Genomic DNA, 141,355 nt, shown 5'->3' on the forward strand with positions numbered 1-141,355 from the left:
ATTTAAATAGTGAGTCCTGGCAATGAATCCCCACAGCCTCTCTGCCTGCTGTGTCCATAGGAACACAGATGCTCTGACTGTCACCAGGTGGATGCTCCTCTACAGACACTGCTTTGGGGCTTTTTTATGTTTGATGTGGCGAGGAAACCCTGGACCGTCTGCAAAAAATTTTTAAGGAGCTCATGGAAATAAAGCAGAAACGTAAGCTTTTACAGTTACTGCCACTGTGTTTATATTCATAATAAAGTGGCCTGGCCCTTCACTGAAAGATAATCTAGGGAATAGCTCATTTCAGACTAATAAAACTCAGCTGTCTTGTTTGGCTCAAATCTGAGTTGATGGTCAAAATGTCCCTGACTCTAAGAAGACTATCAGTTTCCTTATTTCCACATACACCAAATGATCTCCTGTACCAAAGTCTGATGCGACTTACTGCATTTTCCAGGAACTGATTTACAGCAAATCCAACGTGAGTAACCTGGCCTCCAGAGTCAAAAGAGCAAAAGTGAATTGGAATGAGTGTGAGATATGGTTCTTACTGTTCTCAAATAAGTGTACACACCCATATTCAATCCCCCAAGGTTTACAACTCTCACAGAGAAATAAAAGCCCCAGAGATAAGGGTGGGGCAGGCATTGGTCCTGTGAGGGTGATGTTCGTCTCTCTATCATAACTGTCTGGGAGTGCTGGGATCCAGCATCTTTCCCATTCCCTGCACTTATGTCCCTCTTGCTCTGTTTGCATAGAGCTAACAGTAGGTAGTAGCTTGATGTGCAGTACTGTGAAGAGAAAGGTGGTTACTGAGCCATAAAGCAAACCTCCCCACCCCACAGTGAAGAACCGGGCTCAGAGAACGAGACGTGGTTGGCAGCAGCTGCTATTTGCATGCACAAAGATCCCCGGGCCCCTCCTGGTAGTTCCTGTCTGCCAATCACCAGCATATGTATCAGGTCTGAGTCAGACTGGGTGCAGGGCTTCCGAACTGGTGGGCAAACACAACGGAAACACACCAGCCTGTGTAGGATTTCTTTCATTTTTGTGTACTTGGGTACTCTTGTTGATAACCAAAAAAAGCACAGGTAGTTATGACCAAAAGAAAAGTAGGGAGTGTCCTGGTATCAGTATGTCAAAAAGGAGTCTTAAAAAAAATGAAGATAGCCAAAAGCTGGTATAAATAGTTTTAATTAAAATCTTCAAATACAAAACCCACAAGCATTGGAATAAACAAAATTTTTAGAAAAGTTCTAAAAAGAAGCTACCAGACAAATAATAACTTTGATGTTTTAGTTGTAACTTATATTTTAATAACAATAATAAGATATTATTAACTTTATACTGACTGTACGTAAGACTTTCCACTCCGTCTTACACTCTCTTTACTTCTTTTATGGAACTTGGACAACATAAACAAACTCAGCCTTCCTCATTTCTGATCTGTGTTATCCCCTGATACATAACCCTTCACAGAATGCATCTGTGGATGCACACACTCCTTTGACACACTGAACTCAAGTATAACCTTTTTAGTGTGCAGGTTGTCATCACAGCTACAAAAGTACATCAGTTTCAAAAGTACTCTCATTAAAAAAAGGTGCCCTGCCCTACATTAAGTCCCATGTAGCTGGTAGCATCTTTTTAAACCTTAAAAAGGGAAGTACAGTCATGTGGAGTTGTTCTTCCCTGCTGTGCTCAAAACATCATACGGCATTGACAGTTGTGTGGGTTACCTTCAAGAAAAGTAGATGCAAATAAATATGTGCAGGTGGCCACAGCTACTGTCTGAGGCCTTTTGTTGCTCTGGGGACCAGCAGCCTGTGTGCCACAGGGAGCTATTGCTGGCACAGCCAACTGCAAAAATGGTGAAGGCAGAGCTGGGGAGAAAAGCCACCACCAACATAGATTTCTGTCCAAAATCGCTGTTCTCCCAGTAGGAAGGATGTGAGCCTGGCTGGGCAGTTCTGTCCCCAGGATGCTCTAAGGCCACTGATATCCCTCTGGTGGTTGTGGGGTGAGTGGTTTGCTCAGCCTCTTTCCTATGCCGTTTCCGCGAGGTTAGGGAGTGTAAAGCAGAGAGAGTTTCACCCGTGCATAGGTTCAGGGAAGTCCTTTCCAGCTGAGCTGCCTGCAGGGCGGTGCAGGTTAAGGAGTCACAAACTCTCACAGTGCAGCCCCCTGAGCACAGAGGGTTATTGCCAGGGCGCTGGCAGGCTCCTCTCCTTTCCTTGCAGGGAGGAAGTGTGTGATGGCAGAGGCAGACCACCCTAAAGGAACAGCCTGCATTTCCCGCGCCAACAACTCGCCTTTGGAAAGCACATGGCCACAGCTCCATCTTGTGACTGAACTCTCCTGGCTTGAGAAAAATGTGTGGCGCCACCCCAAATCTGATAGAGGATCTGGTTTCTCTGCGTGGCCTTTCCCCGTGCAAACACCCTGACCGTGGTTTGCTTTGCATGTCCACGCTTTCCACCCCAAGATACCCTCAGCAACCATAACCCCCTCTCAGGCTTCCCCACATGGTGCAAAGTCACAGCTGTGCAGCTCAAATGAAAACCCTGCTCATCCTTTCTAAAGGCAAGCTTTTGAAGAAACTGCTTTAGGAGCTGTGCTTGCAGAAATGAGAGGGAGATGGGAGGTTGCAGTGCCTGGGCTGCCAGAGCCCCAAGCAGTGTGAGAAGCTGATGTGGCTCTGTGCATGGTGTGGAGGAGGATTCCATGCTCAAACACAGTGATAGGCTGGATCAAGAGCAAAACCAGTCCCTGCCTGGTCTTGTTCTACCTGGATAATTCTCCTGGGATCTTTCATGTACCAATTACCCAGTGGGATCTTATGTCTTCCCCAGCTCTCAGTTCATACTAGTGCTACAACATTTGCATCCCTTACCAGAATTAAATCCCGTGGTAGAAATGTGAATTTCTAGGATTAGAATTCCCTACTAGCTAAGTGCTTTTCATTTATCCTGAGTGTGTGTATTGACCACTTAAATGCAAGCAATAGCTTTGGCATTTTTGATAACATAAAAGCCATAGGAGAAGGCTGGAAGGCCGAGCAGGGTGCCGGGACCAAGGGGCTTTTCCATAAGCTCTGGCAGTGTTTCGTCATCCAGCATCCGTAGCACATGGCCGTTCAGCTCAATAGACCTGGAGAAGGGACAGAGAGACTGTTTGGGCAGCTGTGCTCTGTTTACCACTGAGTACAAACTGCTCTGGGCCTGAGTGTAAACAGTAACTCAGCCCAAAGCCAAACTAAACTTCCCTTGAGTGTGTGTGTACACACACACACACAGACATCTGTAGCACTCCCTCTGCAAGGACTCCTTCAGAGTGGTAGCACTAGCACATCAAAAAGTACATTTCTTTCTCTTCCAGTGAGGTCAACAGCTAAAAAAAGGCTTTGAAAAGTACAAATTTTAATTGTTTTTTTCTCCTAAAAATATGCATATTATTCTATGCCCACAGAGCAGATCCATTCCCTGTGGATGTATTAACAATGACAACAAAAACACCCCATCAACATACAAAGCCTAAACACGTTGCTGTAAATCAGGAGCCAGCACTTGGGAAAGCAATATACCTGTGCTTGTGCAAAAAAAAATAAAGGACTTTAGCTGCTGGTCCAGACTGCTGATGCCTGCTAGGAGATACTTCCAAATTAACATCAGGTGAATGTCCTTATAACTTAGCAAGCTTTCAGTAGCCTGAGTTTAGGAGACCTGATTTAACAGAAGTCAGATCTTACTGAAAAAAACCCATATGACTGAATGGTAACCTCTTCTTTCCCCTGGCACATTGAATAAGGTGAGGTTTTAAAGACCTTCTAAGCCTACTCACAGTCTTTTCCACAGGGGCCGGAGGAATTGTAACTTACCTGGAAAGAATGTTCTCTTTGCCATGAGGCAATAAGAGGTACTGATCCACGTGCTTGCTCGATAGGTAATTCGGTAGCTCCAAATGTTGGGTAACATTATAGAGGTTTAAGGCAAACAGCGTCACATCCCCTTCTCTGTACTTTGGGCTGCAGGGCAAGAGAAGGTGATGGTGGGGATGAGGAGACAAAGAGGTTTCACAGAAAAAATGTGCGAACCTGCACTGTCCCAAATGACATTTGTTGGCCCGGGGTTGGCTGTGGGCTCAGTTTTTGGGATATTTTGTCCTTTCTGGAGGCTTACTTGAGGCTGTTTGTGCAGTGGAGGTAGACACGGAGCTTCCTCTTGTCAGCGCCTGCCAGGCCAACCTGCAGCACCTTGGTACCCACCAGCTTCTTGTAGAGCAGAGAGAGCCAGTAGTCCTGGGAGGCACAAAAAAATATGGAAACGTTTATGTACATGCCAGGTGCTCCACACAGCAGAGCTGTGAATCTAACCTTCATTTAGAAGCTCGTTTCAAGAGGTTTTCCCCTATAGCTTTTTGCTTTACCAAGCTTTTCACCCTATCTATTTAGATTCACACAAACACCATAGCTACAAGGGAAGCCCTGCCTGTGAGCAGCTAAGGTACCTTAGAGTCATTTCTCCCCTCATTTGCAACTCTCAGAGCTCTGTCAGGGAGAGATTGTTTGCATTTTGGAAACACCCTTCTGCAGGGTACAGAGAACCTGAGGGCTGAATGCAGGGGTGTGAACTGCCCTTCCTGCAGGAAAGCTTGCGCCTAAGGCACAGGTGCAACACCAGAAAGAAACTCCTAAACTCTAACGCCTTTCATTAACATTTTACTTTTGAACAGGTCTCAGGATTGATTTCTGAACCCGAGTGAGTCACCAGTGCATCCTCTGACACCCCAGGATGATGCCTCAGAGCAGGATGATGCCCAGCGCAGACTCATTTTTTCGAGGTCTTTCCAGGCTTTCAGGGAGCTTCTCCCAGCTCATCTGTTTGTCTTTGAGGTTTTTCTAGGAGGAAAACCTTTGTGTTTCTCTTCTGACTCACCACAAGCCTGGGAAAGTACTTTTCCTATCAGCCTTCATGCTCAATCCCTCTGCAAGAAGGTGCAGCCTTCTGATGCTGCTGTGCTTCCTAATTTCTGTGCTAACTACAGCTGATGGACTTGGGTTTGAATTTCCCTGCCTCTGAAGCGTTATTGGCTTGATTAACATCTGTACTGCCTGTAGGTGAGGAACAAGGCACATAGTTTCAGTCCAACTTAAATCTATTTTAAATGAGGGAATAAAAAGCCCAAAGCAATGAGCCTGATGATGCAGCCCCTGGCATAGGAACCAGCTGAGCAAGCAGGACAGGAAATCCCCATATGCTGGGTTTTCTTTCAGGCTGGATCTAAGACAACCCACGAAAATCACAATTTGGAAGCAGAAAAATGAGAGGGAAGCTAAAAAGAAAGATGCTGTCCTCTCACCCCAAGCTAAGTGCTAGTAGTACAAAGAAATGTGCTATATGTGCAAGAACAATGTATAGTTCCTATAATAAAGTTTTATCACAGCAAACTGTTATTTCCTAATGAATCAAACTATACTGAATATACATTTCAATTTAATTATCCTTCAGACACCACTGTAGGATGAATATGCTCATGACCTATAATGCTTGAGTCTTGACTTCATGTTGGCCAGGTTTTCGTGTGGAATATGATTTATTTTAATACCTCTTTTCAATTCTGTTTATAAACTCAGCTGAGGAGTAGCCAAACCAAAACAGGCCATCCAGAAAAGCCTTGTGAGCTCCAGGAGCACCTGCGTACAAACCAGAGCATTGTGTCCCACGGATCAGTCTCTGCCGTGCTGAAGACTGGCTGCACCCCTGCAGTTGCACTAAATATCTTGTGTGCATACATATATATGTAATAACACATTAACCCCTCGTGGAACATGAGATAACTTTAGGTATAAGGATACCTGTGACCATCCAAGCAAAAAAAGGTGTTAAAATAGCTGACTTGTCCCTCCACACCCAGCATTGCCTGTGCAGAGGTGCATCCAGGGGGTGTCATTTACATACCGGCAAAGGCTCAAAGTTGGCATCCACCAGGTGATAGGTCCCTGCCCCAAAGAAAACCTGTCTCATCACCACATCAATCCCCTGCCTGGCTGAAAGCCCGAGTTTGTCCAACCACCTGCCAAAAAATGAGGCAAATATCACACAGATGAAATTGCTGACCTCAACTGTACCCTCTTGCCCCTCTCCAACCAGCTCGGGAAGCATGAAAGCAAAAATTAGTGCATGATGCTACTTCCTTAAAATCACACAAATAATTTCAATTCAGATCTTGCATTGATTACATGAAAAAGTAATTTCAGACCACCTCTTGAAGTCCAAGTTGGTGGGAACAGTTGCTCTGTTCCCCTGTTTGCAGGTGGTGGAAACCAGGAGCGGCAGCAGATTCTCCTGAACTGGCCAAGGGTCTGAAGGCTGAGAGAAATCATCACACCAACAACAAGGTCACCTGTCATTACCAGACTTTGACTTGCTGGTCCACCAGGCCCTTCTAAAAAGGTCATCATGTCTTACAGGAGGGAAAAAAACTGCCCACACTCCCCAGAAAGCCTGAGGAAGCCACATTCCTCCTGTGGGGCAGCCCTCTTCAGCTGGCAAAATATGTAATTTCCCCACACCTGGGACATGGTACTCACATAAAGCCAGCAACATAAGTGTTAGACAGTCTGGGAGCTCCTCCTCCATAGGCAGAGCTTGTCTCTCCCAGCCAGACCTTCTTGTCTGGAACAGTCCCACCAACAATCTGGCCAGTGTGGCATTAGGGAAGAAGAGAAAGAGACAACAGTTAAGTTTTTTGGCTACTGAAATAAACAACATTTTGTGCTTTAGCCAAAGGCTCATTTAGGATGTATGCATTTAAGGGATAACACCCTGAGATGGGATGTCACAGAAATTTGGATCTAAAGGACTAGAAGTAGATTTACATCTTCCCCCCCAAAAAGAACTTGCTACCCATGTAAAACATCACTAAATCCAGGTCCCATAATTCTTCTTGTGCTGAGTAGTGCTATATTCTAAGTTATACTGTTCTCAGGATCTCAAAATACAAAAAACAATGCAGCCGGGAAAATGGGATAACCATAACTTACACCCCTGAGTAATTACTACATCAATAAATGAGAATGCTGTAAGTGTGTAATGCATGGCATCACGCACTTTTGCTGCATAGCAAACTGATGGAGATCATTTATTGTTAGTATTGCTAATCTTATGGGGTTTTTTTTAAATTTACAGCGTCAGCAGAACACAAGCTTTGAGCATCCCTATTTATTGCTAGTAAGAAATGGTGCTTTATTCTGGATTCTCTGCTAACCCCCTGGAAACTGAACTTAGGAATGATTGAACAGGACAAGGCACCTCCAGGACTTCATATATGGCTGCGGCAAAGGAATCCAGCACTTCAGGGCTCAAGAAATCCCCCCTTGTTGCACTCCGTCCATTCACATAGTAACTGAAAATAGGGGAAAAAACATAGCCAAAATTAGGGAAAAATACCACCAGTGGTACAAAACACCACTGAAAGTATTCAGTTGATTGGTACATTTATCCACAGCACGGTTTTCTGTCCAGTGCTTTTTAGTTTTTGTTTTCCAGATGTGTAGGTCTGTCACTTGTATTTAAGGGACTATCAGATATAATTACCTCCATAGAGGCAGGATATCACAGAAATTTCCACCAGTAGAAGTATTAGGTTTGTTTGCATCTACTCGTTTAGAATAAGGAAAACATCACCAAGAGCCAGCTTCTGTATCTCTTCTCTTGTTGAGGAGTCTGACACTCCTATGTGATTACTTGCTTTACTGTATCAAGTTATATATTAAAAATATAATATCCCAGAATCTGTCCCTCTGCTGGAATATTTTGGCCACTTGGAGGGCGCGAGAATGTGGGCATCCTTGTGGCATGAAGGTTGCCCTCCACCATGAGCAGAAGAGCTTTTAAGTCTGGTTTGTCCACATAAATTGGGATCCCTGTGGTTTTTGCATTTCATCCTATCACTCAGTCCTACCAGAAGTAGCTGAAGCCTTCCAGCCACAAGAGGAAGCTAAAACCTGATAATCCTAAATTAGTAAAGAACAGGCCAGGAAGGGGAAAGGACATATTTCATGCCTTTCTAGTAGCTCAAAATACAGAGATAATTCATGTATGTATGCATATATATAAAAAATAAGTATGTGCCTCTTTTCCCACTGTTACCTCACTGATGCATGTAAATGTCCTGCTTTTGACATGCCTTCACATGGAAAAGACGTTCAAACATGTGGAGTTCATGGCCCTGGGGTCAACTTACTCCACTGCCCTCGTGAGCACTTTAAACCTACAAATCAAGAGCAAAGGGCCACGTGCCAGGGCTGCTTGCGCTGCATGTGGGATCTGAGGGTGAGTTACCCACACAGAGACTAAAATGACTCAGAGAACGAACTCAAGGGAGCAGGAGGAGCTGCTGGCACTTTTCCATGGACAAGGGTCAGCCAGACCTGCAGGGCTTTTCCTTTATATCAAGTAGATATAAATAGAGCAAGCAAAATGATCCTCTTGCATATAATGCATTTTCTGCTGCTGTGCTTATGTGACAACCCCCCACCACAGCTTTTGGGTCTCTGCACCAAGTAGACCCTTTGGAGACTTCAGCATTTCTGTAATGTGCTCCCTCAATTCATCTCTTATTCTGAACAGAGAAATTTGTGGAGAGGCCCCCAAGGAACTGTCGAAAGGCACATTTCACCCCTCTTTTCTGTTGAGATTGACAGTTCTGTTCAAATTGACATTTTGTAAAGAAAACGAGGCAGTAATCAGAGTGATAGTGGTATCCAAACGGTACTTACTGGTGCCATGTGACTGAGTCGATGACCTTCCCTCCCGATTTCAGGAAGCTGCAACCAGAGGGCATGGCAGAGAGCAGACGGTTAGCAGTACTAGTGATGGGTCATGGCCCTCCCACCAGTGCAACGCCAATCGCAGCCCCCCCTCCCCCCCAGCTGGCAGTACTGATGGTGAGTGCTTGGGGACCAGGCTTGCCATGGCTTTTATGCAGGCTTTGGGCAGCCGGGCTGCCTCCGCAGGTTGCTGGGAAGATGAACTGATGTTTATATAACACATGGGTGTTTCTCAGGCTAAAAGCCCTTGTTGGCACAACCCTAGAGCCAGTGCTCAGTGGGAAAACGTGTGGACCACTGGTGTACTGCCAGCAGCTGAGTTTCACCTGGCTGAGTATTCAAGCCTTGAACTCATGCATGCAGGTAAGATTTTAGTTGTCCTCAGTCAAGGGAAAAAAAATTGTTCAACCCCTACCTTGAAGCCTCTTCATGCCTCCTGCATCTAGGGGCAGACAAGCCACAATTCTCCACACCTGCCCCACCCCAGGGAGTGCTGCTGGCACCTCACACCCCTACCTTCTCAGCAGTCTCTGAGTGTGCTTTCGGGGCTGCCCAACATCGGGACCATAGAGCTTGGCATGCTGGTAGAGGGCATAGTTATTCAGGAGCTGGCGTAAGTGAATAAAATCTTGCCCCAGCTGGAAGCCATCGATGTGGATGCCAGATTTCTTCCTGAAGCTGTTGGGCTCTGGGGAAGACACGTGCACATCAACATTCCACTCTATTTCTGGGGCACAGAATAGGGCAGTTACATCCAAATGGGAAGCACCAGTCCCCTAAGGCTTCACCTGATCTGGCCTGATGTGGGTGAGATATTGGAAGGTGAGCATGAAACCAAAAGCCCAGGGGATACAGCATGCTGCTGTCCAGCACTCTGTCGCAGCCAGTCCCCATAGGTGACATTCTGCACCTTGTGGGACATCGTTCACCTCCTCTCAAAGCCCTAGTAGGATCAGCAAAATCATCTCAATTTGCTCATTCATTGTGTCTTCTTGTGAAATCCCTTGTTGCAAATTAAGACCTTAATGTCTCTTAATAAAACATCACCTTGCCTTTATGTGCCATCATCCAAAACATCCAAAGTTACCAGACCATACCCTGTGGTGGTACTTTTCCAGGTGGCGGCTGGCCTGGCCAACAAGCACTTACCATTCCCAAGCTCCCAGGAGATGTTGTACCTCTGGGAAGCACAGTAGTCCAACAATTCCTGGGCATTCGAGCTGTCCCACTGCAAGCCACCTTTCCGCAGCAAGGCGTTGAGTCCAAAGATCAGGTGAAACCCTGAGCAGTTTGCAAAGCTGTAGAGAATATCCAGTGTATTTCCTGCACAGAGGAGAAAGGAGGGCTATTTATCTCAAGGTTAGAGTGTGCTAGTTGAGCTCTGGCCAAGCAACAATCTTTACTGCCTGTATTTATTTAGCCTGATGCTACAGATGTGCCAAACTCTCCCAACCAGACAGAAGAAGTCAGGCCCCACTACACAACATTTAACAAGTTTTGAGAACCTCCCAACTCCTGCAGCTGAATACTATTAAACGTGAGGTGGCAAACAGTGGGAAAAGAGTTCTCTGAATATTTTTCTAAGTGGGTGAAATGTTTCTTTTTCAGTGATTTCAGCTCCTAACAGCCTATGACCCTTTTACCATGGGGCAGAGAATTGCATCCCCCTGTTTAAGTCTTACTTGTAATGGTGGTGTTTTTGTGCTTTTTCCGGTTCTGTTCGGCAAGAATCAGCTTCTCCTGGCTAGGCCATTGGGCCAGCAGCAGCTTCTCAACAGCAGCAAATGCAGGTTTCGAGCCACAAGCCTCTGTAGGGCAGAAGGGTGATAGGAATTAACTCCTCACCTCCACAGCCAGCGAACCCTTGTTTCAGTGAGCTGACAAAGCATAGACTGCCATGCCTGAGGGGCAGATAAGCCAACCTGGCATGCAGTGGTGTGGCTGGGATCACAACCCACCTTGCTGTGGGCAGGAACAGGGCAATGCTTCCTGCACTGCCCATCTCGTGCAGGGGAAAGTGCTGACTTCCCCACATGGCTCACTGGCAGGAGTCATAAGACACATTTCCTTCAAATTTCATGTTTTTTCTTGGCATGCAAACCAGGAACAAGCCATAACCAGAGAGGAAGGCAAAAGCCATAGTCACAGGAAGTGGCCACTTAGCAAAGTGCTATGAGGGGAAAAGTACCACTTGACTTCAAAACTGAGCATCACGGGGTTGCACAGTAGTGTAGGATTGCACTGTTGTGCTATGTGCCACAGGAACAGACAGGACTTTTTCATCTGAAACACCTCTTGAAGAATTTATGCACTTTTGCTAAGTTCAAAAAGAAAATACCGAGCTCAAGCAGTTGGCAGGGGTCTAGCAGGTTTGCCCTGTCAAAGTGGCAAGAGGGCAAAGCTGCACCCCCAGCCCAGCTCTCTGGCTTTGGCAGAGAGATTGAACACTGTTCTCCTCAGATTATTTCTTCTGTGTGTTACTTAATTTTCATAATGAAGCTGCAACTTCTGAGCTGACTTTGACTGCCTCCCAGGCAGTGGGGGAGCTCCCAAGACTGTTGCAGGAAGCAGAAGACAGCAAACGGAGAGTCTCAGCAGATGCCAGGGAGGATGCAAGTTTCCCCACATCCTTTCTCACTTTCCCATGGCTGGCACAGCTCTTCCCGCAAACCATGCTGAAAGCCCACAGATCTCCTCTCCATGGATGTCAGCAATACTGACCCTGTGGAGGGCCCCCAATGCTGCTGCTGTGCTCTTGCATCATCCTCAGCCTGTATCAAAGACCCTCCAAAACCCAGGATGGTTTCAAGTCTAACACATTGATGCCCACTTTACCTTGCTGTGCCTGAAGTTCCCAGAGGATTTTTTCTTCTGAAGTTGAATCCTTGTTGGGATCAAAGATAAGAAAATCTGTCTCAGTGCCACCAAACCTCAGGAAACCTGGGGACAGGGCCATTGCCAGGGCACGCAGTTTGGAGTTGCTGAGGAAGGAATGCAGAGAAACAGAAAACCACTATATTTATGTAGACTGTGTTGAGGGTAAACATGGCAAGCACTTTGAGGACCATGCTGCAGCAGGTGACCTGGGGCTACCCAGTAGCCTCAGGGCATTCCTGACACCATGCTGGGATCTGCATCCCAGCCCTCTGTCCTGTACAGTCTGATGTACAAGACGGACACTGATGGCCAAGTGAGCCAGGAGAGCGTCTATGAGGCAACAAGGGGAGGACATGCCTGAGGGAACATGGTCACAGGCAGGGAGTCAAATCTTGGGGCAAAGTAAGGCAAAACTTCAAAACAGGCTTGTTTTTTTGGTCCTAAACACCCTCCTCCCCCAGATGTTTTGGCTTTGTTTGTGCAACACCAACATAAATGTCCTGTGAGAAGGTGGACACAAAACTGACTTTACATCATCAGCCCCAACTTCCATCGACAACAGCCAAAGCAATTGCCTTTGTACCCAAGGGAGATTAGGACTCCCTGCTGGGACAAGTGTTAGCTTTATCAAAGCAGGTGTACAAAAGAACATAACTGTGATGTGCTCACACCCCGTGCAGGATGTGCAGTACCGACACCCAGCCCTCTCTGAGGGACACTGCGAGGCGTCAGAGGGCACCAGGCACATTAGGCACTATCTGCTCCTGGTGACAAACAGCAGATTAGAGGCCACCAAATACTTCCTGCTCCTTGTGGTGGCAGGGCTGGCCCCAGACTGAACCGCAAGGTGTATGGTTGGGGCTGGATGCTGGGGACTTGAGCACTTTCCAGTAAAGCTGGTGACACCTTTCTCACCACTTCAGTGAGGAGGAAAACTTGCAAGTGGTGGGAAGAAGGAAATCAGGACTGGAGGATCCACATATTTTTTGAATACCTTCACAGATGGTGATCCCACCATCTGCTTCCCTGGGCAGCCTGTTCCAGTGCATGACTACCCTCTCAGTGAAGAAATTTTTCTTAATATCCAATCTAAACTCTCCCTGGTGCAACTTGAGGCCGTTTCCTCTCCTCCAGTCACTTGTTACCTGGAAGAGACCGACCCACATCTCACTACAACCTTCTTTCCGGTAGTTCGGGAAGCGATAAGGGCACCCTGAAGCCTCTATTTCTCGAGGCCGAACAACCGCAATTCTCTCAGTTTCCTTCTCTTTTTTTGTCCTGCTAGCAAAGCAGCTCCTCTCCCAGGCTTATCCCCGAGCTGACCCTTGCCTGCATTCACCCAGCCCAGCCACCCCTTCCCCGAGCACAAAGGAGCCGGCGAGGCTCGCACCTGCGGAAGGTACCGCCTTCTGCCCTGGGAGGATGGAATTCGTGAACCGCGAAGCAGAGGGGATCCAGCAGCCTCTTCCCGACCCCAGTTCCAGGGGTGGGGGACTCCCCGTTCCCCCCAGCTCGCTCCGCAGCGCGTTTGCCGGGATGGCCCACCCTCCCAAGACCTTTTTCCTTTGCCCAAAGGGGCGAGAGGCGGCTCACCTGAGCAAGGCGACATAGCGCGGGTCCCGGGCGAGGCTGGCATCCAGCGTGAGGGAGAGGAAAGCCGGGCTCACCTCCCCTCGGGGGCTGCCCTGGAGCCCCAGCCGCAGCACCGGCCGCCCGCTGCCCCTCGGCCAGCGCCGGCAGCAGCAGCAGGAGCGGCAGCAGCATCCTCCGCTCCGGCCCCCCGCGCCCGCCGCCGCCGGCACCACCCCCGCGGAGGGCGGGCCCGGGGCTGCAGCGCTCCGCTCCCCGCCGGGAAGAACCGCGCTGGCGTGAGCAGGACCTTCCTCACCCTCTGGAAGGGCTCCAACAGCATCTTCGAGCCTCAAATCAGCACCAAGACGCCCGAAACCCGGGGTTACCCAAACGCCTCAACCATTGCAAAATAAACCTGTGTTTCCAGCTGATTCCTTTCCTGCTCGCACCTTTGCACCCTTGCAGCCGCCTCCTCCAGCATCCCGGCCTGCCCGAGCGGCCGTGGGCGTTTCCGTGTACAACCAGCGGGCTGGAAAATGGCTACAGGCTGAACGCTGCCGCTCCAGGGCTGAGATGTCAGCCCGGCACCCCAGCTGCCGCCTCCACTGCGGGAACCCGAGTCCCAGCAGCACACAGCCGTGTCAGGCTGAAACCTGCCTCTCCCTGCTACACTGTTGGAACAAGTGTACGTCCTAATTACAGAGGCAGGAAGCTTGGAATTACTGTTACAAAAAGATTCAGGTCGGCTCTGGGCCTGCGCCCCAGGTGCTCCTCGAAGAGTCCAGTCTGTACCGAAACTCCTCCTTTGGCGACAGCTGGCCTTGCCCGGGAGGCCTGTCGGGAAGGAGCCAGCTGCAGCCACGGAGTAGGTATGGCTTAGTATCATAGAATGGCTTGTGTTATTCCAAACCCCACACCATGGGCAGGGATGCCTCCCACTAGACCAGGTTGCTCAAAGCCCCATCCAGCCTGGCCTTGAACACTTCCAGGAATGAGATGTCCACAGCTTCTCTGGGCAACCTGTGCTGATGCCTCACCACCCACACAGTAAATGGTTTCTTCCTGACATCAAGTCTAAACTAACCCTCCTTCAGCTTTAGGCTGCTCCCCTCTTGTCCTATCACTCCGTGCCCTTGCAAAAAGTCTCTCTACAGCTCTCTTGTTGTCCCTTCAGCTACTGGAAGGTGCTCTAAGGTCACCCTGGAGCATTCTCCTGTCCAGACTGAACAACCCCAGCTCTCTCAGCCTCTCCTCAAAGGAGAGTTGCTCCAGCCCTCTGATCACCTTTGTGACCTCCTAACAGGTCCACATCCTTCTTATTTTGAGGGACCCACAGCTGGATGCAGTACCACAGATGGAGTCTGGAGTAGAGGGAGACAATCACCTCCCTCGACCTACTGCCCACTCTCCCTTTGATGCAGCCCAGATTACAGTTTGCTTTCTGGACTGCAAGAATGTTTCTAAGTTTCTATGCACACTGCTGAAACATTTGCAGAGTTTTTAATCAATTCCACTTAGCACCGCCGTTGCATTTTCCACCTGCACCAGTTCATCCTGAAGTGTCCATGTTTTGTGTGAAGTTTGTTCTGAAAACAGCTGTCTGCTGGAACAGCCCGCGAATCTGTTACTTTATTTGGGTGCAGCACTTCCCACACGCACCGAAGTTTGGGCATTAATCAGCGTGGCTCAAGTGCTCGCCTGCCTGGCCCTTCCGGTTCCTGCTTGCTCTACATTTTTGTACTATTAAGTAACTCTCCACCAGAACTAGAAGAACTCGACCAAATTAATTCTGTTGCTGATAAACACATCCATGGCCCTGCCAAAAAGGAAGCATCAGTGACACTTCTGACTGTCCCAGTATCTTAGTCAGGGTAGTGCTTCCCATTTTGGGGGTGCAGCACCGATTATGTGCCTATGCCCCAGGAAGGGCTGGGGTGACTATCTGCCAGAGGAGTAACTCATCTATCAGCAGATGACTGGAGTACCAAACAAACTACCCAGCCCCATGGGTGAACTAAGGATATAAGAATGTAGTTCAGTGTGTGAGAAATCATTGCTGCAAACCTAGCTAAGGTTGTTACTACAGGTACAGGAAAGGTCAGGAGCAGTCAGGCAAGATGCAGCCGGTGCACAATTTTTTCTGTTGGAATTACCCTACTTCTGCCTTGATTTCTTCCATGTTCTTCTTTGAGAAGAGGCACTTTGAGGCACTTGCCACTGTGGTGTATTTCTCACAGCAAAGGCACAAGGTGTATTTCAAATGGTCAAGGCTATGGTCTGGATTCAGTTGCTGTGTACAGATGTGTGTATGTAAATTCTAGCACGTGTTGTGTTTTTAGCAGCCTGCAAAACCTTCTATCAGGAAAACAATGCCCTCCAGCATTAGCTTAAGAGCTTGAAGTACTAAATGAGAAGCGGCAGCTTTTGCCTGGGCATTTTCCACATGGTTTTATACACATTTTAAAATACTGCAGAGTAGGGGAGATCAGTACAGATGTATTTGGACTCATGGAAATTAGTCCAGAATTTGAGTGGTGCCCTATGAGCTCCAAGGGGAGCACTTAAGAAGTAGGACTAGGCTTAAGCCCACTTGAGTGTTACTTGAAATCAGCTCTAAACAAGCATCCCATCCCACTTCCTCACTCCACAGAAAGCCTACACCCTGCCTTGTGACATTCAAATTCTTTGGTCTTGCAGCTCCTATCAGGCAGTCCTGCTTCTCCCGTGACAGATGCCATTAGACACCCTGTGATGACTAGGTTTTTATAACTAGAAAGAACTAAAAATAAAACCTTCCAGGAATTTCAACTGTCTGACAGCAGCAGCGCCATGCTATTGCTAACAGGGGCACCACTGCTGTTCCTGGGCAAGCATCAAGAACTGATACATTTATATCTATATGTATGTCAGTGCTTTACCTTGTGCATACTAAGGGAATTCAGAAGGAAGGAGCTGCCTGTACAAAAGGCAAACAATTCTTGTGGCAGAGCAGTGTTTGGGCAGGTGAACAGAGCTGACCTGTGTCAGAGTACTGCTCTGTTTCTATGTAAGAAGCCTCAGGAAGAGGAAACTAAGGCTAAGCTGATGCCAAGAAAGCATGGAAACTGTAAAAACAGAAATGCCTGTCAAAGTGGTTTTGTAAGGTATCCTTCCTCCCTGCTGCAAGCCTGCAGCCAGACCTTGTCCTGACACAGCACACAGCTCTCAGCACTTCCAGCTGGTTTTATTTCTGAAGCCAGCTGGTTATGGGAGTCTGAGATGGCACACACTGTTTGTTCAGAGATGGAAATGACACCTTGGGTCTAGATTTTAGCAGTTCTCTTTGAAATGCACATAGAGATTAAATGAAGCTTTAAAAGGAAGGACAAAGTGAGAGCTAGGCAGGACTAACTCAAATGGAAACAGCTTTCCAGAACACAGGAACACAATAGGTCTCATTCACACAATGAAAATTATCAGCTAAATGATACCCTAAGCCTGACTCTCTTACCAGTCCTTCCAGGGAGACAGTTTTGTACAGGGGTTCTTGTTATGTACAGGGGTTCTTGAGAGAACAGAATTATGGCTCAGGGGAAGGAAGGGAATCACACAAACACAAGAACTGGTCTCTGTGGGCAAGTTGGAAAGTGGAGTGAATGGAAATAAAAACTGAGAAATATGCTCTGAGGTTTTAGGTCAGAACATCTCTCTGCACCTGAACAGACTTGCACACACAATAGCTCTGATCCAATTTACTGTGGGTTGTGAAGACATGGCAGGAACATCCATGTTTTTATGACCTACTTTATCTTTGAAGCATCTACCATTATTTTACATAGAAATAAGATAAATTCATCAATGTTGCTTCTTTCCCTTTAACACAGGCCTTAGGACACAAACATCCGTTTGAAGCAAGAGAGAAATACTTGCTTTTCCAAAACATCTTGAACCCATCCTTAGCATAAGCTTTCCCATAGCACATCCCCCCATAATAGACATTTACCAAACTAATGCATACCCATTCCAACACCTTGCATGTTATATATATATATATAAATATATATATATATATATATATTTTATGACCCCAGTTCTGTACTTGATACTGAAGTACCTCAGCATCATCTGGCAGCACAAAAATACCATGACCAGCATCTGTTGTATTCCTTTGTATTCGTTTTTTCCTCCTCTCCCATCTCCACCCAGGGGAAAAGCCCAGGTAAGAAAGCTTTATGTGAAAAGCATTTAATCACACATTACTAAATACTGCAGAAAGAAAAAAGCAATATGAAATACATGTACTGCCTTGCCTGAAAAGCTTGATTTAAGGAAAATAAGACAAGCTACATATAGCAAAGTTTCAGTGCAAATTAGTGCAGCTTCATTTCACTGCTGATGCTCTCAAAGGTCACAGAGAAAGCCTTGGGGGAGTTGTACTCATCCATCTGGCAGAGCACAGCCTGTGTAAACAGAACAGCAGAAACAAGAAATGCCAACCTCTTTTTCTTTCCAGACCAGCTTTATGCAGATTTGAAACCACTCTCTTGTTTCAAACCAGCTTTTCCTGCCATTTTCACAGAAGCTCTGGCATTTGTAGGCAATGCTTGACTTTATTCCTAAATGTGTATCTCATCAAAACCTGATCTTGCAGCAGTGCTGGGTGTTACAATCACGTACAATGTGAGGGTACATTTAGCACCTGGCAGGAATTGTATTTTCCTGTTGTTCCCCTCTGCTATATAAATATATAAAAATGTACACTTTAGTTAGCATGCAAGTACAAGTATCATGCAAAGAATTGCAACAGAGGTTACAGGCTCATCAACTATTCTGTAATAAATGTAGCAATTAACGGATTATTTCCACAACATCTGTTATTGCAATAACACAGTACTTAGAGTGAATAATTTTATAGTAACTCCCTGGGGTTCCTTTCCCCCCCCAAATCCACACAAAACTCTATCAAACTTTGGAAAAGCACCACTAAGCACAAATAAACCTTTAGGGCAACTGGGTTTTCTTGTGTGGATACTACCTCACCTTCTTAGATATGTATGCACAGCTATGCTGGAATAAGCATTGTCTGCCTTTTGAATGTAACACAAATAAACCAGTAGAGAATTTAATATTATCTATTCGTTTTTCAAAAATATACCTTAATTAAAAGGGCAAGGCATTAAGAGACAGACTTGCATAGCCTCAAGTCATGGCAAGTATTGCTTCTGCCCTTGAGGGCCAACTATTGTTAGAGCCAACGTAACATTTTTTCATGTTTCCAAATCCCATTGTGCCTTACGCACTTAAATATCAGTAACGGGATTCTCCTGTGGGCACTCAGGGTACCAGTGGAAATGAAACATGCTGCCTCTGGGAAGTGCTGGGTTTAAATTCTTGACCTGGTTGAATACATAATGCAGTCAAATATTGCATTTATCCAAACTGTGTAAGCCACTATGAAGTATCACAAGTATGGGTTTAGAGGCATGTTTCTGCTAAATAAAGGCTTATAACGAATTTATTCAATTGCTACCTATGATTTATCTAATGCCACAACAAAATAAGCAGTAGAATACTCGCATTTTCATCAGTTTTTCACCATAACCCCTTTCTGTCAACCATTCAACATCTAACACCCCCACTGGATTTGAAAACGTTCCTGTTTATTTCTAGAACCCCAACATAATCAACCTGAGTAACAAGCCCCCGGTTTAACTAAGGTTTATCTTACTTTTCCTTTACTGAGAAGAGACACCCAATTTTACACAGATGTGCCATGTGTAGATGTGCCAGTACACTGGCTACCATAATTCAGAACTAATTTCACACCCTCATGAGACCCCACCTGGAATACTGCATCCAGCTCTAGGGTTCTCAGCACAAGAAAGCCATGGATCCTGTTGGACCAGATTCAGAGGTCATGGAGATGCTCAGAGGGCTGGAGCACCACTCCTATGAACACAGGCTGAGAGAACTGGGGTTGTTCTTCATGGAGAAGGCTCCAGCGCTTATAAAAAATGAGGGAGACAGACTTTTTAGAGGAGCAGATAGTGATAGGACAAGAGGGAAATGGATTTAAACTAAAAGAGATTTAGATTGGATATTAGGAAGAAATTCTTTACTGTTAGGGTGATGAAGCACTGGCAGAGGTTACCCAAGGAAGCTGTGGATGCCCCATCCCTGGTGTTCAAGGCCAGGCTGGGTGGGGCTCTAAAAAACCCAGGCCAGTGAAAGATGTCCCTGCCTATGGCAGGGGGATTGGAACTAGGTGATCTTTAAGGTTTCTTCCAACCCAAACCAGCCTATGGATCTGTAATTTAATGCACCAGGCTGCCCCAGCTTTCAAGTCTGTCTTAATGTGCAGGCCATTGTCAAGTACTACACACCAGCTTTGAAGTTTACTGAATCTCAACTGAGGAAGGTTCAGGCATCCTCAAAACTACTTTCATGAAGCTTAACCTTTTGCTGGAGAAAATCTGGTTCAGATACCTTTAAAAATCCTAACTAGTGCAACCGACACATGCCCATGGGGTCTCAGAACTTGACAGGGCTTCTCAAAGGTCAGTTCTTTAAGACTTCATCTTTATTTAGTCTTCACATTTAAGCAAGAAATTAAAAAACCTTAAAAAAAAGTAAACTTTCTGTTTGGAAGACTGCTTCAGAAGCATCTTGAAAGAATTATCTCAGGGAATTGCCAGAGGCTGGGTACAAATTTGATATTTGCATTTTTAAAAAAGGCTTAAACTAGGCATCACCTATGACCTCTTGCACAACTCTGGGACAACTTCTTTGTTATGAATTGCAGCTCTATTTCTCTCCTTCCATTAGCTACACTTAGAGTACAGAGAATCCTGCAAGCAGGAACTTTGGAGTAGCTCACTCAAGTGCAAGTGTACTAAAGGGAATATCCAAAGATATTATATAAGTGAGCTGTGAACATAAGCTCCCAGCAGAAGTACACACCAGGCAGTCAGTCCAACCCCCAAAGCACTCCTAGGGCTATGTCTAAAACCAGGAATGAATTATGATTCTGTCCTATTGCTCAAGAAGTTCATAATCCAAACCTTCAAATGAAGTCCACTTTCCAGGAAACATTCTGAACTCAGAACTCACTCAAAATTGTGGTATACAAAAGGCATTAAATATTTATTAAATTACAGCATCTTTAAACAGGAGAGGTAAAAAACTTTAAAATATCCAGATTTTGGATTCATGATTTCTCTTCATGAGAGTCAGTGGGTCCCTGGGATATCTGTTGGCACCTTTAAGAGTTCTTCGACTTCTTCCTGTAAAGCCTCAGCTTTTTCACTCAGCAGCATCTACAATAAGAAAAAACAAAGAAACAAAAATTAGAAAACAAATACAAGCAGTAGCTATAACTCTTAGACAGATTAAAACACCAGTGTTTCTTTCCAAACTTGCACCTGGGTCTGTAAAAGACTTCTGCTGCTGCTCCCAGGACTGCAGCAGCTTTGCCTCAAAGGACTAACATTTGCACCAACATTTTTTTTCTGATTAGAGTACACCCATATAAAAAGCAGTCACGCAAAAATTCATACAGCACACAGTTGGTTTTCTGGATTCTGCCATCACACAATATGCCAAATTTACAGAACATAAACAGTTTTGTCTGTAACTATTAAGGAACATTATTAACCTTAGATATTTATTTTCCACGTTGGAGTAAACATTTTTAAAGTTGTGCCTGCTGAGTTGCCAACTTCTTCCTTTATTTGAAATTTCTTACTACAGCATTTTACACCAGACATACAGGACTCCTGATATCAGCAGTTGTTTAATCCACTGCCCTGACAGTTTGTTGCTGGCAGTTGGAGAAGAACAGGACCCCATGCAAGCACTCTTCTAACTTCCCAGTTAGAGAAAACTCCATGAATTTAATATCTGACCATGAGAGTAGGCTAGATTGCTAGATTTGGCATTGGTGTAGATAAGGAATCTGCATATATCACTTTCTTTTGGCTCCCACAGCAGCAAAATAAAAAAGCAGCAAGAAGCCTACAGCAATATTATCTGAATGTGACCTTTTAAGTGCATAACCCCCAAAGTTAGCATGTTTACTTTGTGAGAATGTACAAACCAAAACTTTCTAATTGACTGCCTTATTTTTACACCAACCACGCATCCTTTTATCCTGGACATTCCCTTACTTCACCAAGAGCTTGCTCTTTTAGTAGAATCAAATGTGCAAATGTGAAGCCAATGCCATTGCAACAGCAGATAATGAACGGAGATAGAGAATACCATCACTTGATAAAGTACTTCCTGCATGTTTTTGTTTAGACAAAACTCAGTGTTTGTTACAGAACCGGCATATTCAAAATGGAAAAGAAAGGAAAGAATAACAGGGCATGACAAAGCAACCTAAATAGGTGAGGTTAACTGTGCACCTTGCTGGTTTCCATTTCTACAATCCTAGAAGTCCTGTTCTTGTGTCACAACTACCACTAGAACTTCTGTAAGATAAGTCCTGAGATATTGGCAGAACTGAGCATTTCCAGCACAGAGACCACTGTACTCATTCAATTCCCACATTTCATCAGACAAGCTGTCAAGCATTTTTGCCCTTTGCTGCCCCTCTGAAAAGCAGCACCACTTGGCACTATCCTGTATACAACAGATTGTTCTTAGTACAGATCAGTATTTGGATCACAAACATACTCTAGTGCCTTCACCAGTAAACCAAATCCTTCCCTTGTAATGTCATTCAGACATCCACTTTTGACATACTGGGAGTTCTGAAGCAGGTTTTTATACCTTTGTTTCTAACTCACCTTTGCAGATGAAACAATTTGTTTGGCTTGACGTCGTGACAAGTGCTCAATCATCTTGACCAGAGTATCTGGATTTGCATTAGCCAAGTGAGCTAAAGTTTTGTACCCTGCATTGTAAAGCTGTTTTGCTCGTGCCTGAAAGTACAAAACTGTGTTAGATTATCAGAACAGGAAATAAGAATTACTGGTAAATGACAACCTCTACACCAACCTCAAACATTTCATTCTGCATATCAATCCAACTCCCTTTTTTCTCTTTCTAACATGAATACTCACTGAGAATCTTTATAGCCCAAAAGCAGAGCTTTACCACTAAGATTTACCACCCCAGCAATCTTAACTGGGCTCTCAGGAATCCATTTGCCTTTATTTTCTCTGAGCCTAGATGATACCAACTCTGCTGTCTTCTCTTATTGCCATGTTTCCTGCATTCACTGTCACTGACAGGAACGACAGTCCCACATTCTTTGGAGGTGTCTGTCTTGTTCTCAGATTAAAGCCTTACTACCACTAAATTCAATGGTTTTCTGACAAACTGATTCTACAATAGGCTGGATAGGCAAGTTAAATCATTTTGCGAAGAGCATAACCTTGGACTGAAGCCCCAAAAGAGCTTTTATTCTAATAGGAGTCTTTGATTCAGAGACTGGTTAAATTTCTTATTTAAAGTGCATGCAGCACTGCAAATGATTGCCAAAGTTCCCAATAGGACTTTGCATATTTCTGTAAGGATCTTCTAACTTAAATATGTAAATTCTTATTCCTCTTTACTCCCATGAACTGAAGAATCCTTACCACAAAAGAAACCTGGACTCTGTTTTCCAACTAAGTATACAGCTAAATTATTGTCCAAACACAGTATTTTCACAGCTGCTGTGGCAGCAGCCAGAAGAAAAACATTGGCTCCAGCTCCCATTTCCTCAACAGCTCACTTTTCCTCCAACCTCCAGGCTGTTGTAGAATATCCACATTATGATGGAGTCCCAGCAACAAATTAGTTTGGTCTTTCAGATACACTTGAAAGGCACAGCAACATTTAGCACACAAGTTTACACTGAAAAGTTTCATCAAGCCACGTTTACTGACCTCTAGAACCCCTGCTACCTCCATCAGAGGGATGAGTTCTGTCTTAACACAGTATGTCAACTGCTTGGTAAGTTCTGTCAGCAAGGCTTTATAAACCCAGAATTCTTCCAATTCCTGCAGAGATAAAGATGGCTAAAAATCAGATCCAAAGTTCTGTATTTGGGGAATATGACTGACAAAACTCTCCTATGGCAACAAGCATATATTTGGCTTTCAGATGGGGGAAGCACAATTATTTCTAGTCATCCTTTCAGACAGTTGCAGAGATGTATTCAGCACTCTTCAGCTGAACATCCCAAAGCTGGGGCAATTCTAAAGGATAAGCAATGCATTATTTCAATTATCTCCCCAACAGCACTGACAGTAATCAATGCCCTGTACAATTTGTATATTTTCACATTCTCAGTGCATAAAGCTTACTTTTACTATCGGAAATGTCATTGTATGAGCATGCTCTGCTCAGTAGGAAAAATAACTTTGAACAGGAAAGGTGAAGAAACATTTTTGCACAGGAAAGGTGAAATACCACACCTGTATTCAGTTCTAAAGTAAGAGAGCCAAACTCCAGATTTTGCAAAACCAAACCACAAAGAATTTATTTCCATTCTTTTAACACAGTACCTCACAGAAATGTAGAAGACAGGATGCAAAGGAGGCAGCAGAATTGAGGAGATTTTGCACATATCCTCGGGACATGTTAAATTTCTCCGAAACACTCCATATATTGGTCTCTTTCAGTAAGGTATAAAGGACAAACGTCAGGTAGAGCCTGTTCACCACAGCCATGTCCACATTCTAGGAATAAAACAAGCTAGAATGCAGAGCCAGTATCACACTGCAGGTGTTCTCTTGGTACTACAAGGCAAATCTTTTCACCTCTACTCCCTTCACAGCTTTAAAACATTTCTATATTACACACAAAGACATTAAAACATTAAGAAAACCAACCAAGGAGGTTAAAAGAACTTTAACAATCAGAACAGTAATAAACAACACTAGCAGAAAAATAATCTAGAATTTGTAAATAATCAAATGAAATGACTAAACTTTTATCTTAGGTATGAGAAATCTCCAACCTACCTTTCTGATGGCTTGACCAGAAGCCTTTTTTGTAATAAAGCTTTCAGGTACTCCCACAATATCTGCTACTTTTTGCTCTGCTGCACTTAGCTGATTGAACTAAAATAAGATTTTATAAAGAATTTTCAGATATTTAGTTCTTTTCATATTATAGGAAACACAAGTGTATTATTTACAGTGAAACAATACTTTTCAGTATCTCTGTAAAATCAGTAGAGTAGTACTACAGTCACTAGTCACAGGCAGATCTGTGGCTTCTTTGCCTACTTGTTTGAATTATCTGTAACTGTCCATCTCTGAATGCCGCATTTTAACAGAATTAAATAGATTTTAGTGCTTCCCCAGTAAAAAATTAGCATATTTCCCATCAAATTGTTACGCCACAACATGTCCTGTGTGTACAAACCCCCTGCAAATTTAATACCCAGGATTACTGAATGCCCCAATGCATGTTTGCTAGCAAATTCTCACCTGTCTCAAGTATATCATCCAATCTGGGCTACAGCTCGAAGTCAAATCATAGGGAGTTGCCAGGTATAGGAGATGAAGATTGCTCTCAAGAATCAGCCCCTCCAAACCCTTCTTCAATTCTCTGTACAGGAGATTGCAGTATGCCAAGTCTATAGAGCCTAGAATAAGCACAGAGGGTAAGAGTAAGTACAATTATAAACAGGCACACAGAGTTAAATGAAGTACGTTTTAACATAGAATCAGTCTTTGTCTTCCACAAAAGCTTGTTACGCCATCTGAACTGGAGAGAAGTATCTGTAATGTGAATAACTGTTCTGACCTAACATGAGCAGTGAAGCCAAACTGAGGAGAGGCACTCACCTATTTCCATGCATGTTCATTCTGTGTGGTTTTGGAGTGCTTTGCAAAATGCCTTGGCTTTAATGAAATCCTGCAATAATGCTGTAGATTGAAGGAACCCTTCAGATTAATCCTATTTCAATTGCATTCCATACCCCAAAATCTTTACGATATACAGGAAAAGAGATTTTTATATATATATTTTTTTAATTACAATTGGTCTACATGTCATATACTCCCTTTCCCTCTTAAGCTTTCCAATAAATCCTTCTGGTTAAAATAACCTGTTCATAACAATGAATTATAAAACAAGGTCCTGAGTCACTATGATTACAACAACTAAATCAAATCTTTAAGTCATTTTTAAGGGGTATAGCTCTGGTTTTGTTCCCACTGGGATCAATATTATTACATATCATTGCCACTGTGTTCAGTCATGGGCTGCTTCACTCCCATTTTCACTCCAGTACATCATGCAGTAAAACTGTTTCTCTGCAACTCATTTTTCATTGCAGTTTAATAAGAGGAATAAAAAAAGCCTTACCCTTATATGTAGCTTTACCCAAGGGTGTGATTGTCAGCAAACATTTGGAATTGTGGTCCTTCTCAGATATTCTTCCTTTTAGCAGTCCTTTTTCTTTTAGATTTTCCAGCCCATCTTTAATTATCTCTGAGAGGCTCTTCTCTTTGGGCAGCAGCTGCTGCTGAACACCCAGCAATGTACAGCACATAAAATTGTCCACTTCCTCATGGGTAACTGCTATCTGCATCAGTTGGGAAATGATTAGCATATTTGAAGTTATAATTTCACACACTTAATAAGATATAGCAAAAAAATACCGAATAAAGGAGGAGATTGTGTTTCTGTAAGAATACATCCCTACAAATAGAATGATAGATACTCGGTGGTGGATCTGATAGGACTGCTCTCCATCTGTTCTATTATTACAGATACTGCATCATGTTAACTCGTTTCCACTGTTTTATTTGTATTCTGAATCAAGTATCAAAAATAGAAATATTAATATTGTATAGTATAATAAAGTAGATGTAATTTTTGCTTTTACACATAAAGTAATTGTGTTACATGATTACTTAATAAGTGAGTTAAATGAAAAGATTAATCAAATTTTTGTCCTTATCTGATTAGAAGCTGTTCTGAACTTGTAAGTCCAAGTGTTTAAGCAGTCTGTCTTTTTCTACAGACTCAACAAGTGACATTTTCTTGGCATTTTCCAAGCACTTAAGTTACTCACAGAGAAGATTTAATTGATACCTTCAGTCCAACCAAAGATAACAACAGGCTCTGCATTCCCTTGGTCAACTCCAGCAGAAGATTGCTGTAGCAATTCTCCAAAGGACTGTGAACTAAATCCTGAACCTAAAATGATCAAGGAATATATTAGTACAGAGGAATATTCATACATTAATTTTACACTTACCCCCCCCCCAATTTTCTTTATAAGCTGAATTGTGTATATAAGTGTAAACATCTGAGGTTTACAGTTGATATCTGAAAACAAACCACATAAAGATACTATTACATAAGTCAAATACTCACATTTTTAAAAAGTGACCAAAAATTAAGCTAGGCAGCTCAGCTCCTCCTGTTTTTTCCACCATCTTAACCCAGCAATTTAAATTACCAACAGCTTTTTAAAATTTACCAAGTGTTTGTCTTTTTCTTGCACTATGAGAATACTTTCTCCAGCACTGTCAATACCAGCTCGACCAGCTCTTCCAATCATTTGTTTATACTGATTCTTCTTCAGGAAGTCATTGGCAACATAAGGAGCCCTGAGAATCACCCTACAAAGAAGCCCTTAATAAGTTATGCTTTATATTCGAATTACTAAAGCAGCAATAAAATGTTACAAATTCAAAATCATTCTTTGTATGTGCCCCTTACCTAGTAACTAATAAAAATCAAATGCACCTCTTTGGACAGATGTGTAGATCAATTGTAAAGCATTAAATTATTTAAGGTGTATTAAATGTGCACACAGAAGTGGATTCTTAGCAGTCTTTGGTCACACAAGGTACAGTAGCCCCATAATCAGAACTTGTATGTGAAAAGATAATACATTTTTGTGTTAAAACATATTCCAACTGTAACTCCTTGGAAAAGGTTTATTTTACAATTTAAACACTGTTCTTAGGGCAGTATCTAAAGAAACCACTGTTGTCTTGAATAACCCTACTAAAAACACTGAAGCATTTTTCAATTTATTAAAATTTCCTTAATCCATTTAGGTAAGTGCTCTTCAGTTACATACTCTGACGTACTTCCGACTGATTCACTTCTCCTACATAAATACTGCACAGTCTTGTGTCCCAAGTTGAACACAAAATCCCTTATACTTCCAATTTCCTGGTAAAAGCAGAAACACACTTCAAATAGCACTGAGATTTCCAAGTTATTAAAACAATTATTTTTACAAAGCAAAAAGTCTATGCAAAAATTAAATGTTTCTGTTACTGACCTTCTAGCTGGCAGGTTGACTCCAGCAGCTAGAGTGGCTGTGCAAGCAAGCAGACACAGGACACCTGAAGAATAAGCTTCCTCTATGCTTTTTCTTTCATCATTTGTAAGGCCACCATGGTGATAGGCAATACCAAAAGGAATTGTTTGCCTCAAAAGAGGACAGACAGTACCATTTCCAATACTCTTTAGGTTCTTGATGAGATCTTGTTTCTCTTTCTCCCTGTGAGCTCTAAATTCTCTTGGAGGAGGAAAAACATTTCTTTAGACTTTGACCAATCATTAACTAAAAAGAAAATAAAAACCAGGAGACACGCTTACTGTCTACTTCTGTTCATCATCCATTCCTCTAACATCTAGATTGGAGAAATAGTTATTTCCAGTAACTTTAAAGCAGCAATACACAGGAGGCTGATTTAGTTGCAATAGAACCCTTCTTGTTTGGAAGCACAGGAACAGAAGGGATCAAATACTGGCTGGGTGTAGATATTGAGTGCACCAAACAAAGGATATAGGGCCAATAGTGAAGGTTATAGGTACAGCTAAAATGGTTTCAATTTTGATAGCAAGGGAGGGGATCGTTCATTTTAATATAGTTTCTTACTACATAAATTTCACTTTGCCAGATCATTATGAGTTGACAGAATCATATTTAAATGAAGTCAGTCTTATGTCTTACTTTATTTTCCTTGTTAATGAAGCCTGCTTTACATTTTACAGCTTAGATTTCCAAAGCGGGTATGGAACACAGATATTCAACTGACTACTAAAATACATGACCAGATACCAGGCTATAGAGAAGAATGTTTGTTTTCTAAGCTTCCAGCAACCAGTGCCAAAGTTAGATTAATTTAGTATGCGTTTCCTTACTTTCTTTAGTGTTTGTCCTCTGACAATAATTTCTTTCAACTATTTTGGTATAAAAGTAAGAATTTTTTAAAAGGTTTTGTTTCATAAGCCTTTCACAGTTTGCTATCACTTATGCAGTTAGCAACTTTATATGATTCCATGTTCAAAGTATTTACTTCTAATCACCAGGGAAAGACATTTGCAAACTAGATGACAATAAATCCTAAATTGTAAGCAATTATCTCACCTATAATTTAAAAAAAAAAAAAAAAAGACAGAAACTTACTTCTTGAGGTACTTGCACACCATTGAAGCCACATTTTCACAGTTCTTTTTAGTGGGACAAAAGATAAGGCAGGAATATTTAGGAATAACTTCAGTAACCAGTGCAATGATGTGGTCAGGATCTGCTTTCTCCAGATTACTAGAATACTGTAACAAACATAGATTGACAAATATTTAAATTTAGAAGTTAAGTCATAACCTAAATATTCAATACTTGTTCTCAACCATCGCTTGAATACTCCCATTGGATTCAATGTGATGCAATTCCAAGAAGTTGTAGGATAAGGTTTTCTCCCAATCCTCACTTGAAAGACATCTAACTTGAGGGATACATGGATACACAAATCAAATTCTTTGCTTTTTCTCTTAATACTTAATTTTCTTTTAGCAACACTTGTGATACTGGCAGTCTACCATAAGACACGTTTTTCTTTGTAAAAGTTGAAATGAATCCCTACAAGGCAGTAGTAAGCTGGCAAACTCCCCAAAAGATATCTTCTTTCAGAACTAAGAGTGATCAACTGTTGAGAAAAGCCATCCCCAAACAGAAAACATAGAGTATCTGGAATACTCAAACACATTACTCTCCACACGTCAAAATACTGAAGAAACCTCTACCTTGAAGAGTAAAAAAGAAGTGAAAATCAAGTTAAGCATTCAGTATTTTAGGGCTTTTTTCCTTCCCAAAGCCTACCACTTCTTTCTCATGGGTACTACAAATGAATGATCATGTTTAAGTAATTTCTCTAGTAAAAGGTCTGTAAGCAAATCAGTGTAAAATAATATCTTTCACAACAGTTCAAAGAAGCTATATGCACTTTGTTTTTACCTTGAAATTAAGGAGACGTGAAAAAGCAAAGCCATTTTCTGTTTTGCTGTCAACTGCATAAATGGTATCTCGTATCTTTATGTATTCTTTTAATTCTACCTAGCAAGATAGAAGCCACAAAGAGAAACTTCAGTTAAATGACTCAGTTTTCTCTAAAGCTGTTGCTGATGTACAGCTACAGATTTTTTCTAAGCATCACAGGCCATACACATACTTGTACACAAGCACACAGTTTAGAATTTTTAAAAGAAGTTCATTGTTTTAATTATTTGCCTTGATAAAGCATGGAATCGTAATGGAGAATGCCAAATATTGTATCCCATGAACTATTCATAAACCATGCTGTCCTGACAGCATACAAGCCCGAGCAGCATAGATTCTAGTTAAATCAAATGGACTGCAATGATTCATCACAGTAGCTGTAATTTAGGAATTGCTTTAGTTAAAATGAAACAAATGCCTTAGCACAGCAATATAAAGGGTATTGCATTTGTGTATTTAGAAGTGCACAGTACTATTTATTGTACTGTTAGCAATTGAGAGCAATAGCAGGCCTTATATTATACACAGCACAAAAGCTGGGACACAATCCTAAAGAGATTTACTATAATTTAAGGGCAAATATCTTCTTTACTAGTTCCTGGCAACTTGTATACATACTGGTCTGAAATCATTAGTGTAGTACTCTGCTTGCAGGAACTTTTGCAGGTCTCCAACATTATTTAACGTCGCGCTCATTCCAATGACTTGCGTCTTTTCTGTCAAACAAGAAGTTAAAGTAAATTTGTTGTCACATTACCATTTTTTAACACTTCTGCTCAGTGTTTCAGTCATAAGACTCCTTCTTCATCATTAGTCATTCATGGTGCCAAAGTAGCAGGTTTGAAGGGAAAGGCAGCTACTAAAGAAATACTAACTAACTAAGAAATAATACTAAGTTACAAAATATTACCAGAGACTTAAATGTAAAAACAGAGCATTTAATTGGAATGGCTAAAGGGCTCCTACAAAGAAATGGAAGACTTTTGACAATACTCAAGATTTTCCAGAGACCTATTGTAAGAGCTTCAAAAACATTAGCAGGTCAATTAACACTTAATGAGTAAATGCTATTAATACATGGAGTCATGCTGTGCTTTTCAAAACCAGCCAAAACAGCACAAATCCAGAAAGTGAGAGTATGACTTCTCTCTAGAGAGGCCACAACTATGAAATGTTAATGACATTAATTGCAGCCATGACTTACTATTGGTGTAAAGAATTTTTGCCAGAGTAATTTCCAGAATTGCTCCACGACTGCCCTCACCGAGCATATGCAGCTGTGCACAGAAGGGAAAAAGAAAAGGCAAGAATGTTACTGAGTTACCAGTATTTCTAAAACAACCTCCAAAATATATAGACCTAAATAAATACTACAGAACTGTGTTTGTTGGACTTCCTCATGATATCCCTCCTGTAAATTTGGATTGCTACGTTCAGATATATAACCTCACTTAAAAAGCATTTAAGAATCACAGAAAAACAGACTCAAGGGCAAATGTAGATGACAAGATTTACCTTCCATAAACAAGATTTACCTTCCATTTAACTAGAGCACAACTGACAAGTTAACTCCTGACAGTAAACAGTCAGCATGGAGATCTTTGTATTCACCAGCCTAAGGCAATTTTAAACAAAACATGTTTTCAGCAGCCCTTAGAGTAAAAGCATTCCTAGCAGCCAGCTTCCAGAAAAACTAGAAGTTAGTGCTTCAGCTGCCCTCTGTTTAGAAGGTACAGTGCTAAAGTATGGTCAGTCAGCCTGAAGAAGTCCATGAATTAAAATCCCTGTTAGATGCTATACACGTTATTCAACCCCACAACTAACCCTTGGTAGCACAAGTCAGCCCCACCACTTAAAAGCACAGCAAGGGGCAATTCTCACAGCCAAATGTTACTTGGTATTTTTCTTTTTTTGTCAATGTTTCACTGCGTCACTATCAACGCCAGACACAAAGTTGCATGGTTACATCTCTAAGAATTAAGTTCTGGGATTCATAAAATACATTCCATACAATTAAAATTCTTCATGCATTTTTGTAACCCATTAGAGACTTCTAAATGACAAGTTATGCAGGAATTCACCATCAACTACTACCACAGTAGATCTCTCAACATAAAATTTATTACTCTGAAATAGCAATAAATGCTTCATTTAAAGAAAAATAACTTTCAGAATTACAGAATCATGTACCAATTCAGAACACAAAAAACAAAAGTAATTTCATGATGAACACTCTAGGCTAAACCAATCAAGCAAAAACCTGCTCCTTCCTATATAATTGCTTATTAGAAACCTAAAAGAACTTGCATCTGATAAATCTGAGTACGTCTTGTGGCCTACCTCATCTACCACAACCAGGCCGAGGTCATCGATTCTTTCTGTTTCGATTAAGGAGTTCACCAGAGCATGTCCTTTTTCTATAGTAGCAATATAAAGAGATTTTTTTACTCTCCTTTTGATTGGTGGAAATCTTCCTTTACTTCCTGCATATTCTTCAACCAGGAAACCCAATTCTATCCCAAAACTCGATAAACCCCTAACCTATAAGAGAAAATCAATTAGAGAATAAATTCACGCTCATTTTGGATTTCAGAGCTGCCTCAAGAACTCAATGTACATAAAACCAACCCACATCACAATCAGCTGCTTGAATTAGTGAACATGTATTAGCTAAGAATACCTATTCCAGCTACAAAACTGAAGCATCTACACATATTATCAAACTGGGTTTCATCTGTTCTCTGAAACTAACTTTCCCTTTATGCCAAAAAATGTTAGTTTTTATTTCAAGATCACTTCCTTAGGAAGCTGGGCAGCACAAAACATCACAAAAAGCCATTATTTCAAAATTCAGCACCCTTTACTTCATAACTCAACATCTTCACCTCATCATTTATGTCTGTTCCATTACAAAATTACTGACCCTCAGAGCAGCACTTAGGAGAGGTCACTCACTTCCCACCATATATTCATAAAAGCCACGGGAGCTTGCTGAAAACCAGGCAAGTGAGCAAGTAAAAAAGCCTATCAGAAATACTGTATCCAGACCTTTTCTTGCACAATGGCAACATACGGCAGGATCATCAGAACATCCTTCTGCCTGCAGAGTAATTCTTGGAGAATTATTATTTCAGCTACAAGAGTTTTTCCACCACCGGTTGGCAATGAGTATATCAAGTTCTTTCTTTGCTGCAGGGATTCTAACATTAAGCAGTCGTGCTGCCACTCTGAAAAATGAAAAAGGTACTATCAGCAATCCCAGGGGCATGTTAGTTGATACCAAAATCCCTGTGTTTCATATAGAATACTTTAAGCTCAGTGTTTGAGAGCTTTTCCCCAATAAAGCACTTAAAGCGTTCAGTGATGGTGGCTTCCAAGGTATTCCATAATCCAGCTGGATACCATCCACCAATTCCATCCATCTAAAACACCAAAACAGCCACCTGCTAAAACAGAGCAACTACTTTCCAGTGTGGTTTACACAAAGCATTAGCTTAAATATTTTTTACAGCATAATGGGTGAAACAAACAATACTCCACTAGCAATTCTTTTTTTCCAACAGACCATTAGTTACACTACCATAAAGTGTTTCAATCCCTCGAAGTTGTCTGAATAAATCTTTAACCTTGCTAGGTAATCCATAAAAAGGGCCTATATCAAGAGAAGAAGATTCAATAGTTTTCTTAGCCACAAAAATCTCTTCAGATAAAACAGCTTCTTTAAGCTGCTTGGTTTTAGAGACCTGCAGAGTCTGGGCTTTGGCATTTCCAGTCATAGCACTTTTCAGGTGATCTTTGAGACTCTCAGTTTTAATTAAAACACACTTTGAGTGTGAGGAAGAGTCAGTAGGTCTGTTCCTGCATTCAGCACCAGCAAAAAAAGACGATGGGCCCCTAATTTTATCCGAGGAAAAATTCACACATTCATCCCCCGCTTTTGAGACTGGAGATGTTCTAAAAGCAGAAGAAAGTTCATCCATTTTTTCAAAATACACAAGTTGTGATAATGGCAAGTCATCTAAAATAGACTCAGTCAGTTCTTGATCACCATCAGCTGGGTCACTGTCACGCATTTGGCAAGCACGCTCTTTGTCACTTTTAAGGACAATCACATTTTCTGAAGTAGAAAAGCTATCTTGCTCTTTCTGGTGAGCTCCTGCCTGAAGGTTCCCAAGTATGATCTCTCCAGCTGCTTTCACATCCGTATTTTTGTCCTGCAGGTATTTGTGCTCAACATCATCCACCTGAGCCAGCAATGAATCGTTTCCATAGAAGCTGTCATAGTCACCAAACATATCCTCTTCGCTATCGTTACTGCACTGCAAAAACAAAAGAGGAGTTATTAGTACCCTGAAGCAACACCGCAGAAGGCAGAATAACTTGCAGAGAACAAACATCAGGGGCAAGTCACCTAAGCCTGCCCCAACTTAACACAAAAGTATTTTGTCTGATGTCGTCGGTGAGGAGAACTCAGTTTGGGTTCTGAAGGAACGCCTTGACTCAGTGAAACAGGTATCCTACAAGTAGGCAGGATACATAAGCAGAGAGTTGATAGAGACGAGTTTTTTTAAAGGCAAGCCAAACGGCATCATACCCTCTCATACAAAGCACGGCCCTTCCCGACAAACGCCACCCTCCCAGACGGATTTCCCCGCCTCGCCACCAGGCCCAGGATCCCGACATCCCCTACCGGGGCCTCCGCCGGGGGCCCCTCGCGACCAGAGCTCGGTCTCTTGCGAGCCACCGGCGAGCTGGCGGCGATGGGCTGCACCGGGGCGCGGCTCCGCTTGCGGTCCGAGCTGGAGCGGCTCTTCCTCCTCACGGCGAGCCTGGGCTCCGCCATGGCCGGGGCTGCGCGGAGGCGGCGCGGAGGCGTCACAGCCGCGGCGGGACACGGAGAGAGGCCTCCGGACCGCCCCAGGGAGGCGCGGCCGCCATGGCGGGAGCGGGAACTTCCGGCAACAACCCGCCGGGGAAAACACGTGACCAAATCGCGGCCAATCGCCCGCCCAGAGTCGGGAAGACGGCTCTGCTATTGGTCAGCGAGTCTCCGGCGGCAGTGACGCGAGGGCGGAAGTGGCGGTGCGGGGTGTGGGTGTCATGGCGGCGCAGGCCGTGGTGGCGCGGAGGCCCTGGCAGCGCCTGGTTCCCGGTGCGTCCCTCCCGTTTCCCTGTTCGCCTCTGTCCCCAGCGGCCGCGGGGACGTTCGCGTGTCCCGGCTGTCGCGCCGCGCCGCCGCTAACCCTGTCGCTCTCTCCCTTGCAGCGGCGCTGTGGGCGCGGCCGCGCCGTCTGCAGCATGAGGGGCAGTCTGAGCGCTCGGACCAGGTGAGGCTTCCCCGACCTGCCCCGCCCTGCAGTCCCGCTGCTCCCCCTCTGCAAGGCACCAGCGGTGGCTGGAAACGCTTTGCCGTGGTCGCTGTGTAGCTCGGTCTCCTCAAAACCCCGAATCCATTCTGGGGAGTGCAGCGCAGAGGGAGGTCACCAGACGCTGGAAGTTAAAGCCCCACCGATCTGTATTCCAATATCTTAGCTAGAGCCTCTTAAACCTGCTGTCTCAGTAACTCGGATGGGGAGCCAGCGACAGGACAAGGGACTAATGGCCATAAACTAAAACCGCAGGAAGTTTCACCTCAGCACGAGGAAAAACCTCTTTACACTGAGGCTGGCAGACTCCTGGAACAGCTGCCTGGGGAGGTGGTGGAGTCTCCCCCTCTGGAGACATTCCAACCCCACCTGGATGTGTTCCTGTGTTACCTGCTCCAGGTGACCTTGCCTTGGCAGGGGGTTGGATCTCCAGAGGTCCCTTCCAACACTGACAATTCTGTCACTCTGTGAAAAGTGAAACGTTGCCTTTCATATCTTGTAAGAATTTGGTGCTGGGTGTATTCTGAAGCTTGAGAAAGCTTTCAGTCCTTGGGACATAATTGTGACTCTCTCACTTCAGAAAGTGTGTGAGCACACAGGAGCTTCCTGAGACCATTTGCTTTGAAATTATTAAAAAAAATTCTTGTGGCTTATCAGACAGAGCTACCTTTCTACCAGCTTGCATAGATCTTGACTTCCAAGTAGAAGGTGTCAGCACTATCTTGCTGAATGATTGAATAGAGTTGTTAGTGTCATTGTTACTAAATATGAAAGACTGTTTACTTGTGAGAAGTCTTTTAGGTTGCAAGGTACCATGCAGTGAGTTAATAAATATTGAAAAACTTCAGTGGTGCACTAAATATCTCTTTTGGTTTCAAGAAAAATACTGATCAAAGGATTAAAAGTAATAAATGTTCTCTGTTTTCTCGTGAAGCTTACAGATGTTACTATTTCTCTAATTTCAGCCTATACAAATGGAGAACCCCTATAAAGACCCTCCAAAGAGATGTGTCTTATGTGGAATAAATGTGGACTATAAGAATGTGCAGGTGAGTTTGAAAATTGCTGTCCTTGGATGAAGGTAGTTGGTTTAAAAAAAAAGGAAATCCATTCATATGTGTAGGGGTTTAGAACTTAAGAGTAAGAATGTGTGCAGATTAAGGACCAAATAATGTGGTCATGACAAGATGTTTAATCTACTCTTCATGTATGAGTGTGACAACTTTGTTGTTTAACAATGAGAGTCCTTGGTTACAATTCAGCTGCCACAAAGCATGACAGCTGTTCCACAGAAAATACTGTCTGGTTCCAACCTGTACTTTTTTCTTCAGGTAGTACTAAGTTATGTAAAAACAGATGAAAAAATAAAAAACAGGGTGCAAGTAGTAATATAAAGCTAAAAAAAAAAGTTCTTAAACTGACTTGGGTTTTCTTAATTTTAAGTAGCTTCTTTCCCAGTTTGTTTCTCCATATACTGGCTCCATTTATGGCAGACATATTACAGGTATGTGAAGTATTAAATTAAATCATTTACGGGTTAATAATAATAACGTTTTTGTGAGTCAAAGTAAGTGTGCATCAGCAGTCTTTCTGAAAGTAACCAGTCCTAACTCTATACATTTTGTAACAGTATTCCCCTGACTTAGTAGCCTGCATCAAGGAATTAAAATATCCCTTAATTTTATGCATTTTGTATTTAACAGTAAAAGCACACATGCATTTTTCTAGAAAGACTTAATCAAAGCTAGAGGGAATTGTCACTAATATCCCTTTCACCCTTTAGACTAATGACTTGCTTAGTCTTGAAAATAATTCATCCCTTTAGGCTTGTGCAACAAGAAGCAGAAGGAAATTACAAAAGCCATTAAAAGAGCTCATGTATTTGGTAAGTATGATTTTGCTTTCGAGTTTTCTAACTCAAGGCTACTTTTCTACTAAGAACACCTCCATCTTTTTTTTTTTTTTAACAGGATTTATGCCAGTTATGTTTAAGAATCCACAATTTCTCACAGACCCCAAGCTATGTAATATCAAGTATCTGGAGTGATATGCTGTAAAGAAATAAACAATAAAACTGTTTCATGTTTATATATTTGTTTGCTGGAAATGTGGTTTGCTAGTATAATGTGTGGTAGATTGAGGGTAGATATCAGTCTTTTAAAAAAAATTTTTAAGGAAGTCTCTAAAATTTATTGTCTAAAGGAAGTATGAAAGATTAAAGCAATAATAGAAATTGGCAGCTTTATGGACCCCTTTCTCTGTTCACAGGTCTTACTAAAGCTCAGGTGGCTGTTTTTGCCCTTGCTGGGTTGTAAGGTGGGGGGAAGTAAACAAGTACTGGTTTCCCAAGGACTAATGAATGTATTTAAATTGTGGCGGTTCATGTAGACAGCTAATTCTGTTATGTGTTCATTTGATGCTCCCTGCATCAGGAGGGTAGCATTGCTTCTTCAACAACAGCTTGTATCACTTTGAGGCAGTATGTGACATGCTTATCTGACTGATAGCATCCTGTGGCATAGTCTTTGGACCCTGAGAGAGAGAATACAGATGGAACTCTGGAAGGCAAAGTGAGGGAATGTCATCTTGGACTTGTCTTTATGCTGAACAGGATTCGTGCACTGAGAAAAAAGCCCCAACCTGCAAAAATGCCTGGTTATATACATCCCTGCAGTGCTATAGATTGATACATCACTGGAATACACTGGCAGTAGCTTTTGGTGTGAAGTCATCTGACAGATCAGAAAGTAGGAGAATGTGGGTATTCATTTGAATTTCTGTTTTTTTCAAACAAATCCTCATCTGTTTCAGTGCTACTCAGTGTAAACTTCCTTTCCTGGTCACTGTCCTCTTGGTCTTGAAGTGATTCTTGGTGAAGCTGCAATGATCTGGATTTCTTGAATGATTTTGTAACTGTTGTGGTCCCTCTGAATTTACGCTTGTTTAGATGCCTTGTTTCAGCTTCAGTGAAGTCTCTTTCCTCTACCATGAGAGTCAGTTTGTCCATGACGTTAATATGATGGTCTATGTTACAGCAGTTCTTGGATATCTGTTGGCCTTTGAAGGAAACAATGCATGTCTGAAGTCCAGAATTGGGGAAAAATGTTTGCAGTGCCTGACAAAGGAGAACATTCTCCTTTGGCTCTCCTGGGTGGTTTCTGTCTTCTCCTGGGGGGGGAAAAAAGTCAGAGTTGCAGAATGTCTTGCACCACTGCTGTTTTGGCTGCCTCACGTTCAGAAGTGTTTTCTGCTTCTGCCACTTGAGTCAGCTTTGGAAGGGCAAGACTTGCTTCACATTTGGTTAACTTACCTGAACAATTTTGTTGCTTTTTCCTCTTTATTTCTTCTTTTAATTGGCTCACCTCTGCTAAGAGTTTCTCTACAGATCGTTCACTGACTTCTACTGTAAAGCATATTTTCTGCAAGAAGAAGAGCGTGTGATCAGGTTAACAGTATTCACAGCAGCTGACTTCAGAATTGTTGCAAAATCCTTAAAGGTGCTCATGGTTAAGTTGGACACAAGGTAGTAAAAAGCTTAAGTAATGATACAGAGGTGGATTTGACAGAACTTAAACCTTGTGTTGAATGAGGTGCGAGATATTTTATTTGTTCCCATTTAGGCAAAGGAGATCTAACAAACTACAGATAGTACTCCCTCACAATAATCCTCTTGTGAGAACTTATTAGTGGACTTGAAGATTTAACATTGTACTTTCATCAAATGGGAACTTAAGCCTTCAACTTGGAGAATATAGTGTGCAGCACAGTAAACAGAACTCCCTGATCTTTCAATTTGTTCTTCCAAAACATGGCTTTGTTTCTCATGCAGTGCGAGGTGTTGTAGCCCTTGGTTGCCTTGGTTTTGTAGAACTGGTGAAGGTGAGGCAGGTGTGCCTGGCTTACCTTCAGTTCCTCCTGCAAGGTGGCATACATTTCATTTATCTTATGAACCTCTTGTAAGGACCCATCTTCATGGAAGAATTCTGACCTGTGAACCAAGAGTATAACTGCATAATTGCAAGTTAGTTATCCCAGCACTTAGTTGGAGCTTTAATGAGTAAAGAAGCATTTTGAACTTCAATGCCAGGTGCCTGTGTTGAGACAGACAGCTCCTGGCAAAGTATGGGCCTGAATTAATTTCCAAGTATGCTGGAATGGTAAATAATTGCAGAAAACTGGTCAACAAGTGAGCAAGCTATGGCTGTAGCTTTTGCAAAAGCACTTAAATGCGTTTATAGAAAGGTAAAGGTAGTTACAGTGATGGGAAGCTACAGCTGTCAGTAAATACGACATGTATTGTACCTGTGTTGTCTCACAGCTCTCACAAAACCAGAGGATACACAGGAACCGGACACTGTTCTGTAACCTTGCTGTTCTGCCATGCCCAAGTTGGTAACCACCAAAGGGACTTTCTGGAAAAGACTTAAAATGCAGAAGTGTGAAAACGTGGTCTATTAGCATCCAAAGATCTCTCTTTGAGAGTTAAAAGTTCTTGACCATTCAGGATCCATGGGGAGGGTTGCAGTGCAGTTGGTCCTTGCTAAATGTATTACATCACATACAGATGAAGCTAAAGGCAAACTCCAAGAGCAACCAGAAGCTGAGCAATGCCCATAATTTTCCACGCTTTCTGAGTACAGCACACACAAATGCAGCGCTTGGTAAGCCTAGCCTGCGGGCAGGATGTCTCTGAAGATCAAGTTAACACCAATTTAAATATTTTGATGCACACCATGTATAGTTGAAGTCCTGTACACAAAACAATTTGATCAGGAGCAGTTTGAGTGTAAATAAACTGACAGTGTCTGCCTGGTGATGCTGGCACTACAGATAAAAGGGCAATCCCAGAACAGAGTTCCAGGGTAAGCCTTCAGTTGGGCTCTGGCAACATAAGGAGTAATCTTATTAAACGTGTAAGTTTCAAGAGTAAAATAAACAGTGTTACTGATTCCGTTGCAAAAAAGTAGAGAAACTTTCAAGTTTTAGCACATGCTATAGAAAACAAACCAATTACCCTTCCTGAGGCCGGTGTAGGGCATGTTCCAGTCTGTAAGTAGAACAACTTTCTGTCATCACACTAGAGGTTAAAAGGAGGAATACAAGCCCCTGATTTGATAGGTGTGACTGCAGGTTTTTATGAAGAAGTCTTTCCCGGAATGTCATGGTCTGGTCTGTGTTGCGTCTGAATTTGTACCATCCTATTACACTCTGCAGGCAGAAGAAAATTCACAATTACTGTTGAACCACAGTATGTGATTATCACACTGAAGCAAGTTTGATTCAGTGCAGTCATATCTGAATTGTTTGCTAGTAGGTACATGTTCAAGCAGTTAGTTAACTTGAAACCCTTAAAGTTGCTAAGCTTAATTCCCATCTTATTTCCTTCAAAACCATGTGTTGAATTGGCCTGTTTCTGAGCTTGTGTTCAAGCTGAAACTGCAAACTTTCTTCTGTTTTGTTGTTTGTTTCTTTTCAGCTTCTACTTTCCCCTTGTCAAACTTTGTTCTGTGGAAAAGACTTAAGTTTTTTTGATGAAGTGGTCCTTAACCACTTGTGAGCTGACCTCATCTGATCTTAAGGGGGAAATTGGTGGAATTCCTTTGGGATACTTGAAGTGTTCACTTGAGAAATTAACAATTAAAAATAAAATTGTGACACATATGTAAGTAAACTCTAGTCAAAGATAAGCTAAACTGTTTTTTAAGGAGGAAAAAGATGTAGCTGCCTTGACCAGCAGCATGAGTGACTATAAAAGGTTTAAAAAGAAAAAACCTTGATACAAGAGGTATCCAGAACAGCCTCCACAATTTGAGTGAGCTCCTCAGTATGGTTTAGATTTGAAACTAAAATACCTTCTTACAGCCTGATAGTATTTTCTTCAGGGCAAGTTCATTCAGTTCTCCTGCAGAATTGTAAAAGCTGGAAGAAAATTTGGGCAATTAGAGGGCAAGAAATTGTACTGTAAAAATAACTCTAGCATGCTGGGAATCATTTCACTTTTGTTTTTTGTTTGGTTTTTTTTATTTATTTTTAATATTATTAAGGGTGAGGGGTTAGAATGTATAGAATGCTTTGTTTTTAGTGTGTTGACATTGTTCTGTAGTTTATATGGTATCATAGCTCACCAGTGCAGTATGCCTTATCTCCATTTCTATATGCATAGACAAACACACACACACACACACAAACGCCCCCCCCCCAAAATAACCAAACCAAACAAAAACACCAAAAAACCAAAACCACCAACAAAACAAACCAAAGAAAAAAAAACAAACCCCAAACCAAAACAGGAATAACATAAGGCATTTTTCATCTGTAATTCCAAGAGGTTGTTATGGCTACTGTAGTTATAGCTGGGTGATTTTCTCAGGCAATATAAGTTTAACTCTTGAAGAGTTGAAGTTAGGGTTAATTTTAACTTTTTCATATCTGTTTACTTAAGATTCTTACCTGAACAACTGGTAGCATGGAATATGCTTCTGTATATCTGGAAAGAGAAATTAATATTACTCTGGGTTCATCAGCTCAAGATGTATATTCTTCTGCATGCTATGATCAGCATTAAACTGATAGAAGGATCAAGAAATAATTCTGTATTTCTTAAAATCAAATGCATTAACATCTAAATTAATAAGGTGAAGAAAGGAAATATTTTAAAAATATATTCTAATTAATTTTGTCAAAGGTAAAGGGAACCACTTACGTAAACTGTATTTTTTGTATATTATTCTACTCGGTCAACTGAAAAATCAAGTTAGGTACTTTATTTTTCTCTCCCTTCTGCTGAGTGTAGGAGCTTGTAGTATGAAAGATTTCATTGAGTTACTCAGTGCACATCCACTCCAATCAACATCAAGATGATAAATAAAAATACATCTGGCATCTGCTTAGTGAAATTATTAAAGAGTTTGCAGCCTTCACACCCAGAATTTTATAAGCTCCAAATGCGGTAATGCATGCTAATGCACTACAGTTCACATCACTGAATAGACCAAGCTTTTCCAGGGCAGCTGTAGTCCAGGAATTTGTGATGTAGCCAAGACAAGGAGTCTAAAGCCTAAATTATGTTTAATGTAACAAGATAATCCTCAAAGAGTAGCCATTCAAAGAACTAAAACTATTATTTCTTTTAAATTACTGTGTTTTCTGCAGTAAAATTGTAATTTTTTTAGCAGTTAAAAATGTTACAAAATAACCCATGTGTTTTTCGTTGGTTGGTTGGAAGTTTTTTTTACATCAGTGTGGCGTGTAGGATCTTGCAGCTTTGGTCTTGCAGTAGGGTTTTGACTGCTATCTCTCAAAACTGAAAGCTGTCATTTACTGCCTGAAACCAAGCAGGGTATGAAAAATGCAGACACACTAACCGATTGTATAAACAACTTCAACATCATCCATTTGTGAGTCTGTAATGCTGTTCTTGGCTTCACCTTTCACATCTCCGAGGAGAAAACCTTCCTTTAGAGGGGAAGAGAAAAAAAAAATCACATTAACAGTAGCACAGACACTCCTGCTCTCCTTGGTGCTGGTGTGGCCTCACCCCCATTCCTTTGTGCAGTTTAGGGTGCCACAATGTAAGAAAAATACAAAGCTTTTAGAAAGTGTCCAAAGGAGGGCTGCAAAGATGGTGAAGGTTCTAGAGGGAGAGCCATACCAGGAGTGGCTGAGGTCACTTGGTCAATTCAGCCTGGAGGAGAGTGAGGGGAGACCTCAATGCAGTGTACAGCTGCCTCAAGAGAAGAAGTGGAGTGACAGACACTGATCTCTTTCCTCTACCGATCATGACAGGACCCGAGGGAGCGACATGAAGCTGAGTTGAGGAAGGCTTAGGTAGGATATCAGAAAAAGGCTTTTCCCCCAGAGGGTATTTGGGCACTGGAACAGGCTCCCCAGGGAAGTGGTCACAGCACCAAAGCCTGGCAGAGTTCAAGAAGCGTTTGGACAACACCCTCACAGGCACATGGTGGGATTCTTGGAGTGTCTTGTACGGTGCCAAAAGTTGGACTCTATGATCCTTGTGGGTCCCTTCCAACTCAGCATATTCTATGACGATTTCCCCTCTAGTATTAAGTGTAAATGCTTTCTTCAGGAGAGGAAAAATGCTGTCAAAATGAACGTGGGGGGTTTTTTTGTTTGGTTGGTTTTTTGTTTGTTTTTGTTTTTGTTTTTTTCTGAGTAGGTTCTGGCTCATTTTTCAGTACTAGCCCACAGTTAGGAAAAAATCCCCAGTCACGCAGTGCTGTGTGCTCGTCGGTTTCCCGTGGCTCCCGTGCGGGTGCTGTCCGCCGAGGCTGGGGCCAGGCGGCCTGGCCAGCGCTGTGCTCGGCGCGGGGCGGACACGGCGCTGCAGCCGCCGCTCGCCTCGTTCGAACACGGAACATCCACGTTTTTCCGCCGCTCGCACACAAAGCGACCCCCGGGCCAGGCGGGGCGGGACAACCCCGAGCCCGGGCGCTCTCCCGGCGGGGCCGGTCAGGGGAGGCCCGGCGGCAGCGTTCCGCGGGGGGGGCGGCCTCTCCCTCCCTCGTCTCCCCCCGGCCCGGCCCGGCCCTCCCGCGGCACCCACCGTGTCCGAGTCGGTGCTGAGGTGCTGGAAGGCGAGGGCGCCGAACACGAAGCCCGAGAGCAGGGCCGAGGTGCTCTCGCCCTCCATGCCCGGCAATGGCGGGATGGGCCGCGGAAGAGCGGGAGCCCCCAGCGGCCGCCGGCGGCAGCGCCGCGCCCGGGCCCGGGTAGCCACATCCCGGCCCACACGGAGCGCGGCCCGGCAGCGGCGGGGCCTGGGATCGCTCCTCAGCTGCGAAATGCGGAATTTGGAAAAATTTTCTCAGGAAAGGATGTTCTCTGATGTTTGATCTTTGTCTGCTTTCAAGCCTAATCAACAAGAAGGAAGATTTAATCCGTGAAACAGTCACAGAATCAATTAGGTTGGAAAAGACCTCTGAGATCATGAAGCCCAACCCGTGTCCGAGCACCACCATGTCAACCAGACCGTGGCACTGAGTACTATGGCACTGAGTACCATGTCCAGTCTTTCCATAAACACCTTCATGGACAGTGACTACAGTACCTCCCTGGGCATCTCATTCCAATGTCTAATCACCATTTTTGTGAAGAAATTCTTTCTAATGTTTAACATAAACCTCCCCCAGTGCAGCTTAAGACCGTAAGACAGCAGCTAGCAAGCAAGCTCTGAGTGATATCCAGGTGCTAGAAAGACAAATTACTTGTTGATAGAATTGCCCTGCTAAAGTTTAGGGCTGGACATGCTTCAATGGCCTCACCAGGGGGAGGCTAACAAATCTTGGGAAGAAGGATTCCCGTTGATACTGGATACAAAGAATGCAGAATTTAGGGGCAGCTCAAGGGTTTGTCTCAAGGACAAATGCAGCTATCCGGTCCTCAGCCGTTGCTCCCAGTCACCTGCCAGCAGGCTCTGGGCTGAAGGGCAGGATCTGTGCTACACTATCACTGAGCTGCACTGTGAGCTTTAGTTTGATACTTTCATCAAAACATCAGCATTTAAACCGAGCTGCCTGGCCCACATTGTCCCTCTGGGAGTGTGGGTGGAGCAAGCTGCACTCCCATCTCCGGAGTGGGAGGATTGTGTCATGCCAGGCTGCAATATCAAAAGGCATGGCACTGGCTGAGCTCCTGTCCATAACAAGGCTGTGCCTTTCGAAACAGGACATGCAGCTGTGAGTATGTCTGGAGGTGCACTGCGCTGTTTGAGATTGTGGGGAGAACCTTCTGAGTTAATAACCTAATAAAATGTGATAAGGAAGTAATAAAATGATAATGGTAATGCTAAACAATGATCTGACAGCAGTAAATTATACTACTTCTTCCTCAGATATAGACTGAGTTTGCAGAATGCATGTTTTGTATTTTTTGAGTTGTCACATTTTACTTCTTTTTAATACTTGTAGTAATAATTTTTTTCCTGTTCTAGCAGATGTTCCTGACCTATTAGGCAGAAGAAAGCCCTAGAAAACAATTTCAGGAAGAGAGAGTTAAAAGTGACAACATTCTTTGAAATGTGATCAGAGTCTAAAGGCTGCAGGAGTTTTACTCCTTTACTTCAGGAGAGCAAATGTGTGATTTAATCCCTTGTCAGGACTATAGGTAAGCACATTCTTAGCCTTAGGCATTAATATCCTGAGCCTTGAAATAGGATGTATGGACCTGGGGTCTTTCAAGAGGTATTGCCACGCTTTTTTTTTAGGTTGCATATAAAATTAATATTTTCAGTGCAGTTTCTTTTCCCTTAAAATTTGTTGGCAAGATGTAGAAGGAGAATGGTTAGTTCTGGCATATTTACATCTAAATAAAGTTCTTTAAGCATTACGTAAAAGGCATGTGAATGATGCCAGTATTTAGAAGGGAAAATTATTGTGATTCTTAACTGTTGTTACAGTGGAGAGAGGGACCAGGTAAGACTTTTATTTCTCAACACACTCATAAATGATCTAGATCTCTGAATAAGGGGATGGCAAGACTCTGGATGGTACGGAATGATGGACAAGGTTGATGAGAAAGAGCTACCGTGCATTCCTTGCAATACAGGCCATGTGGTATTAAACCAATGGGTAGCAAGAACAACACATCTAAACAGATATATTACAACAAATGATTCTGATATGGACCATGTTGCTCTTGTAAAGGCAATAAGAACAGATGGATATGACAAGCGTCTCTAGCTGTTTGTGGAAAAAACATTGGAAGTGGACACAAGCGCTGACATCTTTCAGGAATTGCCCTAAAGGACCCTGTGCTGTGCTTGCAGTCACTCCTAAGCCAGAGCTGGGAGAAAATTGTATGCATTTAATCAATGCAATAAGTGTTGGACATTGACAAATTAATTTATTGCATTCGGTGTCAATGATACACAAACCATATACAAGATTTTATGGACAATATATGAGATATGTATTGACAGCCGTGCAATGCCTGCACATTTCTGAGTATTTATACATTGCTGAGGCAAACAAGTGTAATCAGAACATATAGTGGATTCCCCTCTTTTGAGATACAAAGACTCAAGCCTGTTGTAAGCCACAGGATACAATAAATAACTTTCTGTATTTGTTGAATTTATCTTGTGTGGAAACAATAATGCTTCTGTAGTCAGAGCTAAATGTGTTACAGTCATCCTAATGAGTGATAAAGTTGTTAAATATAATTCTTCAGTGTTTTCATAATTTGTCTGTTGATGGCCAAAGATTAAGCGTAACTAGCACAATCTTACTGTGTCAGATATAAACACACACCTTTAGTGGCATAGATGGGATCTGTGGAGACCTAAAGAACAGCAGACATAGCTCAGTTAGAGTGAGAATGCAGAGGAGCAGATACTTGCACTTCAGTGCATGAAGACAGTGTGGTTTCCATAAATAAATACTGCACCTGACACTGCTTACCATGCAATAGGTGACCTCTAAGGTTATTCTGGCCTTTTGGAGGATTCTCCACAAGTAAAGCATGACCGTCAGTCTTGATAAATATCAAAACAAAACTATCAGAGATTATTTCACCCTTGAGTAGTAATCAGGTAAGGAATGTAAGTTTGAAACATTGAGAAGACATAAGCAGAACTAAAAAAGGCTTGTTGTTGTTGCTGTTGTTATAGCTGGTTAAAGTTTAATTGAAAAAGAGGTGTTCTTAGTAGTTTTCATTCTGAGTACATGCATCAGAATTACTGGAGTGCAGAATGCTCTGGCCAGTCCTGTTTGAAGACTTTCTTATCCTGCAAAACATAATCCTGGTATCCCTGGATGTTAAGTGACACTGGGAAATCACCCCAGGTTTGCTGTCTGACTCTATGTCATTGACTTACAAGGTTTGTCTAAATAGATCAGTCTGCTTTGTAGCATGGCAAAACTCACAGAGAAATACCAGGGAGCCCTACAACTGGAATCAGAAGAATAACTTTAGCAATAGTAACACCTTCATGTGCCTAATGGCAATGTTAGGATGTGTTTCTGTACACTGAATGCAAGCAGCTTTTGACAGTGTGCTACTCCAAACAAGTAAAAATTGTACCCTGTATATTTCCTATAAAAAGGATCAGTGGTAGAAGACCTTGATTGACAGTCATGGTCATTGTCATTTGCCTCAGGTAGAAATACCTCTTTGTTAACCCTCAGGGAGTATGTTACTTCAGCATCTGAAGCACCACCTGGCTGAAGCTGATGTGTCAGTGCTGCTTTGGCACAGTACCTGCTGCAGACATGATGTTCGGGCACTCTGATAAGAAAGGTGTTACAAGAAAGGTAGACTGCAAACTCTCCCCTGACATCCCTTCAGAGTCACTAGAATGGTTGGTATTGGAGAGGAAGGAAGCACACCTGGAAAGAGTGGTTCCCAAAATTTCTGTGACTGTGGGATTCCTTCTTTTTGAAGACCACGACAAGTGTTATTTCCAGGCTGTGTTCCCTCTGTGTGTCAGAGGGAAGGCAAAACCATAGCGGTACTTCTTGAAAGCCGTCACATCTCACTGCAGTTTTTTATCTGTTCACAGTGTATATGAACCTGCTTGAAAGCCGACTGCTGTATAACCCCTGTGGTGCAGGAAAGGGCTGTTTATACCTGATTTAACCCTTCTGTGTGAGGCACTACAGACAGACACAGGTCTGTGCTGTGTTTGCTTCTTCTATCTCTGAAAAAATAAATGGGTCATAATTCCAGTTCCCTCTGACAAGTGGCAGTTAGGCAATAGGCAATGTTTTGCAATATGAAATTAGTACAATGACCTCAAGGGATCTAGAGCCTAGAGCAGGCAGCTGACGCCCAGTCCATCTCCTTTTCATTTCCCTAGGAGACCAGGAATTGTTTCAAGTGAATTTCTTATGATTGTGGGTGTCAATTTGAGATTCATTATACTAGAGGAAGCTTTGCTCTTGGATTCCTCCTGTGTCATCAGCATCCCTTTCTTCTAAGTTGGGTTCCATTCTTCCAAATGGACAGAGAGTTCTGCACATTGTCTGTGCAAAGTACCCCTGACATATGGGGTACTTCATCATAAAGAAGTGCTTGTTGTTATTTGATATCAATTCATCAGCTACCATTTACTGGACCTTACAAATGAGTGCTACATTCTGTTGCTGGATGTTTATTTGAATTATTTGCAATACCTTCACACTTCTAGATGATGTCTCTCTCTCACAGCTTCAAAAAAGACATGATTGAAGCAGGCTGGCTGTTGGTAAGAGGGACAAAAAGGGCAGAAGAATAACATGCAGAAGCTCTGTTTAGTCAGTGTATGGCAGAACTAATTCTGAAAGAAATTATTGTTCTGAGGAAATTTGTGTAGCGTCATCAATAACTAGTTACTCAGCTTAATGATGGATGCATATCTATTCACATTGGAATTTGACAAACATGACATTTCATGGCTCTTTTGAAATAATAATAGTAAGAAAAAATCAATTATTGTTACGGGGCTGCGAAAAGCTATGCCAAATTTCTGACCAAAAAATAGGAAGCTGTGTTATGATTTGCCTGGAGAAATAAAGAATTTCCTTTCTTCTTCATATCATGAGCAAGTTCATTACCTTCATTCAGGGCAGAGATAAAATTCAAATCCATATTCACTTCTATAGCAGTCTCAAGTGCTTTGGAGTTAAGAAGTACAATGCTTAGGCCACCATGTCTCAGTTGTTTTTATGCTCATGATCTCAAGAGCAGAAAGATGCTTTAGAAGCTTTGGCAGCCATTTTTGTCAGAAATTTAACAAGATTGCACTTCTTGGTCATGATTGGACAAGTTCCAGTAATCAAGTTCCTTCCTTAGTGGGTTTTAGGACAATTTTCCATTGAATTAGAATTTTTATTCCATACTGTTAATAGGTAGATGTGCAGAATCTCCTTGATTTTGGTGTCATTCCCAATTTGGGTGGCTTAGGTGCAGGTTGTTTGTATGTTTGGTTGTTTGTTTTTCTCTCCAAACCATGTGACATTAAAGGTAACAGTATAGTAAAAATACTGAAATGTTTTTCATTATTTCAGGAGGTACAAAGTGAATAAAGCAAAGAATAAATGTAAGAAGAGCCTTGGCCATATGGATCTTGTAGTACCTTTGGGCTGGATAGTTTGACCACCTCAATAGAGAGGCTACTAGCAACTCTTCAATTCTTTCTTTGTATGGTTTCACAAGGATGAACAACAATTCTCCCTTATCCAGGAGAGGAACCATCTTCTTCCCATCCAGGCTGGGGAAGTCTGTCTTTCCCTCTATGCTTTTAAGAAATGATCTGTCTTGTGTGTGCCTAAACTTACTGCCGAGGCATTCCACCAAGCAAGTCACCAAATCTTCCTGTTCCTTGCAATATTTCATTTTGCCCACCTTTCCTGCCTCAAATCAGGTCCCAGAAATTACCTCCACCCTCCCGCCCACGAGGTTTTTAGCACCCAGACAAAGTGCATACCGATCCTGTGTGCCAAGGCTGATGGCAGCTATTCAGAGTTGCTGCCAGGTGGATCAATGCCCTCTCCTCCAGATCTCCACCACAGGCCATGCTAGGGAATGAGTGTTAGCTGGGCAAGCTATTTGAGGGAGAGATCAGAAATGAGAATAAGGAATGGTAGCTAAAGAGAAATGGATGAGCAAAGCTGTTTTACAGCAGAGCATTGTTCCTAGAGAAGCATTTTGGAAGGGCCAGTGGGAAATAGTGGTTAATGGTGTACCTGGCAGCAGCAGGGTGATGAGAATGAGGGGCCTGAGGTTGCTGCTGAGAGAAAGAGCATTTGGAAGGCAGAAACAATTAAAAAACAAACCAGTGAGCTTTTGTAGAGGATACAGAAGGCTTGGAAAGAGGCCAGCAAGGGGAGAGAAGGTAAAGAAGCTAAGCAATGAAAAGATGCAAAAGAAAAGTTATATTGCTAGAAAAGATTGCAATGTAATTTGAAAGACCTGAGGGATGTCGTGCAGCAGCAAATCTGAAGGTACAGAAGCTATTCGACTTACTGTGTGGCACAAGAAGCGTGCCATGGATTCACGTGGGCTTGTGAGTGTCAGGAGCCTGCATGCTGCTGCCTGGATGCGTGGTGTAAATTAGAGGTGGTGCAGCCCCCTCTGACAGCTCTGCTTCTCTTACTGCCTGGACAGCGTTGGGTGCACATTTTACAGGGGATTTTTGGGGCTGCTTCCATTTCTAAGGAATCCAACTGCTTCACAACACGAACCAAGCAGCGGTACTTGGGGATGGGAATATTTCAAAAGGACAGCCCCGGCTTCAGACAAACACACCAATGTAATTATTGGCAAAGGGAAGATCTTCTGTGGACTGGCATGTCACTGTCTTGGAAGTTGTGCCCTAAATGCTCATTCCACCAAGGCTGGTTAACTTGTTCTGTGGGAAGGTTGTAAACGAGAAGCTGGTGGCCTCCCCTGAGGTTCTAGGGATAAGAGTCACTCACCTTTGTATCTTCTGTGATGCACACAAAAAGGCAGGAGAGAGGTGGCTGCAAGGGGCTGAGCTGGGTCTCTTCTAAAAAATACTGGATTAAATTATAGAAATTTGATAGGGTAGAAGGAGAAACGGGATTACCTATTGCATTTCAATTCTGTAGTTGAATAGGTGCAAAAATAGATGGCTTGTTACTTCACCGCAGTGTATTTTGTAACCCTATAATACAGGCTTTTTGACTAATTTCTGATAGAGCAGTGGAGGGAGCGGGTTTATTGTCTTGTCAATCCTTGCCTGCTGAAACTTGCATCTTCATTTCACATGTGTTAAATAAAATAAAATAAAATAAGCCCTGACTTGCAACTCAAGCTTGAGTTTCATTCATTTGTTCGAATACCAAATCAAGACAGTTATCTCACCATGAAATAGAAAATCTGACTGAATAAGTCACAAATTTGTGCAAACGTCAGCTGGATAAATGCTTCATGTGTATTTATAAGATTTAGAAGAGAAGATTTTAGGCAGTCAGAAAAACACACCCACCTAGTTCTGTATTGTAATTTATTGGCAGGACACCTTGTGAAAACTAGTTGTCACATTGACAGGGTTCCTTATTGGCAGCATCTAATTATCTAACATATATTATTACTTATCATGTTTTTTCTTCTCCCCTGGTGAGTAAATGCTTATCAATTACAAGGAAGTGGGTGGAGTTAGGGTGGGACAAAGGGTAGAAATCACCTTATCATTGAAAGTATCAGTAGTGTCAGTCTTGAGTGAGCAACAGCCTTTACTCCTAGACACAGCTTTGGCTCTGAGAATGTGTAATTTTTATTTGCCTTTGTCTCTTGAAGCTTGCTGGATTCTCCACTACAGATGAGCATATATTCTCAGAAAGGCAGCTGGTTGGCATTTTGGAGGAGCAAACATGGAAGAAAATAGAAAAGGCCATGGCCTTGCAGAAGGCAAGATTTTGTCTATCTGGATGATTTTGTTTGTGGCATTAGTTTTGTTGCCTTCGATGTTTCGAGTGTCACTGGGGATTTCTCATTTCTATGTGAAAATTGTAATTAAAATGTTAGAGGTAAGTTGAGAAGTGGGTTCAAAAGGTATGTGTTTGCTACAGGACATGTTTAATAAAAAAATTAAAATCTGTATATTTGATAGAAATGCCATAAAAGTAAGCAGAAAAAAATCCATTAACTTAGATGTGTTGTTCACAGCTTTACTTTTTGTGAAAATCTTTTGAGGGGTGTCTGTAATGCTACCAAGTCATGTCCTGGCTTATAATCTGCTACTGGTTTGAGGTTTCTCAGGGTTAAAGTAGAGATTCCATGATATTTTCTTCTAGTTCATGCTGGTTAGAATGCTTCATGGAAGTAGAATACTCATGACAAGTCAAGTATAAAGAAAAAGATCTTGTAGTTTATGGGAGTTGGTAAGTAATAAAAACGTATATTTTAGATGTATATAAGTTCCAGTGGTTTTATTTGGATTGTTTTAATTGCTTCTGTGTGTTTGCTTCTCCCACTTACAAATCTGATCTGGGGGATCCAGCAGTTACAAGTTCTGCTGTACAAGACTTAAAGGAATCTGTGTGCAACCTTCTAAAAGTGTAACTTTTCTAGAGATAAACAGATCATAGCTAAGATCCTGATCCTGCTTCTATCAGTAAAAGGTTTCTGGGGCTTTTAATAAGCCAGAATCCCATTTAGTTTTTCAAGTTTGACTTTTGATATCCATCATTAGCCAGAAGTAGGTGCTGCGAATTCATCATACTGAACAGTAAAGCATTTCCATTTTCCAGTAGATTAACTTTGTGCTTCTGGCATAAACCTGCTTTCTGTGAATATACTTTCTACTTGTGGCAGAAAACATGTTACTATTATTGTTGCTATTATTATTAAGCTGTTGGAGTTATCTGTTTTGCAGTAGAACATATGTAACAGTGTGATACAGTTAATATCATGACCATCTTACCTTGCCAATTCTTTTATTCTTCTTATAATTCTTTTTTGTTGCTGTTGTTTGGGGGGTGTTTGTTTGTTTGATTGATTGTGGGTTTGGGGGAGGTTTTCTGTTTTATTTGTTTTAATACCAATTAAGAGCTCTTGGGCAGTATCTGTCTTCAGCTGTATGAACATCATTTACCATAGTGCACATGACTGCAAAAATTAGGGATTACTTATTTTTTTCAGATACTGATGTCAGTGGGTAATGACTGCCTGTGGTGGCTGAATGCAATATTGGTCTTTATATGTGAAACATTTTAATCAGCCAGTGGTATGCTAATTAAATTCTTATTCGTACCCTAATTAAGAGCTACTCTCATATCAAACCTGTCTTTGGACAGCTTTGCTGCTGGAGTTGGTGGGCATCAAAATAATTTCTGTATTTTTTTCCCTGTGCATTTCCCAAGTTCGAGAGACATTTGTCCTGATCAGTGTGTGTTTTATGTAGGAAGGCACTTCTCTTTCATAAAGCACATTAAGTGTTTTTCTTGCCACAGTTTTCATAACAGGTTATGAGCATGATAATTCTGTGCTCACAATGTGGAGGATAAGTTAATTGTTGTGTGATCAGCCTTTGGTGGCTAGCTCCCTGTTGCCACAGCAGCTAATAACAGGAACAGTACAGCTCCATGCACTGATGTTTAGGCTGGCTCGTTTTGTTCTTTTGTTCAAAGTTGTTCCCTAATTGTCCTGTGGGCAAAAAAGGAGTTTCCCCTGTTTTCATCTTACAATTAATTCCAACAGTTTTCTTTGAAGTATTGTTAAGTGCTTCTCATTGTGCCACAAGAGTAACTGAGAGCTGTCTTGGGGGGGAAATGGGAGGGAGAAAAGATGGAAGGAAAGTTAGGTCCCCTTTGCTTGTGTTGTGGCTGCCTACTGGGCTCTTTGGAAGAAAGGGTAGGATTGGGAGATGCTGGGTTAAAGCTTGAGCATGGAATTGCTGAGCCTATTCTTGGCGTCCTGAGGCTCATCCACAAGAATATGGCCAAAATTGCAGCTTGGGTTAAGTCATCTTTAAAGCAGGCTTGTTTGAGGTATGAAAAACCTGATATTGAAAGCCTGGAGAAGTGTTGACTGGTTTCCAGCTGTGGTGGTGTCCTCCTGTGATATTGCTAATGGGATAATGCACAGAGACCATCCGTGGTTCCTGTTGTCATCTGGAATGGTGAAACACGATGCCTTCCCGGATAGCTGAGCTGGAAATATTGAAGATGCTTAGTCATGTATTAACACATTACTGACTATATAGAAGTGCCTAACAACTGCCTGATGCTTCAGCAAAAATCCGACCTTGAGCACTATGACTGGTCTCTCCGCTGTGTTGCATTTGATTTAGTCTGTTATGTAGACCAGCAAAATGAATAGAAAACTTCTCACCTGGGAACACTTTGTATCAGTTTCTTACAGCTGAGCAGAGGGAAAGCATGTCTTATTTTCCTCTGTGTTTGGCAACTTGAGAAAAATAGAAGAGTGGAGACTAAAATCAAGGACTTCAAAGTCAAAAATTATTTTTTAAAGTTGTGTTTTCAAAGAAAGCCCATCTGTAGACCTTACTGAATTTTTTGGGAGCATAAAAGTTGTTTTAGATTAAAACTCAAGTTTTCAGATCTATTACTAAGCAAAGAGTAATGGTGGCATATGATGAGATAAGTCACTTTGTTCTCTTGACTTCACAGAAGTGTTTTAGCACTGTGAATGGATCAAATGGGAAAGATGTAATCATGTATGGAAATAATTTTTACCCTCTGCTGCTTTTCTGTCAAGGAATCTAGGTTCTTGTTATTTTGGAAAGAAAAGAAATCATTTTACAAAAGTAAGATTCAAGGTTTGAAAACATGGAGTGACTGTTTTTGTTTGCAGGTACTTTTTGTGGCTGGTTTTTTTTTTTTTTGGGCGGGGGGAGGGTTTGAGGACATATGGATAATATAATAGCAAAGGATCTCCAATACAGTAATTTCTCAATTGCATATCTGTTAGCCCTTAATTATTATTATTACCCTTAACTGATCCTTCAAATATTTCTGGAAATGGTAAAGGGGAATGTGGTTTGGGTTTTTTGAGCGTTGTTCTTTCACATATGCTTGTGAACTTTTTTTGTAAATAATGTCTTTTCTCTGAGCTTTGTCCATACTGGGGTTTGTTGAGAATAGTAACAAAGCTGTACATGGGATGTTATTCCAGCTGTTGCAAAAGAAAATGCATTTGCTAGGAGGAAATCTACACCATGCTGTCACAGCCCTGTGAAGAGTCAAAGAAACATGTTAAATAGCTGCAGCTCTACTTGCCAAGAAATATTCTGGAGTTTTATGAGATCTGAACTTCTGTATGAAATTGGAGCATTGTTGCTTCTTGAGAAGAAGAAATTACCCAGCTAAAAATTGTGAGTAGCTTTTGAATTGAGAGCTCACTTGTATGCGGAGGTAGCTCATATGCTGTAAACTCCTACTGGAGTATGGCAGATGTTGCAGAGACTTCAGCTGGTGAAAAATTGCACTGCTGTGCTTTTAAATACATGGTTATCCTTAGCTGGCCTCTCCATCAAAACCCAAAGTGTACCTGTGCTTTTGTCCCAAAAAAAGCCTTTCTCAACCCATTTAATCAGCCCTTACAGAGGAGCCAGGAGATTTGAGTCCTTTTCACAGTCTGAGGGTGGACAGTCACATCCTCTCAGACACCGAGTGTGACACTGAGTGTAACACTCACAGCATTTGATTTGGGTTCATGTTTGTGATGGGCAAGGGGAAATGAGGCCAGGCAGAAAGGACTGTTGGATGAAGAGGTCACAAGTGCTTGATCTTAGATGGTGATTTTAGTTTGTACTGAAAACCTACCAGCCTTCTCTTTGCCATTGTAGTGGAAGACTTTGCGTAGAAGAATTGCCTCAAAGCCTGTGTCACACTTGAGGAAAAGATTGAGAAAAGTTCGTGTAATGAGTGATTAGAAAAACCTTTTGTGAGAATATGGGAGAAGAGGTAGTAAAATATGGGAAGAGAGGCAAAACTGAATTACTGCATAGTATGGGAAAATGGAGTACTGAGCTGTACTTAAAGGGGAAAAGGGAGGAAAAATCCTGCAAGAAATGAGACTGCAAGAAATGAACATTCCAAATTGTATTTCATGTCCTGTCCTGTGAAGACAATAATTAATATAATGAAGTTTTGGGCACCCTTATTTTGTTTAGAATGTAATTACAGGAAGCTCAAACAAATGGATTGTTGGAGTTATGCTGTCAAGTCTTGTATTCCAGCTGGGATCAACTGTTGGATGTTTGGACTCCTGTGTCCAACTTCAGAAACAGGAGTGAGGAAAGCACAACACCTGAGTTCTCATTCGGTCAGCAAATGTAGGAATGAAGTTGCTACATTTAATACTTAAATTCTGGGTTAGTTGCAACATCTGTGTTTTTTTTGTAAGGTATTTAAAACATCCTTTCATTACTGTTTTGCAACAAAGACCAGCGTGACAGCTCTGTCTCAATACTGTGCAATACAAAGGTGATCACGAAGCCTTATTTCATTTTTGAAAACAAATTATACATACAGATGCTACCAAATGCAGAACAACACAGTAGCTACTCCAGAGTTAACTAGTCCAGCGTTTGACCCAGAGAGATGGCTTTGACAGGTGTCAATTCAGTGGCTTGACTGAGAGCCTAAGACCTGGGTGACTGTTCAGCTGTATTCCCTCCTCACTGCTTGTGCTTCAGCCTCCCATGACAAGCCACAAGTTAGGAGAATTTTGTGTCCCACATTGGTTTGTGGAAATATATTGCCTTTTCCTTGCTCTGCCCAGAGCTTTCCCATGGTAAATCTCAGTTCTAGTAGTAGAAGGGGAAATGGATAACTGTTCCTTAAACACCTGCTCTGTGCCAGTCCAGGCTTTGTAGATGTCTCTCTTAACCCATCTCAGCCAGTTCTTTTCCAAGCTAATGAGCCTTGTGTAACTCTTCAGACTTCGAAAACTCTTCCTCATCTTCCTTGGCCACTGCCTTTGTAGCTTTGACTATTTAGTTACAGTCTGCCACTTTTGCCTCACTCTTTTTGTGCTAGGAGACAAGATTTTATAATCTACTAGTAAGCTTTATAAATTTTTGTTGGTTTTGACTTGTCTTGCTCATTTAGATTAGCTAACGTGTATTTTTGGAGTCAGCTTGGTCCGTGATTATCACCCTTTTTCTATGTGGGAATCAAAAGCCAGCCTCCTGGAGCGATTCCAAATCCTTCAGAACAGTATGAACAAGCTCATTTCTGGCAGTGCGGGCCAGGTGACAGGTGCTTTTTTTATGTAGGAGGACAACGATAGGCAAGATAAGGGTGGTAGGCAGGAGACAGAAAAGCAGAGACTAAGGCAGAAGGCTTTATTTGTCAGTCTCAGTAATTTTTGTTTTTTCCTCCCTCATACCATGCAACTATCCTAAAGGATGTTGGGGAAGGCATGAGGACCAGCAGTATTTTGTAAAGAGGTTAAATTTGCCATGTCTGCCTTTACTCTATTTTGCAACATTCCTGTACCTGTTCTGTATGTTCTTTCATTTCTCAGTGTGTGGGCTGCTGTTTTCATGACATCCCCTGGCTCCACAATTCTGAATGACTCTCCATGTGTTGCAAAAGGTTGAGAGAGATGATGTACCTGTTGACCTTTTCAGGAGAATAATTGGGAAGTATAGACAAGATGAAGGTCTGTGGTGTAGGTTTTTAAATTTCTTTTTTGGGGGGGTTGTTTGCTTTATGGTGTTTTCAAAGATGGTTTGCATGGAGTTTAAAATACCACATAAAAGCCTATTCTGCTTTCACTTTTTTCTTTTCTTTTATGATGACTGGTTAAAAAAAAAGGTCAGCTAAGGTTAAGTAAAATATCCCAATTATGTCACGGCAAAGTGTCCATTTCGTTACTGAATTAACTTTAATAGCTACTGAAAGAGCTGGTAGAGAGCATGCAAAACTAAGGGTGGCAAAAAACTGGTTGGTGTTTGCACATGAGACATGTTGTAATGAACGAAGAGTATTTGAGATCAGCTTTGTGGTGACTTGTGTGGCTGCACATGTCAGTTAGAGGGAAATACACTGTTTAGCAAGAGTTTATATGAAGCAAATGGATTATCCTTATCTGTTGTATATGGGAACCCTTAATAGTAGGTGAAGGCATAAACTGAGTGGGTCACTGAGCCTTTAATAATGAGCAGAGCCTATGCTCAAGCGTCCTGTCCCCTTTGTTGGGGCAGGTACCTTGACATAAATACAGGCAGATTTAGTACTTAGGAGAGCTACTATGTGTATGTCTATGGATGTATGATGAAAACATTCAAAACTAGAAAATTTTCAAAAATTAGGCATATTGTTATACTTGATTTTGCTAATGGAGAGTTTTATGATGCTCTACACAAGGAGGAGAAACTTGGTTGAGCTCAAAAAGATGAATACAGGGAAGGGTGAAAGCTCATTATCAAAGCTGCTACTTTCTGAAATATTATAGATACAAAATGTTGCCACCTCTGTTTTCTGTCAGCAGGGATCACTTGAATGCCCTCAAAATGAGGTAATCTCTTTTATTCTTTCAAATCCATTTTTTAGATCTATTTTTCTGGCATGTCTCTAATGTCAGTGATATTATTTTGCATAATCCTACTGCCTGAAGCTAACTGGAGAAGAGAGAGTTTTGGGCACATTGGATCTCTTAGAGTCTCATAGGTAGCTCAGTAACTTGTTGGACCTGCAGAAAAAACCAGCTGCCTGTGTCCTGAAAAGCAGTTTGAGCCAAACCATTTTTTCCTGGAAATGGCAAAAGGTAGTCCATGTAACAAATGAAACGGGAGGTGTGCGGGACAGCCTTTGGGTTGAATTTGAAAAATGAAAATCTTAGACCTGGCAGGGGTAAAAGAGGCTCAGACCTGAGGTAATTACAGAATGTCTGGAAATGACGAAATGAAAACCATCAACATCTACTTTTCTTGTTTTGGGAACAGTGGGCCACCCTGCAGATTGAGGAGGGAGTAAAAAAGCAGAAGGCGCTGGCACTTGAAAATTTAATCTCCACTGGTAAGATCTCTGGATGAAGGGGACACAGCACTATTTATCTTGTAAAAAGGCAACTATTTAACAATCTTACTTAGATTACTTACTTAGAAAGGAGTTTGATGGGCAAATATCTGTTGAAGTTACAAACCTACAAAAGCATGTTATAAACAAGAGAATCTCTGAATGATTGAGTCTTGTGAATAAAAGGAGTTAGACACTAGTGTGGGTATAGAAAGACATTGCTGATAAGCCTGTGGGAAGCTGTCCCTGTTTGCATAAGTAGTTTGTGCTTTCTGGCTCCATCAGCTGTCTCATTACAGGATTGGGAGGAATGAGTGTTCTTTGTGCTTGACATGGCTCTGCATGGTTATCTTTTGCTTCTTGTAACTCCTAGCATGCAAAAAAGCCAGAGTCTCTCAAGTAGAAGAGTTACAGCATCCCATGGATCACAGTTACAATTTGCACTCTTCTCTAGGCATGAGGATAAAATCCAAATAAATTCTTCCCCCAACTATTTTTCCTTTCTTCTTTGACCAAAGGGGAGGGGGTTAAGTTCTCATAGTAATCCTTTACTTGTAGTGCCATTTTTAGTCATTAGTCACATAGACTGCTTGGTTTGTCAGCTAATAATTTTCTGGTCTGATGATTTCTTGGGTGTTGAAGGTTTTACTGAAGTGCAGATGGAGGAAAGTTTTGTGATTCTGATTAGGGGGGAAGTAGGTTGATCCAGATAAATGAAGTGTATTTTTACAATGCATATTTAATGTCATCCAATACTCCCCCTCAAAAAAAAACCCCAAAAAAACACCAAACCCAAAAACAACAACAAAGGCAGGGTGGCAAACAGAAAAGCCAAGTGTTAGCTGGTATGAATCAAGACAACTTTAGTCACTGTAACCAGCCAGATAAGAATCTGGTCTGAGAGTGACCTCAACAAAGATGTGAGACTTGCTGTGTGGCTGTCCTATGGGGTATAACTTTACAAATAGCAGAGCATGAATGTGCTGTCATTAGTCCTGCACAATGTATCTGTGTAATGCTGTGTATGTCTGGGGGTGAAATCTAGGCACCTTCAAGTCTCTTGGTAGTGAAGTGACTCTTAAAGAAGAAGGGATGGGGGAAAATAGAAGGTTCAAGAAAAAAAATGCCAGAGGAAAGTGTTTGTTACAGCTGGGAAACAATAAAACTAATCAACAGCAGCCAGAACAACAATCATACAAACACTGCCTGAATTTGAGTCAGGGCACCAGGAGGGATCTGCCATCTTGGCAGTGTATTGGTGACATTTCTAGGTGTGAGTACCTCTGTTGTTTGGTAAACAACAATGAAGTAGGTGTTGTACTCAAGGTTTTATTTGTGGCTTGATCTGAATCCTTTTCTCCTTCCTCAGCAATTTAGGGGGGGTTGTATGGTGTAGGATTACAGAAGTGACTTGTGGAATGAACTGTCAGTACATAGATGAGACATAGCAATGCCATTATGATGCTTGAGTAGGAGGAGAGCTACTTCTAAAAAGCACATGTATTTTACTCTCTTTGGAATCCATATTGTTCATTTCACCGTGTGGAAGGAAGGCTCATTTCCTCATGCAGGGATCATCCAGAGAGACGAGACCCCCATGGAAGAGGAGGTTGCTGGCCGATGCCGAGGATGTTTCAGCCTTGCTGATGTCATGTACTTCTCCAAGAAGGGCTGTGAGGCAGTTGCAGAAGATGAAGTCACTCAACGGTTCTCCTCCGAGGAGCTGCTGTCCTGGAACCTGCTCAGCAGAACCAATGCTAACCTGCACCATACCAGCTGGAAACTGGCTGCTGTGTGGGTCACTGGCATCCTATTTCGGTATTGCCTCCTGCTGCCTTTCCGGTGAGCCAGACAGCATTGGTTGGGATCATTTTTCATGGTACTTTTTACAGAAGTTGTGAAATAATATGTTATTGGCTAGTGCAGGAAGGACAACCTGGCATGACCTTTCCAAGAAGCCATCTAAACTCAAATATCCCTTAAAAAATGTAGATTTCCCATGTTCCATATGTTTTATTAGTAATTAATTTGTTTTTAAAATCCAGCAAAGATGGATTAAGTGGTTTGTGTGCTACTTAGCTAGTGGTTTGTTGCTAGTTAGATGCTATTAATGCTGGAAGGAAGCATTATGAAGTGGATCAGTGGGCCAAATAAAAATACCTTCTTGTTTACTCCTCCAGTTTTGCTTCTTGGAGTTTAATTAAGATTATTTTACTTTGCAGCATCTGCTTGTCTGTTTTCAGCATCCTGTTGCTGGTGTTGGCCACTACAGTAGTGGGACAGTTTCCAAATGGCAGGTAGGTGTTTGCTGAGGGCTCTTTCAATTTCTTCTGTATTTCGTTAAGCATTTGAAGTAGTAGTTGGAACACTTTGCTGGAGTCCAGAGGACTGATGTGGACTGTCATGGAGTGACTTTTTCTCTCCTGTAAACTTACAGAGTGCTGTGAGAGAGTTTCATGGCAATGGCATCTGAAAGCAGACATGCAGTGTGAGCCTTACTATGGTCTTTGTAGTAACAGCAGTTGGGGATAATTCAGAGAGTTTATATTGCATTATCCTGTGTATGACTCCATAGAACTAGGAATCTCTCTATGGCTTCGTTTCTTTTAGAGTTAAAGGCTGGCTGAGCAACCAGGTCCAGATGGTATGTGCCACCTTGGGTATCCGATGTCTGAGTGGCCTTGTTCATTTCCATAACAGGTGAGTGATGCCACCCTGCCCTTGTTAGTCTGGAATTTGTTTCTTGCAGTATTTAACATCTCAAGTTTTGGAGCAGGGTTCTTATTCCATTACAGCCTGGGTATTTGGTGGTGGTACAATTATCACCCAGACTCTGTCTGCCTACTGTGTTTCCTGTTGTGCATTGGTAGGGTGTGTGTAGGTGACGTAGTACTGCCTTCAGACGCTTAGATATTTTTCAGTGTTTGCCACCTGATGGGGCCTGAGGTCTGGAGGATAAACATTAACTAATTACTTTTATGGTTGTCATTGCAGGGAAAACAAACCACAGAAAGGAGGCATCTGTGTAGCCAACCACACGTCTCCATTGGATGTCCTAATCCTGGCCAGTGATGGATGCTATTCCTTGGTATGAACAAGACAGTTGGTAAATATCCATAATGTTGAGATGCCCATAGATGTAGTGTTGGGTAAGAGGATAAACTTCCTGCTAGAAAGATTGGGATTTGACAGCATCCAAACTCTCATTCTGGACTGCGAAAAACCAGATGCAGGCAGGTGTGTGCACAGTTATGACCAAGGGGATTGGTATAATTTGTCAGTAAGCTTAGAAATGGTTGCATCTGTATTTAGAATTTAATAATTTAAGTGTGTATGTGTGTTTGCTTTGTAACAAGTTTCTTTTGGGCTTACAAGGTTGGCCAGGTACATGGAGGGCTTATGGGACTTATTCAAAAATCCTGCATGCAAACCTCTCAGCATGTCTTGTTTGAACGCTCGGAAATGAAAGACCGTCACCTGGTGAGGAAAAAGTAAGGTAGTGAGGTGTCTGCTTCATTGTCTGGTCAGGTCTGGTAATTTGTCCTCAGTGTTGTCATTTTTTGTCATCAGTTGTCTTTTTTTTTTTTTTTTGTGATATATGGTGTTTTGATTTTGTTCTTTAATGCAGATGGAGAGGAGCTCCATGCTCTTGAGTTGTAGGAAAGACAATTGTCCTGGAAAATGACAGATTTTGGTGTCAGTAATCTGCTTAATGGTGATACTTGTGGTTTTAAGTGATGCAGCAAATGTAGTAAGATAGTGACCTGTCACTTAATTAAATGTGGAGAATCATTAGATGCACATAAAACTGATGTTGTGAACCTAAAAGGCATGAAAACTAGAAATTTGGAATGTATTTCAGTCTAAAGAAAAGTTTGACTGCATTCATAGTTGGAATCTGGGAAGTTATTTTCACATGCTTCAAGTACCAGTAATCTTTGGTTGAAATGGTAAAATGAAACTTCATACAACTTTGTAGAAAACCTACTTTTTCTATTAGCAAGAGATACTGAGATAAAGGCCTGAAACCAGCAGATATTCCAGCTGAGGCAACTGACTGGCAAAGGGCAATTGGGCAAGGGCTTTACTTGTCCTATGTGAGAAGTAATGGATGTCTAGATTCTTAGACAAACATAAACATGAAGTATACACTGAAATTTTGTTTTCTCTCCACAGAATTAGAGAACACATTGCAGATAAGGCCAAGTTACCCATTTTAATTTTCCCAGAAGGTAGGAAACAACTGTATTGATTTTATTGCTCTTCTCACTTCTTGCCATTGAGTGCAGTTTATTATACCCAGCCTTTACAAGTGAGGTGTTTGTTTTTAGTTTGTAGAATTAATTAGCTCTGGTGAGATATTAAAAGACATGTCCTAGTATTTTACAGCAGTTCTATGACAGTTTATTTGCTTTAGCATATAACATAATGAAGACATACTCTGGGATTATGTTCCAGAACTAAAGCTTACTTTCTCCTTTAGCAACTAAGTCTCCTTAAGACCGTTTAGGATTCATTTCCTGATGCTTTTCTCAGAGTGGATTAAGCCTTTCACCTGTTTTAATTCTGACCAGGTACCTGCATTAACAACACATCTGTAATGATGTTTAAGAAGGGAAGCTTTGAGGTAGGAGGAACCATCCATCCAGTAGCAATCAAGGTACTGTAACTGCAGTTTTCCAAACATGGACGGATTGTTTGCAAAAGCTTCTCATGTCAGAGAAGCTGTTCATGTGTAAGCTTTGAAAAGGGGTATGTTCGGTGTGAAAAAAGTACTGAATAAGCCCTGAGACACAGAAACGTTTTGTGGTTTTAAGCAGTATGGGAAACACGTCATTTCTATCATAGGCTCCTGGCTCTTGTGTGCTTTGGGGATAAAGGCAGTTTTCTTGGCACTTCCAAGTCTTTCTGGTACCTTCAGCCAGGTCACTCCAGATCTGGAAACATTAGTTACTTTTTCTGGCACTATAACTTTGCCCGAAGTTGTTAAAACTGGTATGAGCATTTTCAAGGAAACCTTTGTGGTCAGCGTATCTGTAGATGACAAGTTTTTACCTTTTGAATAAATCTTTTGCTATAGTTGTGTTTCAACAGGTCTTTCACAGTTTAGGGTCCTGCATTGCTTGTAAAAGTTAACTGTTAGAAACTTGTAATGAATGTTGGAACTTTACTCTGAATTTACTGATACTTTCAGGAGGTGTGATTAGATTTGCCCCTTATTTAATAAGTTGCACTGTGACTTTGTGGCTAAAAAAAAAAAGCAGCTCATGTGATTTAAACCAAGGCAGCTTATTCTTCTTGTCTTCCAGTATGACCCCCGCTTTGGAGATGCCTTCTGGAACAGCACAAAGCATTCCATGATGACCTATGCTTTTAATGTGTTGACCAGCTGGGCTATCGTCTGCAATGTGTGGTACCTGCCACCAATGGTCAAAGAGGTTCTTACGCTTTTGTATGCTTTGAAAGTGCTTGTGCAGTGTCTGGAAGGATGTCTGTGTTACTGCACAAGGTGTTTGTGAATCTTTGTTGATAAGTTAAGGGACAAAGAACAGGAAGCAACGCTATAGTCTTAAGTAAGCATGGATTTATGTGGGATGCATCCCCTACTCTGCCCAGACCTGGGACCTCAGGCTGTGTGTTGTTTGAGATTGCCCCAGAAACCAAAGAGCCTCCATTTAGTTCTTTTTGCCACCAAGTAGTGGCAAACCAGGATCAGCTGGAACTGCCCTGCAGGTCATATTTGGCCTGTGGGTCTTGTACAAACTCCTGTGCCTGCTGTCTGACAAAATCTATCTCTTTAGGTGAGGCACAGAGAAAATGTCTATGTTGTAAAGCAATTAATTAATTTTTTTTTCAGGAAGAAGAAGATGCTGTTCACTTTGCTGACAGAGTCAAGGCTGTCATCGCTGCTCGGGCAGGAATGTCTGTGCTTCCTTGGTAAGAAGCAACATCTCTGGAATTGGGTTGAAAGCATATTTAGGTGTTCTGTATTCTGAAACATTAGCATGGAATCCTTTAAAACTTGCTTTGTTTGCACTGTAGTCCATCACCCTTACTGACTCTGATTCAGAAAATATTACTTTATTACTTGAATAATTCCATTAGAATAATTAGAATAATATAGTAGGTAGAGAGAAACAGCTGACAGGTGGATCTAGACAGCAGGCAGTATTAGGTGAAAATTAATTACTTTCCTGTCAAATGCTGAGTTAAAAGAAGGACACTGTTGTGTGGTAAGTTGGCAGTAATAAATCACTTAGCATTGTCTTACAAAAGTCAACATTAAGAGTAGGAACTGCTTTGACTACATAGTCTAAATATAGTAATGTTTTCCTGCCTTGACCCTGAAGTGTGTTTAAGACTGTTTCTTTTCTGTATCTTTCAGGGACGGGGGACTGAAAAGGAAAAAGGTCAAAGAGTCTTTCAAGGAAGAGCAACAGAAAAAATATTGTCAGATAGTAATAGAAAATGGATCTGTGGGAAACGGAAATGTTTGTTAAATGCTATTTATTTTATCTCATTTTTCCATTACGTATCTCTACCAGAAAATGGACTGGTTTTATATTAAACCCAACATGTTTTCCTTCTGTCCCTGTAAGATATTTTGCATGTGACACAGCAGGGAAACCATAAAGAGATATCCTTATTTAAAGCAAAATACTATAATTTTATAAATAGGAAAACATAAAATATGCTAATTAAATTCTCCCTGAGGCTGAAAGAATCTACAATAAAGTTAGTTATGTTCATTAAAATACAATTTAAAAATATTTACAATACTTTGAGGACTTAAATGGTTACTCATAATAAAACACCTCTGTACTCCTAGACTCTCTCAGGGACTTGGACTAGCATTGTTACTGTGAGCCACAGTAACCATGTTGCTCTAGATAGATCTCCTGATGTCAGAAGACATGAAGCAGTTCACCAAAATATGTTTTCTGAATTGCATGTTGGAGAGGAAGTGTTGGATGTCAGAGAGAAAAAGCAGGTGCTGACTTTCTCCTCCATGTCACAAGACCAGGGATGGCGTTGTAGAAAGTTTTCTGCTGTGACAAAGAGCAGAACAGTGTCCAGGGCAGCATGTCCCTGATGCCTGGGTGTGTGAAACTGAGATAAATTAGTACCAGCCAAGGATGGTGTAACAGAAAATATACTGTGTTTTTAAATTATATCTTGTGGTTTTGTTAGATCCCTTTCTGTGTCTGTTTGTATGCATTACACAAATTAAAGAAAACCTATGATGTGACATCCACTGTCCTCTGTTGCTGTTATTTCTAGATAGCCCCCTGCTTGTGTTACCACTGGATGGGAGGGCTAAGGATTTAGCCTCTGACAAGCCCATCCTCCAGGAACAGAGCAAGTATACTTAAGGAGTATGCAATGGGAATATTTCCATCTCTTATAGTATTTATTGGTATAAAATATTTGCTCTCCTGGTAAGTAGCCCCCTATGGAAAGATCTGGCTTCTTTAACAGTCTGAATGTCCCTAATGAAACACACACAAATAGGTGCTGCTTTGGCCAAGGTGCTCTTAACACAGACATTGGTAAGAACAGTTAATAATGTTTACATGAGAGCTGTCTGCTGGCTGAAGTCTCAGAGAAGACAGAGGATCAGTCTTGGTGAGCACAAATACATCCTGCAGAGGGACAGATGCACAGATACAACTCTGCCTAGCCCTGGAAAGTCTAGAAAAACAATATCCAGGGGAGGGGCTAACAGAAGTGATAATTGCCCTGAGGCTGTGTGGCACAGAGATAGCACGGACCTGAGCTCTCTTCTTCTGTGGCCAGGCCTGGTATTGCTACAGATATGTGAATTCCTTTGGTGGATCAGTCAAAGTGTTGGCGTTATGGGTAAGCAGTAGGAGAATCTGCCCTTTTGCACAGCTTTTAGCCACCCAGGCAGGGAGAGTGCCAGCAGTAAGGAAAATTGCCTCAGGCTCTTCTGCTATGGAACAGATCTACTTGCTCCCAACTGTAATAAGATGTGCTTCCATGGCTGTTTAAGCTGTTGATTTATTTTCTAGGTATAAAAAATTTTAAGAAATATTTGAAAAACCTGATAACTCTCAAATGTCTTCAGTGTGCCAGATTTTAAAACTGGGAGATTTTCCTTCTGTGTGGCTGATTTCTGAGAGTTGCGAACAGAGACTGCAATAAGACAATTGTTGAGAGCATCCTTCCCGCACTACTGTGTGCTTTTTTCCTGCTCAGAGGTAAAATGGGAGACTGAATAGGCAGAAAGAGGGGCCAGACATGGAAAAATATGGGGAGATAAAGAACAACTGTTGGAAGAGAAATTTTCTGCTTCTGTAAGAAATTAGGAGAATGGTGTGCCTTTTTTCCCTGTCCTGCAACACTTCTCTGGCTCATCAAGAGGAGCCTTGGAATGTGTGACCCTCATTATGGTTATGACTCCAAGTTGTGTAAAAGTAAAGCTCTGACCTCTGAATGTGTAAGCATTACATATCATCTGTGAGAGGATGGTGGGATTGTCAGTATTCTCTCAGACATTTTTTGTCTGTCTTGGCAAAAGAAGCTGCAAACTCTGTGAAGTGGGTCCTTACATACAGAATGGGGAAGTGTAAAGCAAGTGATGAAGCCATGAACTTGTCAATGACAAGCGAAGTGTGCTTTGTTAGCTGCTGGTAGAAATGCCAATCTGACTTGAAATAGAGACTACTTTGTCTTGCCCTGCTTTAAAGAAGTGTTTCTGATTTTTGGTGTTATTTTCTCAACCCACCTTCCACCTCCTCCTTTCTTTTCTCTTGAAATGCAAATGAAGTACAGAATATATCAGCAGGAGGCCTTGGTAACAGTAAAAAAGAACATGTTCTTATGACAACATGTTGAGTGGGAAGCTGACAAACAGCTTATTTTTTGCAATCAAGAATCTTGCACACATGTTGCTCCTCCTCTTTGCTTATCTTTCACTGGTCTTGCAGGAACCAGGCTTCTAAAGTATTAGAGCTCCTCTTTTTACCATGTACCTTTGCAGGATCAAATGCAGCATGATCTCATGCTCATTTGTGCCAAATGATAGGCTGAAGTATTTGGGTGGATCAGGCAATCAATGCCCAAAACAAAGCAAATAAAAAAAAATTAAAGAATCTGTCAGTGTAAGTAATGTGGTTTTTTTGTTCGTTTGTTTGTTTTAATTTATTTATCTGATAGCTGTGCAAACAACATAGACAAGATGTATCATCATCTTGGACAAGCTTGTGAGCTCTGTCTACCTCCAGAGCACAAATTTCCTCTGTTGTTCACCATTTAATGTATTTGCCCTTCTGCTTCAAGGAGCCTTGTTCTTTGAATTGACTGGATGACCTCATGTCCAAATTAAATATGATACAGCGAATCAGTGCAGGGAAGACCTACATTGTAAAACATAGCCTTGCTTTGTAATTTGGTGCTGCTGGCTGGTACCTATGTATGAAGCATGTAAGGGATGCTACCTTTTGCTGTGGAACTAATGCATCAGCAAAATGAAACAACCACAGCAGTCCCAGGTGCATTCATCTCGAACTTGAGCTGCCTAAGGAAATGAGCCATGAGTTGAAAATAAATGTAGGTTGGAATGAATTAATAAAATCACTCCTTCTCGCTATGTGGGTAAGGCAGAGGACAAAACATCTGCTGCTTCTAACTCTTGAAGACATCACTGTTTGAAGAGCTCTGTGGATGGAAAACCAGATATATTTTTAAAACTCCTCCTTTATGTCCTTAATAAAACTCAGTGTGTTCATTTTTATAATAATCTTTCCCTGTAACATACCTGCATGTTAAGACTGATTGATGTAGCTAAAATCCTTTATTCCCTTGTTTCCAAATGTCTTTTTCTACTGCTGTGTCTTACATTTGGGAACATTTAAGTGCTCATCTACGACTTTTCCCCGCTGGCTGGCTGTTCAGGGTGCGTTCCTGTGCCTGTACCGCTGAGCATTAGGAAGAGATGTGCAAAGGGGGCCATCTGCTGGCGACCAGTCATTGGTAGCAAACTGCCTTGCACAACCTGCTCTCCCATTGCCAGGAAGCAATGAAAACATAAAAATAACGTTGCATACCCCGAACACCGGATTTTTGAACATCCGTCATGGTTTATTACCGGCAAAACTTGTGCTTGCTTGAAGTTTGAGCAGCCTGTGCTGTGTGGAGTTACTCCAGACCATCTCTTCCCTGTCACAAACCAAAATCAGAACTACTTCTGTCCTTCTAGCTCATTCAAAATCAGGTAGGGGTCTAGGGGGTCTAGCCCCTGAGCTTTTTTTTTTATTATTATTTTTTTTATTTTAAAACTCAGTAGAGGTGACAAAACTGGGATGATCCTGGAGGCAATACAACATTTACATTTGCTGGGATGAGTGTCTTCAGAATCTTGATTCTGTTTGATCTTGATCTAGGGCTGGGGATGCTTTTAGAATAAGTTTTCAGGATAATGCATTTCCTTGAGCTGTAGTGAGAACTACAAACTGTTAGTGTTGAATTTAACAACCCAGCATTTCACTCAAACTCTTCCATGTGCAGCTTGCCCTGAAAAAAACCAAGAAAAGCAGCCTGGGCAGCTCCTCACTCTAAGGAACATATTTCAGTTACATGAGCAGTCTGAGGCCTGATTTCAGGCAGACCAATGGAGAGTGGTCACAGGGGTCACAGATGAGACCTCTGGGGTTTCTGGCCTCTTTGTGGGATTTGTTTTTGGAAATGTTTCTGCTGAGGTGTGGTTCAGACTCCTTTGAGCAGGTTTCCCAGCTGTGGCATAGATTGTGGAGATGACCTGTGAGGAGTTCACAGGTTCATTTGGTGTTGGAAAAGGAGGCTTGGAAGTTAGTGGACATCCAGCAGACAGAGGCCTTCCTGGCTCTTTATTTTTTTATTGTTTTGTTGCACAGACACGCAGAACCTTAGTTGTGTAGACATTTTCCCTTTCCCCTCCTCATCTATTTATTATTCTATTTAGGGATGGCTCCTCAATTAGTGTACCAGACTCCTCTGTGAGCAGAGTTCATCATGATCAATTGTCATCAAGTCTTGCCTTTACTACATCCAATCAATGCTATTCTATATAATGGCAGTGGTATTGACTGATTTCTAATTTTACAGTATGTTGAGCCCTGTTGAACTCTTTTAATATGATAATTGCTTTACTAATCAGTAGTCATGATTTGTGTGCTGTTGTAGATTATTGACATCAGTTGATATCCCCTGGCATTTCTATTTGACAGTATGAAAGATGCATGTGGTGAAAGAGGTGGAATATCTAAACTGTGGTTATTAATCAGAGTAATATTGGGAAAAGTACTATATCCTTGCATATCAAACTTCTAAGAAGTAGGTTATTAGATAATTTGGAAAGGTGTATTTCTTTTTACAAGGGATAGTTATTAATAACTATGTTTTATGTTTATACAGACATCTGTTAAACAGCCTATTTTGTAAGCACACATTAAATCACGTGATTTAATTTAGTGTATGTAGTTCATCTATTAAGTACTGCATTTATCAATTACATAATAGATTATTTTTTCTAAAATGCTCATCATATATGGGCTATGGGCAGTCTCCTTTTCTCATATAATTTATAACTTTAAATAAGATGTATGTACATGCATTCAATGAAATAATAATTGAAGTATGTTATACTTCAAATGACCACTCTGTCTTGTGTTTTATTAATATAATTTTCTGAAGTCCACCTAAAAGGGATTAGAAGAAGAGAGATCAATATAAAAACTACATTCTTGTTAGGTTTGAGCTGAGGCTGATTTCTATCCAGATCCTGTCTTAAGATATTTGGGCTTTTAAGTTACTCTTTGCATGTTGCAGAGTCCGTGTGACACGGGGATCTGGTGGGTGCATCGAGCTCAAGGATTACACTGCGCGGCAGGACCAGGAGGTGGCACCCCTGTATGTGTTGTCTAAGCTGCCATGAGGACTAGAACCTTACTAATGCCTTTTGGGAAGTGCAAGCTTTCATATCACTCAAGAAAAAAAAACCCAAGATGCAAAGGTAAATTAATTTACGAGCTATCAGCATGTTTTGTCATTCGTTAAAATCCTGGCATGAAGGGAAAAAGACAGTTTCTTCTTAAGTGGTTAATTTAGTTACCCTGGAAGTTTCAGTCATTAATGTGATCATGGAGTTCTGGAATAATACTTACATATTTTTTCCTTCACTGTTTTCTCTCTCCAAATGCAGTAGAAATCCAGGCTGCCAGGTCATGGTGGACAGCCAAAGGAGGTGCCATCCTTGTGGCCTGCTCCTTGTATTGGCGCCACAAATTCTAGCACATCTGCTGGGCTGGTTGGTTTTAATTGCAGCTGGATTGATGAATTCCTAGAAACCTAAATTTCTAAATGATGGAAATTAAATTGTTTGAGGTGGGGCATGCCTGGGTGCTGTGTTCATGAAGTGCATGGAGCTTATAAGCCCTTGTTCTTGCTAGAGACAACACACAAGGCTGCAGCTCTCTCAGTGCACACTGCCAGGCTCGAAGGCTGAGTGGAAGTCAAACTACTTCTATTTATTTTCAGTGCAATAAGAATTGGAAGTCATGACAGCAGACAGTAAAATTCCACTCAGGATACAAAGTGAAGCTGAAAACACCTGACTCCTTGTATAAAAGATATCAATTTTTACAGTGAGTTATGGCAAATACAGTGGTAGAGAGAAAGCATGACCTGCCTGCAGCCAGAAGGCAGATGAGAGAGTGCAGAATTCCCCCGAGTGGTTTGCTGGCTACCTGCCATTCCTCAACAGCACAAGATAAAAGGGAGCACTAGGATAGCCACCCTGGCCCTATTTACTTCCAATAAAGCACAGATATTTACATGAGATGAAACTGTTTGATATTCTGAAGCTGCCCAGCTCCAGTGACAGGAGACAAATGAAATGCTACTTTTTATTAGATCTGACCTACCAGAAGCCAATAACACATGCAATAACTTAGCAAAGGGAGACTGGGATTGCCACATGAGGTCCAGGCTCTCTTCCCAGGTTGGTTTAAAAAGATTTACCCCATCCTGGAAAACAAGTTTGCAGCCATGGTTCATACCACCAAAACTTGAGAGGAGCTGATAATTAGGGGGGATAAAATAAGTGTGGCCAAACAAACAAACAAACAAAACCAACAAAAAATTTAGAAAAGCATTGTAGTAAGACTGATCCTTTTCCTCTGTCTTTGATTCAATCCAACCCCCATTAAAATCATGTGTTACATCACATAGTCATGTTTATTTGGACAATAAATGTATTCTTGCTACAGACATAAAAATACATTATTGCTAGTATTAATGGGGCAAAAATTAAGAATCTCGGAAACTTCTCACAAAGTTAAAGAAAAAAAAAAGCAACAAAACTTTTTGTATCCATTTGGAGCACCTGATTTAGGTAAACTTGAAGCATATCATTTCAACCAAAGCTTTTTTGGTATGCACTGTACTTCGTGAAATAAATTAAAAAATAAGGATATATGAAAATGTTTTCTTCCAAGTATAGAAACTTGGAAGGAAAGGAACATCTCATGGGATGTTTCTTTCTGGAAAATACTCCATTAGAAACATGACTAACTGTAGCCTTTCTACATAAAATAGGTCTTGAAGAAATGAAAACATGGAAAATTGTTAGAACTGGCACTCTTTGTATATCTTCAACAGAATCATGCTATCTTACCCATAATGAAAGAATGGTCTTAGTGCTTGAACCAAAAAAATCCTCCTCTCAGGAACACAGGCTCACTGGTAAAAGTGAGGCAGAGAAATTCTATGTCTTCACAGCTTACAGTACAAACAAATAAAATGTAATGATGTAATTAATTTGAAATGAAATTATCAGTAGATAGGTGATGAACAGTTTATAACAGCTTTATCTTTAAAAGGCAAAGGCCAGTTGGTAAAGAAAGCAAGTTGGTTTGTTGTTTTTTTTAAATAAGTCAACAGTTTTTGCAGTTAACAGCCAGCTAGTCTTTGATAGGAGTGAAAGATCTGTGCAAAGGCTGAACTTCAGCACAGTCATGACAGGACTTTGCCAAGTAGCTCTGTCACCAGGAGGCTGTTGGATGAGCAGGCATGTTTCCTCCCTGCTGTCCCAGGCAGAGAAGGTGGTTTTTCAAGCAACTCAATAAGAGAATTGATTTTTTTCTTCCCATTTAACATTAATAGCTTTGTGAATTATTCATGCAATTCCGGAGGGGAAGCCTGGATGCAAAAAATAGGAGTTTGTGTTTACGTGCGAGTCTTGCCTCCGTCCTGGTCCTGTTCAGCTCACACAGGATGGCTGCCTGTGCCTAAAACTGCTTCCTGTCATGATACATTTTCACCAGTGTTTTTTCCCTGCTGCTGTGTAGTAAGAGCAGGGGTCAAACCAGCCACCCTCCCCTGCTCTTAAAACACAAATGTTGGTAAAGACTGCTCCTTCTTACTTTTTGTTTACGGAGCCTGAGGACAGTGCCAGCAGGTCCAATAGCCAGGCTATTGCAGCAAAAAAAAAGCAGTGCCTTAATTCCATGTGACGAATATTACAAGGAGAGGTCTCTAGAACCTTCTTTTGTTGCTCCAGGTACCCTGATGGATCTCAGCCCTCTGAGACTCAGGAATTTGCCACACACCATCAAATTAGACATACGCTGTGCCATTTCACTAAAGCAGAGATTAACAAACACATGGACTAAATCAAATTATTTTCAGTTTGCAAGGTTTGTTTTCTCAACTAACACACAAGGCAACACTTTGCCTTGCACAGGATTACCTGTATTGCAATTCTTGCTTCAGATGGCAATTTTAGATGTTGCTATGTAAAGGAAGGTACTGAAACATCAGGGAGATACAAAGCTGTATGACCCATTGCTATGAACACTGTACTGTTTTCCCCAGGATCTAGACAGCATCCACTGTTGCTACTTGGGCTACATCTGTTCTTTTGTTCCTCAATGCCAGATGAAAACAAACCAACAAAGCCTTTGGCCTCTGCCATTTGCACCCCAGATAAAAATTCATGAGCAAGCACTAAAAAGCACTTTCTGCTTGGGAAGCAACAGACAAAATACAAAATTAAAATATGTTACCCATGGGTGTGTTATAAATATCAGACAGTTTGGAAAGTAATGTACTTTTGATTTGTTTCTGTTCTGGGCTTTGGCCAACATTAATTGACTTGGATCCACATATCTTTGTAATATTTAAAAACCACTTATAGTGCGAATAGTAAGGACTCTTTATTACCATGTGTACGGCACCAACAGGTTATTGCCTTCATCCTAACTGGGCCTTTTGGGCATGATCATAACTAAACACTTACAAGAATGAAGACACTGAAGTGCTGTTTGGCAATGTCAAATCTAGCTGGATTGTGGTTGTTGTGTCTAGAGGCTTCATCAGGGATCATCCTGCCTCTGCCTCAGAGAAATTATTTAACCAGATGAGGCAAAGACTAGGAGGAGAGACACCAGAGCCAAAAAGCAACGCCCTCATCCACATGACTCTCCTGAAATAGTTCTTTAGGCCTTGGACTCTAATTCAGGTTTTTCCTTGGATCCTAAGCACTTGGCTCTCAGATATATTTCTGATCTCTCAAATATGGAGAGGCAAACTTAAACATCCCATTTCTATGAAGCAGTTATGAAAGATGCATGCAGAAAATATGCTGACTGCCTTTTTCTCGGAAGAGGATGTTATTCCCTTTCCCCGGGATGCTTTGTCAAGGCTGCCATCCCTCTTCAGCCTTTTTCTGCTAACACTGCTTTCTTGGTATGGATTGTGTCACGCCAAGGGCTGTAGGAGGGCTGTGCACAGGCCCGGGCAGGCAAACCCTCCTCTAGCACTTGCCACAAAGTTTCCTTTCTCTTGGAGTGGGCCTAACGCCGGGATGGGGGCTGGACCCTCGTGAACCCCTCTTCCCAGCTCAAGGCACGAGACAACACAGGCGGACAGTGCCGACCTTGCCCCTTTTCCTTTCTTTAGCTCTCCTTGTCCTCTTTGATATTCACAGACCCAGGAGCTTTCCCCAGGTTTCCTTTTCTCTTCTGCTCCCCGAGCCGCTCTTTTCGGGCTCCTTACGGCTTTCCAGCCCACGCTCCCGCCTCGAGGCACCCAGCTCGCCGTGGCAGCGCCGCTGCGCTCCCGCCCGCACCCGCTGGAGCCGTTTCTCCCTGCACCAGGAGCTTTCCGTGCCGTCCGCTAAACCCGCTTTTAGCTGCTTCCCGTCTCCCGAGGCTCATCAGCTTCCAAACTTGCACCGAGCCAGCCCTTCTGGAGCAGCCGCCGGCCCCGAGGCGGGGCGGAGCGGGGCGGGCCGGGGGCGGGCCGGGGGCGGGCCGGGGCGGCCGCGGGCCTTTAGGGCCGGCGGGAGGCGGTGCCGCCCGGTCCCCGCTGCCGGCGCTGGCGTCGCGCGGCCCTGCCCGCCATGGAGGTCGTGTGGGCCGTGGGGCAGGTGGGCGCCGTGTGGATGGCGGTGGTGCTTGGGCTCATCGTGCTGCCCTCGGCGCTGGGCATCTCGCTGGGCATCTCCGAGGCCTATATGTGGGTGCTAGTGAAGACGCTGGAGGTAGGCGGGGGCTCCAGGGGAAGGAGGGGGTGTTCCCGGCGCCGTGTCCCCCGCGGGCTGGGCCTCGCTCGCTTCCCCAGGGCCGAGGTGAGCTGGCGGGCCGGGCACGGCTCCCTCCGGCCGGGGGGTGTGCGGGGGTGGGTATCCCCGAGAAGCGTCTGTCCGCTCCGGTGCCATCTGTCCCCTCCTGTAGAGGGGAGCGGCCGGGTCACGTCCTGCCTGGCATTGCCTGGCTGTAGCTTCGGGCTTAAAGCCCTTGGGCAAAACTGGAGATCTCTGTTAATTTCGTGGTTGTGTAGGCTCTGGAGTGCCCTCCCTGAACCCGTAGGAGAGCGGAATAAACCTTGTTACCTAAGGCTGTACCGTGGCCTGGGCGAGGCTGTCGCTGCTCGGTGGCAGCTGTGCCCCACCTGGGGGAAATGATGTTGGGTCATGCTCTAGGACGGTGTAAAGGTCTGAAGTCTGCGAAGGGAAGTGCCGGGAGTGCTGATGCTCAGAGGTGCGGACTCCCATTCAAGTTGAGAATGTCCAGCACCTCAGTTGCCATCTGCCCCAAGATTCTCCGTGATAGCCAGTTTCTCGCAGAGGAACTGCTTTCTGCATGGGGCATATTTAATATGTGTGTGAAAACCTTCCCTCTGAAGCTCATGGTAGTGGTGAGGAAGAGTGTTTTTAAATTGCTGCTGGACAAGATGAGATTTAAATATTTACTATGCTTTTTCCAAGGAGGAGGGGCACTCAAACCAAGGAAACAGCTGTAAGGAGGAAAAGTGAAATGACTCACGGCACAGTCAGTGGCCATGCAATATACATCAGTGTGTGACTGTGGAAAGTAGATTTTGTCTGATTTCATCTTGTTCTTCGAGGTTTTCAGGCAAGCCTTGTTCATGTACTTCAGTACCTGGCTAAAAAAATCTCGCCTATTAAGTCAGCATCTGTTAAATGCATCTCAAGTCAAAATGTTTTAAGGCTTTTGGGTGAGAATGAATCGGCTCGAAGTACTTTTTGGGTCTGTGAATGATATCAGGATAACTGTTAAGGAGAGAAGATGCAGCTGTTAGTGGAAAAAAGATTTTGAATAGCAGAAGCTGAGGAGTTAAAGATCATCCTGGCCTGAGGGAGCAATCCAGATGGCCTAGTGAGATAGTCTTGTTTGGATGACTTGCCTTCACCTGTGAATAACCACAATTTGCATTCTTTATTCCTAGATCATTAGTTGTTATTTTTTAGTGTCACCAAATGTTGCAACAAGAGGTGACTCAAAATGTTTTGGGCAAAATTATGGAGAAGTGTCTGACGGCATATCGACGATTGTTAATTGCAAGAGCTCTCCTGTTGCCTAAGGGAGGAAATAATGACTTATCTTGAGAGTTGCCATTACTTTTGCATGAAATACTTTCTGGAATTGCATGCCACTCTATATATTAAAAATTGTATTAATACAGAATTATACTGGACATAGATATGATATAAAATATTGTAAATATAAGAAAAGGCAATGAAAAATTGCAAAGTGTTCTGAGAAGAAGAGTCAGCTAAGTTGGACTTGCTGTGGGAGAGTGAAGAAGCTCAATCCACCCAGGTATTCTGCTTATCTCAATTTGGCCTTGCTTTGCCTGTGAATTCTTTGTCCTCAGAATACTTGCTTGGGAATAATCCCTGAAAGGAAGTGGTTTGTTGTGGGATGTCTCCTCTTCCTTGGCTCACGGGTCTGTCTTGGTTAGAAGCCTGACAGAGGCTGATTGTCTGCCAGCCAGGTCCAAGCAGCGCCTGCAAGAGCACCTAGAGATATGTGATGTTGCCAAAATCATGTTAACAGTGAAATGTGCTGCTAGCTGGGTGAGATTTCCTGGGATGTTGAATTGAGTGTGCATGTTTTCTCCCGAGACAAGTTTTCTGGCTCTGTGAAGTCACAGGATGCTGCAATCTCTGATGGCTGAGACCTTTTTCAGCAGAGTGTTAATTTAATAGCTTCCTTAAGCTTCTTCTTCCACCCAGCCCTGGATCTCCCCAGGCCTTTTCCCCTGTTTCCCAGGAGGAGGGTGAGCTCTTGGACCTGCAGAGTGTTCAGTCAGGATGCTGCTGCTTTTGTTGCCTCTTTAATGGGCCAGATTACAGGAACTGTCTGCAAAGTGGTGGCTGTGCATCCTAGCTGATACTGAGCTGCTCCCTGGCTTTGCCTGTTTGTATCCCAAACATCGGTGAAGTGGAAGGACGGTGGTTTGTTTCCTACATGGCCTGTGTTGTCAGGTAACAACGTGTGCTTTATTAATCTGTTTTGAGCATCCAAGTCTGTCCATAGTTCAGGGACAGTTCCACAGTTTGCTGTGATACCTCTTCAGGTCACGTCAGATAAAACAAGACATCCAAGCATGGGTCTGTGGTGCTTAGTTGTGTAGGCTGTGGGATGGAGCAAGTTGAAGATGACAGGGGGCTTATACTTGAATTTTTTCCTGCCAATTAAAAAAAGAACCTTTTTCTGCTTGTTTCAGGAGGGCAGAAGGTTGTTCCCAGTGCTGCAAGCATGATCTGAGACAAGGGAGGGGAAAGCTCCTTTTAGGAACAAAGTGGTTTTGTGCTTTGACCATCTGATGTTTCTGACAAGGGACATGAGTCAGTGCACAATAGCTTTTTCTCTCTGCTAAGCTGCCTCAGGAAGCACATGCTGCTAAGCAAAATGCAGCATGTACAGATGAGGATGTGCTTCTGTTGGGTTGCATTTGACCCTTAAGTATTGCACTAGGGATTACCAGCTTTATATGGAGTATATGGATACATTTTTTCCTATGTGATTGTATTTTTTTCAGTGCGATAAGGGGAAAAAGTGTAGAAAGTTGTGCTAAAGAAGTACAGCAGGCAGACCACTGGCTACTAGAAAGCCTGCTTCCCTCATCATGTGGGTATTCCTGAAAGTACATATCTTGCTTCTGAATTACCTTACCAAACTCAGCAAACTTTTAGGAAATTGCTCATTTCTGCCTGTGGCTTTCCTCTCACTGTTAATAGAAGGATTTTTATTGGTATGTTTTTTAAAACGTGGGAGTACTGCTGCAAAAACATCTCCAGCAGCTGTTTGCCCCTATGAGGAGCTAGTCTGGACTAGTCACCAGCCATCCTGATGCTTGTGACATCACTTGCCACAGAAATATTCCTGACAGCTGAAATGCTGGGGACTGTCTCTTGCAGTCATCACAGCATGCTGCATTTCTCCCTGTTTGTTTTTCAACATGAACAGATAGCTTCCAATTTTAAATTTAGTGCATCTTTACCTGGTCTCGTTTTTGCTCTGTCTTAATCCATTGCCTCTTATGAACTCTTAATTGATTTGTGACTGTCGTGGCCCCTGCAAACATGCCATTGGAGCTGTCTTGCCAAGCACTGGAGAATCCAGCCTTTCAGAAAGTCCTTTGTCTTTCATTGAGGCCCACAGAGCAGCCACTGTCACAGAGGATCAGTTCCTCTATTTCCATCAGATTGTAGAAGATCTGGAGGACTGGTTTGGACTGGTGTCTATGTATTTGGCAGTAGCAATGAACCCCCTGAGTGATGGTCTCTGCTTGATGGATTACAGCTCACCATGTTAAATACTTTGGGGTTTTTTTTCCAGTCTGCTGGGGTTTTTTTTTTGGGGTGTGCCTTGCTGCCTGAGACAGTAGAGTTGTCAGCAACACTTTGTACAGACTACCCTGCTCGCCCTTTCTAATGGGAAACATTTCTTGTGTTTTTTTAAACTGTGCGGTGTATAATACTTGTGAAATATTAAGAAATAAGAAAGCCTGAGGGAAGTGAGGTCTTTAGGTCACATTTGTGTCAGGAAACAAGCAACCTGGCTATTAACTAACGTCACATTATTGTCTATTTCTGGACTAGTGGTTTGAGGATGACTGCAAGCACTTTGAATGCACTTCCCTCCCCAATCTCTTGAGGCTCTTTGTGGGGGCTTGCAGTGAGCAGAGAGGGTGCTTCTTGTGTGGTTGGTTTTGCTGGCTGTAATGCACAGCAGATGCTGCACTTGTAGGTGTTTTTCACATCCTGTAAGTGATCCATTGGGGTTTAACAGCAACCCCTGGTAACAGAAGCAATTTCTGATACCTTATTGTGCTGCTTGCTGGGAATGTACTTTTTCTAGACAAGATTGTAATATTATTCTGTAGCTGGAGGTTAAGCCCAAGTTCCTTGTGTTGCAAGATGACCTTGGCAATATGAATGGACCTAGATGTGAGGAAGAGAGGACCTCTCAGTGCCTCTGGTCAAACTGGAGATCGTGGCTGTGCAGGGCAGTTGGGATGGACTGTTACTCTTGTCCTAGGTATGCCAGGCTGCAGCTTCTTCCCATGAGTCACCATCAGGGTTGTGTGTGGTGCCAGGAATGAGGGTGGGGAAGGGAAAAGGAGAATAAGGAAGCTGATAAATAGATGAATCATTGTGGGCTTTGACTGCTGCTTGTGTAACTCAGTGGCCTCGGCAGCAAGCTTTGCTGACTAATGTCATTGCACAGAGTCAATGAAGGCCTCTGTCTATGTAATTGGTATCCTTCAAAGACTGCTGGGCAGAGGAGAATCCGACAGCTCTGAAAGCTGCCAGCTCAGATGGTAATGAGAAACATGTCTTGGAGACATGCCTAATGTGAACGATGCACCCTCGTTTACAGGGCTCAGACTGGCTTTTGGAGTAGTATTTTAGTAATTTTTGTGCAGAATCTTGAAGTAAATCCCTGGCCTGTATTAACATAGACCCCAGTCCTTTGAAGGCCTTTATGTATGTTTACCACAGATTTAAAAATCAAGAGTCCTTGCACATCAGTAAGTTTGGCAGAGCTGGGGGTTGCCCTCTGCTGTGGTTGCATCAGTAATTAATGCACCATATTCCAGATCAACAGTTCTTGTTTGAAACCGCTCTCAATTTTACAACAAGCAAATGAGCACTGTTCATAAGCAAATGCTGTTAAAAAAATATCCACAGCTGTATTCAGAGCTTGCCTTGAAGTAAGAGTTTGTGAAGCTGCTGTAAAAGAAGCTGCTTGGCATTCCTTTTGCTGATACCATTGGTGTTATCCTGTCAAGCTGGACTCTTTGTTGCTCTTTGGATACCTGTCCACCAGGAAGGACTTGCTATGCAATTCCTGTGTGCAGAAGAATTTGGGAAGGTCCTTGGAGGCAGTGCCAAGGGTGTCCCATCAGAATGAGAAGTGTATGGGAGGTGAGAGAGGGCCTTTTGCCCTCACTCGGAAATGATTGTTCCTCGTGGTAGTGGTGGTGTTCTTGCCTCACACAAAACAACCCAATAACTGGCATGCAGATTTTGCTGTGTTAAACAAGGTGGCATTGTGTGGGAGGTGCTCTGCAATCTTTCTGTTGTTACTGAGGTTTGGAGAGATTCCAAGGAGGAGTGCTCACCTAAACTAGCACATAAACTTTTGGCTCTGATCCGGCAGTGCCTTGAAAAGAGGAACACCAGTGGTCTGTCTCCATATGACTGCAGATTTCAGTCATCTCTCCCTTCTGAAAAATCGTCAAACATTGTGAAGTCAGAGGTGATGTAAATGTGGTAAATGAGGTGAAAGGCTAAGCCTCATTTCTTAGGGGAACAGGGCAACACTCTGAAGTGTTCCTAATGACTTGATTTCTGATCCCAGAAAAGAATGTCTAGATGTGATTTCATGAAACGACATGTTAGGCTTGGCTTTGGAGATAGTTAGACCTCAGAGGCAAAAATTACACTTTATTTACAAGAGATATCAAAAGCCCTCCCTAATTCCAGATAAGATAGTTGCCAAATAGGCAGCAATCTCTCTCAAGTACTGCACAGGTCCTCTCTGTGTGGCAGCTGCTTAGTGATGTTGTAAGTGAAATTGTTCTTTTGGCCATTTTGGATTTTTTTTTAAGGTGCTGATAAATTAGAGGCCTTTTCTAGGAGGAGAAAGAGGGAGAATTTTTCCAGGGAAAGTTGATGTTTTCCTTGCCTAGTGAAGTGTGGTATCTTCAGATCCTGTGTTGTGTGATTAAAGCATCCAAGCTGCTTTCTTGTCAGCAGTTAGGATACTAAAGTTTCAAAATCAGACTTGTGGTGATGTTTATAGTTCTGGGATCGTGCTGTTTTCTGACCTTACATTTTCAGTCCAGTGGGTAGTCCCACTGCAGAACTATTTTTAATCTGTTTGGGAGCCTGATGTTTTATACTTATTCTCCAAAGCTGCTTCAAGAATCCCTCCTGAAAACATAGGTCTGCACCAAGGTTCTTTGGACTGCCAGCTCAGCACCAGCTGGGACAAGCTACTTAGATTTGTGCCGGTGTTACTGACAGATCCAAAAGACTTGCCAGTCTGCTTTTTGCTCATTTCCTGAGTAGAATGGAGGTTATGGCTTATAATTGTTTCATGCTTTGATCTCTAATACACAAACACATTATGTTCCCCTCTGTGGGATGGATCAGCTCACATTGTGATAGTTCTTTGTAGCATAAAGTTGTCCTTCAGCTGAAACAGCGATGGATGGCACATATCCCTGGCTAGCAGGAAGGAAGGGAAATTACTCACATTACTGCAGGTGGTGTCTCTTTTGTTTCCCAGCCTGGATATGAACAGGCTTTTCACTTGGTCAAAATTGAGAATTCTGGCTTTGATGGTAGTGCCTTTAATTCAGGTGCCTGAATATACGTGAAAGAATTAGATGTTAAGTAAAAATTTCTCACTTCTTGCTCCTTGGTTGCTGGAACATGCAGAGTTTTTGGAAATATGATGGACTGAGGTATGAAGAAAGCTCACATGGAGAACTTAAGAAATGTTTGCTGTGGCATCTGGTAGATGTGGGTCCTTAGGAATGCCCAAATGTTCCTGACCAAGAGGGAGAGCTGGTTTCATCATTGCCTATTTTATTAAGTGTGTTTAAATCCCCTGAGAGACCTGGCATGGAATGTAAAACTGCCTCAGCCATTGACTTGTGACAAGTCAGCTGTCCCTTGGAACGCTCTGTGCAACCTTTGTACATGATGCTATGCTGATGTCAGGCTCATGGCAGTGCTCCCATCCCCTGGGAAGGCACGGGTAGAGGGCAAAGGGAACTGTCCTCTCCAGCCTTTCTCTTTGCCACTGTTCCCCCATCCCCCAGGCGGGCTGCTGCACCTTTCTGGAGTTAGATGGACCTGAGGAGCAAAGGTCAGACCACGTAGGAAGAAGGAATGTGCTTTTCTGAATAGGGTTGATAAATGTGTCTGAGCATTAGAAACTGACTTGAGTTACATGGCCCTGCAGTTTCTCTGCTTTGGGAAGATTCCACTGTTTCCTTTGCGTAGCAAAATGTCAAAAGATACTGCAGTACAGGAGGGTGTTGCAAGCTCTTGGGCACTACAAAGGCATGTCTCAATAACCTGTGTCCTCATGGTTTGTGCTGAGGATCAGGCCTTGATACAGTCTAGTATGAACCAGTAACTGCAGGATTTCTGTAGCAAGAGCTTTCTGAAGGGAGTGTTGCATGCTCTTTCTGAGCACCAAACAATGTTATTCCACGGTTTGATTACCCCTTTGAGAGGATTTGAAAGATGAAAACTTATTTTTTCTGCTAGTGTGTATGGCGGAGACCATTAGCCAAATATGTTCTTGTTCTTCTGTGTGCTGAGTGACTTAGCTGTTTGTGGAGATTTTAATTCGTTGAATGCAGTGGTTCAAGTCTGGTCAGAAATTACTGTGTAAATGTATTTGCTGGTCCCGGTGCACCCCCAAATCCATTTCATAGACAAAATGTAAAATGGCAGTGGTGTGAATGGGTTTTTCCTTGAGCAGTGTTTTGGTTTGGTATTTCCCAGAACTTCTATGGTCACAGTACTGCTAAGACTGATGTGTAGCCAGAAAGTTACTGAGAGTACTTGAGTACTACAGAAAGTACTGAGTTATTTCTACAGTTAATTTCTGGGAGAGCTATTGCCTTAGCAGCAGCAGAACTGAGAAAATGAGTGACTGTATTGGCAGGGTAGGTTGTGATTCAGCAAAATCTGGTACAGTAAGCAGTACTGGCTCATACTGGGAAGTTACTTGGTGGAGATAATGCCATGAGTCAGGATGCTGACCTTTCAAAAGGGAACTGCATCTCCCTATGTCCCACAGCTCATTTGGAGGGGGAAGGTGGAAAATGCGTGGTTTAACATGGGGCTGGGTCCTTCCTGTGCAGACTGAGCATCATCTGTATGCTCTTAAAAAATATGCCTTTGATACTGATTAAGCTATTATGATTTGAACAGGATAATATCCTGATCTCTTGATATGAGCTCATTTCTACCAGGTCACCTGTCTGTCTTGAAAATGCCCATAATAATGATGTTCCTAGAAATAGAAAGGAGTCTTGTGGAGGAGGAATTGATGTGGATAATGGGTAACCACCGAATCAGCCTTCATGGACTGAGCTTTCCATCCCTTAACAAAGCTGCCATGTAGGCAGCTGTGATTCAGGCCAGAAGGGCTACTCTGACATCACAGGCTTTGGGGTGGAAAAAGTATTATAATTGTTAACTCAGTAAAAATGAAGCCTGAGATAGAGGGCTATATGAAAGCTCTCTGGAACTGAGTCAGATGGAGGTCAAGAAAGCCTTCTGCCCTGAGAACAGGTTAAACTGGCTCCAGCCTCATCAGGGCTTGAAATGAGAGGAAGTCTCCTGACTCTGATGTGGTTCTGCCAGAGGCTTTTGCGGGAACCAGGGCAGCTGGGAAGCTTTGACACTCATTGGAGAGCAAAGCTTACTTTATTCCCTATTTCAATCTCATTCTCTCAGACCGCCCACTGGCAAAGAGCAGGTTAGCCCCTGTGAGCTGGCAGCCCTTCCCAAGGGCAGGGGAGAAGGGGCTCTCTTTAGCTCACCCTAAAGCTGGTGATTTGGCCTGTTTTTCTGCTGCTCAGAGCTTCGAAGTGAGAGCTGAGAGAGTTGGGGCTGTTCAGCCTGAAGAAGAGAAGGCAACTGGAACACGTTGCCCAGAAAAGCTGTGGGTTCTCCATCCCTGGAGGTGTTCAAGACCAGGCTGGATGGGACTCTGAGCAACCTGATCTGGTTGAAGGTGTTCCTGTCCATGGCAGTGGGTTGGGACTAGGTGACCTCTAAGATCCCTTCCAACCCAAACCATTCTGTGATTCTGTGAAGATGCCAAGAAATGAGCAGTGCACAGTCAAGGGAAATGCCAGGTTTGTTCAGCTTGGCAAATTCTTGGGTGCAATCCTTTTTGGATTGAGTTTGAATTTAGTTGAAACTTCCCATGACTGCAAATGCTGGTTTTGGTTTTAGTGAAATCAGCTATATGCAGGCTTGAGTTTCACTTAACACAGTTAGGACTTCTGGTTTTTTGCTTCAGTATGATGAGACTACTCTGAAAGAAGGCAGGCTGGGTTGTGATGTGTCTGTCAGCTTTGTGAACACGTGCTGTGTGTCCTGTGTCTAGCTTGGCTTCTGGGGCTTTCCATGCAGCCTGGAGTCAGTGGTTGCTGTGCCAGTAGCAAGGCTGACAGAGGCTGTTCAGGCTCTTGGTGGCCGTGTATCTGAACTAGAACTGAAGCAGCTGTGGAGTGCTGAGTTGGCTCTCTGAAGACTGAAACCAGAGTTGTGAAGTACTGACTAGCTCTGAGTGTTGTTTTGGTTTGGTTTTTTTAATTATGTGAATTACTCTGAGTTTCTTCATAAGAACTGTGTATAGGTTTGGGTTTGTAGACACATCTGAAGAAGGTGAGTGATGATTACCTGGCGAAGATATTCTTTGAAAATCACAACATGTCTTTGACTAACTGTTGGTTTTTTTGGTAACTTTTTTTCTTAAGTGAATACTGCATTTGTGAATTAATGTTTTCTTTCTGTTCAACAGTGGGCCACTATCCGGTTACAAAAAGGTGTCAGAAGGCCGCAGCCGCGGGTGCCACAGACTCCTACTGCTAATGGTGAGAGCTTGGGGTAAAGTCACATTGATAAGACTAATGTTCTAACGTTGGAAGTACTGCGGCCTTCTCAAATGAAGCAGTTAGATGTGTGCATGAGAGAACTGGAAAAGAGGTGGGGTGTTACATGCTCACTGAAAGTCATGGCTTATCCTCAGGCAGCTGCTCACTCACTGCCCCAGCGGGATTGGGGAGAGAATCACAAAGAGTAAAAGCCTGAAAACCTGTGGGCTGAGATAAAGACAGTTTAACAGGGAAAGCAAAAGCGACACACAGAAGCAAAGTGAAGCAAGGAATTAATTCACTGCTTCCCATGGGCGGGCAGGTGCTCAGCCTTCTCCAAGAGAGCAGGGCCCCATCATGGGTAACATGATGACTTATTTTAACACGTCATCACTCCAAATGTCCTGCTTTCCTCCTCCTTCTTCCTACTTTATATCCTGAGCATGATGCCATATGGTCCGGAAGATCCCTTTGGTCACTTTGGGTTACTTGTCCGGGCTGTGTCTCCTCCCACCCTCCCAAGCACCCCCAAGTTCCTCACCAGCCTGGCTGTACACAAAAAACAGGAAAGCCCCTGGCTCTGTAAATCCTGCTCGGCAATAACAGAAACATCTCTGTATTATCAACCCTGTGTTCAGCACAAATCCAAAACACACCCCAGTACCAGCCACTGTGAATAAAAGTAACTCTATCCCAGTGAAAGTCAGCAGACTTATGTACCTAATTGTTTTGCAATACTACTGGCTAGCAAACAGTTCCTGCAGAATAAAATGCTGCTTCTACTGGCTTGTACTGAGTAGCTGAAAAATCAGGGCATGAGGAAATGAAGGGTATGAAACAACATGAAGTTTAACAAAACAAAGTAGAGCTGAAGATGGAGACTGTTCTCAGCTGATGGAAATTTTCAAGTTTAAATATGAGGTTGATTTTCATCTTGAAATTTGTCTTTGCTGCTTGCAGGGTTGCTGGCCAGCTATCTCAGTGCTAACAGCATTAGAGTGCACTTAAATATTCTCTGAAGAGATTTGAGTGTTTGTTGGACAGCACTTTTCTTTCCCAAACTTAGTGCTTTTTCTGTGGTAGGACTGCAAGTTGAAAGTGTGTGGTGGGCTACTTGTCTTTTTTTCAGTCTGCTGCTACTGACCTTTTACCCTCTGGAGTTAATATCAGTGTCTGCCAAACTTCTTACACTCACTATCTGTAGAAAGACAGCTGAAAAGTTGCTTCATATTTCTTCCTTTAGCCCAATTTTGAAATCAGTTCTTTTGCTGTATCTTAACCCATACTGTGTGAGTCGTGGTAGGCTGTAGTAGGTCAGAGTTGGCTTTAAGACTTTGGAGCCATGAGAGAAGTCTGAGTTTGCCCAGGGAACAGGAGAAAGCTGAACAAGACATTGCAGCTAGCACTTGGTTTCTTCTTGGTTCCTGAATGTTTCAGTATTGCTATTCAATTGCTCTGTTTTGACAGCATTTGGCAGCAGGGTGAGCATTTTCTGTGTGCTCTCTCCTTAGGCAGCACAGCTGGAAGCAGGCCCAGCTTGCCAGTTAGCAAACAAGTCAGTTGTTACCTGAGCCTATGGATTAGCTCATGTGAACATGATCCAGCAATGGGGACTGAATTGCCGAACTGGGGGTGCGTGTTTCAGCTCCAAAGGGATATCCTTATCAATACTGTGAACACTGGCATCTCACTGTCTGCAGGCCAGGCATGGAACTGGCTTCCATGGCAGCACATGCAACTGTCAGCACCTGTGGTAATAAGTGGTACTGCACAGCAGCTCTGAGAACAGGTTAGAGCTTGCCTTGTTTAATTGCTGACTTTCAAGTGGCTGAGAAGAAGAACATCCTTTATCACTCACCAGTGTCCTGAAAGTTGTGAGGTTTTTTGGGAGGAAAGGGGGAAAGTCAAGGTTAGAGGTCCTTTCGGACAATGTCACTGCCATGTTGTCTGCTTCCCAGGTTGTCAGTGATGCAGGAAGATATCCTTTTTCTTCCTGTAAGGCTGACAGTGCCCCATCACATCACAGGCCAGTGAGAGTGCAAGAGACCCTACTGTGCAGCTTAGCTGCACAGAAGGTGCTGTTGTCCTCCTAGACATCTGATCATTCTTACACAGTTATTTCTTCTCTAGTAAAGAGATATCAAGGGAGAGAGGTCCTAGCTAGTAGATCGTCCTATGAGCTTTCAAAAGCTACCAGTAGCTATTTCTTATCTGTGCAGCTGAGAGTTGTGTAGTGGTTCAGAACCTGCGGTGAATTGAGTGTACTCCATTGCCTGGAGGAACATTAGAGATAGTAAAAATGGCCTGAGGTAATTCATATAGATAGTTGCATGCTGGCTATGTTCAAGCAGTCTTATGGATGGGGATACACAATCACAATGGTAGCTGAAGCCCTTTTTAATGTCCTTTGTATATCTGAAATAAAAAGTTAAAACCTTTCCCCACTGGAGGTGGCTCTTTCTGCAGGAAGCTGGAGTCTTAACTGTTCTTACTTGAGAAAGTATGGGGAGACATGAATTCTGCAGTGCCAAGCTGTGCTCCATATCTTGCTCTTGGGAATTTTTTAAGCGTAGGAGTAACTGACTTATGATTAAGAGTTCCTGGGTGTGGAAGAAAGTACTTGAGGGCCAGGGCAGGTGTAGGTCTAACAGTACATTATGTAAGTTGGCATTCCCTCAGGTGACGGAACATGAGCAGACAGAGAGGCCCAATTACATTACACAATATTTACGGAGGGAGGAGAAACTCCTGCTGATAATGAATTACAGAGTAGTTGATTTAAAACAGAGTAAAGGTAAATTTTTGTGTGTGTACACCTATGTATAAGTGCTGAAAGGACGTACCACTTCTTACGTCTTTCCTGACCATCCAGCCATCACTAGGAGGTGGGTCAGGATTTGAGGGAGCACTGCAGATGTATGTGCAAGGGCAAGTTTTCCTGTTCCCTGGCAGAGCAAAAATGGTCCTCCCCAAACACTTTGAAATTGTGTTCCTAAGTAAAAAAAAAAAAAAAAAAAATAGGCAAAAAGACTAGTGGGCACGATTGAGGAGACACCACCTTTCTCTGCAGTACCAAATCCAGTGTGCTTTACATCTCTTGGCAGAAAGGGCAGCCAGTGCCCCTGTGTTGGTGGTGTGATAAGGAATAGTTTCAAGGGAAATGTTGGCTGGTGTGGTTATGTGGGGAATTATGTGGTGCTGTTGCTTCAAGGCCCTTCTCTGTTAGAGGGCAGTGTGTGCTGGACCCAGTGGTAGCTCTTCGCTGAGCAGGTACTCGGAAGGTAGGTGTCTGTCTCACTGCAGCTGAATGACCAGCTCTCAGCTCTGTGTGGGTGCTGACTGTGTTGCTTCAAGGTGGTGGGCTTAAAAAAGACAAAAATGCTAATAAGTTTTGAAAATTACATCCACTAAAAGAAAAGCTTATGTAAATAATCTTAGTAGTATCTACTTACTACATAAGTAGATACTACTAAGGAGCTTATTACTAGATACTACTAAGTAGATACTACTAAGTAGATCTACTGACTATGTAAGTAGATAGTGTCAAATTTGAGCCTGGTATAATTAGTTGACTGGAGTACGTGAGCTTGAAGGCTTGGGGCTTGCACTGCAACACTGAGAAAAACAGTGACTATGGGGTTTTTTTTTTTTGGTTCAGAGTAATGTTTGCTGTACTCCTGCATAGTGCTGTCTTTGGCAAGCTCATCTCTGCCTATGGCCAAGGGATTAAAGGCCGTTAAATGTGACTTGTGTTTACAGGAAGGCTAAGTACATCACCAGAGCAGCGTGTGTTTAATTCTGTTCATAATACATTCATGTGCTGCTGAGATCTTGGCTCAGAGTAGCTGTCCCAAGGCTGCAGGACAGCTGGTGTATGTGGTGTCATGTGACAAGGACAGCAAAGGCTGATGAGGCAAGACATTACAGCCCTGCTATCTCAACTTGCTAGCAGTGTGATAAACTTGAGCCCTGGGCTGAGTTCAGCTGAGAAGCTGGAGCCAGATGGGCCAGCTGCTTGACTGGTGCTGAAGAAGGGGGAAAAATAAGGGCTGGATAAGGAGGAAACATTCCCAGCTCTGGGAACTGGAGAGAAGGGTGGTACTTGTGTGATGGGTGCTGGAGCGCTCCCCTGGTTTCTTGCCTACAGCCTTGTCTCCAGCAGCACAGAGCAGACAGGTTGGACTGACTGGCCTACAGTCCTGGATGCTCCACAGTTTGGAGATTTTTCCAAGTGTGAGAAAAATTGAATCAAAAACTGGATTTCTGATTTGGATTTAATGTATGACATAAGCGTAGTCCGTTTTGGTAAATGGTTGATGTGATGCATGCTTGTATAATTTAGATCCTGAAGAGCATGTGGCTTTTTGGGTATACCATATTAATGGTTTATGTTTGTAGGCTTGTGATAGGATAATGCGGTGAGGTGGCCCGCTGGTACAATTGGAAGTCGTGGCTGTCAAGTTCAAAGCTGAAGGTGCCAATAGGTTTTGTTGCAGTGCTGTTCTTCAGTGCTTACCTCAGTGATTTGGGGGACTTGTATCCTGGAGCTTCCTGTGTTATCCCATATGTATGGTACAGTGTGATATGAAGATTTTCCATATCACTTGTAATTTAAATGTTACAATTATTGGCACAGGAAATTTGTTGAGAGATTTTCTGCTGGCAAGACTTCATTGGGAGGCAGATTTCCTACAAAAATACATCCTACAACGTGGAAAGTTCCTAGTAGCTTGAAGAAGTTGGGTGCTATGTCCTTTCCCGTTTTTATGTCAGCGTGCAAGCACAGAGATTATGCAGTTTATCAGAGGGTGTCTGACAGAGTGGCAGCCTGAACTTGGACCTCTGTAATCCAAGTTGAGTGTCCCAGGGGATGGTTGTTCTGGTTAACTGTTACTCTAGATTTCTTCGGTCATCACTTTCTGGAGCCAGACTTGCTTACCAGCAAGTAGCTACTTGAGCTTTGTTTAGCTTACACAAGTTGTCCTTGCCTTTGAAAGCTCTAATGAGAAATTGGTGCTTATCAGACCATGAGCTTAAAAAATGAAAAGGGTGGGGGAGGAGAAATACTTGCTGTTCGCACTGCAGTTCTGAACTCTCCAGGTTTCTTTCCAGGTGTGATGTAGTCAGAGTTCAACTAAAACAGTTGTTAGTGCTGAACTAAATCAAGGCTCCTCTAGGCACAACTTTCTTTGATGTGGTGTTTTGGAGGGTTTTTTTTGTGGATTTTAAGTAAAATAAAAAGAATAGTGTGGTGTGCCTGTACTTACAGAAAATATTTGTGCTGTGAAGGCAGGGAGGTGTGTTTGGTTCAAAGCTAATCCATGCACAGTGTTGTGGTCTGGGGCTTTGGCTGTGTTGTGGCTGTGGGACACCAGAATGTTAGGCAAGAGATGGGCTTAGGGGATAGGGAAGCCTTCATCAAGGAGATTGAATACTCTTAAATACACAGAGCACAGAAGGGAATTGAAAGGCCAAAGACTCACTTGATTTCTTCTGAAAGTGTAAGAGAATCTTGGATAAAGTTTGAGTTGAGAACATGCCAGATGGTGGGAAAGAAAAGAGCCTTCTTCTTCGTGTTCAGTAGGTAACAGAACTTGATATAATTGCTGCTCAGGGTGTTGGTGTGAGGAAGGGGAGCTGGAACTGGCCTCCTGCAGGGTATGCTGTGTTCAACTGCACAGCTTCTCCTCCAGTCCTAGGAGGGGCTCTGACAGTAGATTTGTCTCCTTGAGTAATGCAGAGTGACAAGTGGTGTGGAGGGTGACTGTTACTTCACAGAATTATTTTCTCATGTGGTTACCCTTTCCTTCCCAAGGTATCATTGAAAGGGATGAAACGCCTATGGAGAAAGAAATTGCCCGTCTGCATCGAGCGGACTTTGAATTCTCCCACATTTTCTACTTCTGCAGAAAAGGGTTTGAGGCCATTGTGGAAGATGAAGTCACTCAACGATTCTCCTCAGAAGAGCTGCTCTCCTGGAATCTGCTCACGAGGACTAATGTCAACTTCCATTACATCAGCGTGAGGCTGACTGTGGTGTGGGTTGTTGGGGTGATAGTGCGGTACTGCTTCCTGCTGCCCCTACGGTAAGCTCTGGTGCCGAGGGATTTTGTCAGTCTGGGAATGGGTAAATTTCTGTTTTCTTGGTAAATGTCATCTCAGCTTTCTTTAACCCAAAAGCAGCATTGGCAGATACAGAAGATTAACTTGCTTAAAGGCTTCTTTTAGGTTAAGAAGCCCTTCAGAATACTTTTATATTGCCCATTCACTGTGGAGAGTAGAGTAGGGCTGGTGGTCATCTTTTTCACTAATGCTTCCCCTGAGTCATGTATTGACAAAATAAATATAAGGTGGGCAAGCTCTAGTCTCCCTGACACTGTGTGCATGGGAGTATCTGGATCTGCTGCCTTTGCTACACCATGACTTTAAGCAATAGGTCAGGGAATTGCTGGGTTAGAGAACTGCATGTGTCAAGTATCTGATGAATAATCGAATTTCTGCAATCCCTTTCCATTTTAAAGGGGCAAAGTGTTATTACAATGAGCAAAGCTACTTATTTTGGTTTAATGTCTGTTTTGTCTGTAGCTTTACCCTCGCTGCCATCGGGATTACGTCAATGATTGTGGGAACAACAGCGGTGGGACAGCTGCCAAATGGCAGGTAGGTACTGTGTGTGAGGGATGAACTTGCCAAGTTGCATCAGTCAAAACAGCTGAAGATTAGGAGTGAACAGATTTTACCTATAACAGGCTACTGATACTTCACCCACAAATTTGTGGACCTTGGGACCTTGTTTTTAGCGGCATTTTGAATTTGGGCTGAGGTTGGGTTCTTGCCAGTCTTGGCACTGAGGTTGATGATTTCTGATGGGCTCCTCCTACTGCCATGAGATACTCAAATGGGGCATTGTAGGGTAGGTAATAGGGTTGGGATGAAAAACACACAGCAAGGAGAGGACAGCCTTGCCTAGCGTAGTGGCACCAAGGGTATGACATATCTTGGCTGAGCTGCTGTAGCGAGTGAGTGGTAGAGCTGGGAATATCCCTCTGTGCTCCAGAATACCAGGAAAATTTCAGCCCTGAGTTGTGTTGAGTAGGCTGGAGAATATTGCATGTGTGTCTAACTGCTTTCCAGGATGCTTCAGGTGTCTGATTTCTTTCAGTGTGAAAAACTACCTGAGTGAAGTGGTTCACCTCACATGCTCCCGCATCCTCGTCAGAGCTCTGTCTGGTACTATCCATTACCATAACAAGTGAGTGAGCAAAAGTGTGTCTATGCTTGTATGTGTGTGTGAGCATCCCATTAGAAATGGGGACTGCTCTCCTGAGGTGCAGATTGATGTCACACTAGAGGCTGACTCACCTGACAGCTTCATGGAACTGTTGTGTGTGTAATGTGGTGCTTAGTGCACTAGCAGTCTAACAAAAAAATATGTAATTGCAGGGAAAACAGACCTCAGAAAGGAGGAATTTGTGTTGCCAACCACACATCACCGATAGATGCGATCATTTTGACAAATGATGGATGCTATGCAATGGTATGAGGAGCTCTAAGGTGACCACAGGAGAGGGACCAGGAAAGGGAAAGATTGTGGGGTACGGCTTGTAGACTTCAGTACTTAACTTTCACAGCAGAGATATTCACTTGAGCACTGGTCAGTGGGGAAAAGTGTAAATTGTGTTGAAATTGGTCTATATTATGTGCTGGGGAAGTTGTCCTGGGAGTGTCAATGCCGGGCTCTTCATCTGGTGAAGTACTTGAGATAGGCTTCCATGTGAGTGTCTAGATCCTCTCAAGTGAATGCATTTTAACACTTCTGTTGTCACTGCTCAATCCTGGTTTGCAGCCTCCCAGTGCATTTGGGTTTGTTGGATTTTTTTGGAGGGGTGGAGAGGAGGAAGTTCTGCCCTTCAGGTGTCTCAGATACTGATGTGTCTTGCTGGGCTTGCAGGTGGGCCAGGTTCATGGTGGGCTTATGGGCGTTATCCAGCGAGCCACAGTCAAGGCCTGTCCTCACGTCTGGTTCGAGCGCTCCGAGATCAAGGACCGCCATCTAGTGACAAAAAGGTGAGGTGTGTTCTGGGCTGCCTCCCTGGAGAGGCATCGGGCAGTCAAAGACCCGGATGAGAGGATCTGGGAGCGAGTTGTAGGGATGGTGTGCGGCACACTGCATCACTCAGAACGACCTGAATGTGCTTGCTTGTGTGAGCTTCGGTGCAGTACACTGTGGTCAAAATGTCACCAGGGAAGGCCTGAAACGTTTATACAGGGTGTCATGGCTCAGACCAAAGGTTCTGGTGAGGTCTGAATTGCAGACTCTCAAAAAGCATCTCAGCTGAGAAGCCATCAGCAAAATAACTAATGTCTGATGAATTCTGGTATGCATTTTGGAAGGATGTGAAGATACTTAAACGCTGGTACTTTCTGTTGAAGAGAAATACTGATGATAAAATGGGCTTTCTGTGACAAAAACTGTCTCAGTTTCACTGGAAATTGTGAGCCACTAGAAATAAAAAGCTTTTTTTGTTTGGGTGAGAGGCAAAATGTCTTGTTATAAGAGCAAGCTGTGTACAAAAGTGGTTTTCTGCAGAATGTCACCAAAAGCATACCCATGAATACTGTAGTACAGGGATAAAAATTCTTCCTAATTTGTAGAGAACTTTTTAGGTTAGTTTTGACAGGTTAACTTCTTCACTGGCTTATTGGCCTCTGCAGAGCATGACAGCTTTGCCATGTTATCCAAGTGTTATTCAAGTAGTGTGAGCTGTAGGCATTTAGGAGTCCCCTTTTTAAGAAATCTGCTGTTAAGTGCACAGAGTCTGGATGGACCACTGCATCAATAATTTTTTTTCTTATGAAGGCAATTTCTTGAAGGTTGAGTTGATCAGAGTTAGTTGGACTGACTTAATGGCATAAAATTGTTGGCTTCTCTGACAGTCATTAGTAAAATAATGTGGAGGAAAGGAAACAGGATGTTGCCTCAGTGTAATGCTCCAGGGGCCTAAGGGATGGCTTCAGTTTCTGTAGAAAAGAAAACCAAGTACAAATTAGTGTCTAGTAAAAGGCTTTGGTTTCAAACATATGTAATACATAAAGATATTTTTAATGCACCTGCCTGGGGAAAGAAGAGTGGAAAGGAGCTGTTTTTTAAACTTTCCTTCTGCTTCCACAGACTCAGGGAGCACGTGGCAGATAAAAACAAGCTCCCGATCTTAATTTTTCCAGAAGGTAAGAAGCTGAACTACTTATCTCCATTCAGTGTTGATGTCATCCCTGTTCTCTTTTCATGGCTTCTGCTGCTCAAATCTATCTTCACCTCTGGCTTCAACTTTGTTAGGGCATTCCTGTTTTTCATCTTTAATATAAGATGAATATATATGAAGACAGCACAATACTGTCCCTGGACGTTGCTTCTCTAGGCAGAAGAACAGGAAGATGGCTTATTTTGCCCTGAGACTATCAATTCACTGTCCTACGGATTTAACCTCAGTATTGTGCTTTTTGTGTTGCACACCTTCTGGCTTCATTCAGGGAGTCAGTCACAAGACAAAGGATAAAAGTAAGCAGGGGAGAGATGCTTAACTCACTGAGCAGCAAATGCAGGCCCTTTATGGGTAAGACCTGTTACATTGGTGGTGTGTTGTACTGAAATGGCTGTGTGAAGCAATGACTTTATCTTCTGGACAGGTACCTGTATAAACAATACATCCGTGATGATGTTCAAGAAGGGGAGCTTTGAAATAGGAGGGACAATCTATCCTGTTGCAATCAAAGTAAGTGGAAATAGCTAGCTGCTGAATTTTGGAGTTTGGGATGGGTTTTTGTCAGAGGGGCAGGAAGTTGTCTCAATACAGCTGCTATTGAAAGCACAGTATCTCAGGCAATTGTATGCATGCTGTGGATGGCTCCTGGAGTATAAGTGGCTGAAATTAAAGTGGAGTCCTTCGGCCTATGGAGCCTAGCTGGTAGGCCCTGATGGGGTCAGCTTCTTCCTCCAGAAAGCTGGAAGGAAGAGAAATCCAGCTAGTCCTTCCTGGAGCTGAAGGGAAGAGAAGCGTCCTGCTCACAGCAGGCTTAACTCTTCTGGCTGTTCAGGCAAGTGGGTGGCATCTGCTGCTGGTTCTGCCACGTAATCCCAGGTCTGAGAGGCTGTGATGGTCTGGGAAAAGGCTTAATAATTTTTTTTTTGTGATCCTTTGCAGTATGATCCTCAGTTTGGAGATGCCTTCTGGAACAGCAGCAAATACAACATCGTGAGCTATCTGCTGCGAATAATGACCAGCTGGGCCATTGTTTGCAACGTGTGGTACTTGCCGCCAATGGTTAGAAAGGTAATCCAGCATCTGTTTGATTGCTGTTTAAGAGCTTGACTGTGTCTGCAAGTGTGCTTTTACTCTTTTTTTCCCTCCCCAAAACCTCTACCCACCCCATGTCTCCAAATCCGAGTTTTATACTGGATTTTTGTCAGTGCTGGCTGATGTATGATTGGACTTGGCTTTTCCTGATGCCGCTTGGTGCTGTCAGCAGTGCATCAAATATGCAAAGGATAGCAGTAAATGCAGTACTGTTCACAGTAGCAGTAGTGTTAATGTTCCATCCTGTTGAAGCAAAATTTTCTCCTAATTTCAACACTCTAGGGGAAAAATGAGTTATTATCACATGGGAACATCAGATTGTGATGTTGGCATGATAAGGGATGGTTTGTTTGGCAGTAAGCTAATTTGATGAGGCAGCAGATAAAAAACATTATGAAAGCCTGCTTCAATTGACTTCTCTCTGCTTTGATTATGTTGGATTTATGACCCTTGAAGGAAGATGAAGATGCTGTTCAGTTTGCCAACAGAGTGAGGTCAGCCATTGCTCGCCAAGGAGGACTGACTGAACTCCCCTGGTGAGTGATGACATCCTTGTTAGAATTCATGGGGTATTTGTGGTTAGTTTGACTGAGAGGTGCTTTCCCTCCTTTGCTTTGTGACAGATATCATTCAACAGCACTTTATTCCACTCAGAGAAAACAATGGAGTAACTCCATGTGCACATATGTCAAAGTAAAACTAAAGATGTATAAAGTCTTTGGAGCATGTAGCATGCAGTGTGTGTCATGTAAAGGTTTGATGCTTTTGAAGAAGGTCCACTCATATTTCTTATGTTGAGACTTCTGCTGTGGTTAAGTAGCAAAAGTGAAGTTACTTGACAAATCTGATGGACAACAAAAAATAGAGCAGAAAGCCTCAAGCGTTGTTTTGACTTTCTCATGTCCTTCCTCGGTAAATAGCAGGATAATGCCTAGATTTCATATGACAGAGACTTGAGAGCAAAATTCAGATGAAGAGAACGGGCAAATAGATTTAACTATGAGACCCAGCTCTGAAAAATACAAGGCAAGGTAGGACTGTAGTGTTGCAGAAGATTGGCTGCCTCTACAATCGGGGGAAGTAGCATCCCAGATTGCCAGAGATTTCTGTTGTAGATACAGCCTGCTCCCAACATGAATAGGCTGCTTTAATGGGCTGAATTTAAAATTTGGACTGCGTAAGTATTGTGGCTTAAGGTAAAGGTTTTAGTAAGTGTGCTTAAAATTGGATGTTGTAGAAGTTCTGAAGAAAAGCCTTTAATGATAATAATTTAGATTAAAACTCTACAGTTGATTGAGATAGTTATTGTAATGCACAGTTTGATAGCAATAGCCATAACAGTCCTGATGGTTTATTGTTCCCTCTTTCTCTGTTCCAGGGATGGAGGTCTGAAACGAGCGAAAGTCAAAGATACTTTCAAAGAAGAACAGCAGAAAAACTACAGCAAGATGCTAGTGAGAAATGGATCAATAGGAAGCTTGTCTGCAGGAACTGAGTCAGACTGAGTGGTGGTTCTTGAAAACTAACTTTGCACAACCAGCCTTAGCAGGAATAATGTGGTTTTTATAATTAAAAAAAAAAAACAACCTGGCAAAAAATAGAGCAAGAAAACAAAATCCTTCATTGCGTGTATGCATATTCTCTGTGTGTGGCTGGTGCAGAGCCTGCCAAGGGCAGTGTCTGTGTTCCTCCCTGTTCACTCTTTCACTCTCCTGCCCCTCTCCCTCTTCACGTGATGATGCACTGCAGCTCCTGGTATTCCCAAGCTGAATGCCTGCAGAGTTAGAAGATGAAAAAAACTACCCCAGTTTTTCTGTGTTTGTGAGGATGAAGGGAAGTACACTGAACAGATGCTGTCAGGACACTGGTTGTGAAGATACCTCTTGTTCGTGGTACTTGAAAGGTTTAAACATAACACAATTTTGTCGGGTTTTTTTCCTGTTGCTCACAGGCTTTTTGTTGTAGATGACTTAAATAACACGTTTTAGGATGTTGTCAGGACTGTAAGATTGACTCTTTTTGTTAGCTTGCACCTGGATGTGCAAGGAGGGAATGGAAGCAAGGGCTGCACAGAGCCTATAGGATGGGAAAGGAGCTGCCCTGCCAAAAGCACAGATCATGGATCATGAGGAATTTGGTGGCCTTATAACATGGTATTGCCTTTATTGAGAACTGCTGCCTGAGGGAAGACAAGGGGCAAGTCCTTAATTTCCCTGTCCACTGCTGTTGTTGAAATTGCTTTCTTGAGCTCTGGAGCTGTAGAGGTAAGGTACAGTAAAGGTTGGATAATGTAGGCTGTGACTGATGAATTTTTGTGGATTGTCAAGAGTACCCATCTGCAAAAATTATTGCTAATGGGTTGAAGTTCTCAAGAGAGCTACTCCAGTAACACATTTTGTGTTTTCTGGGCCAGCAATAGCTATCACAACTATAAACATAGGATCTGTAAGTCAGCTGTGATATGAGACATGGCATGTCCAAATCTGCAGTGTATTGCTGTCTGAATGTAATGAGAAATAAATTCTATATTTCTAATGGGTCTTATGTGGCATTACTACTGTTCTCTAAATGTATGTAATTAAAACAGTTATACTTCCTGAGAACTTAACGTTGGAATCATGGTAACTCCAGTCTCCGACATAAAGGACCAATTGTAGCTGAGTTCTACAGATTTCTAACCTGGTTTTCTTTCCTTTTTTTATCCTCTCCTTGTACTTTAGGACAGATAGATGGCTTGGTGTTTATCCTTTCTAGGGTAGGAGTGACTCATCATGCAGGCTCATCTTGAAAGTACAACATGAAGTCTTATCAGGGAGACTCAATTAGTGAATCTGTAATTAACTGGAAAACAACTGAGCTCCTGATTTTTTAACCGAGTTCATTTCTAAGTAGTCTTTTCCTTTCAGCAAGGAGAAATTAAATTTAATGCTGAAAAAAAATTACTGTTCTATAAATCAAAAACTTAAATCTTGTTAGAATGTAGTCTCCCAGAAAAACAGTTCCTGTTTCCCATTATGCACTTACACAAGGACAAATACATAGGGAAGTGTTTTCAGATTTAGCATGGCAGGCATTTAAGAAGGAAATTGTTTATGTTAAAAGGGTTACAGTGGTAAGACAAGTGAGACATAGCAAAGACTTTTTGCTTAAGGTGAACCTAGAGCAACTGTGGTCTGAGTTATGTTATTACTGTTAAGATGAACTGGTCATGCAAGCTTTGGGTTAATGAATGTGTTTGTCATAATTTATGGATATTAGCTGTGAGCTTGAGCTTTCCTGGATTGCACTCACAATAGGAAGCTTTGTAAGGACAACTTTTTAAAAAATATGCCTGCCTCTTATATGCATACACACATAAAATACAGCTTAGGTAACACATTTAAAAATCTACTCTAAATATTGGGGTATGTATATATATAAAATATTTCTTTTAAGGTGTAGATTGTGATGTATTTCTCTGTAGATGGAACAAGAATTGTTTTGATTGAAGGTTTAAATATATGATTCCTAAGAGAACCTTCACAGTCAGTTTATGGGCCCTTTGTTTTCTTCCTGCTCTTGGAGTTGATAATCAGTAACTGAACTGCAGTGGTGCTTTGGAATCTTGACTGTACTCTTTGGGATGCTCTGTTAGGTGCATGTGTTTACAGCAACAGGATTGTGAGCTTTGGCAAAAGTGCCCAAGGCTGCAGTTTGCATCTTGCTTAGGGCAAAACTGAATTTTAAGGCAAAAAGCCCTGCTAAGTTGAAGGATAATGACAAGGTAATACAATGACACTGTAATGAAATGTTGTCTGACAAGCACAATGGAATTCTGTGACTTAATTACAAATAGTTTCCACTGAACTGTTTAAGAAAATCTGCCTTATTTTGGAGGGGATTTATCAAGGAAGTGTGTAGATTTAGCTATATGAGTGGCATGGGCCATGAGAAGAGGCATCATGCTGTCAGTTCTTAATTGAAAATATGTAGGTGAATGAATAAGCTGAGGTTTCTTGAACTGCAGCAGCTTGTATATCTTTATGAAGCACAAAGTCCTGTGTATTCTTTGACTCTTGGTGGGTTTCTGGTGTATCCCCAGACTTCTCACTTAGCTCCGAAAATGTATTCCGAGAGGCTGTGTGGGCAGTGGTGATAGCTAATAGGTGGTTCAGGACTGCGTCCCAGATTTGTTACAGACGTGAGATCCACATTCTTGGGGTGGTTTAATTTTTACTTTGGAGGAGTATTTTTATAGGGCAGCAATGTACACCACGATGACTAATAGCAGAAGGCCAGTAGGTAGAAGGTGTTAACTTGACTCAGTGCCAGTTAGGCCGCTCTCTACTGCCTTTAGGAAAGTTTCTTGTACATTTTTTTTCCTTTTCCCCTGAGACACCTGGGAAATACTGCAGCTCTATTGGTTTGAATGAGTAGAGATAGCTCAAGAAATCAGTGATTGAACTGAAAGTTCTAATTTCTAGTGCCAGGCACATAGAGCACTGATTCTTATTTTAGGACCTAAGTACATAGTTTTGTTTGGATTTAGAGAAAGACCTTTGAGTTTAGAGAAGGGTTGGCCCCTTTCAAGCTCTGATGAAACTCTACAAGCCTTGGACAAGTAGGTGGTTTTAAAGATGGTGATGGAATCCAATTCAAATGTTAAAAATTATTTTTCTGCTGCTGAGATCTATTATTTCTACCTTGAGCACAGTGGATATAGTCAAGGGTTCCCTTTGTGTCCTGTTAAGCTGCTCTGCCTCTAATACGTTAAACGTAGGCAGGCTGTCATTATAGACTGCTCCTAATTGACTTGAAGGAGGCTAATGAAAAAAAAATCCAATTGAGAGTCCTTGGAAACTTTTTATAAAAATCTCGGTGTTGACTCTGGAAGCTCCTGGGCCAGTCCTGAGATTTAAGGTACTTAAAAATGTCCTTGTCCTACCCATTACTGAACAGATTGATAAAAAGTTTTCTAGTTAATATTTAGGTCTTCCCCAGTATTTATCTGGTCTAATTCCCAGGAGACTTCAAGTGTCAGATTGGCAAATGTGATGTATTCCTGCTCTTCCTTATTCTCAGGAATTGGACAGTCCTGATATTATCCAGGCTGCAAATTCTTGCTTGAGGAATGGAAATGATTTCAGACAGTACTGAGATATTTAAGGAAAGGGCCAAAGAAAGCCCCAAGAGACACAACTAAGATAAGAGCAGGCTTTGGCTGTGAAGCCTTCTCCAAGCACAGAGTACTAATGCTCAGGAAGGAGCTTCCTAGTTCTGTTTTTTTTTGTGGATGGTGGACACAAAGTAGCTGTTGGATCAACACAAATATTTATCAGTACTAGCACTAAGGAAGCCTGGTTTTATATGCAATTGTGCCTCAACTTACACTGCAAGCTCTAGTTGAAGCTGTGGTGCAATACAGTGTTATCACAGAATGGTTTGGGTTGGAAGGGACCTTTCAAGGCCATCCAGTCCAACCCCCCTGCCGTGAATAGGGACATCTTCAACTAGACCCTGTTGCTCAGAGCCCTGTCCAACCTGACATCAAGTGTTTCCAGAGATGGGGCCTCTGCCACCTCTCTGGGCAACCCGTGTCAGCATTTTCCTACCCTCATTGTATAAAAATTAGTCCTTATATCTGTCTAAATCTACCTTATAGTTTAAAACCATTGCCCCTTGTCCTATACCCTACTAAAAAGTCTGTCCTCATCTTCCATGTAAGCCTCCTACAAATACTGAAGACCCAACACAGGGTCTCCCTGGGCCACTTTTCAAACTTGTCCAGGTCCCTCTGGATGTATCCTGTCCTCCAGGTGTGTCAACAGCACCACTCAGCTTGGTGTCATCTGCAAATGTGCTGAGGGGGCACTAGTTCCCAGTCTGTCATGGATGAAGTTAATGCTGGTCCCAGTATTAACTCTGAGGGACACCACTGGGGCATGATGTAGGCCAGTATGTGCTGCAGAACAGAGCTTGACTCAGCGCTGTGTGAGGATATGCAACTGGACTAGAGAGCTCCTAAAAGTCTTGGGGATTCTTAATATTTATTTGTGTGACGAGCTGGCTGCTCAGGCCTAACAGTGAGGGTGTGAATTCTTTGGTTTTGTCACAGACATGTTTTTGGGCACTGCTGTGCCTGAAGAATGTGTCCATGCAATTACCAATCCTGATTTGTTCCCATCAAAAAAGGTTTTTGTTTCTCTGAAATTAACAGAACTGTAACCTCAAGAGTCAAGATACGGACTCCAATAATTGTTCACTGTCTCCATTTTTTATTAAATTTTTCTGAGGCTCTTTTTTGCTGTATAAAATCCATACAAATGAAATACAAGCACCGTCAGTAAATAGTAATGAAAAGGTAAATTCATTTTGCAAAGAAGCCAGTGCATATAAGACATCATCTGGAATAATGATGATTTTTTTTTTTTTTTTTTTTTTTTTGCACGGATCACAAAGCTATTACAGTCTTTTAAAATTAGTGTCTGGCTTTTAGGCTCTGTAATGGTTTGTGTGACCTCTTCTTACTCTTTGTCTAATAAGAAAAATTATATTGTTTTTAAATAAAAGACAGACACAAGACATGATAATTGTATCGATATGGCTGATGTTTCTGTTAAATAGCATGGAATGAGAAAGTGTTTGGCTCAGTTTTTCAACTTGTGGCCACCTTTGGGGCAGGGAGGTATGGACTTGTAGCTGAGCTTCAGCAGAGCTGCCCCATGGCTCAGTGAGGAGGCACGAGGAAATCTCCATGCCAGCTTCCCACCTGTCTTCTTAGGCCAGGCATGGCACAGGGCTGGAAACTCGGCTGGACTGTGGCCAGGCTGCAGTTTGTGCATCTCTGTGGTGGGAAGGGCCACTTGTCCTGGACCTGGGTCACTGAAATCCAGGACATTTCCAGCTCCCCCAGTGGCAGTGACACTGGTATGTCCTTGTGCTATGGTAGTGTGCAGTTCACAGGCTGGACTGTATCCGGTTTTTTCTCACACACCAGATGATGTTCTGTGCACACAGCATGTCTTGGAGACCTAATTTGTAGGGATTTTAATTTCAAAGAGAGACTGAGAGCTGAATAACCTTTAACTTCTGTGAATTGCTCTGTCACGTGATGGCTTGACACTATTCCACCAGTGTAACTTGGTTCATTTTACTGGATTCATGTCAGCTCTTAAGGAATCACAGAATGGTTTGGGTTAGAAGGGATCTTAAAGATTATCTCGTTCGATCCCCTCTGCCGTAGGCAGGGACACCTTCCTCTAGACCAGACTGCTCAAAGCCCCATCCAACCTGGCCTTGAACATTTCCAGCAGTGGGGTGTCCATCCAGCATGAGGAATGGATCTCTGGAGTGAGGTTTTTAGCTACACCTTAAATCATGTCCTGTCTTAGTATTTTGAGCTTTTAATTCCAGAGTTGTCTCGTGTAAGAGCAAGTTGCACAGAAGTCCAAAGGAAATTTGCTTTGGAACCTTGAGGCCATCACCTTAATCCAGCCACGCTGCAGGATAGAAATTTCCTTGCCAAGTAGCGCCATCTATCAGCTGGTGGGGGGGTTTTTTGTTGTTTTGGGTAGTGAAGAGGGCTTTTGGGAGACCTGGCATTGAGCTAGGATGGGAGCAGGGAACTTGTGCCTTTTACAGTTAAGTCTTCCTTGAAGCTCTTGGAGTTTTCAAGTAAAGGGCATTCCCAGAAGCACACTGCCACCCTCAGTGTCGGGCCCTGTGTCTGTGTCAGGCTAGGCAGGCCAAAACTTTCTGCCTCCGAAGTGACTTGTTGGCATAAGTCAGAGCTTTACTAGGCAGCAGGAGGTTTTTGTGTGTGCTTTGCTCATTAGGACATCTTTCTGTATTTTGTGTCATGTGTTTGTTGTAACCTAATTTTTATTTTGCTTTTTAATGTTACCTGGCTGTGCAATTCTATGCCTGGTGTTTGAGAAAGGCACCAGTCTTTTCACTGAAGGGTGATGTCTGTGTGTACTTTCAGCTTTGATTGTCTCATAGTGCTTGCTTGTGGGCTCCTTCTACCTGCATTCCCACACACTAGCAAGTCACTGTCTCCTGCAATTAGTTACAAAGAAGAATGATGAGATTGGCCCTGTGTTCTCCTCACTTCATCCTGGGATAATGCATTAGTCCAGATGCTTGACAGCAATGCATAAAGTGAGCGTGATGGAGTGTAAGCCCATGTGGGGACAGCTCTAGCACAAAACAACCCTGGCATGGCATACTCTAATTTCCTCCCTCATGCTTCATCTTGTGCAACGGTTCCACTTAATTATTGCACTGTGGAAGTGAGCTGCCCGGGCAGGGATTAATCCTTTCCAACAATTGCAATCAAACTTCCACTTGTGCGCTCAACTCCTAATGCTGGGCTCATGCTCAGGGGAAGGAATGGGAATTCAGAAGCATGAGCTCTTGAGAGCGGCAGAAATTTCTTCCTTGTCTCACTCTGTAATAGTAGTGGCACTACTTGTTGGGGAGGGAGAGGAATAATGTTGTTTAGGAGGCTGTCAATTCCCAAGTTAGCCACATGAAGAAACCAGTGACCAGGTGAAGTCCCAAACACACCTGTTTGTTTAGCTAGGCTGGCTTAGGGTAAAAGTTAAACATGTCTGAAGTTTTGGGAAGGAGTTGAGGGGTGAGGGAGGATATTTAGGCTTTTAGGGTTGTTAAATGCCTGGTAGGTATTAATAAAATACTGTTTGGCATGCCTAAAAACGTGTACCTTTAATCTTCAGGTGCCAAAAGATCTTTGGAAATTGTCCCCGATATCTTGAAAAAGGTGATGCCCAAATGTAAATCTTCAGTCCTAAGAATTTCAGAAGTAGCATGGGCTTGGTCTAGCCCTGTGAAACTAGAGATAACAGGGGAATTAAGAAGACCCAACTGGGAAGGGGTGCAGTTATGGCTTTAGAAGTAACTTGATGAAGCCAGATTGTGTCCTTAGTTTGCACTCACCTCAGTATCTTTTGGAGCTGTGCAGTGTAGTCTTATGACCATCTCTTCATGCTCCAAATGGGCAAAATCTTTGCTTGTACTCAAGCTTGACATGCTGTCCTTGGACTTTTGAATGTGCGCTGGTCAAGATTCAGCTGTCCTCCCACTTCTGTCAGTACAGGGTTTTTTGCTGTGTTTCCAAAGAGCTCAAAATAAACCTTGAGGATGGCAGGAGTGTTTGTGTGGCCTCCCCATTCCTCTCTTGAAATCATATGCACTCATTTAGCTCCTCAAGAAAACTCCTGGGGAGTTGATCATCAGGGCTATCTAAGGACTTCTAGTTCCTGTAGACAATGCTGATTTCTGGTCCTGAAGTTTTTTGAGCAGGATGCTGGCTGCTGTATTTGCAGAGGTTTCCAAAGCACAGTGAGAGGGCTGCACTGGTTTGCCAAATGGGCTAAGGCTTGTCCTAAGGGCTAAGACTGAGAGTTAACTTCTACCCGGAGTGGCATCACTGTCATGTTACTACTGGTGTAAAAGATCAAGGTTAGATGTGTGTATGTGCTCACTTGCAACTACTAACCAGCCTTAGTTAATCACTGCTGTAGATGACACCTTCAATATCCAAAATCGAGGCACTTTGTGACTTTCTTTTAGTCACTGTTATCATTCAGACCTTGTTTCTCTAATGGGCTCTCCATGAGGTGTGGGTGTTACAGTACTCACTGATGGCAGCACCAGGAACTGGTAACTTCAGGGATATTGCTACTCTCACTCCAGGCTTTACTTTTGGATCAAATAAGACCATTGGCTCCCTCCTGGTGGAAATACACTGGCTTTTCACATAGAATTTGAGTTTGATCTGGCTAAGTCACAGTAAACTTGTATTATAGAAATCCAGTTTCAGAAACCAGCCAAGTCCAGGCTTACTGTCAAAAAGATAAGAATTGTTTACTTGAGTCTGTACTGTCCAGCTTTGCAAAGTTGAAGTGGCTTAACAATTCAGGACCTTCTGGATTAATCTTTGCTTGAAGTAGCTTTACTTGCCTTGCCACATCACCAATTGAAATGAAATTGCAAAAAGATGGAATCTGTAAATGGGGCCACTACTGAGGCTTGCACAATGTTGCATTTTAGCCCCCTCTACATAGTTGTGAGGAAGAAAAACCTAACTATGTTGCTCCTGCCAATTCTTCCAGCTTGTTGCTGTCCTTGGGATTTTTCCATCAGTAAGGCAGTCTTCCTCTTCTTGTCTGTTATTTTGTGCTGGCTGTGGAGCATCTTTTCCTGTAGGCTTGAAGAAGGGAGAGATCAGCAACAGATACAGAATCAGGTTGCTTGTATATGTCACTGTAGTCCTTTAGGAAGGTGGACTCTGTAGAGAGTAAAACTCTGAGCCATTAAGAAGATTGCTGTTTGAATTGGTTGTGGCCCAGAGAGTAAGCAGAAGAAATACATCCCAGGACGTGACAGGAGAAGTGCTGTCTCGAGAATGCCCTTGATAGCCCTGAAGCTTTTCCATGGACATGTGATGGCAATTCCAGCAGACCTCTTTACAGCTTGCAGAATTCCCTTACTGCAGTGTCTCAAGCAGCCCTCTAGTTGTGTGCATTTGTGCATGCATGCTAAAGTAAAAATGGGTATTTCACACTGTTCTCTTAGCAGAAATGCAAAATAAACTCTTAAGGATACTGTGTCAAGGAGGCTGTTGTGCTATGGAGCATCATGTTACTTTGCACAAGGGTTTGTGCGTGGTTTTCAAAACTGTCTGATGAGGGTACTTTTTATTGCATGTAGCTGCTTATGAAGTAATGAACAATTTTGTTTCCCCACTTTTTTGCTTTAAAGATTTCAGTTCTAATGTTTTCTGTTCCTGAAGAACAGAAGAGTTGTTCAGTATTTAAATAGGAAGATTTTTTTTTAATGGCAAAAATGCTAATGTTTGGATTTAGCTTAGAAATCAGTGTTAACTAATATGCAGAGAGAGTGAAGATCAACAGTGTTTGGAGCACTTGAAATCTCAGGTTTGGCTCCTCACATCTCTTGGGTTGGTGTGTCAAGATTTAAAGATAGGAATGGTTTGTCTTCCATCCTTTATGAGTAGCATAATCATGTTCCTTTTCAAGGTGCTTCAAAAAAGCTCCCTTTGGCTATAATATGACCAACATAAAAATAACAATATGAGAAAAAACAAACATGAACCCAAAGCTCCCAATCACACACAGCCCAAAAGCCTGGGATATGCTGTGACACCAAGGTTTTAGCACCAGAAACAAAACTAGAGGCACCCTGTTCTTGCAGCAGTTGCATATTTAATTTGAAATCCTTCTGTAGTTGCTGCTATGTAGTTTACCCCAAGCCCTGGCAGCACTTCCAAGTGTGGCAGTAAAGTAAGTATTACATCATAACTTTTAGGTAGCCAGTGGAAAGATGAAGCTGTCTGTCAAAGCTGGCTCTGAGGCCAAGGGTAGAGTCCCACTTTATGGGCAGAAAGCCACTGTGAGGGGGCTTTTGGCCAAAAATGTCCTTGGGCTGTAGCCAGAAAACTGGGAAGCTCAGTCCTTGCAGGTGGCTCCTTGAAAGGAATAATCCTGTCTGTTGTGAGCAAGTGATGCAGAAATTGGTCAGGATGAGCAGGACTCGGGAAGGCCAGACTTTTTGGGTGCATGAAATTGGATCTCGCGGTCTGGCAGGCACTTGCCCGGTGCCTGAATCCTGCAAGGATGTGTGCACAGTCACTACCAGCACTCTCAGTGCTCCTGTGGGGCTGGGGTGGCACTGGTTGGAACAGGAGGTTAAACTCAAAACAGCTCATGCTACAGTAGCCTTGTGTCTCCAGACAGCTATGGACCATGCATTGCATGCAGGAAAATTTTGGCAAAAATTTTGAATTTTCACAGGGAAGAGGAGAAAGCTTCCTGAAATGCTATGGTTTTGGTGGGGATTAGAGCTCAGGTTAGAGTGGTGGCAGGGTAGATGTGTACTACAGCCTTATGTTGGTAGCCAGAATTCTGGTCTGGAGACCCAGAGCTCTCAGTTGCCATTTGAGAGGGCAAGATGTTTGATTGATGGCACTTGAATGAAATCCTTCCCTTGCAGTATCATTATTATTAATATTACAATTATATCATTATCATATGCTTTTTAAAGTGCCCTTTCCTCTCGATGTAAGGTGATGAAAGGTAGGTAGGCCCTCTGTTTTCTGCAGCTTTGCACACACTGTTTTTTGTAAAAAATGCTGAATCTGTTGTCTGAGACACACCGGTGGGCTTTCTGCACCTGAAATTCCAGGACAGGAGGCTGCTGAAGAACTGCTGTTCGGCACAGTTGATCTCTGCTACGTTTGCATCCCCCTGCAAAGGAGCTGTGAGGAGCTGGTGTATCACAGCACAGGCAGCTAGGTGCCAGCACCAGCTCATGTTTGGTGTGCCTGACGCGTGTCCTCCCCGGCAGTGCCCAGAGCAAGAGCAGCTGAGCTCCGCGGGGCACTATTTGCATACTCTAACGAGATGGGCTATAATTGGCCTTCATTGATTTTGTTTTCATTGAGCTAAAATAGAGTCAGAGCTTCTTAGGCAAGAAGAGCTGATTGATTTGTGGTAGGATTCAGGACTATTCAGTTGAAGGAATAATTAATTATGTTCTTATTTAGTAATTGTCAGGGTCTAAGTTTACTCTTACCTTTCAAGTAGACGCTGCTAAATTTGCTCTCTAGACTCTGTCTCTCCTTTTAAAAGCTGGGATAAGGTGCCAACATGCAGAAGACAGTTCACAGGAAACACTCAAGTAGTTTCCTTCTCTATCCTTTCATTACCACTTCTTTTTCTCCCTGCACTATCTCCTCGCTTATCCATATGCATGACATCCTTCTTTCCGGGTCTTAATTGATCAGCTCCATTCTCTGGCAATTTTCTTTTAAACAATTCCAAGAAAACGCCTTTTTAACCGAAAGCTGGAAAACAAAGGAAATAAGAATTGCTTACTTGAGAAAATTCGGATGGTAACCTACTGTTAAGATTTTTAAGGGTTTGTTTTTGGTTTTGGGTTTTTTTGTTTGTTTTGTTCTAATTCAAGCTTTTGCTGCAAAGAAATGTTTTCTTGTGTTGAACAAATACACCTGTGAAGCTCAGGAGCTGGGGGTGTTGACTGTGTGCTGTTTAACACTCAGAAACTTGAAACACTGGATATGTATGTGAGTGATGGTCTTGCTCAAAGTGGAAACTTGTCCTTCCTTGTGCTCTTCTTAAGAAGTATCCATTTAATTAAACATTAGCACTGTGTGAGCAGACAGTGCTCTGTGGCAGAGGCAGATTTTATGAGGTTTTTCTCTAGAGTTGAAAGCAAGGTTATGATGGCCACATACAGCAAGGTTAGCATTGGCACACATGTAACAAAGATGATGCTCAGTACATTTTCTCCTCTTCTTATCTTGTGCTCGCAGCATAACGTGGTGGCAACGATTGCTAGTGGTTTTTAAGTGTTGGGTCTTATTACAAATATAAGGTTGAATGCTAATGAAGTGAGTCCAGGTGGTTTCTGTGCTGCTGCCAGGAATGCAGTGCTCAGTAAATACCTTGCACCAAGCAAGTAAATGACAAAGGAACTCCCTGGGCAAACAACAACCAAATGCAAGGGATCATTCTTTGTAACAAATTAGTTCTTAAATAGAAGGATCTTCCACCAGCTTCACCGGATGAAAACTCCTGGCTCAGTCCACTGGAGTGGACACAATTGCCAATAATAAGTAGGACACAACCCCTGCGTGGCCTCAAGTCCTTTGCGGTATGTGAGTTTGTGGGGGTGGGAAAACCAGAAAAGAAAATTACTGGAGAAGTAATAGGGGGAGAGGTTGATGGCTTTAAGTAAAGGGACAACTCCAGCAGCACTGTAACTATTTGGTCTGAAACACACATGGGCAATGTCCTTCAGATAGAGAAGGTGCCTCTCAGTTTGAAGACGTTCAGAGGGATGCAGTTTGCTCTGGGGATGTTGCCTCTTTGCATGAGAGTTGGTGAAAAAACTAGGGAAACTGCCATGGAAGACCTGCAAAGTTCCTTTTCTAATGTGCTTTGCAGGAAAGAATTGAATTTGGAAGGAACTTAGCAAAAATGCTATGTGAGAAATCAGCTGTGCTGAGATTTTTTTCCTTTCTTCTGCTTTAATTTCCAAGGAAAAGCAGGAGAAACACTGTTATATGCAGAAAAATCTTCAAAAATCTTCTTCCTAGTCATCAGTTTCCTACAAAAAAAAAAAAAAAAGAAAAAAGTTCTGGGGTTTTGTTTTTGGAGGCTTTTTTTCCATTTTGGACAAAAGGTGGGGGTTTTTTTGTTCTGTTCTTTTTTGTTTAAATGGGAGATCTCTTATTTAGAAAAGCTGTAGCAGATTTCTTTGGGAAATATCATTCCTCCTCATTTACTTTTCCCAGATGTGAGCAAACTTCTTTAGTCCTACTGCATGGAAGGAGCTCACAGAGAGGGAGAGAACTGGAGGCAAGCTTCTTAAAACCGATGTCTGAGTGGATTTTGAATGCCATTCTGCTTCTGAAAATTTTCCCAAACTGTGGCAAAGTCACAGCCGGGTAATACCTGCCTAGGATCTGGGGCACTCAGTTGCTGTGTAAGCTCACCTGGATCCTGCTGGGCTGAGCAGCCATCTCTGGATACCAGGTAAACCCCTTTTCTAAGCCCTACTCTCTCTGCAGATCTCTGAGCTGAAAACATCTTATTTCCTTGCTTGCTGTCTCACTTTTTGGTTAAATCAGCTTTTGCCACTCATGGATTCCACATACTCACCCCCCACCACTGGCCCAGCCCCAGTGCCTGGTGTGATGGGTCCCAGACCCTCTGGCTGTTTTGTGGCCTGTGCAGCAACTTCCGTGCTGGAAACCGTGCCTTGACTGGGAAACAAGGTTATGTGGGAGGCTGTGGAGCTAGGAGACTGAAAGGAAAGATGTTTAGGGGGTAAAATGGAGCAGGAAAAACAGCTGTGTGATCTTACAGTGGTAAATCAAAGTCTGTGCAGACCAGCATGCTCCTTTGAATTGGACACTCCCATTACATCATCTAAGTTGTTCTCTTTTTGGCAGTCAGTTTTCTCTAAATAATGCTTTATATTACTCTGGGTGGTCCTATTTTGAGAGCTTAAGGTCACAGGCTTCACCACTTCCATAGAGATGTTTTTTCTTTTCTCTTTGCTACTGACCTGTTTTAAGGAGCAGAGAGGCATTGAATTACCTTTCTTCCCATGCAGAACCTTCCTCTGTAAAGTTGAGATGCTTAGTTGTAAAATACCTTTTTGCTAAAAAAGTGTATGGGTGCACCATAGCCCAAGACAATTAGCACCACTTTGTGTCTGAGTGCTTTCTAGTGAGGAATTAACTCATGGGTGCCTCTTGGGATTTCTGTGATTTGTGCTGCCATCTTGCTATTTGTCCTGTGTCAGAGTTCACCGATCATTTCAGAGCAGGGAAGGCAGGAGCTGGGATATTTTGCACATGCGCTTTCTAGGCTTTCATTCGCCACGAGCCTGAAGGCTCCTGCCTCATTCAGTTTACTGAAGGCAGCTTTCTTCCCTGCACATGCATCTCTTGGATTGGATTGTTATGTATTTCTGCCTTGGGACAGAGGTAGCACTTTGTGCAGACCAGAGTGTTTGTAAAGGCTGCCTGGTTTTGTCCAGGCTGTGAAATGAACCTGAATTCCAAGGGCTCAGTGCAACTTTTTCCTTCGCTTTCACTGAAAGCACTGATTAAACATTTGTTTATGGGCCTTTTAAACTTCATGTAGTTAAGGTGGACCAGAGTTTCAAAGACTTGTCATTTCTACTAGACTGATTGCCTTGGAAACTGAAGAATTTTCTGTGCTGATATGCTCTGGCTAATGAATGATCAGCTTAGAAGGAGATGAGTACCTTGAGGGTTGTAAGGATTATTGGACTGCCTATCCTGGAGCTTCAGCTATTGCATTGTGAAGATAATGAATGATTAATTGATCTCATAATTTGTACTTAATTGGTAGCAGTGCTTTGGATGCACTGGCTGCTGTAGAATCTTAGAAGATAAACCCAATCTGAGTCAAAAATTCAAAAAAAAAGTGAAGGGACATAGGACAAGGAACAGGAACTGCCACCTCACTGGCCCACGTAATTGTTGTGGGCAAAATAGGAGTAAAGGGAAGAGTTGGGAAAGGGGACTGCAGCAGGAGTCCCCCAGCTGGGAAGATGTGGAAACTCCCCCTGTCCTGAGAGAAGAGCTTGCATTGCATCCTTCTCCTCCCTTACCGGCTGAGACCCATTTCTTTTCTTCTCTTTTTTTTTTTTTTTCTTTTTTTTTCTCTTTTCAGAAAAATGCAGAACTTTGTTAAATGTCTGAGGTTTCCCTCTCACATGATATCTCTGTACCAGCCTCTGTCTAGAAAGAGGCTGACCCTGGTGTCTTTCCTGGTTGTCTACTCCTTTACAAATGACAGCTTGCTGGAGCTACAAGGGCTTGTTACTACTGTTGTGTTATTTCCTCTTCCAGACACTCCTGCTCAGGTGCTCTGTGTCCTTGGTGGATTATTAAACCCTGTACTCTTGTGTTCCAAGGGGTGAGCTACAGAAGTGGCTATTAAAAGCAGCAGTCAGCCACAGTAAGTCTGTGTTAGACATGAAGTTAGTTCCTGTTATTGTTGCCTTTGTCTTGGTAACCAGTAAATCCCTATTTTCTGCCCCTGTTTGTGTGGGTATGCAAAATAACTTGCCAGGTCTAAAGGGAACACTGGCAGCTGTGCAGCTCTAATCTTGTGTGCAACAAGGGAGAGTCACAATCACATTTTGTCTAACAGTCTGCCAGAAACCATCACCCATTCATTTCACAAAGTGGAAGGAAAAAGCTCTGCAATTCCTTACGTAAACCAGGGAACAAGCTGTAGAGCTGCATTGTCTTCCTTCCTTCCTGATGGAACAAGAAGGGATCCTATAGTGACTTGCATCAGAATAAGATGCTGGAATTGATGTTTTGTATGTTGTTCACCCATCCTCCAGCCAGGTGAAACTTCATCTTGATGGAGATGGTAGTAGTGATGGTTAGAATTGTTTCTCTTGTGGAAATATCTCACTAGTTTGAAAAAAACCTGAAGTAAAGCTGGTAAAATTGCACTTGAAAATGAAAACATGGACATTACATTGTGGATAAATGATTTGATGGGTGGAACATGAACCTGCCAATACTTCTGCAGCAATATTTGTAACCAGGACACTGACTTGGGCAAAAATCCCTGGAGCAAATAAGTACAGCTTTCAGCCAGATTTGGAAAAGGACAGACATCTGTCACTAGTGGCCCAGGGATGTGAAAGCCTACCAGTGGGAAAATAAGTCAGATTTCCAATGTGCTGTTTCTGCTACTGAAACTTAGAAATAATTGCCAAAATAAGAGTGGAAAGAGATACAAATGAGTATGTTATGGTGTGAGCAAATCGAGGTTATGTTAATCTTGGCATGAAGAACCCATGTTATGTTAATAATGATCAAATTAAACTGCTCATTAATAATCACCATAAGTAATATTGATCTCTACAGCACTTCCCACCCAGATGCTCAAAAATGTTTTATGAATCTTTGAAACTCACAGCAAGACAAGGCAAGAAATTTTGTGTAGCATAGGCAGTGGTGGTGGAGGGGTGGAAATGAAATCTGGGGTCATAATGACAGATTTCAGTGAACAAAGCTGAGTTGTCCTGAGAAGAACTAAAATTCCTTGACTTGACCTGGTGCATGAAGCTACATGTACAGTGGCACTGCTGTAAAGTGGCTCTGCTCTGGGTTACCTGCAGTTGGAGAGCTGCAGCAAAACTTAGTAGCTCTGCACACTGCTTGTGCTGCTAAGGAGCAACTTCTTCTTTATACTGACTTTGATGTGTGAGATGCACTCAGAAGATAGCAAATAATTGTATATTTTGTAGCAATATTGTGTGAAAAATCTTTTAGGTTGGTTTTCTAATTTGTTTCTACTTCAATTAACTTTTTTAACTGCATGTCTTGTCTCATAAAATGATGAACGCTTTCCAATTTATTGAAACAGTGGTTCTATAAAAGAACAATATGCTTGAGCAACTCTTTGTACTGATACATCATCATCAACCTTAGTAATGAGTGGGAGAGAGGTAGGGCTGGGTTTGGCTCCATTGAAAACATTTGTAGATTTTATCTGGAACAGATTTTATTAAAATTGCAACAAACTTTATACAGCCCAATATACGCTTCATTAAGGGAACATTACCTTACAATTATGATTAATTAGATTAAACTTATGAAAGTGTGTTATTTGTTCAAATCAAAAGGGTGGCAGGGAAGAATGATGGATGATGAAAGAGTGTGATAAATGAAGAAAGCAGCTGAACTAAATTGAATGTGTATTCATCCGTTTTCACTTCATAGCTAATGATAAATTGAGCATGTCACATTTAACAATACATGTCTGAGCTTAAGCACAGTCCCAGCTCCTGTAGTCTAATGTCTTTTGTCAGGTAGCTGCATTCAGGGGATGTGATATTTGGTTTGGAGAAATCTACGCAGTTCATTATCTATCTGTCCCTGGAGCTAAAATCACAAATGAAGGCTTCTGCACTCCCTTGAAATGAAATCACGGAAGTCTCAATTAGGATAGAGTTGTCTAGGAGGCAGAATCTGACTGTGAAGTGTTAATTTGACTTGAAAAGCAAGTGATGTATTGAAAATCGTGTGTTGTTGACAAGAATACATTTTGGGATAATTGCAAACTCTAACAAGCCTGTGAGGTCAGAGTCTAACTCACAGGCTCAGGCACTTGTGCAGCCACGTGAGAAAGATGCCATTCAGCACCAGCTGAAATGTCTGAATTTGACCTGAAAGACTTGGGGAGTTTGTATGGGCAATGCCTGGCTGCCTTGGGATGGTTTGCAGGCTTCTCAACTTGTACCATATTTTCTGATGGTCAGCCTTTCCGAGGGCAATCAGCAGTTCTAGTTGTACCCTCGATCATAAGAGATGTGAAGCAGGATGACAGGAACAGGTGTGTACAGCGGGGAGGATCTTAATTTTGTCATCATCAAAGCCAAAAAGGAAAACATTTTGTTCTGGGATCTCTTAAATCTTTGGTCAACATTTAATACCAAAAATGTAGTTTTGGCTGGCTTTGTTGTTCCATTCCTGGTCCAAAATTACTCACACATGTTAGGCCTAACTGAGTAATGATGGGTTGAGCTGCTGAACCACACCACAGATGAATTTTGAGCATGAGATGTTTAACATTTCCAGGAATAGTTCAGCTGTGATCCCGCAGATCCTTGTGTGCCATAGACCAGAGAGTGAGAAAAGGTTGTTGTGTAGTTTTAAGGAATAACAGGAAGCAACTACAGCAGAGCTGAATGCATGAAGTAACAGCTATGGTCCTCCAAAACTGAAATTGAGGAAAGTCCTGTGTTGCAGTGGGGATCCTGCAACATACATATACCAAACCAGGAGTCCCGTGGAAAGGAAATATATATGGACAGACAGATTCTTGCTAGATGTTTCAGAGATGTTTATTTCTCCAGCCGCATGGCCGGAGCTCTGCCCAGGAACTGTTCCAGTCACGGGACCAAGGGTCCTTCTGCCCGCGCAGGGAACACAAACCAACCAATGGGAACGAGGCTGAGCAGGGGCAGGGAAACCCCGTGTCTGTGCCCTCAGGGCCCCTCTCCCAGGGCTACACGGCAGGGGAGGGACCCCAACAGTCCTGCATCTCCTAAGAACTTTGGGCATAAAGGGATGTCCTGTAAACAGATAATGAATAAAACTGCATAGCTAAGCATAAGCATAAGTGTCATGTACAGGGATAGGGAATAGGGAAGGGACAGTCTTTTGCATTCCTCAGGTGATAAGGAGAGGATTGCTTTAGCTGCTTTAGTTTGCTTTAGTTGCTTTAGAGCAGTATCAGAGAACCCTTTTGCTCCCAGTGCTGTTCCTCAAATGTCCTCTGTCCCTCTCTTGTAATCAAGTCTCTTGACATGGCAGCTGCACTCCCTGTCCCTTGCAAGGAGCACTCTGTGGAGTTGCAATGATATTTTTGAGCTTCTAAGTCAGGAGAGGACCAAACTTTGTTCTTGTACAGTACTGCCTGTAAGGCTGGATATTAAACAGGTTCTGGACAATTAAAGTAATTTAAGAAAGTTAGTGATATTTAACTTTGCCAGCCTCTCTAAATTTAATGACAGGAGGAAAGGAGCTTGTGTAAAAGTTAAGGAAACAAAAGAGACTATGAAATAAAGGGAAGAAAACTGTAATGTTAAACTTTTCAACTAGTTTTAGTAATGTCATCGTTCCCCCCTAGACTGATGCCACTGTTTTAAGTGGCTGTAGTGTTGTTCAGTCCTGGCTTCACGTGTCTGAATGCTTCATGCTTATGTGCCAGACATCACACCTGGATGGGATGGATATGAGGGAACTTCTGTGAAGTTGTCTCTGCTTTTCCTTTATCTGTTTCTCAGGAATGCTGTAAAATATTTGGCTATTTGACCAAGGAGTGCAATTGAGAATTTCTTGGTGTGTAAAGAAGTAATTTATTCATACCTGTAATCACCATCCATAAAACCAGAACCTGATTTCATTGAACTATTGGAACCTTATCCTTTGGGAAGGCTATGATAACACATGGCAGAGCACTGGCTCCGGCAGGGAGGTTATTAGGAGTAGACTTCTGTCTAAGTGACGGAATTCGTAGTGAAATTTGGTCTGCAGTTCAATTGTACACTTAGTGGCAAGAAAGGTGCAATGTAATGGAAGTCCTGTGAAAATTAGCAGTTTTATTTATCCCTCATGCCATGAACGTGGTTTGGTGGGGTGGTTTTTTAATGTAGCAGACACGCGAAAAGCTACCTTTGTGTTTATCTCTGTGCTGTTATTAGTAATGTTTCTCAAGCAATAGTTTATAGTTGCCACAGAGATGTTTCTGACTTTGACCTGATTGAGTGAGGTGGATTTTTTTGAGAAATGGTCTATGCTGTGAAGATAGTTAAGACCCTAGACCTGGAGGTAAGTGGACCATTGAGACTGTTTTCGCAATCTGAAGCTTCAGTCTCTCAATATCTGATTGTTATCGTGAGGCTAGATTTGGGTGGAATGGAGGGCGTGGGGTGCTGGGCTTCTCTTTGGAATATTTCCACAAGCTCTTTGGGAAGAGAATAATGCACTTAATGCATCTCTTCACTGCCACCAATGCAAGCCCCTTCCCTGGGAGCTCTGCCTAAGCCACCGCATTCTTTTGTAGAAAACAGTGAGTAAGGTGGGAAGGACTCTTCTGGAGGAAAAGCTGCAGATGGCTCAGCTCCTTTGAGATCACTCTTTCCATGTGCCTCAATTTTGGGTAGCCCAGTTGGAGACTTCCTGAAAGGAGATGGCTCTGAGTGCTTTCTGGACTTCAGATTTCTTCAAGGCTCTTTGGTGTGAGCTGCTATAAGACAGAGGTACTGGAAGTGACTCCCTTCTTTATCTTTAGAAAGGTATTTAGGCCACCCTTCCCCCATGGCTGAGTAGAAGGCTCAGAGGAGACAGGGGTGTAGGAATCATTAAAGTGAAATGTGAGTCATGTTCATTAAAGGCAAGCTAGCAGAATGTCTTATATTAGTGCTGCATAATGATTAGAGCTTCCTGTAATAATGATGATGGTGATTCTACTATATGATTTGAACGTCCATTCTAAGTTAATTCACATCCTTTTAACTAATAAGTTATTTAAGGGAACAAGAAAAAAAAAAGGAACCCTTTTTAGCTCATAATTTGAATAGACTGATCAGAAGAATGCTGAAATAGCAACACTTCCTCTGTGTAGGGGAGATTCAAACACTAATCTTTGTCTCAATTTTGTAGTTTTATTTATTTATTCATAATTCATTGCATCTCTGCTAAATACTAGACCTAACTCCCACTGGAGATTATCTATGTCTTCACTAGCAATCTGTTCCTAGTCAAAATGGTGATAAAGAACTTTATTTCAGTGTAAAATTATTTGAAGAGAACTTCACTTTTATTTTTGTTATTCTGAGAGATGTCAGGGAGATGAATGATTCGCTGTTTGCCTTACAAAATATCCATTTTTGAGCAAGAAATCACACGAAGTCTACAAATATTTTTCATCAGAAAAAAAATAAAAAGGGGAAAGAATTATTTACTGTATATAGGACATAAAAAATCAGTATAGCAGGGTGAAAAGGAGGGCAAAAGGTTTAGTTTAAGTATTGAAGGAAAACTGATGGTGGCAGCCATGGCTTTGCTGTAGTCTCTTGATAGGGAGGAAAAACTCTGGTTAAAGCTGTTTAAAAACATCCTGGGAGATAGAATAGCATATAAAGCTCCAGCAGACTGGAAGACAGATTCAAGAAGCTAATTGGTCTTTTGCACTTGCAGCTTTGGTCATTCTGAGGATCTGAGCCCACTAGCAAGTTGAGGACTTTAGAAGTTGTGTTCCATTGATGTCAACTTCTGCATGTCTGCGAATTCACTTGAAAAAGTTGACACCTTTGAGTTAGTAAGGTGGATTTTCTCATTGTCTTGCAGTCAGAATAGGGATGTCCAAGACAAATTTTGGTGTAGTTAGGTATAAAGACTGTACAGAATGCTTCAGTGTTTTAGGTGTGAGTCCTGCTTAGAAGTAACAACTGTATTCTTAGCATGATTTCTCTCCTGATCAAAGGATTACATTTATTAAACTACTTCTTGTACTGCCATACATTTCGAGATTAAACTAGTCAAAATTTCAACTCTGTACACTATAAAACTTAAAGGAATCCCACATTGTGTAAACTGAGAGGTTCAAAGTTAAATTCAGATTAGTATAGTTTGCATGGGCCTGGAAGATACACTCTGATGCCTTGGTTCAAGTTTGTTCAGCTGAGTTGCGGCATTTAATGGGCTTTACAGTTTAGCTTGTGCAAAACTGCAAACAGGTACATTCGGAATAACTTGTCATAATTTTCTCTTTAGGTTGTGCTCTTTTTGCTGACACGGTCTGATCTGTAAAGCCCTCAGAGTTGTCTTCTATTTGTGCCATGGCAGATATCTGCTTCCTTGTAAGCAATTCACAATGAACATTCGGTTATTTGAGATGTAACTCAAATTGGTTTGGAGAATGCTTCTCTTTGGATACTGTAGCAGATTCTGTAGGAGAATAGCTGTGACAGGAGTCTGCCTGCTGCTGGGTCTGCCTGGGAGGGCCTGGTGGAGGGAGCTGTCCAGCCGTGTTTTCTACATGAATCTTGAAGGGGTGATTCTTAATGTTTCTTTAGCCTTCCTTCAGATGAGAGCTTTTCTGCTTTCTGCTCCAGAACTACAAGAAAATCCTTACTTCAGTCAAAGTTGCTCTGGAATAGCAGTACTGAATTCCAGCACAGATCAGGCTTACATAATCTTTTAATAAAACAGCAAGTCCTAACTACCTTAGTTAAATTAGGCTGAAACACCAGCACCTTACATCCAATGCTGCAGATGAACATTCTCACTTCAGGGTACAACTAACTTGAAATTATCTCCAAAATATGGCCTTCTCCTCATCCATATCCCTGAGAAAAAAAGTCAGTTGAAATTTCTCATAGGTATCACAGAATCATTTAAGTTGGAAAAGATCTCTAAGGTTATTGAGTCCAACCTTTGATCACCACCTTGTCAACCATGACACTGAGTTCCACATCCAGACCTGAACACCTCCAGGGATGGTGACTCTACCACCTCCCTGGGCAGCCCATTCCAATGTTTAACAACCCTTTTTGTGAGGAAATCCCTCCTGATGTCCAACCTGACTCTCTGAATCTCCCCTGGTGCAGATTGAGGCTATGTCCTGCTAGTTGCCTAGTAGGGAGAAGAGGTTGACCCCCACCTTGCTACAACCTCATTTCAGGGAGTTGTAGAGAGTGATGAGATCCCCCCTCCACCTCCTTTTCTCCAGGTTAAACATGCCCACCTCCCTCAGATTCACCTCATAGGATTTGTGCTCCAAAACCTTCACCAAAGGTAGTAAGCAAACAAATGTTGTTTTCTTTAGGGTTTGAAAATACACTGCTAATCACTTGTGCGTTAATCTGGAGACAGAGACCTTTGAAAGAGAAATATTTTTTCCCTCTTAAAATAGCTTTTGTTTGGCTGCTTCTCAAAACTGGGTTGTCCTCAGGCTCTGTCTTCTCTTTAGTTCTCCCTGCATAACATCTAACACATAGAAATAGTTTTGGTAAGGTGCTAACTTGGGCAGTTTCTGAATATCTCTGATAATCTCAGTGGTTTGAGTATACTTGGACATGGGTCTGGAAGACATCAAATATCACACCAAAGGTTCAGTGTGGTTAATAATCTTGACCTGAAATGTGACAAACTTTTGTGAATCTGTTGGTGAGTGGCAGAGCCTAAATTCTGCTGGATGAAATACAGAGGTCTGGCAGCTCACTGTGCAGTTTTATACTTCTTGGTAGGCTTAACTGTTCTGATTTTAAGCCCTATTGCCTCCCTCAGAAGAGTTTGTGTGCTTTCCTCCTCTTCACTGCTGACACTTTCCAAACAGATTTATGTACCACGACACAAATATTGAAGAATGCTGGTTGTTCTTACCCAAAACATATATAAAGTAGAATATGTGGCAAGACTCACTGTGCCCTATCTAGTGCTTGCATGTTGCAATGGAGTTCAGCTGGATGTTAGGAAGTGAATCAATAGTCAGGATGATAATAGTCAAAAAGGATGCTCATCGACAATAACTACTGATCTTTTGGCTTTAATTTTTTTGCCAGCAAATATATGTTCTGATGGAGTTATAATTTAATTAGCTTCATCTTAACAGTATCCAAAAGCCTATACTTTGGAGGAAGCCATCATGTCCTGTCATCTGTCTACAGTGATGTTACCACTGCTCTTGTTTGCTGTAATCTTCCTGTGTTGACTGTGAAAATTGCATCTGGCTTTAATATGAAATTCATGAAGATCTCTGCTTTCGAGCAACTGTCAAAACAGCTTCTTATACTTCAACCTGAACATTCATGTATTTACATTTAGCTTTGTGGAGAACCACTGGGAAAAAAAGGATTTTCTCCTCCCTCTCCTCTTACTTTCCTCCTTCAACTGCCTTTCCCAGGGCTCTCCTTCACTTTCTCCTCCCTTTCCATAACCTCATCTAGATACCTATTAGCTCTCTGTTTCAATAACACTGCTCTGGCTTCCATGAAAGTGCTTTTTAATGTAGGAGATGTACTTCAGCCATAACACCAGGGTCACTTTCTGAGTAACATTTTATGGGATTGATTAAACTTTAACACCATAACTGTTGACTTTATGGGCCAGGGAAGAGACACTGAGTGCTAAGCTCTGGATAATTTGTGCTTCACAATTTTTTAAAATCAGCTAGAGATAGGGTTTAATGTGTTTGATGAAGCAACACTTTATTTTTTCTCCAGTGTGTCCTATTTTAAAAGACCCACAACATTTAACATACAGTCTTTAACACTAATGAAGTAAAGTTATACTACATAACCATGTACATGTAGAAAAATGTATTTAGCTCCATGGGAAGAATATGAGAAGATTTCATTTTCTCTTTCCTTGGCTCCAAATGTGAACACCTCATGTTTTTTGTTACTGCTAGAAAGTGAATGAATAGTTGCTCTTGGATGAGAGTTGATGTCGCAGAAACATGTTGTTCCTTCTCACTGCAGGTTCTCTCCTTGCAGTGGAGAGAAGTTTTCTGTCTTGGTAGGACAGAAAACAATGGGGGTTTCCAAAATTAACAGAAAACCCTCAGCTCTCCTTCAATTGCTTCTTTCAGTGCATACAGTGGTTGGTGCTGAGAAATTGCTGGACAGTGGTGCCTCTTGACATGTTCCAAGAAGGAAGAGGCATGTGAAGGAGTGCTTGATGGATGAATGTGACTGCAGGTAGAGTTCCCAGGCTGGTTTTAGTCTCACATGATTTTAGGCAGGCCATCTGTAATCCCCTCATCACCTCACCTGCTCAGTGGCTAACAGAGCACTTATCTGCCAGGATTTCCTTGTTCTTCTCTGCCTGTGGGAAACTCCTCTGGCGGGAGCTGACACACTGCTCCTAATTACTGTTCATAATTAATGTGCGTTTGCCCATCCAAAAAGAAGAACAGTTGTACTTTCTTGTGGAGCCTGGTGGGTTAAGTCTAATTGCATGGCTGAACTTGGATGGGAGGACACAGGTTCAGTTTCACCCTGGATGAGCAACTCGGGTGCAGATTTCCTGGAGGACCTGGGGATGTATCCAGGCTGCTGGGATATGCTGCAGCTTATGGGACTGGGGCTTCTCTGCGTGTTTTTACTCTGTCAGAGCAAACTAGTTCAGAGGTGTTGGATAATGGTCTATTACGAGCATGAACTTCCACTGGAATTTCTGCACCTCAGATAATAAATGATAGTTAAGAGCTCATCACAAATCCCTAAAAGTATTCAGCCTGTGTTATGGTGAAACCCAGTTGTTTTCAAGGTGACAGAGACCTTCCCAGTCTGAAAGGATGGCTTGGTGTGGCCAGGGAGTGCAGTTATGGCCCGGCATCAGCAGATTTCCTGATGAAGTCACAGTAAGATTGCTATTTTAGAAAATCAATAGCATGGTTAATTGTCTTGTCCTAACATTTCTTGGGAAGGGTAACTGTACAGCTTAAAAAAGAGCCAAAATGTAAAAGCCTTGTGGCTTACCATTTCAGTTGAAACATTTTAAAATTGAAAGCCAAATCACGCTTGTAATGCTAACTTTCATAAAAGGGTTCACATATTTGAACACCTCTTGAGACTCAAAGGAGTCCTGTGGAGGGTTCTCTCTCTCCTCTGAATGCAGAAGACATTTGGCCTCCTAGGAAGGCAAAGACTCTGAGAGCTGCTGGGAAAAGCTGGAGAGCTCAGGGTGGGTTATTGCCAAGGAAGGAAGGCAGGCCAATTTCCCCATGAGCCCTTCACATGATGCTCCTGTGTCTGGGCTGTTGCCAGTAGCACTGACCAACATCTACCTTAGTGCCCCTCTTTGGAGATGGGTGGTATTGGGAGGGGGCAGGGATAGCACCGAGTTAGGGGCAGCTCTCTAGAGCTGCTTGAAACTGCTAATTGATCAAAAGCACAATTACACTGTTGAGGAGGATTGGATATTACAAGTAATGTGTAAGAGGAAGAGGCAGCCTCTGGCTCAGGAGATCCCTGAAACATTGATTGCTGGAAACTGGGAATAATATCCAGGAGAACAAATGCTTTGCCTTGTTCTTAGCAGGTTCCTGTGGCGTCTGCCACTTGTGGCTGGCAGAGATAGGTCCAGTACTAAATGGTCCTTGAGTCTGTTCTTAGTGCCCATAAAACCCATTTGTCACCTTATAACTAAAATGGTTTGCTATAAGCCTTCAGGCAGCTCCATAGCACACAAAACAGAGATTGTTGCTTTTTTCCTCGGGATAGGCTGAATCTAGGAAAGTCCAGATTGCTTGTGGGAACTGAGAGGGTCCTTGGTCAGATGTCTTTTCCTTTCCACACTGATGAGTCAACCTGTATTTTCTCCTTAAGTCAAAATATTTCTTAAAGGATTTCTCACTAGCTGTTACCTTCTCTCTCTGAATTCATACAGGGTTTGTTACTTGCAATTCCCCTTCAGTATTTTCTTTGCTCTTGAGTCTTGTGTCCTTCAGCATGTGCCACTTCAGCTGATCGCTGAAGTCTCAAGAGGGTCGGTTCTGGCAGGCACTGTTGCTGTTTTCCAATCTTGCCAACTGTAATATTTCTTCCAGGCAAGGTCCCTCATAATTCAAGAGAGGTCAGTCAGGACCCAGGAGTTGAACCTGTCCTTTCCAATGAATCAGCAGTGGGATTGAAAGAATTTATGCAAACCATCAAAATTATTTTGTTGTTTCCCGTATTGGGTATAGGTCTGACAGCACTGTTCAGTTTTTTCTGTTCTGCAGCAAACAGTAAAAAGTGTATGATCCATTAAAGATCAGCCCAGGCCTCCCTCATCCTAGATGTGGGCCTTGAGTCAGTCCCCCTACTGCACAGGAAACAGAAGAATGGAGCTAAACTCAAGCATTTCATGTAACAATTTATCGCAAACCTGTTTGTTCTTCACTGGAATCGCTCACCACCACTCAGCTGCTGACAGCCCTCCCTCTCACTAAGGGAATTTAGTTTTTCTTTTAGACCATATTTAATTGCATTCTCAGACAAAAGCAATAGGTGGGGAGTTTGTCTCTTGCTGTGCGTTTGACATTTTTTAGAGACTCTCAGAAAAGAGAGGGAGGTATTTTTCTTATAGCAAGCTGTACTTTCAGAATCAGGTAGTGTAAAAAAAAGTCCATCTACCTGCTATGGTGTTTTATTGAAACTCAAGCTGTTCCAGACTTGCCAGCATATATTTTGGTATCACTTAACTTTTTCAAGGATTTGAGCTGTGACTCCTGGTCCAAGCCTGAATTTCTGTTTTGGACACTCATGTCATAATGAGGTGTATCACAAGAGAGAGAAACACAAAACACAGAGGATTTGAACCCTCAGAGAGAGCTTGTCTCCACAGAAACACTATGGGAAAAAAACAACTGAGTGGTTAAAGGTAAAATGCTAAAACTGATCAGTAAAATCAGTCTGTGGTCACCCTGAGGTAAAAAAAAATAAAAAAGACAAAACTTGAAATGTGGGTGTTTCAGTCTGCCTGGAACCAAATCTGCTCTAGAGCGGAAGCTCTTCCTTCAGTGCTGTGTTTCATCTCATATTTTACTGCCTGTATGCCTTTGTAAATAGTCTATCCTTAAAGGCTAAGGGAAGATATTTTCTAACTCTCATTCCAAAATACTTTTGATGTGCAGATTATTAAATTAATATGCTTTAGAAATCGAGTCAGCACAATTTTGCTGAAAATTTGAATGTAGACATATTCAGATTTAGCTCTCAGAGATTTTGAAAGGTTTTCTGCGCATAATATCCTACACTAAAACCAGTTTATTTTACCCTAAAATAAGTCAGAAGCAGTGGTAGTAACTGAGAAATGTGAATTAGACCCACTGCAGCTCACCACTGCCTTTGGGCTGTGGAGCCTTTATAGTCCAGGTCCAATTCCAGAAGGTGCAGATGTGATTAGTTCTTCTTTTCAGTCACTTCTTTAACACAGAAAAATGTCTTTTATCCATATAAGCATCCAAATAGTCTAAAATCTGGGATGTGTTATCTTTGCTCAGGTGAATGGCACCTCAGTTCCTGAGCAGTCCTTGACTGGTCAGTGCTTCCAGAGCAAGGTGCTACCTGAGCAATCTGATGCAGTGGCACAGGAGCAACACAGAATAAAGTGTTAAACTCACACAGTAAGTTTTTGCACACTTCTCTCCCTTGATCACTCTGCCAAAGCAGACATTAATCAGCTTTACTCTAGGAGGTAGAATAGAAACTCGCTTGTAAATTACGACCATTACATTTCCGGCTGAAATTTCCCTACTCCTTTAAGCTAATGTTTTAAAAGACTAACCCTACCACTCTGGCAAGTTCCACGTCTTGCCTTTATATCCATTTGGCAGAGTTTCTCTCTCTCTCTCTTTTTTTTTTTTTTTTTAAGTTGAAGAATTACATTATCTCTGTGAAATAACTTTCCTTCTTTAGTTGTTGAGTTTGATTCAAGGATTTTTGATTAAGCGTTCAGGGGTTATGAATAAATAAGAACCAGCAGCCCAGTAATTGGTATATCATTACTGCCTAGTAGCACATTTAATCCTCAGCTTCGCTGCACCACATAACCTTTTCCTCCAGTCCTCCTCCTCCTCAATATTGCTTACAAAAAAAAGAGAGGGAGGGGGGAAGAAAAGCCATGTCACTGCAAGCTTCGCAAGTTACCATTAAAATGAATACTTTTTAATTTCTCTGGATGAGATGGAGCCCTGTGCTCTGGGACAATGCTGATGGATGACATTTTAATGCAGCTGAAATGTTATTTTTACTGAACCAGGGAAAACTATAAATTTTGCTTCATTGCCACTGATGGCTCTATGCATAAAACTATGGTGGCGCCCATTGCCCATGAATAATCGCCTCAGCATGGCAGATGTTACTTCGCAGGGAAAGCAATTCTTACGGCGAAGAATTGTGGAAAGATTAATTGTCTACAGCTGTTTCATGGCCCACAGCAATCTTGATACATTTATGATAAGTTTAAGAGCTCACTAGAGGCAGCTCCTATTCCCTGTTGTGAGAGAGGGAGGAGGGGGAGCTGAATGGCTTTATTTTGACACCTGGATTCATAGAATCTGTCAGCTCCATTACAGCCTTCATAGAAAGCCGGCTGTTGGCAGGTTTGGGGTGATTGTGAGTGGGCTAAGATGCAGGAATTATCTAGACATAGATAAAGAAAAGGAGACTGAGAAGAATTATTCAAATTTGTGCAAATGAATTGCTTCCATTTTTCCTCCCTCTGCCAAGTGGAAATTGAACGTAACCCGCTCTGACCTTTCTCTATTAAGTGCTGCAAATTGCAGTAAATGCATAGTTCTGAGTGCCCTAATGAGACAAAGCTCTAGCAATGCCTCATTAATAAGGAAAGTTTGACCTTGCTGGTCAGCCCTTCATTCGATATTGAAAAGAAATAGGAAAAAAGAAGAGATGACCTGCTGTAAATTTTGAACAATACCTTTGATTTAGTTTGTATATACTCCCAAGCAGACACTTCACAACCTTTTTTTCCTACCATTTTTACTATACAAGTCAAGAAGAGGTATTTACTTACTAGGTTCCTCTGTAAATTCATGAGGACGGTGGTGATTTGTGGCAGGCATGCACACAGGTGATCTGATGAAGCTTTTTCAAATGTGTTTTTAGCGTCCTTGTATCAGTGGAAGAATGTTGATACCCTCCATTCTACACAGGTTTGTTTTCCTTTTTCCCTCAGCCTGTATCCATGATCACTGTACCTGAGTGCCAATGTGTATTCTGCCATTACTTGAAAAGAATATGGCAAGGAAATAATATTCTATCCTTAAACAGGAGTAGGAAGTGCCTCTGAGAAGGAGATGTTTGCTCCCTACCCTGACAGAGTAGCTCTCTGATTCTGGTCACTGTACTGTCCCAGCTGAGATAGAATCTAAAGGGCCCAATACTTTATTCATGAATAAATGCCAATAATCCTGTCTAAAGAGATTTATTAGAAAATCCCAAATCTGTGAATGCATGCATATTAAGGAGAAAAAATACAGAACAAAGCTAAAAATTAGGAGAGAAATATGGAAGTCAATAAACAGATTTATGGAAGGTGAATGGTTATAATCTGTGGTGCTCTGTGGTCAGCCTCACTTTTAGAAATCATAGAGGGTCAAATATTGCAAGCGCTGAAAAAGTATATTTCCCTTTTCAAATGACTTGTACATGATGCATCTCTGTTTTTTTCATAGTTACAGAGTCTAGCTTGATTTTTGTTTGTTCTTTGTTTTTATCTGTACATACCTGTGTTGTTATATATTGATATAATTTTAGTTATATAGACATTATTTTTATTTATTATTAGTTATAATAATCATAATATATATATTAGTAGTATTCATCTAAACAATATTTTATGCAATTAATATATTTATCCATATTTTTGTTTTGTACTTGTTTCTTACATTCTTTACTTGTGTTCTTTATTTCAAACATTTTAAGGTGTGCATTCAAGAAATTTAAATAAGGAGTGAGGCTTAAATGCTTTCTCTTCTTGCTAAAACTTGCTACAAACAGTAAATGAATAGGTAAAAAGTTGAAGCCTGCTCAAAATGGTTAATGAACCTAAATAATGTTGCCCAGTTTGCTTGGTTAACTTAAAGAATAAATTGACCAACTCTGTTAGATGCTTATAGTTCCTCCAGAAATTGCATCCCCTAGGATTTGTGGGTGGCAGGGGAAGTGCAGAACTGTGCCTTTAGTGCTACTGTAACAAAAGAGAGGCTCTGTGGGGCCCACAGTGGCATTCTTAGATCAGGTATTGGAAATTTAGCAAACCATTGGAAACTGGGACCAATTTTGCATGTGGAGCAGCCTCTTGGTGTAAAAAATGCTGCCACACGGAAAAGAGGATGAGTATGTGCTCTGCAAGACCAAGACACCAAATATTGAAATGCTGACCAAGGAGTCCAGTCTTGTCCACCCAGTTCTGAAATGTCAGCTTTAGGGCTCGAGGGATGTCAGGTCTTTGCTGATAGTCCTGTTTTCTACAGAAGAGCAAAAACTGCTTCTGCTGTATCCTTGTCTGGGACATGCTGCTGACATCCAGGCAGCTCATGAAGCAGTGTTCCTCTTGCAGTGAACAAGGAGGATAGTGGGGTGTGTTTTCCAGCGTGATAGAATATTTGTTGTTCCTGCCCACAGAGGCAGATATTTCTCAATTACACATTCCACTACTGTGTGACTGTAGTGGATGCTAATGTTGCAGATTCCAAACCAGCAACAGCATTCAGAAGAGTTCTGAAACCTTTGTGGTCCATGGGATCATGATGGGTGGTCTTCAGACCTAGAATAACATCTATATAACCACAGACTTCTAAGCAGTAGTGCTAGTGGTGAAGAAAATTTGGGGGGGGTGGCAGCAAGAGCCAATCTAAAATGTCTGGGAATCTTTCTGGTGAAGGAACATCAGTGTCTGGTGAAGTCCCATAAAGGGATTTCTGGAAAGGAATCTAGACAGGTGCTGTATACAGAAAGGTTCTGTGCAATGCAAGGTATGAGAACACGGAATAAGGGAGGTTTTTAATGGATGGAAGAGCTCTAGGTCACTTTTTGACATGGTTTCTATTTCTAACTTTGCCATTGCTCTCAGATTTTACTGTCAGACCTAGACTAAAAGTTCAGTGGCAAAACAGAACTCTGAGAGAAGAATCATAAACAAGAAGCATTAAAAATATCAGCTTGAGAGCTCCCCTGCATCAGCGTGTGTAATGTAAAGAGTGTAAGTGCTACATAGGCAGCAGCACTCATCCCCAGCTTGCTGAGATTAGTGGTTTTTTATTTCTTTTATTAAGTTATACCTGTGAACAGGTAAGATTTTCTCAATACATTCATAATTCAAAATAATTCACTAAAATTCTGCAGATGCGTCTTTATATTAGGATTTTTTGGAAGAGGGCTCTGACAGACGTAATTTAAATGTACCTAAGTCAAGACAAGCAGGATAACTTACTTTGGATATGTGAGCCTCACACCTCTGATTGGATGGCTGTAAAGTTTTGAATCAAATTCTCACAGTGAATACTTATACTTAAGACCTAAATTGTTCATTTTACATCAATATTTTCCAACATGAAGTTAAAACATACTGTTTCTGCAAATATTCCTCCAGAAGAGTAATTTGTTTGAACACAGTGAAAGCATCTCAAAGAAGGTTGCCCACACAGCTGGGATAATTTTGAATAAAAATTCTGATGTATTTACCTATAGTTTGTATAATACTTGCTTTCCCCTCATAAAAGGTGCTCTTTGAGCCTGATGAATAAGGTTAATAATCTGTTGCCAAATTCTCCATTTTTCAGGATCAGGTTTTTCAGCACAGCTCAAGAATTGCAAATATTTAGTAAAACATTAATTATCTAAGAAATCTTTCTGCAATCCAAAGTGCCTAGTGAAGAGTAGAGACAAGTCTTTTTTCTTACTTGGGCAGGAAAATACAATAGTGTTTATTCAGATGAGCAGAAAAAATACAGAAGCAGCTAAAATGGTCTTTTGTGGGGGCTGTCACTAAGCTAAAATATGACATGATTTCAACTAGATTTTTTTCCTGCTATAATTAACTTTGTCTTTTGACAACTCCTTCTGAGGCATATATTAATTAAATATGGGATAATGAATAGAGACAACTAGATCACTAGGGTATAAATCAATTGAGGGGTTCTGATGATACCATAAACCACAAGAATGGAGTATGTGCAGTTAATAATAACATCAAAAGACTGTGATTGATTTGGAACTTAGCGATCCTTTCACATTCATTATTATTTTATATAAAGCATAAAAACGAGTCATGCTTTATGCAAAGACAAGATGATTTTTCTACCCCAGGTTCTTTGATAATGGAGAAATTGTCATTGTTCACAGATAAAGAAGAAGGCTGGAGAGGGATGGCAGAAGATCCTTGTGTGGTCTCAGAGAAGCTCTGGAACTAGAAACAGTTTTACTGTAACTATTTATACACCTTCTGTGAAGAATTCAGGGCCAAGTTTTCTCGTGGTTTAAAATGCTGCTGCCACTTGCAATCCACTGAATTTTTACTAGCTGATAATTTTTTAAATTTCCTTTTTTTTTTTTTAACCCTCAGGTTGTGCCCATTTGCCAGATTCCATTCTATGCAGTCTAAGACCTTTTCCCTGTAAGTGACCTGAGATTTTTATTTTTTCCAGAAAAATAAAAGCATATGCTTAAATACATTTAAATGCTAATAACCTGTATTTATTGACGGTAATAGTAAGGTCAAAGAAGTGGATTTTCCCTGCAGTTGTGCCTCTTTTGCACAGTGTATCTGGATCAAAGTATGGTCTCTGTGGTATAGCAGTAGTTTTTTTAGAAAACTGTATGGTGATAAATATGTTTCTGTGCAAACATACATGCATGTATATATAGAAATTAAGTTTTGTAAAATCTTATTTGATGAGCACATCAAAAACCCTCTGGGTTGTGCCACATGTACTCCTTACATATTCAGTGTTTTCCATTTTAAATTTACTGGGTGTAGGAAGATGAGGTGAGGGAACAAGGGATCTTTTGGTTCCTCATTCTGAATGTTCAATGAGAGAAGTCTTCAGGCAGAAAGATGAGCTTATGCTCCTTTCAGTTATGCTGTGATGCTGTCAAAGGTGCATACGGAAAGGGTTGTAGCAGATAAAGAGGGCGTTGGTCAAAGTCTTGTTGCCATCCCTTGACAAACCTTTCAAGTGTGGTCAGGTACCTCTGGGCTATGAGGCACTTTGTAAAACAAAGAATTAGAAGATGGCTCCTGTAGCTGCATACCAGGTGCAGTGGTGAAATGTGATTTTGGCTTTTTCATCAGACACAGCGTTTAAGAATGAAGAGTCAGGTCTGACTTTGGCAGGTAACCCAGCTATCACTGCCAGCTATTAATAAATGCATTAACTTAGCCTCTGTCCCCTACTGTCCAGCTCTTTCCCCAGGCTGGTCTGCAGAGCTTTCTGGCAGCTCTAGCAGTTGTTCTTTGCTGGTAGCTTTTGAAGCCATAGATACTGAAAGGAAAGGCCCTGTAATCCTGGAAGGCAGGATAGCTCTGAAAATTGTTGGCTGTGCAGTTTGATGCTTACTGCTCCTCTAAACTCCTTTTGATACTTGAGAATGTGCCATGTTTTAAGTGCATGAGGTTAGAGCCAGGGTGTTGAGGAGAGGCTTGGGACACTGGAAGGAGAACTGCTATGGTGAAGGTATGAGATAGCAGATCTAATCCCTCATGGAAAGCCAGGCTGGGCTCAGAAGCCAGGAGACAGACACTGCCTGGTCCAGCACCACTGTTGCGGGTTCGGTTTGTAACCGCGCGGAAACACCAATTTAGTGTAGTGGTTTGGTCTAAAATACTCATTACTGTTTATCTTCTGTGAGATAAGAATTAGGAGAAATGCAAAGCAGGCACCAAACTTGAAAGAATATAAAGAAGTTTATTAACAGACCTAAAAGAAGGGAAAAAAAATTATACCACCTTCAGAACTCTCCTCCTCCCCCCACCTTCCTCCCTTCTCCCACTGACAATGTGAAAAGACAACCCTTAAGATGTTCAGTCTGTTTACCACTTCCATAATAACCTTGTTTAGTCCATTTAGAAAGAGAAGTCTCTTCTTGCTCATGCTGTGAAAACAGTATCACAACGAGACAGCCACCCACTTCCAAATATTGTTCAGTCCATTTAGGAAGAGGAGTCTCTCTGCCTGCGTGTGAGTCCCTTCCCCCGACTTGCAGCTTGTTCAAGGTCACACACAGATAGCAATTGGTTTTCCCGCGTTCGAGGGTCCACTCTTGAAGTTTTTTGGGGTACAATTTTAAGGTTGAGCCGTTCAGAAACAAAAACAGAGGCCCTTCTCCTTCCCTGGGAGCAAAGGGTCTTCATCATCTTCATCTTTAGGACTATCTCTGGGAGCATCTCTAGGAACTGAGGTTTTCTCCTTTCCCATTTGGAGCAAAAGTCCTCATCAGGTTCATCTCTAGGAACTGAGGTTTTCTCCTTTCCCGTTTGGAGCAAAAGTCCTCATCTGGTCCATCTCTCCCTGTCCAAACTTCTCATGAAATTACAGCTGCGTCAGCATCTGCCTATCTCAGCGCAGGTGCTTTTGCTCACGAGTTGAACACTCCACCCCCCGTATCTTCATGAAATTACAATGGGATACTCTGATATATCATAGCTTCACAACAGAATTTCAGCTTTAAGCATCTCCTCTCTCTCTTCCCTCAGGTTTTCAGCTCTTCACAGCAATAAAAGGGTTAATCTCACCTCGGCCTTGCAGCTTTGCAGCTGGAATGTTGAATTTTTCTTATCGCAGTGGAGCGGGGGGAGAGCCGAGCCGCTCCGGCTGCCCACGGCAAGGCAGTGGGGGGGGTTCCATGGCTGGAACAGGTCCATGGCTTCAGGATGGCCGTGGCCCGGCCTGGCCTGGCCCAAGCAGGGCCTGGCCGGGCCCGCTGGCCCCCACACGGGGCCCGCAGTCACCTGTGCCAGTGCCGGAAATGAGAGAGAGCTTGGGGGAGAGTTTGCCTATTCTTAAATGTGGATCACAGAGGCGGTCACAACTTTAAGTGGCTTAGAGAATTGTCCATATTCAAACTGGCCAGCTGATAGGTTCTATCAGGTCCCAGAGGAAACTGTAAGCACCCCTTAGCAAGGACATCCCTTCCAGGACTATGCTTGCTAACCTATGACAACCACCTCATCCACACAGGCTGCCAGAAGAGGTGAATCCCAACACACATGGTAAGCTCTGAGAAAGGTTGTTTCCAAGGCTGGAAATGGCCAGAAAGTAAAGGAGTGTCAAATATGTGGCACTGTTTATCCAGCAACATAAAAAGAAGATCAGAGACTCCAGGGACATTTTGGTTTATCTTGGCTGCCTCGCACTGCAGCTACATTTTAAAACCAAGTCAATTTATATTTACATTGCAGTTATAATTGCCTGCACACATAGACCAACAAAATTGGTTGCTTCAGGATCTTCTCATTCCACAAAATCTGCTCTGAGTCCTAAAAGGAGCCTGCAGATAATTTGGGCTCAAAATCTTTTTGTAACAGCTTAAGCTGGCTTCCAAACGCTTGGGCAATGACAACCATGTGTGATTTTTGAAAGTCTCTATCTGTTAATCTAAAATGTAAATTTGCTGCTAAGGGCACTGCATATGAGTAAATCACATTTTAAACACCAAATCCATTTTATTTGCTGAGGCCTTGGGCACATTTTAATACTGCAATGCTAGCATTTTAAGTGTATTTTTGTGAGGCCTCTAGAGCGTTGTCACGGATAGGCACCGTATAAATAACATTTATTGTTATTATCATTGTATGTCGTATTCACTCTGTTTTGCTACCATTAATAAACCATTCAGGCAATGTTGTTGTATTGTATAATATTAGCAGCAGCGTCCTTTGGGAGACATATAACTGGGTACTTAACATTCTAGCTGTTTCCTGGGCCATCTCTCCACAGGCACAGACGCTACAGTGTGTTCAAAGTTCAGTATAAAAAAATGGGCTGGCTGTGCAAAGATCACAGCATCTTACAACATGCCTTGCAGTAACTCACACCCTGGCCCTTGCTGTCAAAATTCTGCAACACTAGATAATAGTAAATTAGGGAAATTGCCGTAATTTGGGGAATGCTGTGTTGCCCCTTTTAAATTTGTCATTGCTGGGAAAAAAAAAAGCATTCAGTGGATTCATTTGCCTTCATCTCAGCCTTGCAGATAAGGCTGTTGCCCTGCAGCCCTCTTGTGGGGCTGCCTAGATTACAGAAAGCACTGGTGCTAAGGAAAAGTGGGCTGTGAAGACAAGGGTTGTTTCAGGGCTGTATTAATTTGCACTGGGGATTGGAGCCTTATGGACATCCTCCTTTAGTGGCTTGCAAAGCAAAATTGCTGTGACCTTTTCTCTTAATAAACAGCAGGCAAAACCCAACCATGCTTAAAATTGCATTCTTAAAAACACAAAAACAGACAATGTTTTTGGGTAATGATGACGATGTGAATATGGAAGAGAAAAACATGCATATTGTGAAAGCACTGGTGGATTAGCAGGTGGCTTTTCCAGCCAGGGAGGGAAGATGGGGGGGAAAATCCCTGCTGCAAGGCCTTCTCACCATATAGCCACCTGAATGCTTCATCAGCTCACAAGGCAAAAGATACCAGCTGGCAGATGCCTCTGAAGGGCACTGCTGGCCAGGTGTGACTTGGGCTGGCATGGGAGGCTGGTTTTTAGCAGTCCTGCCTCTGTTTGTGATGTATTCACCTTTCCTATCTCTGTGTATTTTCTCGCAGTTTTTCCTGGGCACCTCAAGTCATGACATGTGGCTTGGACACATCAGCACTGGCCCATGGGCTGTGGCATGCTGGCTTCTCACCACGGGAGGAGCTCACTCCAGGCAGCCTCAGCACCGACACACATCTGGGTCAGAACATGGCTCCAATCACTTTTCAGCTCTAGACACACTTTTCTCTCCTTGTTGCCTGTCTTGCTTATACATTTTTCCCCTCTGGGAAATAAAGCCTTTCTGATGTCAGTCACCAGTAACACACAAAAAACTGGGAAGAATCTTTGGGTCAGAGGGTTTCTGTGCTGCACAGCCCCCTCCCTGCCAGCTTGTGGAAGGCTTGCACAGGGTCCTCTGCCTGTGAGGGCAGTTCACAGGATGTGGCTCATATTCTGTGACTGACACACCTTCTTGAAGGTAAGAGTGCCCTACCACCTCCTTTTCTATGCTGTCAGCAGAGTCCTCACTCTTTCCAGCAATTGATGCTTTTCCTCAGTCTTCCCTTCCCTGCTCATTCCACACAAGGCTTTAGATGTAATTTGCACGTTCATGCCTTACTTGTTGAGTGGTCTCTCTGGGACTGATTGTTTCATGTCTTTGAAGATGTTAACTTTTCTGTCTAATGATGTGATCATCATCATCATCCTAGTCTGTATTATACCATGTAAAAGACCTTCCAGCTCTGCACAGTCCAGGAGAAAAATTTCCTTGCCTTTTGTTAGTGGGAAACTGCATTTCAGGGCAGGCTGACTAATCGGTTTTGAACCTACACACAGGACTGGAGGGCAGGGGGGTTAGAAAATGTCCTCATCAAGGTCATTTCTTAAAAGGACAATGTAGAGGAATCTGAGTAAAGACAAAACAGTCATCTGGGGCTGAACAGATGAAACACGGTGAAATTATGTGAAATGATGTAAAATACGCTTCATCATTTTCTTACATTCATTTCATTGTGTGATGGTTATCAGTGGGCACCTGCCTCTTGAGAACAGAATTGTCTCGTGTCAACTGAACCATATGGTACCATCTCTGTTCCAAAGGAAGGCAGGAAATTTTACAGTATTGGAATAAAACCCTTGGCTTAAAAAGTTAACACTGCTGGAATATCACAAGCAGTCAGAGTGACACTCTCTCCCACTGAACTAAACATGGGAAGAGAGATCTTTGGTGCCTGTATGCTGGCATCCTTTCAGACCCTCGCTGACCCAGGCTGTCACTTGTAGAAATCCCAGGGTACTGGGTAGGTCTCACATTGTTCTTTGGGCTTATTACTTTATTTCATCCCTTTCCTTTCCAGTTAGGGGATTGACATGTGGCTCTGGTGGTGATGTGCTGTGTCATAAATAGAGACTGTGTGCAGGCAGTCAGTAGCCTGGGAAATCAGGGAGTGAGATGTTGCCCTTCTGCTCCTCTCTGCTTTGCCCTAGGCTGTGAAGCTCAGAGAAAATACTCTGAGGCCTAATAAGTATTATTACTATATATTCTAATGAAAATAAGAATATTGTATATAATCTAGCTTGTTTTTTCTTTAAAAATCTTTTAAAGACTATCTGAATGGTAGCATTTCATCAACATTTGTTTTAGAGCCTTATGCAAAATGTTTGCAAGGGGGATTTGGCTCCTTGAAAAAATACAGTTCTCCAGACTGTGATGGGCCCCTTGCTGAAAGCCCTTCAATGGACACTGGAACTATTTTGGCCTTTTTGAAAGCTGTGAACCTTCACAGCAGCATTGCCCATGGCCATGCATTCTCCCAGGAGTGGGGAAAACTGGATACAGGGCTGGGAGGCAGCTATAGGAGGACAGAGGGTGTGGAGGAAAGAGTAGTGAAAGCAGCTCACCAAAGTCCACTCTTGGCTGCTACCTGTTGATAGTGAAGAGAAGATGAATCACCAATTTAGGTCTGTGACAGGTTTCCTGAGATGAGAAAAAAGGGGCCCAGTAAATGCATGCAGCCTTCTCCCATCATCCCTTTAATAACCTGTAATATCGCAGCAGGATATTTTTGTCACACTGAATCTGATTGATGGTCTTGGCTATAAGACATTACAAGTGTAGAGTAAATTGACTGAACACCTAAACATACAAATTATTAAAAGGAGGGGGAGCAGGCCTGGGCCTCCTGGGGAAAGCAGGCAGGCTTTAGTTAAGATGATCCCATTTCCAAGTGCAATTTATAGTCTATTGACTTGCAGCAGTGTCTTTTCAGATGTGAGGAAATTGTCATACATTGCAAATGAGAAGCTGTTTTGACATCAGAATCGAAGAGAGTGCCAGGAAGAAATGCTATCAATGCCTGGTCTGTTAAGGTTAAATGAAGTTGCGTTGTTGCCAGCAGATAGGCATTCATTTCCTTTTCTTCCCTGCCTGTCCCTGTTTACAATTACTGTGATTAGAATGAGTAACAATGTGCTTCTGACACCCATTGTATTGACAGCTTGCCTACTTTTTTCCACTGAAGTGGCACTAGTCATTACTTAAACACTTGGGTATTTTGACAGGGAAGATCCATGCCTGCCAGTCAAGTGTATCAATGACAAGGTGGCCTTAGCCCCTGGACACGTACTGCTGAATTAAAGCAGTCAAAGCCATTGCTGCTGGAATATGATGAACATTTTTAGAAACGGGGCTCTGGCAAACCCAGAGAGACACTGATGCACTTGGTGTGTTCTTCCTGTCTTCTCCACACATTACTACTGGTGATGAGCTTGTTTTTTCTCCATCCACATTGTGATCTCTTGGAAGAAGAGCATGATTGCAAAGTAAATTATTACAGAGGGGAAAAGAGTCAAAATTATTTGGGACTTCTACATGTATATTGGGGACAGTTTTAATTTGGACTATTCTGGAAAAGAGCATCAGTTAGCAGTGGTGGGGCAGCCTGAGAGTTAAGCAGGTTAATTTAATTGAGAAGGTGCCTTGATTTGTTGCCAGGTACCCCTATGGTAGTTTTCTACCTACACACTAGCTTCCGCTACTGTGTGCTCTGAGATCTCTTTTCAAATTGTCTTACATATATTTCAAAAGCAAATATATTTACCAAGGCTCCTTAATTTTTATTTTGTTTTTTTTTTCCTTGCTCTTTGGATAGTTTGAGTTCAATCTCAAGAAAAACATGTAAGGAATAAAAAAACAGATTTGTGCAGAAGGGTTCTGAATATTGAAAAAAAAAATACTGGTGCTGAAGCTTAAAGGATGAAGGGGAACATCTATCATACATAGAACACACCAAAAAAACTACCAGCTGCAAGTTTTTGCCAGGCCTCCTTCCAAGACTACTTGAAAAAAGTGCTGGGGGCACATCCAGTTCCTTAAATATTATTGTGCTTTCAAAGACCTTTAGGGCTTTGCAGACATCCTTGTTTAAGTGCATATATGAGTGTGTGCACACATACATGAAGAATTCAACAGGTTATTGTTGGAGCTACTCTGCAGTGCTGCTGGATTTTCATTATCTGCTCCCTCCTGCCTCACCCCAGCCCACACCCTCCCCTGGAGCTGGATGGTGGTAATAAAGAAAATGGTTTGCAGATTTCTATTGGAATCAGAAAGGAGTCTAAGCTTCACTGGAAAATCAATTATGTAGCAGGCAAAGTACCCCATAATGTTCAGCAAAAAAATATGCTAACATCCAGGTCAGTACATTGGAAAACACATTTATCATGATTTCCATGAAAGCCTCAGCCTGGTGTGTCCCAAGAGCAACCTCTGAACTTTCTTGAACCAAACAGTCAAATGGAAAACTCTGCCTACTTAGCATTTTCAAAATTTGCTTCTCTTCTGAGCCTTGAACTGGAAGCTTCATAAAATGGGCCCTTCCGTATCCTCAAAGAGCTTTTAATAAACATTTCCTGTAGAGAAGATATTTTTTGTTGGCTGAATTTTGTTTGACTCAGCTCTAGAAAAGGGCTTTATACAGGTCCCCAAACTTCTTTTACCAGTGATTTGCCTCATGAAACATTGACTAATAAATGTAATTGAATGCACAGAGCATTAGATGTGTGTACTATCAAATTACTGCTTCTGGCAGTCAATAGGTTTCCTTTAAATATTTGCCTCCATGTTGTTTGGTATTTCTCATTTCTATAACAGATTATCATGGAAAAATTACTTATTGGCAGTGTTGGTCTAGGTGCTGTACAAATGCAAGGCTAGAGATAGTTAGAGACAGTCCTTTCACTAAGCTATTTACAACCCAGAAAATGTGTGTACACCTGAGCAAGTGCTTGTGTGGTGGCTGAAAGAAAAAAGCTGTCAATGTCTGCATGTCACTCAAAAATGGTGTTCCATGTAGCTGTCTGTGTCCAAGGGTATATCTTATCATCCTGGTGTGTATCCATTCCCAGCTTCTCTTTTGCTGCATAGGTTGTGAGCAAAACCTTTTTTTTGTTAAGTGTCTATACAACTTGCAATAGAATATTTGAAACAAGCTACAGGGAGCATTTGTAGCCAAGTTTGAATGGGTTGTTCTCTCAACTTTAATGAAATATTAATGTTGTCAGGCCTTGCTGGACTGAATTCATAGTGTCATTCCTCTAGACAAAAAAGGAATAGTAGTGGGACACAAATTCACCTGCAGATTCCGTCACTAAAAGAGGTGGAGGTGAGTCAAGGTTCTAAAAGGTTAAAATTTTAGCTAAGAGTTAGAAGAAATTTGTATTAAGATACAGAGTAGAGAAACAAAAGATAAGTTAATGATTAGTAGATGCCTAAACTAGAGCTATGTGATGTATTATTTGCCATTATATTTTGTTTTAAGTTTTGTTTATAGGAGGAAACAGAATAAATGAACTGTCATCAAAACAAACTGAAACTAATTGAAACCAATAGAACTAAGCACCTGGGATTCATAATAATTAATCAAAAGTAAGAGATCTTGGGCTGCGCCAAGAGGTCATGAAGGCCTGCCAATAGCAAGAAGGTAAAAAGGTTACTGTGAAGAAGACATTCCTGACTTCATCTTTCAGGACCACTGACCCAATTTGAGACCACCGACCCAATTCAAGAGAGAAACTGCGCATGTGTGAAAGACCAATGATCTCATTTTAATACGAAGCAGAGGATGGGAGGTGCTGGGGTCATACATATGTAGAAGATGTAAAACTCTGAGTAATAAATAGAGAACGGAGAACCTTGTACTTGGCTGGCATGTCTTTAGGAGGCTGCTCCCATGCTGCCCGCCGGTGCCTGAATAAAGATACCACTTTCTAACTTCAATTAGTTAGAGGGTCTTTGTCCGTGGATATTGGGATTTAATATTCATTCAGAGTTAACGAATCCCCACTTTGCTGCCATGATTTCTGCCCTTGATACATTCCTGAATTGACCTCAAAAACTGTAGAAAAACAGGTCTGGAGGGACCACTGGAAGCAGTCTTGTGCATTCCTCTGCCCCAAGCAGGCCCGGAGATCCTTCTGTCATTCCCAATGGATTTTGGTTCAGTTAGAGTTTAAAGATGTCCCTTTCTGGAAGCTTCACAGCCTAGCCAGGTGGTCCTTCTTCAGGTTGCAGACCTTTATCATCGTTCCTGTTAGAAAGGTTTTTCATGTCTAAACTTTTTTTTCCTCTCCCCACAGTTCATGGGTATTCTCTCTTGACTTATCCACCATGAATATGGAAAACAAACTTTTTCTTTCCTGCTTGCAGCAGAATTTTAATGTCTTTATGACTGCTAGGTCCCACATCCAGTTTAGCCTCCTCAGGCTGAACAATCCCAACTTTTTCGCAGTTCATGGTTTTCTCTCTATCATCTCCCTATGTATCTTGTGAGACATACTGATTCATCCATGTGATGTCCTTTTCTGCAGTGATAAAATTGGTTTGATAGCATTTTTTTATCCTCTTTTAATCATCCTTAAGCATGCAGAGAATACAGTGTATCTCTTTCCACACTCAGAAAAGCCAGTCTCACCCTTTCAATAAAGAACAGAGTTTACCACAGACTCATCAATGCAATGATATTTTTGGCTAATAAAGTCTTGCGACTTTGTTATTGTTGATGGCTAAAAACAGAGTTTGCATGGATGAAAGGAAAATGCCTCAGGTAATTTATTACCAGTTGTGATCTTGAGAATATTCTGCAGCTGGTGGGGAAAAATGATTTGGAGGAAGTCTATACATTTTTCTTTTTTTCATGACTTTCTTTTCTCATGGACTATTTCCTGACAAGTCAGTGAAAGGAATCAGCATCAGTACTAAGAAGGAAATCTACTTAAAATCAAATTGTAGTGAATTTCAGTGTATGGAGGCAACATTTTTATTAAAATAGTGCTACTGCTGCTGATTTTCTTGGACAGGTGACGTGACAAACACATTTACCCAAAAGTGGGCCTAAGTCTTACCATGGTTGGGGAAAATGGGAACAGAAAAGTCCATCTCCCACTGCTTTTTGCTTCTCAGGAAAAAGTTGATCTCTCTTCAAAATTATTTTAAGTATTGAAAGAAACAGGAAGTTCAGGGTAAGAGGAACAGAGAAGCACAAAGATGTCTTGCTGAACTTAAGCTATGGAGGTGATGCTTCTAGGACCTATCATGTAATTAATTTTGGTTTAATCTTGCAGCTTCTCATAGGGAGATAATTTTTTTTGGTGTTACGTTGTAGTGCACTGCCCTTCAAATCTGTCCAGACAGATTTTGGCATCTTTTACTCCAAAATGTTATAATCCTCACACTGATTTGGCTGCTGACATACTAAGCCCTGTTGAAAACTAGTAATGAGCTGTGTTAATGGCTCTCTTTTATATGATTGTATAAAATGTGATTTTTTTTTCAGCTCATATATTAAGCTTAAATCTTTTCCTGCTGGTCTGGAGGGAGAATGGATAAATAGGGTTTTTTTGTAGCCAAGTTAAGTACCAGTTGTGTCTTTAGATTCTGCAACCACCTCTGACTGACAGAGTTATTTCCTGGACAGCCAGTAAACAAAGCTGCGTGGCAACACCCAAGGGACAGGAGCACTTTTAAACATTCTTTACATGTCTAGGAAAAAGCCTGACTGTAGCAATCAACAGTCTTGGGGGAAATGCTAAGCATGGATATCTTCATTACTTTTCAATTAAGCAGCAAGCTTATGGATCCAGGAACCCTTGAGGGAGAAGTTGAGCTCTGAATGTAGCTCTCAGGGGTCACACTGGGAGTGTTTATCCCCAGAACTATGTATGTTTTGGGAAACGATCCCAAAGATGTGATTTATTTTCTGGAGGGCACAAGGTGGTGAGAAATACATTGAGAATTACTTATATCTGATGTTCTGCTGACTGATAGGAACAGGAGGTGCAGAAAACCCAACCCCCAGATTTGCTCATTGTCATCACTTCTCATTTACTGTGAAAAAGCCATTATTTCTTTGAGCTTGTGGTCCCATTAACTCATGTTCTACTCCTATCTCCAGGTTTCTTATAACCCAATATGATTTCATGGGTTTTAGAAATCTTTCAGCTTTCCATCCTCCTTGATAAGCAATTCCTTCAGAGATGTGTGGCATTACAGTGACAAGATTTCCAGAAACAAGGCTGGGTCCCCAAAGGATTGTGGGGTGCCTTCCAATAAAGCTGGAAGTTGCCAATGCTCTGAGTTGGTTAGGGAGAATGATCTGCACATGGGGAGATATTTACTGTGACATCATTGTGGAAGGAGAGTGGGAATAATGCCTCTGAACCCCAGTGTGACCATTGCAAGGTGTAGACAATGGAGGTTTTTGGAAGGCCCATGCATAATGATTGGCTTTTGAAAGTATCCTTCAGGTATTGATGCAACCAAAGGAAGAATAAAGTGTCATCTCCTAGGAAGAAGCACTGACAGAGATAAGATTCAGGCTGTCTCACCACTACTAAGCTGTTGCCAAGACTTGAT

The 141,355-nt window shown here is 42.3% G+C and overlaps 6 protein-coding genes across 24 annotated transcripts; 3 read left to right on the forward strand and 3 right to left on the reverse strand.

Moving 5' to 3' along the window:
- Positions 1-1,164: 1,164 nt before the first annotated feature.
- On the reverse strand, positions 1,165-13,663 carry HPSE (heparanase). Its single transcript, XM_039551398.1, is given in 14 exon segments — positions 1,165-3,138; positions 3,866-4,012; positions 4,167-4,285; positions 5,946-6,060; positions 6,578-6,684; positions 7,299-7,392; positions 8,768-8,815; positions 9,335-9,506; positions 9,968-10,141; positions 10,501-10,626; positions 11,654-11,799; positions 13,289-13,401; positions 13,403-13,540; positions 13,542-13,663. Coding segments are annotated over 14 exon segments (1,725 nt in total). The 5' UTR covers positions 13,608-13,663; the 3' UTR covers positions 1,165-2,978.
- A 6,699-nt stretch (positions 13,664-20,362) lies between these two features.
- HELQ (helicase, POLQ like) lies at positions 20,363-34,456 on the reverse strand. 2 transcript variants are annotated; one of them, XM_010412014.3, is made up of 18 exons: positions 34,189-34,456; positions 33,079-33,817; positions 32,547-32,725; positions 31,839-32,039; positions 30,703-30,775; positions 30,117-30,214; positions 29,457-29,555; positions 28,629-28,774; positions 27,495-27,734; positions 26,679-26,820; positions 26,288-26,392; positions 25,556-25,775; positions 24,673-24,830; positions 24,202-24,300; positions 23,743-23,916; positions 23,122-23,235; positions 22,036-22,170; positions 20,363-20,562 (listed from the first exon to the last, which is right to left on the reverse strand). In XM_010412014.3, exons 1-18 carry the CDS (start codon positions 34,339-34,341, stop codon positions 20,476-20,478), a joined length of 3,162 nt encoding a protein of 1,053 aa, XP_010410316.1. In that variant the 5' UTR covers positions 34,342-34,456; the 3' UTR covers positions 20,363-20,475. The 2 variants fall into 2 exon arrangements, with proteins under 2 accessions (XP_010410316.1, XP_010410317.1); XM_010412015.3 differs by lacking the exons at positions 32,547-32,725; positions 34,189-34,456 and having other exon boundaries at positions 33,079-33,239.
- An 87-nt stretch (positions 34,457-34,543) lies between these two features.
- Positions 34,544-36,952, forward strand: MRPS18C (mitochondrial ribosomal protein S18C). The gene is made up of 6 exons (XM_010412017.2): positions 34,544-34,650; positions 34,764-34,825; positions 35,830-35,913; positions 36,311-36,368; positions 36,690-36,749; positions 36,835-36,952. The coding sequence occupies exons 1-6, from the start codon at positions 34,599-34,601 to the stop codon at positions 36,909-36,911; spliced, it is 393 nt and encodes a 130-aa protein (XP_010410319.1). The 5' UTR covers positions 34,544-34,598; the 3' UTR covers positions 36,912-36,952.
- On the forward strand, positions 35,827-65,565 carry LOC104697251 (glycerol-3-phosphate acyltransferase 3-like). 18 transcript variants are annotated; one of them, XM_039551466.1, is made up of 16 exons: positions 35,827-35,913; positions 36,308-36,368; positions 36,690-36,749; positions 44,817-44,986; positions 51,122-51,351; positions 58,242-58,314; positions 59,868-60,156; positions 60,537-60,611; positions 60,925-61,014; positions 61,309-61,402; positions 61,690-61,805; positions 62,491-62,546; positions 62,889-62,974; positions 63,624-63,752; positions 64,172-64,251; positions 64,700-65,565. In XM_039551466.1, exons 5-16 carry the CDS (start codon positions 51,196-51,198, stop codon positions 64,812-64,814), a joined length of 1,359 nt encoding a protein of 452 aa, XP_039407400.1. In that variant the 5' UTR covers positions 35,827-35,913; positions 36,308-36,368; positions 36,690-36,749; positions 44,817-44,986; positions 51,122-51,195; the 3' UTR covers positions 64,815-65,565. The 18 variants fall into 18 exon arrangements, with proteins under 18 accessions (XP_039407400.1, XP_039407401.1, XP_019148824.1 ...); XM_039551467.1 differs by lacking the exon at positions 51,122-51,351 and having other exon boundaries at positions 59,886-60,156; XM_019293281.3 differs by lacking the exons at positions 35,827-35,913; positions 36,308-36,368; positions 36,690-36,749; positions 44,817-44,986 and adding an exon at positions 51,619-56,965 and having other exon boundaries at positions 51,262-51,351.
- ABRAXAS1 (abraxas 1, BRCA1 A complex subunit) lies at positions 36,816-43,548 on the reverse strand. Its single transcript, XM_039551468.1, has 9 exons — positions 43,428-43,548; positions 42,229-42,319; positions 41,315-41,351; positions 40,717-40,783; positions 39,879-40,072; positions 39,167-39,286; positions 38,768-38,852; positions 38,175-38,283; positions 36,816-38,032 (listed from the first exon to the last, which is right to left on the reverse strand). The coding sequence occupies exons 1-9, from the start codon at positions 43,512-43,514 to the stop codon at positions 37,605-37,607; spliced, it is 1,218 nt and encodes a 405-aa protein (XP_039407402.1). The 5' UTR covers positions 43,515-43,548; the 3' UTR covers positions 36,816-37,604.
- A 9,089-nt stretch (positions 65,566-74,654) lies between the features above and the next one.
- LOC104697247 (glycerol-3-phosphate acyltransferase 3) lies at positions 74,655-98,636 on the forward strand. Its single transcript, XM_039551186.1, has 12 exons — positions 74,655-74,857; positions 84,693-84,765; positions 90,581-90,851; positions 91,351-91,425; positions 91,928-92,017; positions 92,209-92,302; positions 92,717-92,832; positions 93,938-93,993; positions 94,453-94,538; positions 94,968-95,096; positions 95,577-95,656; positions 96,499-98,636. Exons 1-12 carry the CDS (start codon positions 74,717-74,719, stop codon positions 96,623-96,625), a joined length of 1,338 nt encoding a protein of 445 aa, XP_039407120.1. The 5' UTR covers positions 74,655-74,716; the 3' UTR covers positions 96,626-98,636.
- The last annotated feature ends 42,719 nt before the right edge of the window (positions 98,637-141,355 follow it).

Source organism: Corvus cornix, chromosome 4 (assembly GCF_000738735.6).
Source record: "Corvus cornix cornix isolate S_Up_H32 chromosome 4, ASM73873v5, whole genome shotgun sequence".
NCBI lineage: Eukaryota > Metazoa > Chordata > Aves > Passeriformes > Corvidae > Corvus > Corvus cornix.

What these genes read in the sequence shown, in the direction of transcription:
- HELQ (XM_010412014.3), bottom strand. Translation starts at nt 34,341, where the DNA reads ATGGCGGAGCCCAGGCTCGCCGTGAGGAGGAAGAGCCGCTCCAGCTCG. An exon ending in GGCCCCCGGCGGAGGCCCCG is followed by an intron (nt 33,818 to 34,188) that starts GTAGGGGATGTC and finishes TTGTTTTTGCAG; the next exon opens with TGCAGTAACGATAGCGAAGA. An exon ending in GGATGATATACTTGAGACAG is followed by an intron (nt 24,301 to 24,672) that starts GTGAGAATTTGC and finishes ATCTTATTTTAG; the next exon opens with TTCAATCAGCTAAGTGCAGC.
- MRPS18C (XM_010412017.2), top strand. Translation starts at nt 34,599, where the DNA reads ATGGCGGCGCAGGCCGTGGTGGCGCGGAGGCCCTGGCAGCGCCTGGTT. An exon ending in CTGGCAGCGCCTGGTTCCCG is followed by an intron (nt 34,651 to 34,763) that starts GTGCGTCCCTCC and finishes TCTCCCTTGCAG; the next exon opens with CGGCGCTGTGGGCGCGGCCG. An exon ending in TTATGGCAGACATATTACAG is followed by an intron (nt 36,369 to 36,689) that starts GTATGTGAAGTA and finishes TCATCCCTTTAG; the next exon opens with GCTTGTGCAACAAGAAGCAG.
- ABRAXAS1 (XM_039551468.1), bottom strand. Translation starts at nt 43,514, where the DNA reads ATGGAGGGCGAGAGCACCTCGGCCCTGCTCTCGGGCTTCGTGTTCGGC. An exon ending in TCAGCACCGACTCGGACACG is followed by an intron (nt 42,320 to 43,427) that starts GTGGGTGCCGCG and finishes TCCCCTCTAAAG; the next exon opens with GAAGGTTTTCTCCTCGGAGA. An exon ending in AAAGCAACAAAATTGTTCAG is followed by an intron (nt 38,033 to 38,174) that starts GTAAGTTAACCA and finishes TTCCCCCCCCAG; the next exon opens with GAGAAGACAGAAACCACCCA.
- LOC104697251 (XM_039551466.1), top strand. Translation starts at nt 51,196, where the DNA reads ATGGAAGAAAATAGAAAAGGCCATGGCCTTGCAGAAGGCAAGATTTTG. An exon ending in TGCCTCCTGCTGCCTTTCCG is followed by an intron (nt 60,157 to 60,536) that starts GTGAGCCAGACA and finishes TTTACTTTGCAG; the next exon opens with CATCTGCTTGTCTGTTTTCA. An exon ending in TCCATCCAGTAGCAATCAAG is followed by an intron (nt 62,975 to 63,623) that starts GTACTGTAACTG and finishes CTTGTCTTCCAG; the next exon opens with TATGACCCCCGCTTTGGAGA.
- LOC104697247 (XM_039551186.1), top strand. Translation starts at nt 74,717, where the DNA reads ATGGAGGTCGTGTGGGCCGTGGGGCAGGTGGGCGCCGTGTGGATGGCG. An exon ending in ACAGACTCCTACTGCTAATG is followed by an intron (nt 84,766 to 90,580) that starts GTGAGAGCTTGG and finishes TTCCTTCCCAAG; the next exon opens with GTATCATTGAAAGGGATGAA. An exon ending in ACTATCCATTACCATAACAA is followed by an intron (nt 92,018 to 92,208) that starts GTGAGTGAGCAA and finishes ATGTAATTGCAG; the next exon opens with GGAAAACAGACCTCAGAAAG.